The sequence below is a fragment of the Hylobates moloch genome, unplaced genomic scaffold (assembly GCF_009828535.3).
Source record: "Hylobates moloch isolate HMO894 unplaced genomic scaffold, HMol_V3 SCAFFOLD_2, whole genome shotgun sequence".
Classification (NCBI taxonomy): domain Eukaryota; kingdom Metazoa; phylum Chordata; class Mammalia; order Primates; family Hylobatidae; genus Hylobates; species Hylobates moloch.
The window spans coordinates 50,008,951-50,138,959 of record NW_026652277.1 but is presented as its reverse complement, the minus strand read 5'-3'; the positions used below and the strand labels follow the sequence as shown (position 1 = coordinate 50,138,959).

The 130,009-nt window shown below is 42.3% G+C and overlaps 2 protein-coding genes, 1 non-coding gene and 4 pseudogenes across 3 annotated transcripts; 2 read left to right on the top strand and 5 right to left on the bottom strand.

Moving 5' to 3' along the window:
- Positions 1–9,882: 9,882 nt before the first annotated feature.
- TRNAK-CUU (transfer RNA lysine (anticodon CUU)) lies at positions 9,883–9,955 on the bottom strand. Its single transcript has one exon. It is a non-coding gene; the product is annotated as a tRNA-Lys (tRNA).
- A 5,507-nt stretch (positions 9,956–15,462) lies between these two features.
- LOC131381541 (uncharacterized) lies at positions 15,463–16,567 on the top strand (annotated as a pseudogene).
- Positions 16,568–17,695: 1,128 nt separating this feature from the next.
- LOC116466125 (syncytin-1) lies at positions 17,696–24,792 on the top strand. Its single transcript, XM_058435719.1, has 2 exons — positions 17,696–18,365; positions 24,548–24,792. Exons 1-2 carry the CDS (start codon positions 17,696–17,698, stop codon positions 24,790–24,792), a joined length of 915 nt encoding a protein of 304 aa, XP_058291702.1.
- Positions 24,793–24,935: 143 nt separating this feature from the next.
- On the bottom strand, positions 24,936–103,649 carry TMEM150C (transmembrane protein 150C). The gene is made up of 8 exons (XM_032149075.2): positions 103,582–103,649; positions 43,978–44,067; positions 42,470–42,523; positions 42,309–42,341; positions 42,141–42,208; positions 35,801–35,928; positions 29,851–30,028; positions 24,936–25,497 (listed from the first exon to the last, which is right to left on the bottom strand). The coding sequence occupies exons 2-8, from the start codon at positions 44,055–44,057 to the stop codon at positions 25,289–25,291; spliced, it is 750 nt and encodes a 249-aa protein (XP_032004966.1). The 5' UTR covers positions 44,058–44,067; positions 103,582–103,649; the 3' UTR covers positions 24,936–25,288.
- Positions 30,581–32,974, bottom strand: LOC116474299 (large ribosomal subunit protein eL8-like; annotated as a pseudogene).
- LOC116466151 (small ribosomal subunit protein eS6-like) lies at positions 34,549–35,643 on the bottom strand (annotated as a pseudogene).
- Positions 103,650–122,513: 18,864 nt separating the features above from the next.
- LOC116474952 (tyrosine-protein phosphatase non-receptor type 11-like) lies at positions 122,514–123,855 on the bottom strand (annotated as a pseudogene).
- Between the last annotated feature and the right edge of the window lie 6,154 nt (positions 123,856–130,009).

The following is a 130,009-nucleotide window of genomic DNA, read 5'->3' as shown; positions in this document are numbered from 1 at the left end:
CCCACACTCCCCCACTCCCCACCCCCCGCCCCGTCGCCCGCCAAATACAGCAGATGGAGCTAAGAGAGAGAAAACTATATTTTGTTTATCCTTACAAGCCAAAAGTTTGACGTTGCAAGAGTTGGAGTAGTTTGGAAAAAATGGCAGTAATCCGGAATGAAATCCAACTATCTAATATTCCTTTTCCTCAATAAAAAATTAGTGATTTTTAGATAGCCCCTTTTTCCAGCGGCAGTGTTAAAAAGGGATTGTTTTCAGGGCTTTTTTTATTCCCACGAGTACAAAGTTGAGTATAGTATATTCCAAAAGTTTGTTAACCTACCACCTGTGCCCAAATGGCAAAGTGATATTATCCTCAACCTAATATTTAAGAATAATGTGGAGTTTTTACTAAGACACTTGGAGTAACTAACAGAAGTAAAATTTCTACCTTACAAATTCAACCCAAATTTATTCCTTAAATATTTATTAAGCATTTACCTTGCATCCCAGATCTGCTATGAGGGGACAAAGCTCCTCTCTACTCCCATTGTGCATGCATTCTTGGAGAAGAGAGACAATGGTGACTAATGACAAGAAAAAATTAGATACTAGTAAGTGCTCTGCAGAGAACATAGGGTAGAATAACTTTATGGGGAGGGGGGTGATGAGAAGGTGACATCTAATCTAAATGACATGGAAGAGATGTAGGAAACTAGGAGAACTGGTGTTCCATGCAGATGGAACAGCATAGCACAGATCTAGGGCAAAGCTTGGCCTGTTTCAGGAATTGAGAGCCCAGTGGCTGGATACCATCAGAGAAGTGGGCCGAAGCCAGATGATAGGGCTTTGTACTCCAGTAAGAAGTTTGAATTGTATTCTAAGTATGGTAAAAAGCCACTGGAGGATTTTGAGCAGAAGATAACCTGAGTGGTTTACATATATAAGGAATTCTGTAGGGAATGGAGAATGGTTTATAAGTGAGCATGAGTGGATGCAGGAAGGTGAGTTAAGTATATCAGGGTTGAGTGCTGCAGGCAAAAATCACAAGGAGTTAGGTGTATACAACATCAGTGGAAGAACTGGCAGAAGAGTCAGGGCAACTACCACTGGACTGTGAAGTTAGAGGACACCTCACAGTGGTTAGCTCAGGAAGCCTGCTACCATTGCCACTGCAGCTCATGCCCACGACGCTGGCCAGACTCTGGAATGCCAGGCCCCATTGCTGCAACCTCTCCAAACAGAACACTTCCATCTCTGACCGTGCTTACCAGCAGCGATAGCAATAGGAAAATTGCCTCTGTCTTGCTTCTCTTGACAAACTTTGTGCTAGTGCATTTAATCGACAATATCTAATTCCAACCCCAAACTACATGTAAGGGTGTCTGGGGAGGGCTTTTAATTTTCCAACTTCTGGCCGGGTGCGGTGGCTCATGCCTGTAATCCCAGCACTTTGAGAGGCTGAGATGGGCAGATCACTTGAGGTCAGGAGTTCAAGACCAGCCTGGCCAACATGGCAAAACCCCATCTCTACCAAAAACACAAAAAATTAGCCGGGCATGGTGGTGGGCCCCTGCAATCCCAGCTACTCAGGAGGCTGAGGTGGGATAATTGCTTGTACCCAGGGGGTATAGGTTGCAGTGAGCTGAGATTGTGCCACTGCACTCCAGCCTGGGCGACAGAATGAGACCCTGCCTCAAAGAAAAAGGTGATAATTTTCCAACTTCTCCAATTGGGGGTAAAATTGGCACTTGAGAGAGTCAATCTGCTGGGTCTAAGAAGGCTGTCGTAATGAAGGTAAGGGATGGTGGTGGCTTGCCTTAGGGTGGTAAAAGCAGAAATAGAAGTGGAAAGATTCAGAATAGGTTTTAGACATGACAGTGACCACTTATTGATTGATTGGATTTAAAAGGGTAACTCTTACATTTTTAGCTTAAGCAACTGGATAGATGATACTACTGGAAAAATAGCAGTGCTGCTGATAATAACGTAAAGCCGATGTAGATCCTGATGTCAACATGACCGAAGAGCAGTTGGATATAAGTCTAGAGCTCAGAATGCTGGCCTGGCTGGAGATCAGATTTGAGAGTTCACTGGCATAGAGATGCTATTAAAAGCCATGGGATGGGGTCGCTTAGGAAGAGTCTGTTGATAGAGAAGAGAGCCTAAACAGCCCATAGGCTCCAACACTAGAGGTCAAGCCAAGCACAGAAGCCGGCAAAGGAGATGGGAAAGTATTGGGCACTGAGGAAGGAAAACCAGGAGAGTGGCAGGGGAGCCCATTAAAGAAGGAGCTACTCAAATTTATCAATTGCTGCTAAAAATTCAGTTGAGAATAGCAGTGGCCCTGCAGTCTAAGTGGAGTGGTGGGAACAGAAGTAAGATTAAGTTGAGGAGGTGAGGAGGGCCCATGAGGTCTAGCTAAAGATTTATCCTTTTTTGTTGATCTTTTTAAAGAAGAACATTTGGTTTTGTTGATTATTTTGTTTATTTCCACTCTAATCGTATTTCCTTCTGCTTGCTTTGGGTTTAATTTGTGTTTCTTTTTCTAGTTCCTTAATGTGGAAACTTATGTAATTGCTTTGTGAGTTTTTTTTTTTCTTCTTTTTTTTGAGACGGAGTCTCACTCTGTTGCCCAGGCCGGAGTGCAGTGGCGCAATCTCAGCTCACTGCAACCTCCGCCTCCTGGGTTCAAGCGATTCTCCTGCCTCAGCCTCCCAAGTAGCTGGAACTACAGGCAGCTGTCACCACGCCTGGCTAATTTTTGTATTTTTAGTAGAGACAGGGTTTCCCCATGTTGGCCAGGCTGGTCTTGAACTCCTCACCTCAGGTGATCCGCTCGCCTCGGCCTCCCAAAGTGCTAACATTACAGGCGTGAGCGACTGTGCCCGGCCATTTTCTTTCTTTTTTTTTTAATGTAGGCATTTACAGCTCTGAATTTCCCTCCTTGCATTATTTTCACTGTATGCCATAGGCTGAGGTATGTTGTGTTTTTGTTTTCATGTGTCTCAATATATTTTCTAATTTCCCTTGTGATTTCTTCCTTCATGCGTTGGTTGGTTAAGTGTGTAATTTCCACATATTTGTGAATTTTCCAAATTTCCTTCTGTTACTAATTTCTAATATCATTCCCCTATACTTGGAGAACATACTTTGTATGATTTTGATCTTTTAAAATTTAACAAGACTTTTCATGGCCTAACATGTAGTCTATCCTGGAGAATATTCTTTGTGCACTGGAGAAGAATTTAAATTCTGCTGTTATTGGGTGGAGTGTTCTACGTGTATGTCTGTTAGGTCTAGTTGGTTTATAGTGTTGTTCGAATCTTCTGTTTCCTTGTTTATATTCTGTCCAGTTGCTCTATTATTGAATGTGAAGTATTGAATGCTCCCTCTCTTATTGTTAAATTGTCTATTCTTTTCTTCAATTCTCTTTAACTTCATCTATTTTGCTGCCCTATTGTAAGGTGTGTATATGTTTATAATTGTTATAGCTTCTTGCTAGCTTCTTTAACATTATAATGTCCTTCTTTGTCTCTTGTAATGGTTTTTGTCTCAAAGTCTATTTTGTCTGGTATTACTGTAGCCACTTCACCCTCTGTTTACATGGAACATCTTTTTTTTTTTTTTTTTTTTTTGAGACAGGGTCTCACTCCGGGGCCCCAGGCTGGAGTGCAGCGGCAAGATCATAGCTTACTGCCTCAATCTCTCAGGCTTGAGCAATCCTCCCACCTTAGCCTCCTGAGTAGCTGGGACCACAGGTGTGCGACCTCGCACCTAGCTAATTTTTGTAGAGATGAGGTCTCACTCTATTGCCCAGGCTGGTCTCAAACTCCTGGGCTCAAGCTATCTGCCTGCCTTCGTCTCCCAAAGTGTTAGGATTACAGCCCGGCCGAATTTCTTTTACCGTCCTCTTTCTATTTATTTCTGTCCTGAATCCAAAATATGTCTTTTATAGATAGTATGTAATGGATTACGTTTTTAATTCATTATGCCAGCCTCTGCCTTTTAATTGAAGAGTTTAAGCCATTGACATATAATTACTGACAAGCACTTAATTCTGCCATTTTGCTATTTGATTTCTATATTTTGTATATCTTTTTTGTTCCTCAGTTCTTTCATTGCTGCCATTTTCTGTGTTAACTAGATATTTTCTAGCATACTGCTTTAATTTCCTTGTCATTTCTTTTTTGAGACAGAGTCTCGCTCTGTCACCCAGGCTGGAGTGCAGTGGCGCAATCTCAGCTCACTGCAACCTCCACCTCCCAGGTTCAGGCGATTCTCGTGTTTCAATCTCCCGAGTAGCTGGGGCTACAGGTGTGTACCACCACACCTGACTAATTTTTGTAATTTTAGTAGAGATGGGGTTTTGCCATGTTGGCCAGGCTGGTCTCAAACTCCTGACCTCAGGTGATCTGCCTGCCTTGGCCTCCCAAAGTGCTGGGATTACAGGCGTGAGCTACCGTGCCCAGCATTGTCATCTCTTTTAATATATATATTTGAATTATTTTCTTAGTGATTTCCCCTGAGGGTACAATTAACATATATTTATAACATTCTAGTTCTGATTAATACCACCTTAGTTTCTGTTTGTTTGTTTGTTTGTTTGTTTGTTTTGAGATGGAGTCTCACTCTGTCCCCCAGGCTGGAGCACAGTGGCGTGATCTCAGCTCACTGCAGCCTCCGCCTCCCGGGTTCAGGCCATTCTTGTGCCTCAGCCTCCCTAGTAGCTGGGATTACAGGTGGGAGCCACCATGCCTGGCCAGTACCACTTTAGTTTGAATAGTATACAAAACTGCTCCCACATAACTCCATTCTCCACCGTTTAAGTTGTTATTGTCACAAATTACATCTGTATATATTGTGTACCCATCAACATAGATTTATTACTATTGCTTTATGCAGTTGTATTTTAAATCAGATAGGAGAAAACGGAGTAGCAAACAACAAATACATTTATACTGTCTTTTAATATTTAACTATTGTATTAGTTTCCTAGGGCTACAAAGTACTGCAAATTGAGTGGCTTAAAGCAACAGAAACTTAGCCTCCCAAAGTTCTAGATGCTAAAAGTCTGAAATCAAGGTGTTGGCAGAGTTGGTGCCTTATGGAGGCACTGAGCGAGAATCTGTTCCATTCCACCTAGCTTCTGGTGACAGCTGACAATCCATGCCATTGCTTGGGTCATAAATGCATGACTCCAATTTCTACTTCTATCTTCACGTGGCATTTTTTCCTGTGTGTCTATGTCTTCACGAGGCTATCTTATGAGCACAGCAGTCATATTAGAGGAAGGGCCTACCCTAAACCAGTATGATCTCAGCTAATTACATCTGCAGTGATTCTATTTCCAAATAAGGTTGCATTCTGATGTACTGGGAATCAGGATGCAGCATATCTTTGGGGTGGTGGGGGGGACATATTTCAACCCGTAACACCAAGAATGTCAGAGCTTTTCAAAGCCCTTGTTCACCAAAGCGTAACTAGCCTTTTCTGTCAAGCGTTTTGGTTAGACTGCTGTTTGCTCCAACTGTTATCCATTGTTCCAGAGTTGTGATTAATACATTTGCCTTTAACTGTTTTCATCAAAGGACCCAGGTAGCTGCCTCAGAACTGGCAGAGTTCCAAGTTAGGCAAGATAACGGTAAGCCCATTCAGCTAAGGAGCCACCAGGTAAATTGCTATGGACTTAATTGTGTTCCCACAAATTCATATATTGAGGCCCTAGCTAAGCCCCAATGTGACTATATTTGGAGATAAGGCCTTTGGGAGGCAATGAAGATTAAATGAGGTCATAAGGGTGGGCCCTAATCCAATGGATTGGTGGCCTTATAAAAGGAGGAGGAGACACCAGAGAACTCTCCGCCATGTGAGGACACACTGAGAAGGTGGCATCTACAAGCCAGGAGGAGCCTTCACTAAAAGCCAAATCTGCCAGAACCTTGATCTTGGACTTTTAGCTTCCAGAACTGTGAGAGAATACATTTCTGTCATTTAAGCCACCCAGTCTGTAGCATTTTGTTACAGCAGCCCAAGCAGACAAATGCACAGCTCAAAACGAATGACCACAATTCTTTGTGAATGAGATCTATTATTCTGCTCCCTCTGTCATTCTTACCTGTACTAGAAACCTGGGCTCTTGCCTTCAAGGCCATCATCAATGAGCACAGGAGTGGGGAGGTAGAAGGAGGGTAACTTAAAACACCACAGAGCTTCCTGAGCTTTTGCTGAGATTCAGGTAGTTTTGTAATTGCCCAGCTGGGTTCTTCTTGCCCACTGCCCAGAAAAGCTAATGCACTAAGAGCAGCAGGAGTGTTGCAGCAAATAAATTTCATTATCACAGGACCCACCAAGCAGATGGACAGCAAATAATTCTCAAATCCACCTCCCTGAGAATTTGGGGACTAGGGTTTTTCAAGGATAGTTTGGTGGGCAGGAGGCTAGGGAATGAGTAATGCTGATGGGTTGGGTCAAGGATGAAATCATAGGGGGTTGCTATTTTGCTGAGTTGATATCTGGGTGCAACTTTTTTTAATGGGTGGTGCCAGTTGGTCCATACAGAATTCAAATCTGAAAAATATCTCAAATGTCAGTCTTAGGTTTTATAACAGTGATGTTATCCACAGGGGCATTTGGGGAAGTTACAAATCTTGTGACCAGTGGCTATGTGACTTCTGAGTAGTAAAGAGTTTTTTTTTTTTTTTTTTTTAGATGGAGTCTCACTCTATAGCCCAGGCTGGAGTGCAGTGGCGCCATCTTGGCTCACTGCAACCTCCACCTCCCAGGTTCAAGCAATTCTCTGCCTCAGCCTCCCAAGTAGCTGGGATTACAGGCGCCCACCACCACACCTGGCTGATTTTTTAATATTTTTAGTAGAGATGGGGTTTCACCATCTTGGCCAGGCTGGTTTTGAACTCCTGACCTCCTGATCCACCCGCCTTGGTTTCCCAAAGTGCTGAGATTATAGGCGTGAGCCACCACGCCAGGCCAAGTAGTTTTAAAAAGGCAAGTTATAAAACAATGACTGGTTAGAGTTTAACTATGCCTACATCTTAGCAGAAGAAACAATGACTGATTAGAGTTTGTGCCTACGTCTTAGTGGAATTCAGAGCCCTATCACATTTCTAAGCTTGAGGCCTTTGATTATTTTTACAAAGGCAGTTTTGGTCCTGAGCAAGGAGGGGATTAGTTATAAGAAGGAATTATTTTCATCTTTGTTTTAAAATTAAACTATAAATTCGTAGGCCAGGTACGGTGGCTCACACCTGTAATCCCAGCACTTTGGGAGGCCAAGGTGGGAGGATCACTCAAGACCAGGAGTTCAAGACCAGCCTGGGCAACATGATGAAACCCCATCTACCAAAACAAAATAAAACAAAAATTAGCTGGGCATGGTGGTTATGTTCCTGTAGTCCCAGCTACTCAGGAGGCTGAGACAGTAGGATTGCTTGAGGTTGGGAGGTCAAAGCTGCAGTGAGCCATGAGTGTGTCACTGCACTCCAGCCTGGGTGACAGAGTGAAACCCTGTCTCAAAAAATAAAAATAAAAGTAAATACAAAATTCCTCTTATAGTTAGCCTGGAATGAGCAATGACAGCTTGTGAGGTTAGAAGGAAGATGGAGTCAGTTATGTTAGATTTCCCTCACTGTCAGAATTTTTGCAAAAGTAGTTTCAGTCTTTCTTGATTAAGTCCTCCTGGTTGCTGTAAGCTTTTGCTTAGGTTCTAGAATTCTGAAAAAAGTTGTTTCTGGCAGTTTTTGCCAGTTTATTTGTTGCTTTTTTGGAGGGACTTTTGATGTTCCTTATTCTTCCTTTTTCACAGATTGTCACCCCTACATGCTTTTCTTACAATGTGACTTTTACACTCCTCTCACCAAGAGGTGGGGCCTATGTTCCATTCCATGAGACTGGGTGGGACTTATGACTGCTTCAACCAAAAAAGGACAACAGAGGCCATGCTTTGTAACTTTCTAAGCTAGGTTATGATACAGCTTCTAGCTGACTCACTTTTTTCAAGTGCTGGGGTTAGACAATTGCTCTGGGGAAGTCAGCTACCACGCTGTGAGAAGCCCAGATTCACCCATGTGGAGAAAAACTAAGGCCTCAAGCTGACAGCCAGCCGTGACCTCCAGACACAAGCATAGGCTGGTCTTCAGATGCTTCCAGCGTCCAGCCTTCAAGTTCTCTAGTAGAGACCCCAGACTTCAGAGAAAAGCTGTCCCTGCTGTGCCCTGTCTGAATTCCTGACCCACAGAATCTGTGAGTGTAATAAATGGTGGCTTTATGCCACTCCATTTTGTGATAATCTGTTTGGAAGCCAATGTGAATCAAATAGTACTAAGCAGTGGACAGGCTTTTTCATCCCCTTCAGCACAGCGAGGCTTTTAAAAGGCCTCTGCTGGGGTATGCAGTTAGGAACATCGAGATTGTCTCATCATTCTCCCCCTCTCTCCTTCCAAATGGTGGCATCTCTTATCTTCCTACATTTTGCAAGTGTCCCCATCTTCCCAGTCATGCAGGCTTGAACCTTTAGAATGTCTTTGACGCTTTCTTTCCCTTCACCCTCCTCCACAGGCGGCAAGTCACACCTGTTGTCTTTTGCACAGTGCCTCTCAAATTCGTTTTCTTCCCATTCCTAGCAGCCTGTGCTTCCAGTAGTTATTCCTACAAAATAAAATGCCACAATAGAAAAAGACTGCCGATAATAAGCATAGTGCTTTCAGGCTTTATACTAGAAAAGGGTACTGCTTAAAGCCTTCCAAGGGCAAGTAATGATAATGTTTATGGATATGATAAGGAAGTCAAATGTATTTTGAGAAAGCTATCTCCTAGGACAATGCAAAAAGCAAATCACCAGCTAGTCTCTATCTGGAGTACTTCTAGTCACTGAATCCACTTGTTCCTGTGTTTAGTCAAAGCCCTTTCCCCCCAGTGCTCTTAATTATTGTGGGGAAAAGAAAGAGACATCAGATTGTTACTGTGTCTGTGTAGAAAGAAGTAGACATAGGAGACTCCATTTTGTTCTGTACTAAGAAAAATTCTTCTGCCTTGAGATGCTGTTAATCTATAACCTTACCCCCAACCCCGTGCTCTCTGAAACATGTGCTGTGTCAAATTCAGGGTTAAATAGATTAAGGGCTGTGCAAGATGTGCTTTGTTAAACAGATGCTTGAAGGCAGCATGCTCGTTAAGAGTCATCACCACTCCCTAATCTCAAGTACCCAGGGACACAAACACTGCGGAAGGCTGCAGGGACCTCTGCCTAGGAAAGCCAGGTAGTCCAAGGTTTCTCCCCATGTGATAGTCTGAAATATGGCCTCGTGGGAAAGACCTGACCGTCCCCCAGCCCAACACCCATGAAGGGTCTGTGCTGAGGATTAGTATAAGAGGAAGGAATGCCTCTTTGCAGTTGAGACAAGAGGAAGGCATCTGTCTCCTGCCTGTCCCTGGGCAATGGAATGTCTCGGTATAAAACCCGATTGTATGTTCCATCTACTGAGATAGGGGAAAACCGTCTTAGGGCTGGAGGTGGGACATGCAGGCAGCGATACTGCTCTGTAAGGCATTGAGATGTTTATGTGTATGCATATCTAAAGCACAGCACTCGATTCTTTACCTTGTCTAGGATGCAGAGACCTTTGTTCACGTGTTTATCTGCTGACCTTCTCTCCACTTTTATCCTATGACCCTGACACATCCCCCTCTCCGAGAAACACCCAAGAATGATCAATAAATACTAAGGGAACTCAGAGACTGGCGGGATCCTCCGTACGCTGAACGCTGGTCCCCTGGGCCCCCTTATTTCTTTCTCTATACTTTGTGTCTTTTTCTTTTCCAAGTCTCTCATTCCACCTAACGAGAAACACCCACAGGTGTGGAGGGGCAACCCACCCCTTCACCTGGTGCCCCACATGGGGCTCGAACCCACGACCCTGAGATTAAGAGTCTCATGCTCTACCGACTGAGCTAGCCGGGCTTCTTACCCATTTAAAGTTTGAGAATAGGTTGAGATCGTTTTGGCCCCAAGACCTCTAATCATTCCACCAGTGAGCCGGGCTTCTTACCCATTTAAAATTTGAGAATAGGTTGAGATCGTTTTGGCCCCAAGACCTCTAATCATTCCACCAGTGAGCCGGGCTTCTTACCCATTTAGGGTACACCTGTAGACTAACAATTATCCCTGGCTACAAATCTAAATATAGTTTACAAAAATGTAGTCATCTTAAATGTTATTCTAATATTGACTGGTAAATAAATCTCTTAGTTCTGCTTTATACAGAAATATTCATTGAATACCATACATCTTTTCTTTATTCTGACCCAGATAGTATTTGTGGGTGGAGTTGTTGTTGTTGCTGTTGTTATGGTTCTTGTTGTTGTTGTGATGGAGTCTCACTCTGTCGCCCAGGCTGGAGCACAGTGGCACAATCTCGGCTCACCACAACCTCCACCTCAAGCAATTCTCCTGCCTCAGCCTCCTGAGTAGCTGGGATTACAAGCGTGCACCACCATGCCTGGCTAATTTTTATATTTTTAGTAGAGATGAGGTTTCACTATGTTGGCCAGGCTGGTCTTGAACTCCTGACCTCAAGTGATCTACCCACCTCAGCCTTTCAAAGTGCTGGGATTACAGGCATGAGCCACCGTGCCTGGCCTGTGGTGACAGTTTTTGATGAGTTAAATTTTAAAATCTGAGTATGACCTACAGAGTCAGCTCAGCTTCTTATTTATTTATTTATTTATTTATTTATTTATTTATTTATTGAGACAGGGTCTCACTTTTTCACCCAGGCTGGAGTGCAGTGGCACAATCTTGGCTCACTGCAACCTTGACCTCCCAGGCTCAAGCGATCCTCCTGCCTCAGCTTCCCAAGCAGCTGGGACTACAGGTGGGCACCACCATACCAGCTAATTTTTTTTGTATTTTAATAGAGAGGGGGTTTTGCCATGTTGCCCAGGCTGGTCTGAAATTCCTGAGCTTGAATGATCCAACTGCCTTGGCCTCCCAAAGTGCTGGTATTACAGGCAGGAGCTACTCTGTGCCCAGCAGCTTCTTGTCTTAAAAACATGAAACACATTTAATTTTTCTCAGGAAAGGACTTAATTGTCCTTAATATTTTATTTGGAAGCTACATGAGAGGCAATCAGGTACTAACACAGGATTTGCATAAGGATTTTTCAAGTCTTATTTAGAATTTGGGTATTTAACATGCACTACTTGCTGCAGACATCATAAAAAATAACTATAATCGGCTGGGCATGGTGGCTCACGCCTGTAATCCCAGCACTTTGGGAGGCCAAGGTGGGTGGATCACAAGGTCAGGAGATCAAGACCTTCCTGGCAAACACGGTAAAACCCCATCTCTACTAAAAATACAAAAATTAGCCGGGTGTGGTGGTGGTCACCTGTAGTCCTAGCTACTTGGGAGGCTGAGGCAGGAGAATGGCATGAACCCAGGAGGTGGAGCTTGTAGTGAGCGGAGATGGTGCCACTGCACTCACTGCACTCCAGCCTGGGCAACAGAGAAAGACTCCATCTAAAAAAAAAAAAAAAACAAAACTATAATCTGGAACTTCCTCAAGACCTAGAAAGCTGTTTGATGGGACTAGCAAGAGGACAATTGTATCCTCCAAAATTGATTACAATAGCACTGTTTCTTAAATGCCTTGAATGACTGAGCAGCTCATATATAATAGACCAAATATTTGAAAAACATCTGGGGTTGGGGGTTGGCAGCTACCAGTCATTTATTTTAGAAATAGTAAGTACTTACATATGTGCCAAGCACTGGTTCTAAGTACTGGCTGGGTATATGGCAGACACAAATCTCTGTCTTCCTGGAGTTTATATTTTAGCGGTACAGAGAGTCAGATAATAACAAAATAATAAAATGTGTCAGTATTATGCATGTTAGAATTTTAACTGATTACAGGCCATGTTTAAAAAATGCTATACCCAGGAGATCAAGGCTGCAGTGAGCTACGATGGTGCCACTGCACTCCAGCCTGGGTGAGCAAGATCCTGTTTAAAAAAAAAATGCTATAGAGTAAAATAAAACTGGAAAGAGGGATAGAGTGTACAGAGGTGGGCTTGCGGGGATTGAATTTTAGAGAGGTCAGGAGCATCAGTGAGAATGTAACATTTGAGTAGGTGAAGAAGGTGAGAGATTTAAATATATAGGGGAAGATTGCCCAGGGCAGAGGTCACAGCAAGTGCAAAGGCCCTGTATTAGTTCCTTCTCACACTGCTATAAAGAATTGCCTGAGACTGGCTAATTTATAAAGGAAATAGGTTTAATTGACTCACAGTTCCACATGGCAGGGAAGGCCTCAGGAAACTTACAATCGTGGCAGAAGGGGAAGCAAATACATCCTTCTTCACGTGGTAGCAGCAAGGAGAAGTGCAGAGCGAAGGTGGGGAAAAGCCCTTTATAAAACCGTCAGTGCTTCTGAGAACTCACTATCATGAGAACAGCATGAGAGTAACCACTCCCATTGAGAGACAGGACTAGCTGGATTTCCTAGGCCAACTAAGAATCCGTAAGCCTAGCTGGGAAGGTGACAGCATGCGCCTTTAAACACAGGGCTTGCAATTTAGCTCACACCTGACCAATCAGGTAGTAAAGAGAGCTCACTAAAATGCTAATTAGGCTAAAACAGGAGGTAAAGAAATAGCCAATCATCTATCACTTGAGAGCACAGGGGGAGGGACAATGGTTGGGATATAACCCCAGGCATTTGAGCTGGCAAAGGCAACCCCCTTTGGGTCCCCTCCTGTTGCATGGGAGCTCTGTTTTCATTCTATTAAATCTTGCAGCTGCACAGTCTCTGGTCCATGTTTGTTCCAGTTCAAACTGAGCTTTCGCTCACCATCCACCACTGCTGATTGCTGTTGTCGCAGACACCGCCGCTGACTTCCACCCCTCCGGATCCAGCAGGGTGTCTGCTGCACTTCTGATCCAGTGAGGTGGCGCCCAGTGCTGCTCCCAATCGGGCTAGAGGCTCGCCGTTGTTCCCACACAGGCTAAGTGCCTGGAGTTTGTCCTAATCAAGCTGAATAGAGCTTTAACACTCACCACATGGCCCAAGATTCCATTCCTTGGAATCCATGAGGCCAAGAACCCCAGGTCAGAGAACAAGAGGCTTGCTGCCATCTTGGAAGCGGCCTGCCACCATCTTGGGAGCTCTAAGAACAAGGACCCCCCAGTAACATTTTGGCAACCTAGATGGGAATCTCCAAAGTGGTGAGTAATATTGGACCACTTTCACTTGCTATTCTGTTCTATCCTTCCTTAGAATCAGAGGAAAACACTGGGCACCTGTTGGCCAGTTAAAAAAATGATTAGCGTGGCTGCTGGACTTAAGACTCCGGTGTAAGGCTGTCTGGGAAAGGGCTTTCTAACAACCCCCAGCCCTTCTGGGTTGGGAGCATTGGTCTACCTGGAACCAGCTTCCACTTTGAATTTTCCTGGGGAAGCCGAGGGCCGAGTAGAGGCAGAAAGCTGTCGTCCTGAACTCCCAGTTAAGATCTTGGCACAGCCAGAAGTCTTTACTCAACAGTCGCCCATGTGTGCACACCTACCTTTCCTTCTGACCCATCCCTCGTGGGTCCTGACCACGACTTTCTTGAAAGTGTAGTCCCCAAATTCTCCTTACCTCTGAATCTACTTCCTCCAATCCCTGCCTCCTAGGTACTAATGCTTCAGACTTTCACTTCCTCTCCCAAGCATTACAGCAAGTTGTATCTCCAAAGGGATCTAGGGAAGCTCGATGTTGTGTCCTTAGGCATCTAGGCTATGAACCCAGGGAGTCTTGTCCCTGGTGCCTCTCCCAATTTAGGTATACAGCTCTCGACATGGGCAGTTATGTGAGACCCATTCCCCACCACCCTTGCCAGGGCCCCAAGTTTGTGCCATGGCTAGGAGGATTGCTCTCCCATTGTGTAGATGCTCTTCTCCCCCAATGTCTGCCCAGCTTACCCCTCTGCAATATAATCTCCAAGCCTTGGCTCCTTGGCCAGGGCCTTAGAACTGATAACCCAGTACTTTATTTTTTTATTTTTATTTATTTGACACGGAGTCTCGCTCAGTCACCCAGGCTGGAGTACAGTGGCGTGATCTCGGCTCACTGCAAGCTCCACCTCCCAGGTTCATGCCATTCTCCTGCCTCAGCCTCCCGAGTAGCTGGGACTGCAGGCGCCCGCCACTAGGCCTGGCTAATTTTTTTTGTATGTTTAGTAGAGACAGGGTTTCACCGTGTTAGCCAGGATGGTCTCGATCTGCTGACCTTGTGATCCGCCTGCCTCGGCCTCCCAAAGTGCTGGGATTACAGGCGTGAGCCACCGTGCCCGGCCGGGTAACCCAGTACTTTAACAACTGGAACTGGGTCTACAACAACATCATAGATCAGGATGAAAGTAAATTGAGTAAATTAAAAGGGAGGCTCATATTCCTATAGTGGATGGGGGCAACGAGCGAACATCCTTCTGCTGTGTTCCCAAAATCTATCTACAAAGAAAAGGGAAGGAGAGAGAGACAGAGAGAAAGAGAGATTCAGAGAGAGAGAGAGAGACAGAAAGTCAAAGAGAGAAAGAAAGAGATCCTAATAGTAGCAAATTCTTTGCTAACAAAAGAAAGTAGAAAATTAGCCTTTAGAGGAAACCTCATTGTGAGCACACCTCACAGTTCAGAACTATCCTAGGTCAAAAAAAAAGGAAGCAAAAAGTGTAGCTTACTAACTCAAAAATCTTAAAGTATAAGGCTATTCTGTTTAAAAAAGCTAATTTAACATTAACCACTGAAAATTCCCTTAACCCAGTAGATTTCCTAACAGGGGATTTAAATCTTAATTACCATACAAAGGTCTGACCAGACCTAGGAGGAACCCCCTTCAGGACAGGAAGATAGATGGTTCCTCCCAGGTGATTGAGAAAAAAACACAATGGGTATTCAGTAATTGAGGGAAACTCTTGTAGAAGCAGAGTTAGGAAAATTGCCTAATAATTGGGTCTGCTCAAACGTGGGAGCTGTTTGCACTCAGCCAAGCCTTAAAGTACTTACAGAATAAAAAAACTCTGTCTCAATCCTGACTCAAAAGGTTACCCACGCACTCTCTGAAATGAATTTGCATAAGAACTGTTGTTTGTGGGAATGCATCTTGATGGGGCAACTGGGTTGTTAGGAAATACTCAGGAACCCAGCCCAGCTCTAGAAGTCACCTCTGAGCGCAAAGGCAATGTTGGGCACACTGGTAAAGGACCACTAGAATCCAGCAGCCCAGACCCCTTTCTTTGTGGTCAAGAAAGGCGGGAAAACAGGTGCAGGACTTCTACGTCAGTGAGCATAACTAATCCAATAAGCAGAGGTCCGTGGGTGGTTACGCACCCTGGAAAGGAATAAGCATTAGGACCATAGAGGATGCTCTAGGACTAATGCTCATTGGAAAATGACTAGGGGTGCTGGCATCCCTGTGTTCTTTTTTCAGATGGGAAATGTTCTCCCTAAGGCAAAAACACCCCTAAGATGTATTCTGGAGAATTGGGACCAATTTGACCCTCAGATGCTAAGAAAGAAGTGACTTAATGAACTTCTGCAGTACCACCTGGCCATGATATCCTCTTCAAGGGGGAGAAACCTGGCCTCCTGAGGGAAGTATAAATTATAACACCATCTTACAGCTAGACCTCTTTTGTAGAAAAGAAGGCAAATGGAGTGAAGTGCCATATGTACAAACTTTCTTTTCATTAAGAGACAACTCGCAATTATGTAAAAAGTGTGATTTATGCCCTATAGGAAGCCCTCAGAGTCTACCTCCCTATCTACCTCCCTACCCCGGCCCCCCCCCCCCGGCTCCTTCCCCAACTAATAAGGACCCCCCTTCAACCCAAATGGTCCAAAAGGAGATAGACAAAGGGGCAAACAATGAACTGGAGTGCCAATATTCCCTGATTATGCCCCCTCCAAGCAGTGGGAGGAGGAGAATTTGGCCCAGCCAGAGTTCATGTACCTTTTTCCCTCTCAGACTTGAAGCAAATTAAAAGAGACCTAGGTAAATTCTCAGATAACCCTGATGGCTATATTGATGTTTTACAAGGGTTAGGACAATCCTTTGATCTGACATGGAGAGATATGATGTTACTGCTATCAGACACTAACCCCAAATGAGAGAAGTGCCGCCATAACTGCAGCTTGAGAGTTTGGTGATCTCTGGTATCTCAATCAGGTCAATGATAGGATGACAACAGAGGAAAGAGAATGATTCCCCACAAGCCAGTAGGCAGTTCCCAGTGTAGACCCTCACTGGGACACAGAATCAGAACATGGAGATTGGTGCCGCAGACATTTACTAACTTGCGTGCTAGAAGGACTAAGGAAAACTAGGAAGAAGCCTATGAATTTTTCGATGATGTCCACTATAACAAAAGGAAAGGAAGAAAATCCTACTGCCTTTCAGGAGACACTAAGGGAGGCATTGAGGAAGCATACCTCTCTGTCACCTGACTCTATTGAAGGCCAACTAATCTTAAAGGATAAGTTTGTCACTCAGCCAGCTGCAGACATTAGAAAAAAACTTCAAAAGTCTGCCTTAGGCCCGGAGCAAAACTTAGAAACCCTATTGAACTTGGCAACCTCCGTTTTTTATAATAGAATGAGGAGGAGCAGGCAGAACGGGACGAACGGGACAAACGAGATTAAAAAAAGGCCACCGCTTTAGTCACGGCCCTCAGGCAAGTGGACTTTGGAGGCTCTGGAAAAGAGAAAAGCTGGGCAAATCAAATGCCTAATGAGGCATGCTTCCAGTGCGGTCTACAAGGACACTTTAAAAAAGATTGTCCAATAGAAATAAGCCGCCCACTCATCCATGCCCCTTATGTCAGGGGAATCACTGGAAGGTCCAGTGCCCCAGGGGATGAAGGTCCTCTGAGTCAGAAGCCACTCACCAGATGATCCAGCAGCAGGACTGAGGGTGCCCGGGGCAAGTGCCAGCCCATGCCATCACCCTCACAGAGCCCCGGGTATGCTTGACCATTGAGGGCCAAGAAGTTAACTGTCTCCTGGACACTGGCCCAGGCTTCTCAGTCTTACTCTTCTGTCCTGGACAACTGTCCTCCAGATCTGTCACTATCCGAGGGGTCCTAGGACAGCCAGTCACTAGATATTTCTCCCAGCCACCAAGTTGTGACTGAGGAACTTTACTCTTTTCACATGCTTTTCTAATTATGCCTGAAAGCCCCACTCCCTTGTTAGGGAGAGACATTCTAGCAAAAGCAGAGGCCATTATACACCTGAATATAGGAGAAGGAACACCTGTTTGTTGTCTCCTGCTTGAGGAAGGAATTAATCCTGAAGTCTGGGCAACAGAAGGACAATACGGATGAGCAAAGAATGCCCATCCTCTTCAAGTTAAACTAAAGGATTCTGCCTCCTTTCCCTACCAAAGACAGTACCCCCTTAGACCCGAGGCCCAACAAGGACTCCAAAAGATTGTTAGGACCTCTTGTTTCCAATCTGGAGATAACCCATACCTCAAACCTCACCTGTGTAAATGTTAGCAATTCTATAGACACAACCAACTCCCAATGCATCAGTTGGGTAACTCCTCCCACACAAATGGTCTGCCTACCCTCAGGAATATTTTTTGTCTGTAGTACCTCTGCCTACCATTGTTTAAATGGCTCTTCAGAATCTATGTGCTTCCTCTCATTCTTAGTGCCCCCATGACCATCTACACAGAACAAGATTTATATAATTATGTTGTACCTAAGCCCTGCACCAAAAGAGTACCCATTCTTTTTGTTACCAGAGCAGGAGTGCTAGGCAGACTAGGTACTGGCATTGGCGGTATCACAACCTCTACTCAGTTCTACTATAAACTATCTCAAGAACTAAATGGTGACATGGAATGGGTTGCCAACTCACTGGTCACCTTGCAAAATCAACTTAACTTCCTAGCAGCAGTAGTCCTTCAAAATCAAAGAGCTTTAGACTTGCTAACTGCTGAAATGGGGGGAACCTGTTTATTTTTAGGGGAAGAATGCTGTTATTATGTTAATCAATCCGGAATTGTCACCGAGAAAGTTAAAGAAATTCGAGATCGAATACAACGTAGAGCAGAGGAGCTTCAAAACACCAGTCCCTGGGATCTCCTCAGCCAATGGATGGCCTGGATTCTCCCCTTCTTAGGACCTCTAGCAACTATAATATTGTTACTTCTCTTTGGATCCTGCATCTTTAACCTCCTTGTTAAGTTTGTCTCTTCCAGAATCGAAGCTGTAAAGCTACAAATGGTTCTTCAAATGGAGCCCCAGATGCAGTCCATCACTAAAATCTACCGCGGACCCTTGGACCAGCCTGCTAGCCCATGCTCCAATGTTGATGACATTGAAGGTAGCCCTCTGGAGGAAATCTCAACTGCATGACTCCTACTATGCCCCAATTCAGCAGGAAGCACTTAGAGCAGTCATCGGCCAACCTCCCCAAAAGCACTTGGGTTTTCCTATTGAGAGGGGGAACTGAGAGACAGGACTAGCTGGATTTCCTAGGCCGACTAAGAATCCATAAGCCTAGCTAGGAAGTTGACAGTATCCACCTTTAAACACAGGGCTTGCAACTTAGCTCACACTCAACCAATCAGGTAGTAAAGAGAGGCCGGGCGCGGTGGCTCACGCTTGTAATCCCAGCACTTTGGGAGGCCGAGGCAGGCGGATCACGCGGTCAGGAGATCGAGACCACAGTGAAACCCCGTCTCTACTAAAAATACAAAAAATTAGCCGGGCGTGGTGGCGGGCGCCTGTAGTCCCAGCTACTCGGAGAGGCTGAGGCAGGAGAATGGCGTGAACCTGGGAGGCGGAGCTTGCAGTGAGCCGAGACTGCGCCACTGCACTCCAGCCTGGGCGACAGAGCAAGACTCCGTCTCAAAAAAAAAAAAAAAAAAAGAGAGCTCCCTGAAATGCTAATTAGGCTAAAACAGGAGGTAAAGGAATAGCCAATTATCTATCGCCTGAGACCACAGAGGGAGGGACAATGATCAGGATATAAACCCAGGCATTTGAGCCAGCAATGGCTACCCTCTTTGGGTCCCCTCCCATTGTGTGGGAGCTCGGTTTTCACTCTATTAAATCTTGCAACTGCACACTCTCTGGTCCATGTTTGTTCCGGTTGGAACTAAGCTTTCACTTGCTGTCCACCACTGCTGATTGCTGTCATCCCAGATGCTGCCGCTGACTTCCACCCCTCCGGATCCGGCAGGGTGTCTGCTGCACTTCTGATCCAGCGAGGCAGCGCCCACTGCTGCTCCCAATTGAGCTAGAGGCTCACCATTGTTCCTGCGTCAGTTAATTGCCTGGGGTTCATCCTAATCAAGCTGAATAGAGCTTTAACACTCACCACATGGCCCAAGATTCCATTCCTTGGAATCTGTGAGGCCAAGAACCCCAGGTCAGAGAATAAGAGGCTTGCTGCCATCTTGGAAGTGGCCTGCCATCATCTTGGGAGCTTTAAGAATGAGGACTCCCCCCAGTAACACCATGATTCAATTACCTCCCACTGGGTCCCTCCCATGACACATGGGGGTTATGGGAACTACAGTTCAAGATGAGATTTGGGTGGGAACACAGCCAGACCATATCAGGCCCTGTGGCCACAGCATGTCTGACTGTTGGAAGAACACAGGGAGGCAGAGGGATGAACAGAGAGAAGGAAAGGTGTAAAGGCAGACCTTGTTAGGCCTTGTAAAGCATTTTAATGATTGGGGTTTTTAGTCTCAGTACAAGGAGTTCTGAGTGCTGAGTGATGAGTGCTGGAGGGTTTTTAGCAGAGGAGAGATGATGATGTAAGCTTATTTTTTTTTTTTGGACAGGGTCTCACTCTGTTGCCCAGGCTACAGTGCAGTGGCACAATCTCGGCTCACTGCAGCCTTGACCTCCCAGGCTCAGGTGACCTTCCCTCCTCAGCCTCCTGGGTAGCTGGGACTACAGGTGTGTGCCACCATGCCTGGCTAATTTTTTGTAGAGTCGGGGTATTACCATGTTGCCCAGGCTGGTCTTGAACTTCTGGGCTCAAGTGATCCTCCCTCCTCGGCCTCCCAAAGTGCTGGTATTACAGGCATGAGCCACGTCAGGCCTAATTTAGCTTTTAGAGAGATCATTTTGACTTCTGTATTGAGGACACACCTTAGCAAATGATGGAAGAAGACAATTTTTATATGTTATTATAAAAATCCAGGAGAGATAGCAGTGGTTTGGACTAGATAGTGGCAGTGGATGAATTCTAGTATACTTTAAAGGTACAGCAGACAGGATTTGTGGTGTGCAAGAGAGAAGAGATGAGGATTGCTCCAAAGTTTCAGTGTGAGCAACTGAAAGATGGGTTGTCTGTAACTTGGGTGGGAGGAATGCGTTTAAAGAGATTAGATCAGAATGTGTTAAACTTGGGATGCCTTTCAAGTGAAAATGCTGTAAGGGTAGTTGAAGACACAGGTCTATGGTACTGAGGATAGAGGTCTGGCCTGGAGAACCTGGGAAACGTCAGCCCATGGCAATATTTAAAACTGGAATACTGGACAAGGTCACTCAGAGAGTGAGTGTGGGTAGGAAAGACGAGTTGCCAGGACGGAGCCATGGGGTACTCCAGTGTTGGGACGGCAGGGAGAATGTGGCCCAGCAGAGGAAGTTGGGTGGAGAGAAGCAGGAGACAAATTAAAAGGGCACAATATTCTGAGAGCCAAGTAAAAATGTTTTAAGCAGAGAGGTGGCAAGGGGGTGATCAAATTGTGAAATGTCGCTTATCGATCTAGGTATATGGTAAGAAAAGCACTGAGAATCAAATAGTGCCAACCCCACAGATGGTCCCTTTCCTCTCTTTCTGAACTATGATGGCTTCTCTAATGATTCTTTGGAACTTCACCTCAAAGGAATGACAATGACTAAAGAAGTTGAGGATCCTGTGGTGGTCACTGGGCTGTTCACAAATGCATCTCCCATTGTGGGCACATGGTAGGAGTGCCATGCTTAGAGAAGGCCACTCGGTTTCCTTAGCCAGTGAAATGTAAGCTAAGTAGCATTCGCCATTCCTGGCAGGAGCTCTGAGAGCCAGGGAGCAGTCTGCCACATTTCCTTGGCAGTGAGCGACTGTGGGAGCATGTGCCGAGAGGAACCGTCTATCAGCCAAGGTCGGAGTTGTTACAATGAGCAGAACCCCCTGCTGAACTTGGATAGACATCCAGTATGAGAAATAAACTTTAGTTTTATTAGTTTTATGTTGGGACAGCAAAACCTAACCTATCCTGAGGACGCAATGCCTAAATACAAAAATAATATAAACAGTGGTATCCAGTCTCCATTGATAACCGGTAGATTATACATTTCAGGATACGAAATTTGACTTTTCCACACCAAGGATAGAGAAAATCCAGCAAATAACATAGATGATAAAACTTGACCTCATTGTAAGTTTGCCTTTTTTTTTTTTTTGGAATGGAATCTCGCTCTTTCTCCCAGGCTGGAGTGCTGCAGTAGTGTGATCCCAGTTCACCACAACCTCCGCCTCCTGGGTTCAAGTGATTCTCCTGCCTCAGCCTCTGCCTCAAGTAGCTGGGATCACAGGCATGCACCACCACGCCCAGCTGACTTTTGTATGTTTTAGTAGAGACAGGGTTTCACCATGTTGACCAGGCTGGTCTCGAACTCGTGACCTCAGGTGATCCGCCTGCCTCGGTCTCCCAAAGTGCTGGTATTACAGGCATGAGCCACCTTACGGGACCACTGCCTTCTATTCAGTGCATTTTTGACTGAAACATTGCTATGGGTGGATGGCTATATTTGGTCTTTGTCCCCAGTTCCTGCATAGAACTTCTAAAACCTTTGAAGTTTACTTAGAGAGATGTCTTTTGTTCTACATAATGAGCCCCTTTTGATCACACTTGAGTTTATGCTAATGAGGTCACTTAAGGTGGGGCCCCTGGATAACCTCAGGCTCAGGCTGGTCAGCAGAAACACCTCCTGACCTTTGAGCTTTGGGGAGAGAGGGCGTCTGGAGATCCAGCTCCATAAAATAAACTCTTGAATGGTAAGATTTGGAGAGCTCCCAGGTAGACGAACACAGCGAGGTGCTGGGAGGATTGTGCGCTCTGGGGGGGCGTGGAGCTCCAGGCACCTCCCCATGCCTTGCCCTATGCTTCTTTTCAATTTGGCTCTTCCTAAGTTGTAGCCTTCATCATAAACCTGCAAATGTAAGGATTTTCCTGAGTTCTGTGAGCTGTTCTAGCAAATTATTTGAACCTTAAGCGGGCAGTGTGTGGGAGCCCCTTTGACTTTGTAGCCAATATAGACAGAAGTGAGGGTCACCTGTGGACCCAGTATTTGTGACTGGCAGTGGAAGTGAGGCAGTCTTGTGGGACTCAGCCCTTAAACCTGTGGAATCTGACACTAACTCCGGGTAGTTAGTGTCAGAATTGAATTGTAGATACTCAATTGGTGTCAGGAAGAATCAGAGAATTGGTTGATGGTGTTGGAAAACACCCTACCAATATAATACTGAAGTTCATTTTTAACATAATATCTGACTGGGTTTTCACATGTTTTAATATTAGAGAAGAAATAGTGGTGTAAGAGGCAAAGAAATAACAATTATGCATAAAAGAATTTTATTTAGTGGCCAGATCCCAATGAATAATGTCAGTCATTGCTTGGTTCTGCTAAAATGTGGTATTAGATATATTCTTAAGAAAGTGCACAATTGCATCACCAAAAGCTATTTAATTTGGATTGTGTAGAATAAAAGAAAACTACGTAAGTCTTTATTCTTTGATAAAAATTTTAAAATATAAAAATGAAAAAAAGAAAACCAAAAGCAGTATTCAAAACTAACAAATGTCACCTTGGACCATTTACAGTAAGACGCCTTTTTGACAGGAGAATCTTGTTCTCAGCTTGTTCTTTTCCTCACATTTTACTTACAGGGATTCTCACTCCCCCATCTGATCCCTATTCATGACTTCTTCCATTCCTGTCTCACATGAAACAGCCATCTTCCATGCTCTCTCACTCATCTTTGAGTCTCTCTCTGACACTCCTTTTTCCTACTCTTTTTTTTTTTTTTTTTTTTTTGAGACGGAATCTCGCTCTGTCGCCCAGGCTGGAGTGCAGTGGCGCAATCTCGGCTCACTGCAAGCTCCGCCTCCCGGGTTCACGCCATTCTCCTGCCTCAGCCTCTCCGAGTAGCTGGGACTACGGGCGCCTGCCACCACGCCCGGCTAATTTTTTTGTATTTTTAGTAGAGACGGGGTTTCACCGTGGTCTCGATCTCCTGACCTCCTGATCCACCCGCCTTGGCCTCCCAAAGTGCTGGGATTACAAGCGTGAGCCACCGCGCCCGGCCCTTTCCTACTCTTAAATTAGCAATAATTCTATTCAACAGACATTTATTGAGCACCTAATATGTGCCAGGCACTGTGCTAAGAGGTGGGGAAAAATACAGAGATGAAAAGACATTGACCTTTTCCTCAAGAAGTTCAGACTTTGGGTTGAATTAAAAAATGTTTTCTTTGTTGTTTTTTTTTTTTGAGACAGAGTTTTGCTCTTGTTGCCCAGGCTGGAGTGCAATGGCGTGATCTCGGCTCACCGCCTCTGCCTGCTGAGTTCAAGTGATTCTCCTGCCTCCACCTCCTGAATAGCTGGGACTGCAGGCATGCGCCACCACGCCAGGCTAATTTTTATTTTTTTTTAGTAGAGACGGGGTTTCTTGACACGTTGGTCAGACTGGTCTCGAGCTCCCGACCTCAGGTGATCCGCCCACCTTGGCCTCCCAAAGTGTTGGGATTATAGGCGTGAGCCCCAAGCCCAGCCTAAAAAATGTTTTTCATATTATATTCCAGGTAATCCCAGACTTTTATGGGGTAAATCTGGGGATTTCTTGAAAGAAAGTGCACTCGTGGAGGGTCTGTCCACTTGGCTCACTCCAACACAGTTTGAATTTGGAATTCTGCTCTTCTTCATGAAGCACAGTCTCAAAAGCCCACATCTACAGTCTGAGTTCTGAACTCTCAGCAGGTGGGAACTGGGAATTGTGGGTTGGCTAGCAGGGTGGCCAGCTGTGTCAATTTGGTTTTTAGGAAGGGTATCTTTTAATTGGCTTCTACAAATTCCAAATTTGAAAAGCCCTTAATCCAAAAAAAAAAAAAATCCTACTACATTTGAGCAAAAGATACATATTAACAAAGTCTCCCTTGATTTGGACTTGCAACAAGATACTGTAAGGTGCCTATCTTTGATAAACGTCCAGCAGCAGCTCTTTTTATTACCTCTGCACATCCATATTTCTTTCCATTTTTCTGTGATATTTTCTTAGCTACAAATGTAAGCCTGCAGGTGATCTCAGTTTTTCTTTGATCATGGTTGAACCCAAAGCAAGCTCAGCTCTTGCATTTGGTCTACATCTTTGTCCATGAGGCTTAGAGAGACTCATGGTAGTTACTTAAAAGAAAAATAAACTATGAAATATAAAACATTGTACATGGCATACTATGAAAGCAAACACTAAACCATACCTTCACTGCCCCCATCTTGTTCCAGGCCTGGCAGACCACGTCCCTACACATATTCACATTTGGAAATCATTCTCAGTCACAGTGCATCAAGTCCAGATCACGATGGCGAGCTTTGCTCTCACAGTCTGTGGCATATGTCTCTCCTGGGATCCACGCAGCCGGCCACTGAACAACGATGAAGGGGGCTTTCGTGGGAAAGTTCTCCTCACCATGCCTTTCCACAGGCGACACAGGGTCACATCTCAATACAATTTCCATCCTATTCGATGATACACTATTATCCATTCAAGAATATTAGCTCCAGATTCAGAACTTTCTCACGAGCTGGTTCCAAGCCCTTTGGACCTGAAGGCAACGTCGGGAGTTGGCATCACTCCCAAGGAACATTTGGCCTGCCCTACTCGGTAGGGTGCTTGAGACATGTGGAGAGAATGGGAAGAGGAGGGAGTGCTGGGAAGGGGATGGATAAGAAGTGATCATGCACTAGCTTCTTGCTCTGTCGTGCATATATTTTCAGTGTAACAACGTGTAATTCGACACATAAGGGCTTGTGCTTTTTCATTAAAGAAATAACTCGCCCTGAAAAGCTCATTTGGCAAATGTGGCCATGACTCTGTGTGTGTGTGTGTGTGTGTGTGTGTGTGTGTGTGTGTGTGTGTGTGACACAGAGAGAGAAATGAGGTTCTGTGTCAAGTCCCGTGAGTGTGTCCTACTGGCCCCTCCCCCACTGTCACACCCACCTCACCAGCAAGGAAAAACTGATGGGTTACACCTGGTCAGTCTGATATTCAGAAGCTTCTGACAGGCTTTCTGAGAAGCTTAGGAAATTCTCCTGGTACTCAGAGCAAACAATCTCATAGCGGTAATGCCGGAACTCCACGGCAAAGGTGCCAAAATAAGACAGGAAGCACATGACCAGGCCCCACTGGACCCTGGCTGCGTACATGTGGATGCTCTGGGCCATGAGGATGAAGTCTGGGGAGAAGCAGTCAAGGAACATACCCTCATCAGCCACATTAAAACTGGAATCTTTTCAGGGCAGAGACAGATTATAGGAAAAGTCTGGCTCTCCTCATCACTAGCAAAACTGGTAGCCTGCTAGAGCTTGTTGAACACGAAAATCTATATGAATAATAAGTTCACATTATTGAGCTCCTATGTGGTGGTAGACATGCTTTTAGGTGCTTTCACGGATAGTATCACTTAATCCTCACAACAATCCTGTTATCGTTGTTTTTGTTTCTCATTTTTACATGTTCTATTTGCCCTTAAATACTCTCTTATCCAAATAATTGTCAGTTTGTTTAAAAATAGGGAAACTGAGACCAAACGGGTAAGTAACTTGCCTGAGGTTACGCAGGTATTAATTGGCTGAGCCGGGCTCAAACAAGCACTCTAACTCCTGTGCCATGTATTCAATAGCCATACTCTGTAGCTGCTTATGAAACTGGGAGATTAGGAAAAGGATTACAATTCCAAAGTAATTAGTTGGCCAGAAAAATTGAGCTATTTCAAAAAAAATCACTGCAAATGGTGAGCCGAGACTGGCCACTGCACTCCAGGCTGGGGGACAGAGTGAGACTCCATCTTAAAAAAAAAAAAAAGAAGAAAGCACTGCAAATGACTATGAATTCATAGTTATCGTTATATCTGCAGAAATAATTTTGAACATATCAAATTACTAACTACCGACATTTAAGTTGTGTTTGGCTCTGCAGTGCTACTAACAGTGTCTGAGTGGCTGGCCCGTCTGTCTCTTCTAATTTTCACTATTGTCTTTCAGACAATACTGTATAGACTAGTTTCATTCCTCGTATCATATCTAAACTTGTATGATAAACAGATGAGGCCAGGTGGGGTAGCTCATGCCTGTAATCCCAGTGCTTTGGAATGCTGGGGTGGGAAGATCACTTGAGCCCAGAAGTTTGAGGCTGCAGTGAGCTACGACTGCACCACTGCTCTCTAGCTAGGGTGACGGCAAGGCCCCATCATTAAAAAAAGAAAAACAGATGAGACTCTTATGCCTGGATATATATATGGAGTGTGTGTGTGTGTGTTGTGTGTATCTGTATCTGTATATACACAACAGAATAAATGGAGGGCGGAGCTGGGAAGAAGGGTAAAAAGTTCATAGCATGCTTTAGTGAAAGGCCAAGTGTCTGAGGAACTAGATGCATTTACTTAGAAAGATCAGAAATGTCTCCTTAGAATTAGTTCTATCTTCTGAAATTAGACCTGAAATCGGGAAATTTTCAGAGAGCAAGAATGTGAAATTACTTCAGCCAAACTTTGCTCTACTAACTGGGCCTTCATCCATTCACCTGAGAACCAAAGAAAAAAAAAAGATTGCACGTGTTCAGAAAGAGCATGAATCAGAATCATTTGGTGAAAGCTCAAAGCTTGGGATAGGCCAGGCAGAGTGGCTCACGCCTGTAATCCCAACACTTTGGGAGGCCGAGGAGTGCATATCACTTGAGCCCAGTAGTTCGAGACCAGCCTGGGCAACATGGCAAAACCACGTCTCTATTAAAACTACAAAAATTAGCCGGGTGTTTTGGTGTGTGCCTGTAATCCCAGCTACTCTCGAGGCTGAGATGGGAGGATGGCTTGAACCCAGGAGGCGGAGGTTGCAGTGAGCCAATATCATGCCCCTGCACTCCAGCCTAGGCGACAGAATGAGACCCTGTCTTAAATCACAAAAAACATCTCGGAATGACTTAAAGTCTGCACATTCTTCTGAACAAGGGTGCAAAATATTGCCAAAGCAATATTAACTTATTACTTAAATTAATGGAGAAAGCATATCTCCTTATATCTTATATTGGCAGAGTTTTGATCTTTTTGTTCATAAAGTATTTATTAGGTTGCTAGCAAGAACCAAGTTTTTTGGCTTGAACTTAAGTCCTTAAATGTTCTCTATCTAATGTGACTGTAGAACTTTGGAAAATCAGCAAAATGGTGGAATGGGAATTTGTGAATGAAGACAAAATAAATAGTCCAAATACTCCACTAACTAGAGAATGGGCTCTGAACTGTGTGTTTTCATACTTTATTCTTTCCCCCCTCATCTTAGGGTCTGCTTCTATTCATATTTTAAAGGTACTTTCTCTCTCTCTTTTTTAATTGATATACTTTATTTTTTCTACCTATTTTTGAACTTTTAATTTATTTATATTTATTTATTTATTTATTTATTTATTTATTTATTTATTTATTTGTATTTCAATAGGATTTTGGGGAGCAGCTGGTGTTTGGTTGCATGAATAAGTTCTTTGGTGATGATTTCTGGGATTTTGGTGCACCCACCACCAAAGCAGTGTATAGTGCACCCGATTTGTAGTCTTTTATCCCTCAGCTCCCTCCCATCCTTTCCCCTGAGTCCCCAAAGTCCACTGTGTCATTCTTATGCCTTTGTGTCCTCACAGCTTAGCTCCCACTTATGTGAGACCATAGGATGTTTGGTTTTTCATTCCCGAGTTACTTCACTTAGAATAATGGTCTCCAATTCCAACCAGGTTGCTGCAAATGCCATTGTTTCATTCTAAAGCTACTTTCTCTAAGGTGGGGTCCTGTAGTGGTTAAGAGTGCAAGAGCTGAGCCTGAGTTTAAATCTTGATCCACCACACATTATCTGTGTGATCTTAGGCAAATTAAACTTCTCTGTGATTCACTGTTCTTACATGTTAAGTGAGGATAAAAAGAGTTGATACATTTAAAGTACTTAGAATAATGCCTAGCACACTGTCTAAAAATTGGTGATTATTACGACTGAAGATGTGTAATTGCATTTTCTGTACAATCTACCCTTTAGGAACCTTGATTCCTTTCTCTGGTTTCCTAAGGAGGGCCTTACTGGAGTGAACACTTCTTTTATTTTTGCCTTTTATTTTATTTTATTTTTTGAGTCAGGGTCTCACTCTGTCACCCAGGCTGGATTGCAGTGGCATGATCACAGCTCACTGCAGCCTCAAATTCCTGGGATCAAGTGATCCTCCCCCCAAGCCTCCCAAGTAGCTTGGACTACAGGTGCACACCACCACACCCTGCTAATTTTTCTAAAACAAATTTTTATAGAGACCAGGTTTTGCTATCTTGCCCAGGCTGGTCTTGAACTCCTGGGCTTAAGCAATCCTCCTGCCTCAGCCTCCCAAAGTGCTAGGATTACAGCATGAGCCGCAGCACCAGGCCTTTATTATTTATTTATTTATTGTTAGAGACAGAGTTGATCTTAGCTCGCTGCAGCCTCAAACTCCTGGGCTCAAGCAAGCCCACCTCAGCCTCCCCAGTAGCTGAGATTACAGGTGCTCGCCACAACGCCCAGCTGATTTTTAGATTTTTTTTTTTTTTTTTTTTTTTTGTAGAGACAGGGTCTCCCTTTGTTGTCCAGGTGGATCTTGAGCTCCTGGCTTCCAGCGATCCTCCTGCCTCCACCTCCCAAAGTGTTGAACGCTTCTGATTACTCCACTCCATGGAATGAGTGACTGATCTGATTGGTGGGATGGGAACTGGCAGGCTTCTATTGGGCCACACTACCAGTAGGTGAGGTCACTACACTCCATCCTAAGCTAGACTCTCTTTGGGATCTGTGTGGGGCTAAGCGGAGTGAGGTGCTCTCCTCTGCCTTTCCCTGGTTTCTCTGCTTGTTACTGGGTGGTTAAGTTGAATTCCAAGGTGTGAGAGAGGAGACCTGCAGCATTTTCCTTTCCAGGTTTACTAGGATAAAGGCTGATTTCTTCATCCCCATCTGGCTCCTAGCATCTATTCTCAATTGGTTCAAACTCTGAGCGGAGGAATGGAAATGAATAGCACCCCAAAACCTCAAATATTTGAGGAAAACTACACATGCAGCGTTAATCTAGTGCTTGAATTTGTCTTCCAGAAAAGCTTCATTATTTTCCTGAAAGATATAAATGTATTGGTCCTCTGAAATTCATTTCAGAGCTAATAAATGAAATAACAGGGCCATTAATAAAGTCACAAATGCATTTTTTAAGCTGGAGGAAAAAAATGACAATTCTGTTTTGGCTATGCATTCTCTGATTTTCACAAATAGAACTTTTACATCATTAGTGAAAGGAGAATGTATGACACCATTCCTGCAGATTGAAACAATCTGGAGAGGGCAGACCTTGTTTTATTTTTATTTCTCCATCTCCCCTTTGGCATGAAAAATTGGTCTGAGGGTTTTTGTTTTTATACCCATTTACCTTTGCCTTAAGATTCTGAGAAGATCTGGCAGAATATCCTAACCCACTGGGTTCTTCTACAGAGACAACCTGCTTGTTTTCATCTGACTGGCAAAAGAAGCTTTTCACATTCAAAGGATACAGAGGACCACACAGAGAGTGATAGATGCTGACAGAATAACCCGTGGAATTCCAACTCTCCGTCCTTCATTCTTGATGTTGACCTTGAGTGTCAGCGCAGCCTGGATCCAGCAGGTCAATGTGCCAAATCCAAAGGTCAAGGAAGTTCCGACGTTATGGATTTCTTCATCATTCGTGAGCTTAGGGATTAATGGATAATGACACATGAAGGCCCATTCAGCAAAGAAGACAGGCAAGTTGAAGAAATATATGAGGGGAAAAGATAGGAAAAGAAATATCCCAATAATGGGATGTAGAAAGATTAGCTTTGTTCTATTCTCAAATGGTTTGAACTCTGAGGGGATGAAGGAAATAAATAATACCCCCAACCCTTAAAAACATTTGTGTAGAAAAAGTAAAAGAAAACAGCAGGAGAGTTACAGAAAAAGAAATGTTTCTACAAGCATACACCCCAAACTTTTCCAGGATAAGAAAATTAGACCAGGGATTTGGACATGATTTTTTGTTGTTGTTGTTGTTTGTTTGTTTTGAGACAGCGTCTTTACTCTGTCTCCCAGGCTGAAATACAGTGGCATGATCACGGATCCCTGGCTCAAAGCGATCCTCCCACCTCAGCCTCTGGAGTAGCTGGGACCACAGGTGCATGCCACCATGCCTGGCTGATTTTTTTGTTTTGAAGGAAAATTTGTATTACTTTGTTTTTTATGTACAGAAAACTCAAAAGTGTACATTTAACCCAGCTTTGTGGCAAGTTCTTTAGCCTTTGCCTTTTTGAGCTTAGCAATGTGAGCCACAGACTTGGGACCCAGGACATGGCCTCCCCAGTGACGGCGGATCTCATCGGATCTGTTGCTGTAATTGGTCCTGATAGCTTCCACCAGCTTAGCCAAAGCTCCTTTGTCTTCCAAGTTAACCTGTATGAAGACGACAGTGGTGCAGGTCTTCCTGTGGACTAGACATCCCAGTCTTGCCTTCCTCTTGATAATGCAGCAAGAGACCCCCATTTTACGACACAGGGCAAGCAGGAAGACAACTATTGCTTGATGGGATCCACATCGTGTGCAATCACCACCAGCTGAGCCTTTTTGTTTTCCACCAAGGTGGTGACAGTGTTAACTCCTGCTCGAAGGGCAGGTGGTCTCTTAGTGGGGACGTCCTCTTTGCAGGCAGCTTTCTTCTCAGCCCTGGCCAACAGCTTCTGCTTCTTCTCTTGCTTTGTCTCTGGTCTGTACCTGTGGGCTAGCTTAAGCAGCTGAGTAGCTGCTTGGTGGTCCAGGGCCTAGGTGAACTGGTTAATTGCAGGAAGCACTTACAGAGGTTAATCGCAGGAAGCACTTACAGAGGTTAATCCCAGCTGCTTATAGAGGATGGCTGTCTGCCGCTGCAACCTGATATAGCGGGGCAATTTCACAAAGCGAGTGAGGGCACTTTTGGGCTGGATGTCCTGTCCAGTGCCAAAATTCTTAGGCCTTTTCTCAAACGAGGGATTCACCACTTTCTTGGCCTCCTGCTTCTTCACGACAGCAGGGGCCAGAGCCACCTTCTTCACTTTGGCCTTCTTTCCTTTCAGCACCTTTGGCAGCAGGAGGAGAGCGCTAATTTTTTATTTTTTTATTTTTATAGAGATGGTGTCTCCCTATGTTGCCCAGACTGGTCATGAACTTCTGAACTCAAGTAATCCTCCTGCCTCAGCCTCCCAAAGTGCTGAGATTACAGGCGTGAGCCATCAATCCTGGCCAATATATGTTTACTGATGGAGGACAGCCAATTCTAGGGAAGTCAATATTTAATTGGCACAGACAACCAAAACCCTTTAAGCTCTGTTCTTCACTCTTGCAAAACTGGCCCGTCTATGTAATGTGACTAATTCATTGTTTGTTTTTTTTTGAGACGGAGTGCTCTGTCGCCCAGGCTGGAGTGCAGTGACATGATTTCGGTTCACTGCAATCTCTGCCTCCTGGGTTCAAGCGATTCTCCTCCCTCAGCCTCCCAAAGTGCTGGGATTACAGGCGTGAGCCACCATGGTGCCTGGCCTAAATAATTGTTTTTGTTGTTGTTGTTGTTGTTTGTTTGTTTGAGACAGAGTCTCACTCTGTCACCCAGGCTGGAGTGCAGTAGTGCGATCTCCACTCGCTGCAACCTCAGACTCCTGGGTTCAAGCAATTCTCATGTCTCAGCCTCCCAAGTAGCTGGGATTACAGGCATATGCCACCATGCCCAGCTAATTTTTGTATTTTAGTAGAAACGGGATTTCACCATGTTGACCACGCTGATCTCAAACTCCCAACCTAAAATGATCCACCTGCCTCAGCCTCCCAAAGTGTTGGGATTACAGGCGTGAGCCACCACACCCGGCCCTAATTCATTGTTAATGAGAGTTTTTTTTAGTTTTATTTTCCCATAGCAATAAGAAAAACTGTCACCTATGAGCTTTTGCCACATATAGAGACCCACAGTAGGACAACAGTATTTGAAGATTCATACTCAAGGCTTTTATAGAGGACTCCCGTTTAGGTTATTGCCATTGGCGGTTATAGATGTAAACTCCCCAAATCATTACCCACTGATATTTAAAAAATATATCCATCACTTTTTTATATTTTCATGTGTATATATACATATATACACATGTAAATATATATATTTTTCAGATTATCACCATTAGATCATAATTTTTTCAGTCAATCATACTTCACCAAGACTATCCATTTCTCCAAAAAAAAAAAAAAAACAAAGTCTATCCACGTCTTCATCAAACCTAGCGTATATGTTTGCATATATATATGTATTTGAGGTGGGGTCTTGCTCTGTTGCCCAGGCTAGAGTACGGTGGTATGATAAAAGTTCACTATGTATTTACATATTTTTTAAAAATTCTCTTCCTTTTCCTTTTCTTCAACATATATTTTTTAATTGCACATATAAGAAAGTAAAATCTATTGTTGAAGACATAGCTTTTAAACCCATTGTGAAAGTATTATTTTTTTGAATTGCTATTGCCTTCAGCTGTTTTGCTGTTTGACATTGTTCATAAGGGTTGCATCAAAACAATATTACTTTCCTTTTACAATTTTTTCTATTGTATTTGGCTGTAGGATTTTTACCTCTTTTTTGGAAGAAGCCATGTTTTCTCTCACAGTTCAAAAGACATATTTTCAAAATTACTTAAAATAATGATACCTGAAATCAAATTTTGCTTTTAGAAAATTGGTTTTCCATGTTATATAAATCTATTAATTTATTATTTTTAATCTTTAAAAAAAGATAATATAGTTACATAGTTAAGCTTAAAAAAATTATAATGAGGGATAGATTGAAAAGTCTGTCTCCCATCCCATATACTAGCCACCTGGTTTCTCCAAGGGAAACTAATTTGTCATTTCTCATGTATTCTGTTATATTCCAGCAAACGTTCTTCATAAGTAGTGTCAACATTCATGGTCTTGAGTGTTTGTGGTTCACCAAAGCCACCCAATCTTGGGGATTTTTCTAGGACTTTTGTAAAGAACAAAATGTGTTCTTAGTAACTCATCAAAGCCCTGGTCAAGAGAAACAATAGTGATTGAGCACTTTACAGCATGCCTGTACCCTCAGCACAGGCCAGCAAGTGGGGGAAAGACTCCCACCAAAATTTCAGTTAACATGCCCCATGCCTTACATTTTGGATCTTAACAGGATAAACTCTCAAATATTCTCCTGGTAATCACTGCCTCAGCCAATATAATCCAAGAATGCAGCTTTCTGGTTGCCTAGCTGGATATAGATGGGAGATAGAATAGTTAGAGGAATTGGTGGGATTGCCCATTTACAACTCACCAAGCAAAAAATACTTACTGGGTTGCTACTATGCGCCAGGGGAAGTCTTTGGGAATGAGTGACCCTGGTTTAATGAATCAGCAGTGCTGAGGGTAGGACAAGAAATGGCCTTAGAAAATCCACTACTATTTTCATTAGGAACATTACTAAATGAACAACAGAATGCTGAGGGTCTTGAATGCCTATGTCATTTGGGGTTTCATTCAACAGACGGGGGAAGAGTGTCAGGATCAGTGTTTGCCCTCAAGGAGGAAGTTTCTAGCTGTAGTAGAAATAGCATAGGTTGGAGGTTGGTGGGGAGGGAGGGAAATCAGTCAACCACTGTCATAGTACAGAGGTTTCCTTGTCTATTTTACAAATAAAGTCATTCTTGTCAAGACTTGGGTAATGGTATTGGCAAGGAAAATTATGCTTAAAGGTTGTGACCTTGGGCTTCTGAATTTCTAGGAAGAAGAGTTAGGAGTAGTATATCTTTATACAAGTCATAAGTGTTCTGGAGAAATTCTGGGCTTTCAAACTTGACTTCCACATAAATTTGCTAATCTGAAAAGCATCCTTTTATCCAGTAAGGATGTTTGGTGTTTAGTTATAGAAAGCTAATGATCCTATTGGTTTGCTAGAAAGGTACATTAGGATCCAACTTGTTATGAAAAAAAGTATAAACCACTTGGAAATCCTCTGTAGAAAATATACAGCTGTTCTAGTAGCTGCTTTTCTCAGTAGCCACACTGTATTTCATAGGCATATTTAACACCCTCGCACGTTTAAGAGAACTCAGGAAGACCAGGCTGAGAGACTAGAAAGGCCGAACTCCGGAGAACCTGTGCATATTAGGAACCAATGTTCCTAATTTTTTTTTTTTTTTCTTTTTGTGAGTCTGATCTTATTTGTTACTCAAAAAATCTTTTTCCTGACTAGATTCAGACTTAGAAGCAGAAGCTCGCAGAGAGGAAAGTCTGCGTCTCTTCACAACTTGTTCCTTGCACTTCTCTTTAGCCTCCTTCATTCTCTGGGCCGAAAGTTTAGCATATTCTGCAGCCTCTTCCCTATTTTTCTTAGTACACTGCTTCTTCAGAGCAATAGGCTGCCGTTTGTGCTGCAGGACATGTGGAGTAACAAGACGCCGAATCTTGGGTGCTTTGGTCCTAGGTTTCTTAGCTTCTTTGTTTAAGGGCTTTCTTACAACATACTGGCAGACATCATCTTCTTTAGAGACACTGAAAAGTTTGACCAGGCGCGGTGGCTCAGGCCTGTAATCCCAGCAACTTGGGAGGCCGAGGCGGGCAGGTCGCGAGGTTAGGAGATCAAGATCATCCTGGCTAACATTGTGAAACCCCGTCTCTACTAAAAATACAAAAATTTAGCTGGGCGTGGTGGCATGCCCCGTGGTCCCAGCTACTCAGGAGGCTGAGGCAGGAGAATTACTTGAACCCAGGAGGCGGAGGTTGCAGTAAGCTGAGATCTCGCCACTGCACTCCAGCCTGGGCGACAGAGCGAGACTCCCTGTCAAAAAAGAAAAGAAAAGTCTGCGGATTCTGCTAGCTCTTTTAGGCCTCAGGTGACGAGGCACCCTAGTATCAGTCAGTCCAGGTATAGCCTTCTCTCTTTTTTTCACAATAACAAAGTTGAGAACGCTCAGATTGGCATCCACAATGCAACCACGAACTAATTTTCTCTTTCTTTCTCCAGCTTTCCTTGGTCTGTAACAGGAATGTAACAGGCAGGCGGGCATGGCCATGGGTCAAGATACCCTGCTTGTTGTTTCCACCCACAAACAAGAAACCTTGTTTGTTGTTCCCACCACTGATTCGGACCACATAACCCTTCCATTCTTCACCCAGAGCATAAGCAGCAACTTCTGTGGCCATATGCTTCTCATAAAAAGTACGAAGTTTGCGTTCATCTTCCACTTTAATGAGTTTCTGGCAGCCAATGGCTAGGAAGGAAATGTTCAGCTTCATCTTGAAGCAGCTGAACGCCTCCGAGTTGCCATGGAAAAGAGTCCTAGTTTTTAAAAAAAGGTTTGTGCAGAATTATATGGGCCATATGGTGATTATACCTCAATAGCTTTGATAGTCTCAGAAGTGAAGGTCTTACCAGTGTCAGAGGGAGGTGAAAAAGGCCAAATCAAGTACCTGAAAATTACCAAGTAAGGTCATTCCGAAGGAAGCCAGACACAGAGCCACCAATCCACTAATATTCAGCCATGGGTTTAAAACCTTCGGTTTCAGTTGTATGAAGCGCAGAACAGCTACCACAAGGGCTAGGAATAAAGCAAAGTCTTAAAATGAAAGAAATTAAATCACACACCTAGACTGTGAGGCAGAATTCTATTATTATTATTTTTTTATGCTGCACTATTTTCTTAGGTAAGAGGCAGAATTCTAAAGCCGCAATGTGCAAAATTCAACTTTTCACCACAGCACATTTTACATCTCTGGAATGATCCACAATTTTTCAAAGAAACTTTCCATGCAATGCTTATGATTATTTAGATGTTTTATTATACTCAATCTGGGGAAAGCAGAGAGGCAGAGAGGACTCGAGGCAAGAGGGCTGTATGTTACTTGGGTGAGGCAAGGATGATAGGACTATGAATAGTGTTGTTCTCAGAGTTTTCAAAAACAAGGTCAGCACAGGACAGACTGGCTTAGGAGAGCACTGCAGAGGCTTGGCACACAACAAATAAGATGGGATAAAGACAGACCGACTCAGTCTTCCTTTAGCTTAGAATAGTGTGGAAAATAATGATAGGGCAGGAACATAATGGGAAGAAGAGAAGGTTACCACATCTAGACAAAACTGCTGGTGCCAGCGCCATAAACCATTCCTGAGAAGAAAGATAATGGAAAGTGTACAAATTCCTTTATTACTGGTTTTACTCTCACTTCCCTTCGATTCTACTTGGAGGTGTTCACTGTCAAACGGCAAAGATAGTTAATCCAAATTACAGAAGTGACAATATTCACACTTACGAAATCTATTTTAATACAGCAGATTGAGGGATTTGGTATGTACTAAAAATCGTACCTAGTATACCAAGAAAACTCAATTCCTGAAAATAATATTAATTACTCATTTTAAAAGTCCACTCTATCTTTTGAAGCAAATTGGTATCTGAGAATTTGAAGAGAGAATGAGGGAAGTTACTTAGATTGCAAATCTGACTTCTAATAGTAACCTTGGGATAGTCCATACTCAAGGCCCTAATCTAAGGATGACCTTTTTTTGCCTAGTGCAGAGATGTTTTCATATTTATACAAAGAGTTGGGAGAGGTTAGTCTATAAATGATGAAAAATCACTTTCAATTAATGTAACTTATATCTACATGTAAGGAAACAAACTTACTACTAAGATAATTTATCTTGACGTTAAGGTTCAGCAGGAAAGACAACTAGAAATTCAAGAATTACCCTATTTATACAGCAATTAAGTTGGTAATTATTTGCTAAAGGTTTTACTTTGATTACAGACCATTATTAGTAGCCATTAATAAAGAAAATCTATCCATAAATTTGCATTTCCCAAGTATGTTAAATTTCATAGTGTAACCGTATGGCTTTAAGCTCGATAAGTTGACTTTTAGTTCTAAGTACTTCTGATCAAAGAGTGGTATAAAACTTGATTAATATTTGGATTTTAGAAACAAAATAGAGATAAATCATGATTTGCAAAAGTCTCAAATTGTTCAGCCCTGACATATCTTTTAGTATATGCTTCAGCTAGTACCAACTATTGATCGGAAAATTAATACACTATACCTGAGTTGACAGTAGTTTCTCAAACTATTGGTTTAAGGGACCTAGGTAGGAGTTATATCCGAAGTCTTTAACAATGACACTAACTATCCTAGAGGATGAAAAATAGGCACAATGTCTTATTAATTTTAGGATAGGAATAGGAGGAGGAAGTAGGGGAGAGGAGTAATTCAACACATGGCACTCCATCACAAAGTGATCATCAGCTAAAGAAGCCATTAGATTAAGCCTAGAGACTCAACACAGGCACCATAGGATATCCTTCTAATAAGCTGTGTATGGCTGTTAGGACATAATAACAAGATGCTAAGATAGCACACTTAATTTTTTTTTTTTTTTTTTTTTGAGACAGAGTCTTACTCTGTCGCCCAGGCTGGAGTGCAGTGGCATAATCTCAGCTCCTTGCAACCTCCACCTCCTGGGTTCAAGCGATTCTCCTGCCTCAGCCTCCCAAGTAGCTGGGACTACAGGCCCATGCTACCACGCCCAGCTTATTTTTGTATTTTTAGTAGAGACAGGGTTTCACCATATTGGTCAGGCTGGTCTTGAACTCCTGACCTCAGGTGATCTGCCCGCCTCAGCCTCCCAAAGTGCTGGGATTATAGGCATGAGCCTATAATATAGACGGAGTCTCTCTCTGTCGCCAGGCTGGAGTGCAGTGGCGCAATCTTGGCTTACTGCAACCTCCGCCTCCTAGGTTCAAGCAATTCTCCCGCCTCAGCCTCCTGAGCAGCTGGGACTACAGGTGCACGCCACCATGCCCAGCTAATGTTTTTGTATTTTTAGTAGAAATGGGGTTTCACCATGTTGGCCAGGATGGTGTCTATCTACTGACCTTGTGATCTGCCTGCCTCGGCCTCCCAAAGCGCTGGGATTACAGGTGTGAGCCACTGCGCCTGGCCGGCTAATTTTTTTTTTTTTTAAATGACCACTGAAAAGTATTACTCTGAGAACTCTCTGCTGGTCATTTTGTGGGATAGGATGGTGCTGGGACTTGATCTAAGCCCTAAACCCAGTTCCTGAAATGGCTCTTCATATTGACCCACCCAAATAGTTTGTTCCTTTATGCCCAGGAGAACAGAGTTGATGGCCGCTGTCTTCATTATCTATTTCTGTCCAGTGAACACAGGACATGCAACATCTCCTGGTCCCTGCGTTGCTAGCTGTCCTATTTGTAATATGAATGGTAAGTCATCTTTTCATGAACAAATGATGAAATTCAGCAGGAAACAGAAACCTATTTGAAGACAGAGATTTAAGCCAACACTCCTCGCTTCCAGAATTGCATTCTAAACACCACACTTTGCCCTTTTTTAATCTCTTAACTCCATTATTAATCAGATCAGGGGAGGCATACTTTCCTTTTAAAATAGATTCTAGCTGAATTTTTAGAATGATGGCTCTAATAAAGATTCTGCCCCTATAACAGTTTTACTAACACTTAAGTATGAATGGAGGCAGATTTGGACTGTTATGAAGTCCATTTTCAACCAAGTAGTGATTTAATTATACCTTCTTGAAAAAGACTTACAGGCCATTTCAAAGCCATCTTTATATACACTAACTTTTACCACATTCATGTTCCGATCAATAGATATATTTTTTTGTTTCATTAAAATTTTTAGATTTCACTAACAGTTTCAGAAAAGATTTTAAAAACTCATCCTTCTGTGGTTTTTGATATTTGGAACAGTCCTTTGCTATACAGGTGTCCCCTACTTAATTTTCCTGTCTATTTTTAAAAGAGCACAAATAGAATAATGGCTGATTTTTCTAATTACATTTTAAGTTCTGAGTCTGACTGGGTTTTTAAAGTTCAAAACTCAAATAACATCTCTTCCTTGCAGTTCTAAACTGGTACCTGGCCAAATTTTTGCTTTGTTTTGTTTCACTCTTTATGCACCAATGATTCCTATTTATGACTGCGGTAGAACACAACTGTCAATATGTTTTGCCTGAAGGAGGAAGAGTGGCTGCTATTAGGTGACTGAAATCATTCAGCTATTAGCTTTATCCTCACAACCTCCCCAGGGCAGAAAATTATATTCCTTTGAAGAAATTTGTCTTAGGTCTTTTTCTCTCCCACCCCGTGGAAAGAAATGCAGTTTCAAGACAAAAAGCATAACTAATTCTCTAAAGAAAATAATTGAGCATTCAATCTTTGATTAGTCTGTCAAAAAAGATAAAATATCTTTGCTAATTTTAATACATGCTACACTGACTCATTTTTAGATTGCAAATTATAATCTATATGGCTGCCGAAAAGCAGTGACTGATAGGCGGTGTGGGTTATTTCTTAAAGTCAGTTATGTAGACTAAAATAATAGTCTGAAGTCTAACAAGGGCAGGCCTGGGGAGATGAAGGTATCCACAGTTTAGAGGAGAAATCATTAGTAAACTGATTCTTTTTCACTCTCAGAGTTGATAAATAAATACTTGTTGGTTTGCTCCCATTGAACACTAATCTTAATCAATTTTATGTCTACCAGATGGCACTAAAATGAGGGAAGATAATACAGAATAAACACTGGATGTTGTAATACCTTAGAGCAAGAGCTAGCAAAAGCTTAATTGCTTCTTGGTGGAGCAGGAAGGACTGGAGAATAAGATGATGACAAATGTCATCTGGAACAGGGGATCTTGCTTTCATTGCTTTGTTTTTGGAAATGGTTTTGTAATTAGTCAATCATAAGCCTTACAACTGGATAAACTTGTGAGCTATACAAACTGGGTTTTTAAAAATTATACACTTAAAGACTACTGGGAAATATCAATTTGTCTTAAGCATACAAAGGAAACAATATGTGGCTTCCAATGTGCTCACTGGTTTGTTTAAAGCCCAGTGGAGGACAGACAGCTGGTGACAGCTTTTTTATATTCCAGGCTTGAGTATCACGCTTAAATGAGGTAGTATTTGCAGAGCACTTAGCACTGTTCCTGGAATAGAAATGATGGCTATTAATTATTGCTGTTGCCCCCTGTGGGATGATCATACGAATAGATGGCAGCCTGCAGGCCTACGTGCTATAATGGCAGAGGGGCCAGGAAAGGTCCCTGACTCTGCCATTCAAGGTTCACTCTTGGGGATTTGTGCTCTGTTAAATGCAAATATTCCTTAGCAGCTATTTATGTCTTGGGATGAATAAGTTTATTAGGTCTTTTCAGAAGAATGGTGTCAAGAGTAGAAAAAAGGAGCACATATAAAGCTCCTGGCAGCTCTGAGGCTGAAAGCAGTGACAACCAAACCTGACTGCCCAGGACTGGCCCTGGTGCCCACGGGTGCACCAGATACTACAGGTGCCATCCTTCTTGATACTTGTGAATATCTGGGATGTGAAAGTCCTGACTGCCAGGAGCATAAAGAGGAGAGCTTTTTTAAAGACTCGGCAACCCCAGCATCAGGGTATATTTAACTTTCTCCTTAGTGGTAGAGTAGCAGCCCAGGCCTTCCGGACACCTCCTGCTTTGGCAAATGGGATATGCTTTGGGGGTGGCTGGGGAGGGCTTTGACAGAAAGGTGGTTAGCTCCAGGGAAGAATCTTGCTAACTGCACAGAAGCTCCCCAGTGTACTTCTTTTTGAAGCTTCAGGTTCAAGAGAGGCCTGATGGGCCTGACGGGAAACATTCTCCATGTTTCTCATGTTCTGGGCTTTCTGAACCAGCTAAGTTTCTGCCTGTGTTGCGTGTTGGACCACCTATCTCCCTTGATTTTCCACTGACTTCTAAAGGTCTTCCCATTCTTACAGCAAATATTTAAAAAGAATACATTAAGAGTGAGTAGGAATTTTGGGGGGTAGAGGTAAAATAACAGGGTACTTCTTTGGGGGACATGTCCCACAAAGGTTGAATATTCCCTCAGTAATAATACCACCTCTTACTTGGAGTGAAAGTCTCACCATCAAAAGAACCACTTCCAGAACACCATTGTGGGAAGGGTGGGCTGTGTCTGGTCCTTCCTAACAGCATGCTGACAGTGACAGCTAGTTGACTCTTGGAGAGACACTGGGAAAGCCTGGCATTGAGGAGATGGTATGCAAGGTAGATTCGAAAAAGGATAGAGTGCATGGCTGGTTCCCAACATCTCTGGAGGACTACGCAGGGTCATGGACGCACTCACAGAAGGATAGAATATTACAGGAGGGTCTTGGGCCCCAAAGAAAAAGTGAGGAACTGGGGCTAGATATGAGTACTAAAGGTTTCTTCTTCTTCTTGTTAAGCTTACTTCTCTATTTGCCAGCTTACTATATCTATAGGCACAGGAGAGAGTGTAAACCTAATGCTAATGTTGACCTTTAGGTTTAAAGACAGTATCTACACACATCAACAAATATCACAAAGCCCATGCATTTTTTTCACCTTTGCTAGTGAAGGAATAAATAAAGCATTCTTTTCAAAGCAAATGTATTATACAATATTACATTCTCATGCAGGATTTTATATCATGAAATATATTATTTTACGCAGCAAAATAGATCAAGTCAAGAGTATCTGAAATGATAAAGATGGTAAAGGGAAGAGAAAATGTAAGGACAGCAGGGTGAACATAAATGGATGTACAAGAGAAAAAGACTTAAGACAAAGAGCTGGCTTCAGCATATTGACGTGGTATGAAACTAAATGATCAAATAAGCCCCCCATTGTTTTGATAAGGGTTTGGGAGAATTTAAAATAAAAAATGTACCAAAGCACATAAAGCATTCTTTACCCTCTTCTTACCTAGGAAGGCTGCCATGTTCATAACTTGACTAAACACACAGCTTGCAGGAGGATCATCACCTGCAATGCTTGAAAAAGATGAAATGTTTTATAGTTACTATATAAAAATCTGTAATCCTCCTAACTTTTCCTATGGTCCCACAGGGCAGAAGAGAATTGCTGGGTTACCTTATATACGGTGCATGCTTCACACCAGGTTTCCTGGATAACAAAAAAAAACACAGAAGCTCAGGTTAAAGCACTGTCATTTGTGCAGTTTAACCTTCCCAGTGGGAAAGTTTTTGCTAAATCTCTTGATGAACAATGAATGACCCACAGATAAACTTTACCTTTCAGCTGAATTTAATGGTAAAATTTTGTCATCTTCCACAGCTATGAAGTATCTATCAACAAAGAATAAGTTTATAGAACAAAGAAATTGAAAAAAAGAATCATTTGTTTCCCAGTTTTATTAAACTAACTGCACTAATTCATATTCATTTTTTCCAACTGAGAAATGCTCTTTTACAATTCTTTACCCAAAGATCATCTAGTTCTTTGAAGCTCAAATGTCATTATTAGTAATATTTCCTTAATTTTCAAAACATCCCCAAAGTAATGGCCATGCTTATAAACTGGAAACTAGAAAACAAGGAAATAGACCTTATAACTTTGAGCAAACTAAAATTAGGGTTCAGTTTCTAACTTCTCAGGAATATGTGTCCTACCTTTCCTAACAAACTTTGAGGAACTAAAATGATTTTCTTAAAGTGAATATTACCTAAAATAAGCAAGTGTGGGAACATTTTGTAGTAAGCCAGGACTTCCAATGTAATGATATTCATTTTATAAACATATCAGGCCAGGTGCAGTGGCTCACACCTATAATGCCAGCACTTTGGGAGGCTGAGGTGGGCAGATCACGAGGTCAGGAGATCAAGACCATTCTGGCTAACACGGTGAAACCCCGTCTCTACTAAAAATACAAAAAATTAGCCGGGCGTGGTGGTGGGTGCCTGTGGTCCCAGCTACTCGGGAGGCTGAGGCAGGAGAATGGCGTGAACCCAGGAGGCGGAGCTTGCAGTGAGCCAAGATCGTGCCACTGCACTCCAGCCTGGGGGACAGAGCGAGAGTCCGTCTCAAAAAAACACAAAAAACAAAAACATATCAGACCCAGGCATGAATAACTGGACCATGAACTGGACTGCAGATGGAATCCATGGCATGTTAGTGTCAAATTCGAAAATCTTGCAAATAATTAATTCATATAACCAGTTTACAAAATGTTCATTACAACAAGAACATATGAACACAAAAGAAACTAGTATTCTTCACCACCTGCTTTGCATAACTATTACTCACTCTTGTTACTTACTTTGGTTAATAGAAAATAGGAAAAGAAATGAGGACTTTAGCAAAGTTGAATTAGTAAAATATATTATTTTAAAGTATTTATAAATACAGTCATAAAGATATGCCATCTACTATTTTTTTTGGGGTGGGGACAGTCTTGCTCTGTTGCCCAGTCTGGAGTGCAGTGGCGTGATCTCAGCTCAATGCAACCTCTGCCTCCAGGGTTCAAGCGATTCTTGTGCCTCAGCCCCCAGAGTAGCTGGGATTACAGGCGTGTGCCACCACGCCCGGCTAACTTCTGTATTTTTAGTAGAGACAGGGTTTCCCCATGTTGGCCAAGCTGGTCTCAAACTCCTGACCTCAAGTGATCTGCCTGCCTTGGCCTCCCAAAGTGCTGAGATTACAGGCATGAGCCACCGTGCCCGGCTGCCATATACTATTAAGGTTTACATTTTTATCTACATTGCACCTGAATCCTTAAATAATTAAATGAGCAAATACTCACACTATCCACAATCCAGCTGAAGTAAACAAAGTAAATACAAGAGGTAGGAACATCCATACACTGCATTTCTTCCCATCCATGCCTGTACCACTGAAATAAAATAAACACGTATTAATAATTAAGGAAAACATTTACTTCACTCTTTCAAGATAGAAAGTTTAGTCTAACTGGGCCGGGCACGGTGGCTTATGCCTGTAATCCCAGCACTTTGGGAGGCTGAGGCGGGCAGATCGCAAGGTCAGGAGGTTGAGACCATCTTGGCTAATACAGTGAAATGCCATCTCTACTAAAAATACAAAAAAATAGCTGGGTGTGGTGGCGGGCAACTGTAGTCCCAGCTACTTGGGAGGCTGAGGCAGGAGAATGGAGTGAACCCAGGAGGCGGAGCTTGCAGTGAGCTGAGATGGCGCCACTGTACTCCAGCCTGAGCGTCAGAGTGAGACTCTGTCTCAAAACAAAAAAAAAGAAAGTTTAGTCTAACTGAAAAAAAAAAAGTGTATTTTATGAAACCATGATTCCAATTGGTATCATTATTCTCACCTACTCATGTGGGAAATCCCTGAAACAGTTAACATGGATGATTGTTATCTAGCTTAAATGTTCCAGAGTTTTAGTTAAGAATTAATAGAAAATTTATTTTTAAATTTTTTTTGTAGAGATGGGGTCTAGCTATGTTGCCCAAGCTGGTCTTGAACTCCTGGCCCAAAGTTATCCTCCTCCCTTGACCTTCCAAAGTGTTGAGATTACAGGCATGAGCCACAGTGCCTGGCCAGAAAATTTTTCACAGAAACATTTATCCTTGTATAAGTATTGATACATTTAAGAAAAGACAAAAGAGTTTGGGTTAGGTTAGGACTTTCGCTAGAAGAGCTAAGTACCAAAGGTATACTTCAACCTACTTTTAGTACTAATATTAACATTTATGTATGTATGGAGCTGATCTGTACATAAATCTATAGGTTGGCAGACAAAGGTGTTAAAAACAAATGGTTACTAAATAAATTAGCAATTATCAGGAGGAAATGACAAATGCTTTGCAAATCTGAACTTTTCTCATGACATGTTATTGAGCAGCAATCTCAGGAGACTAAAGATGAATGCTCTGTAAAACAATGCATTGTGTATAACTTTAAATTAGTGCTAATAAATACACTGAAAAAAATACATATGTCTGGCATTTTGGAGGTTACAAAAATATATAAATAAAAAATCCCCCCGCACACAAATGAAGTGAAAACTAGAAACTCCAGAAGTATCTATGAAAAATTATCAGTATTAAACATAAAGAAATAACTATCACTTTATGTCTTAACTGCCAGACAAAATCTATCTGAGACATTGGATGCCAACATAATCCTTATGGCAAAAACACCTGTTCTAAGGAAATTAAGTGCCCACTGGGGACCTGACAATCAGAAGAACAATGTGATTAAATGGCACCTCTAGGGAGATATCAATGCTCTTTATTTTGAGTTTTACAATTAAAACAAGTTTTTTTTGTTTTTTTTTTTTTTTTTACAAGTTTTTACAATTAAGTTTGTTTACTGGTTTGAACCAGCACTACCCCATTTGTGAATACCTCCAAGACATCTGCTTTCATATGCTGGGACTCTCTGGACCTTCCAAGTGTTGAGACAAGAGAGGAAACATGATGCTCGCTTCAGGCTGGTGAACCAATCCCTTCTGCAACATCTCAGGAGGTCTTAGTTCCCAGAACTGGTCTACCTGATTACGCAGATCTTTCAGACTAGGAGATAGACACTGGGCCTAATAAAGTGTCTTTCAACAGTTGTGCCTTAGTCTAAACACATATCTGGGCAGTGGTGTTAAATAAATTACAGAATCTAGTTTACAGATCTAAATTACAGAATAGAGTTGAAAGACATTAGAGCCACTTTCGATAATTTAATTTGCAACTAATCTAATCCAATACAATCTAACTCAAAATTATGGACACCCTACCTGTGCCAGGTCCTATACCAGGTGGTGGCAATACTGAGGCGAGATCTAATGAATACGACTATTTATACGTAACATTCTATGCAATATATAAAAACTATTGTATGAACTAGTGGTCCATGGCTTTCTAGTTTATATAATATGGAAGAACAGTGAACATTTTAAGTATACACAGTATTGCTAGTCAGTCTTTATTCATTTATTTATGTCCAAAAAATTGTGGGCTCATAATAAAGCTATCCATTATGCCAATAAAAATAATTCCATAAGTAGCCAAATGTAGAGGGAGCACAGAAAATAGGAGTGATGACTGAGTATGTAAATCAATTATTCTAGGTCTGCCAATGAAATAGGTTCCTCGAATAGGATGAGTACAGCTGAGATGCTTAGGAGATCTGGTTCCCAACCTTGGCTTTCCCAATAACTGACTAATTGGGTCTGGGTCGTTATTTAAATCTGTAACACCATTTTCTTATGGTGTTACAGAATCTAGGAGCTGAAATGTCTTTCAGCTCCTAGATTGTGAGATTCAACTAAATGAACACTATAGAATGCAAAGAAAGGGAGAAGGATGTCAAGGACAGAGTGGCAGTACCTTGGAGGTTAAGCCAAGTCTGGTATTTTATACCTTTGCAAAAACAGAATGATCCAAAGTACTCAGAATTATTGGCCCCAGAGAAAACGTTAACTATTGTTACAACAGATTGATGAATAAATCAGAATGACAACTTGTTAATATACAATGAGAGGCACAATTGTCAAATGGACAAATACTCATGCTGGCTCCCCTTTTAGTAATGTCTATACGGGAAATCGAGATTTTCAAGCAGGGAGGTAGAGTGAAGAGGGTTAACAAGATAATTCTAAGACTATGGCATCAAGCTACAATAGCTTTATATACTAATTTCCTGGCCCAAGGTCCTGGGATGTCCCATTTAGCCACTGATTCTCATTTACCTGCGCTTGTCAGCTTATATTGTGACTAAAGAATTTGCAATAGGGAAATGACTTTGATGTGCTCTGTGCTCCAGGTACTGGGGAAGGATTCCAGGAGGTTCCTGGAGATGAATGTTTAATTTGGTTTACTTTCACAGGACTCTCTGAGCTGCCTTGGCTTGACAAGTTCAGATACTTGACTGAAAGTACCTTTTTGCAAAGGATAAACAATATATTAAATTAACTCTCTCTCTTTTTTTTTTTTTTTTTTTTTGAGACACGATCTCGCTTTGTCACCTAGGCTGGATGGGGTGCGGTGACGCGATCATGGCTCACTGCTGCTTCAACCTCCTGGGCTCAAGCGATCCTCCCACCTCAGCCCCCAAGTAGCTAGGACTACAGCTGCACGCCACCACACCTGGCTAATTTTTTGTATTTTTTGTAGAGACAAGGTTTCACTCTGTTGCCCAAGCTAGTCTAGAACTCCTGAGCTCAAATTATCCACCCACGTGAGCCACTGCCCATGGGCAAATTAACTTTGTTAACTTTGCCTTACTGCTGCCTGAGAATTAAAGTTAAAAGTAGGAGATGGATCTTTTTCTTGCATCCTTCCAGACACCATGAAAATAAACTGGCCCATTGCTTCTAATCACGTTAGAAAGTGTCACCCAAACTCTACTTATATTTCCTAGCAAGAATAAGTTCCACTCCTTCCCTGAGCTAAATCACAAGTTTCCTCCCAGCTAGAAGAGTACATTTCCCTCTTTAAGGAAAGAGGGAGAGAAGAATGGAATATTCCATACTCCTAAAATAGTTTTGTATTTGCATTTTTTTTAAAGAGATGGCATCTCACTATGTTGTCCAGGCTGAACTCAAACTCTTGGGCTCAAGAGATCCTTCCACTTCAAACTCCCTAGTAGCTGGGACTATAGGTATGCACCGCCACACCTGGCTTGTTGTATCTTTACATTCTTTATTGTGCTTTTTTTTTTTTTTTTTGAGATGGGGTCTCACTCTGTCACCCAGGCTGGAATGCAGGGGTGGAATCTCGGCTCACTGCAACCTCCGCCTCCTGGGTTCAAGTGGTTCTCCCACCTCAGCCTCCTGAGTAGCTGGGATTACAGGCACCTGCCACCACACCCGGCTAATTTTTATATTTTTAGTAGACATGGGGTTTCACCATGTTGGCCAGGCTAGTCTCGAATTCCTGACCTCAGCTGATGAGCCTGCCTTGGCCTCCCCAAGTGCTGGGATTATAGGTGTAAGCCACTGCACCTGGCCAGTACTTCTTTTTTATTCTACGTAATATTTACTCTATTGAAATTATCTTCCAATAATACTTCACAGTAAAAAAATTAAAGATAATTCTTCCCACGTCCTAAATGGTTAATTATATCTAGGACAACGTCACCTCATGAGCTTCTAACAAATGGAGGAAAAAAAGCCAGAACTGCATAAACCTTCTTGAAAGGGTTCTGGCATTTAGATTTGCTTTGGAAGACTCTCCTCCAAATGGTATCATTTATCCAAATGATTTGCAAAGCTGTTATCCAGATGGTCAGCTCTTCCTAGAGAGCCAATACTGCAAACTCTCTGTATATTTCTGTCGCATGTTCTTTTCTTCCAATAAATGTCATTCCCTAAGTCTGAGTTATCTTCACTCTCTTTTACTCAATCTGTGGTGTGAGTGAGACTGCACAGTGGGGCTCTTCAACACTGAGTCAGATGATGAAAATCCCCACCTTCTACCGCTCGCTTTGTGACCTGGCATCCCTGCAGTTCTCTTTGTTCCTCTCAGAGAAAATGACATGTAGCATGAGGTCTGCAGGGGCTCCCACTGTTGACATTTTCGTTGCTCTGGACGTCTTCAAGCTGCAAATATCCAAGAGAACACCTGGCCACTTGAAAATGTACGATTTTGTGGAAGTGAACAGAGTGTTACTATAAGCCCATATTAATTTATTATTTAAGACTCTAACTCCTTTAGTTGGTTTGAAAAGGGGGTCTTTATAAAGTCAAAATTCACGGCCGGGTGGGGCGGCTCAAGCCTGAAATCCCAGCACTTTGGGAGGCTGAGGTGGGCGGATCATCTGAGGTCAGGAGTTTGAGACCAAGCTGGCCAACATGGTGAAACCCATCTCTAGTAAAAATACAAAAAATAGCGGGGTGTGGTGGCACGCAACTGTAGTCTCAGCTATGCGGGAGGCTAAGGCAGGAGAATTGCTTGAGCCCAGGAGTCGGAGGTTGCAGTGAGCCGAGATCGCTCCACTTCACTCTAGCCTGGGTGACAGAGCGAGACTCTTTCTCAAAAAATAAACAAACAAATAAATAAATATAGTCAAATTCACATGATTACTCATACTTCTGTCATCAAATTCAAAACAGATAGTTTGTACAGTTTTAGCTACTGAAGCTACAGAGTGAAAGAACATAGCATAGCATTACCCATGCTAACCCTTGAGGACAAACTTTCTATTTTATCAAGCTGCAAATGGAAATGGAAGCTACAAATGGAAAAATAAAGCCCAATCTTCATTTACAGCTTTAAAAACTTTATTAGGGCCGGGCGCGGTGGCTCACGCTTGTAATCCCAACACTTTGGGAGGCCAAGGCAGGCAGATCACGAGGTCAGGAGATCGAGACCATCCTGGCTAACACGGTGAAAGCCCATCTCTACGAAAAATACAAAAAATTAGCCGGGCGTGGTGGCACGCACCTGTAGTCCCAGCTACTTGGGATTCTGAGGCAGGAGAATCGCTTGAACCCAGGAGGCAGAGGTTGCAGTGAGCCGAGATCGCACCACTGCACTTCAGTCTAGGCGACAGAGCAAGACTCTATCTCAAAAACAAAAAACAAAAAAAAAACTTGATTAGTGAGAACCACTTAAAACAATAACTGTGAAATGTCATTGTAGTTAATATTTCCAAGGGCTAGAAAGGACTTGCTTATTATAAATAGAAGGACTTTGTCCTCCCTGGGGCAATGGAGAGAGGTAGCTATAGTTCACAGATTCTGGAGCCAGGCTACCAGGGCTTGGAATCCAGCTCTGCCTCTTATTAGCTGTGTGTCCTTGGTTAAGTCTTCTCTGTGACTCTGTTTCTTCAACAGCAAAGTGGAAATAATAATGGTATCTACCTTATAGGGTTTTACTGAGGATTGAAAATATGTTTAAAGCACTCACAACAGTGGCTGGCATACAGCCAGCATTTCAATAAATGTTAACTGTATTATGCTGAAAGTGCTGTTCGGGGTCTTTGGTTATCCTTTTTTGTCTTGTAATTTATCAGGAAATGAGCTCCCTGCTACAGTAATTTTTCATTCTGCTCTCAGGGCCAACTAGAATTAAGCAGAAATGATGAACGAGTCGCCCACTCATGACCACGACTGTCACAGTGTCCATGAACTAAGAGCATCCTTGGTTTGTTTTTTAACCACCTGTAAATCTTATTTTTCTTTTGTGTCATGGGCAAGTGTGAAGGGCTTTTATTATCTTATCATTCATTTGTAATTATAAGGGGTAATGATGAGGACTGTTTATTTTGTTTTTCCCCTAAAATGTTTGCAGGCGCTCAGATATAAATCAGCCTGGGGAGATATGCAACACAACCAACAAATGTCACACTTGTTCTGCTAACAGTGAAAATTTTGTTTTCACTGAATCCTAAGTTTGGGAAGGCATAATAGTCAGGTGACCTGGTGTCACTTTAAGAGTATATGACTTCCCTCCATCTGTGGATATAAAAAATATTATTCAATTAATGAGGTCAATCCCCCTGTTCCCACAACATTTTTCATAAGTGCTGGCAAGAAACAACATGTAGTAAAGGATTTCTGTTTAACATTACCATTCCCAAAAGAATATGATGATTCCTAAGAAGAACCAATGGCAACTAGCTTTTCTCCAATGCTGTCTTGATTTCTAAAAGCAATCACCTTCATTCAACTGACAGATGACTATAGGACTATAGGGATCCTTCCATGCCAGTGACCTAAGGATTCTTTTTCTCAGAAATCAATGGAGCACATTGTCCCAACACTATTTTTTTTTTTTTTTTGAGATAGGGTTTCACTCTGCCACTCAGGCTGGAGTGCAGTGGCATGATCATGGCTCACTGCAGCCTCAATCTCCCCAGGTTCAGGTGATCCTCCCACTTCAGCTTCCTAAGTAGCTGGGACTACAGGCGTGTGCCACTATGCCCAGCTAATTTTTGTAGAGATAGGGTCTCATCATATTGCCCAGGCTGGTCTTGAATTTCTGGGCTCAAGTGATCCACCTGCCTTGGACTCTCAAAGTGTTAGGATTACAGGCGTCAGCCACTGCGCCTGGCCTGTCCCTACACTATTGACAGAATAATCCCAGAAGGAATTCCCTTCTACCAGCACTTTAATTCAATAATACTGTCTTAGAGTTTCTATGCCAAGATCCTCTTCAGAGTCCGTTTATATCTTTAATAATAATAAAAATATTGCCCACATGTGGCAGATGTAACTGCCAACCCAACAGTCATTTCTCCTCTTTTTCTTAGCTAATAGAAGTCTAATATTATTAGGGACAGCAATGTGCTCAGCCCAAGCTATAGGTCATGAGTTGTTAAGCCAATCATAGTGATCTCATTTTCCTTTAACAAGTACCTTTCCAGACTCCTTTGAACCCGGCCCATGAGATGCAAGAGGAAGTCTACTGAGCAGCAAATGGCAAGAGTTTGCATCCTTGATAGTGGATTGTTTCTCTTATGCCCACCCTACTTCTCTCCCACTTGGGATGCTATAGTGAAAATATGTCACCTAGTGCTATGGCAGCCATAATGTAACCACGAGACAAAAAAACGTGGGGACCCAAAGTCAACATACTGAGAGTGGCAGATTAGACGGTGGGAAGAACTGAGTCCTTGATAACATCATTAAGACACTACCAAATGCTCAATATCACCTACCTCCAAACTTGTAATGTGAATAAATTAAAAGTCATTATTGCTTTATTACTGTAGGGTGGTAGAGCACCAACATTCACTCTCTCTCCTTCCATTATAATTTGGTAAGCGGCTGCTCACCTACCTTATACTTCGCAGCCTCCTTTGCAATAAGTGTGGGCCTGTGAGTAAGTTCTCTCCAATGGAAAATAAGTGAAGGCTCATATGATAACAGGATTGTATTAATACAGGAAAATTTCATTTTCTAGAGGAGTATACTATTTAGCAGCCAATTGTCACAATGTCTAAAATTCACTTAAAATTTTCATCAATGGGGTGATGAAAAAGTTTTAGAGACAGAGTGGTGATGGTCATACAATACTGTGAATATAATTAATGCCACTGAATTAATTAGCAATGGTCACAATGGCAGTTTTTGTTATATATATTTCACCAAAATTTTTAGAAGTTTAAAAAGCCATTTCAAAAAAGATGAAGTACCACCTCACCCATTAGGATAGCTATTATCAAAAACAAAAAGTGGTCTCCGGGCAGGGCATCTCTGAAAGAAAGGCAGCAGCCCCAGTCAGGGGCTTATGGATAAAACTCCCATCTCCCTGGGAAGGGCAACTTGGAGAAGGGGCAGCTGTGGGTGCAGCTTCAGCAGACTTAAATGTTCCTGCTTGCTGGCTTTGAAGAGAGCGGCAGATCTCCTAGCACAGTGCTCGAGCTCTGCTAAGGGACAGACTGCCTCCTCAAGTGGGTCCCTGACCCCCATGCTTCCTGATGGGGAGACACTTCCCAGCAGGGGTCGACAGACACCTCATACAGGAGAGCTCTGGCTGGCATCTGGCAGGTGCCCCTCTGGGACAAAGCTTCCAGAGGAAGGAACAAACAGCAATCTTTGCTAGTCTGCAGCCTCCACTGGTGATACCCATGCAAACAGGGTCTGGAGTGAACCTCCAGCGAACTCCAGCAGACCTGCAGCAGAGGGGCCTGACTGTTAGAAGGAAAACTAACAAACAAAAAGGAATAGCACCAACATCAACAAAAAGGACATCCACCCAAAAACCCTATCTGAAGGTCACCAACATTAAAGGCCAAAGGTAGATAAATCCACGAAGATGAGGAAAAACCAGTGCAAAGAGGCTGAAAATTCCAAAAATCAGAATGCCTCTTTTCCTCCAAGGGATCACAACTCCTTGCCAGCGAGGGAACAAAAGTGGACGGAGAATAAGTTTGATGAATTGACATAAGTAGGCTTCAGAAGGTGGGTAAAAATAAACTCCTCCGAGCTAAAGGAGCATGTTCTAACCCAATGCAAGGACGTTAAGAACCTTGAAAAAATGTTAGAGGAATTGCTAACTAGAATAACCAGTTTAGAGAAGAACATAAATGATCTGATGGAGCTGAAAAACACAGCAGGAGAACTTCGTGAAACATCCACAAGTATCAATAGCCAAATCAATCGTGGCAGAAAGGATATCAGAGATTGAAGATCAACTTAATGAAATAAAGCATGAAGACAAGATTAGAGAAAAAGGAATGAAAAGGAACAAACAAAGCCTCCAAGAAATATGGGACTATGTGAAAAGATCAAACCTTGATTGGTGTACCTGAAAGTGATGGGGAGAATGGAGCCAAGTTGGAAAACACTCTGCAGGATATTATCCAGGAGAACTTCCCCAACCTAGCAAGACAGGCCAACATTCAAATTTAGGAAATACAGAGAACGCCACTAAAATACTCCTCGAGAAGAGCAACCCGGGAGGCAGAGGTTGCGGTGAGCCGAGATCGTGCCGTTGTACTCCAGCCTGGGCAACAAGAGTGAAACTCTGTCTCAAAAAAAAGAAAAAAGAAAAAAAAAAAAAAATGTGGCACATATACACCATGGAATACTATGCAGCTGTAAAAAAGGATGAGTTCATGTCCTTTGCAGGGACATGGATGGAGCTGGAAACCATCATTCTCAGCAAACTAACACAGGAACAGAAAACCAAACACCACATGTTCTCACTCATAAGTGGGAGTTGAACAATGAGAATACATGGACACCTCGAGGGGAACATCACACTGGGGCCTTTCAGGGGATGGGGGGCTGGTGGGGAATAGCATTAGGAGAAATATCTAATGTAGATGACCGGTTGATGGGTGCAGCAAACCACCATGACACGTGTATACCTATGTAACAAACCTGCATGTTCTGCACATGTATTCCAGAACTTAAAGTATAATTAAAAAAAAAAAAAAGGAAAAAAAAGTAACAAGTGTTGGCAAGGATGTGGAGAAATTAGAACCCTTGTGCATTGTTGCTGGGAATGCAAAATGTTACAGCTGCTGGAAAATGATATGGCAGTTCCTCAAAAAATTAAAAATAGAATGACTGTATGATCCATAAATTTTACTTCTGTGTATATAACCATACAAATTGGAAGCAGGGACTTGAACAGATACTTGCATACCCATGTTCATAGCAGCATTATTCACAATAGCTAAAAGGTGGAAACAAGTGTTCATCAACTGATGAAGGGGTGAATAAAATGTGGTCTAGACATACAATGGAATATTATTCAGACTTACAAAGGAAGGAAATTCCGATACATGCTAAATTATGTATTAACTTTGAAGTCATTGTGCTAAGTGAAATAAGCCAGACACAAAAGTAGTGAAATTCACAGAAGCAAAAGTGGAATGTTGGCTGTCAAGGGATGGGGGAAAAGTGGGAATGAGGAGTTATTGTTTAATGGGTACGGAGTTTCAGTTTTGCCACTGAACTGCACACTTAAAAAATCACAAATTTAATGTCATGATATTTTACAATTTAAAAAAAAGACAGTCATAAGGAAAATGTGTGACTAAAATCTGGTATGTGCCAACAAAGTCTGTTGACCTTAAAAAAAAAAACCTGTCACCTGACCTAACTTGGAAAGCAGACCACATTTCTATTGAGCCTCTACCCAGACTGATTTGCAAAGAGAGATACAAAAGTAGAGGAAGAGTTTAGAAATTTGATGTCTTGAAGGGTTGGAAAAGCCAGTGACTTCTATACCTCAAACAGCAAGAGACTGGAAATGAAAATAAGAGTTTTGCCTTCCCTCTCAACTCTGCTGTCTCAGAGGGCTCCGTATAGCTGCCACTACAATGAGAGAGGAAAACATGGAGGGCAAGGAAGCAATGAAATAAAGCAGGCATATAGCCCAAGTCTTGGAAAGAAGGTTGAGAGAGAAGGCTGGCATGTGAACTGGCTGGAAGTTCTGAGTACCTGAACTGCATTAGCAAAGGGACCATAGCCAAGCCAGTAATATGACTGTTGCACTCTCAAACTTCCAAATTTGCACCAGCAGACAGTGGGCTGCAAAAGCTGAACAGCCACCAAGTGGGGGATAACCCCAGCACCCACTTTAGATTTGGCGAAGGAGGAAACTGAACACAGAGAAGTCCCTTCCCCAAGAGCAAGGCCAAGGGACACCAAGAGCATGAGCAAGGGCTCTCCTGAAGAGCAGAACCAGAGTCTAGTCAGGCAAGCTCCTCTTCTGCCGGGGCAGGGGGCGTTCCCATTGCCTGCTGCAGGATCCCAGCCTTGCTATGGACCAGGGGCTGCTGTGTGCATTTCCTCCTCCTCTTTTTCCAATGGGAGTTTTAATTGTGTTTTTTCTGCTCCCTGTTCTACCGTGGCATATTGAGTGTGAGTATGAGTGCAGAAGTGGGGAGATAACTTGCCTTTTAGTTCACAGGTTGCAAGACCATCAGGAACCATGTTGGAACGTAATGGAAATAATTCATATGTTACCCAGTGACCATGGATTTCCAGGCAGTGCATTTACTGGATGGGGCTTTGGTTTGTCTCCCTTGGGATGAAGCAAGTGTGTTCTACGTGTAGAAATTGGGGCATTCACTGATTCTTGGTGGTCAGAGGCACTGACTCCAGCAAACACAGCCAGCTGACTATGAATATCCATTCTTCTCTTCTTCCACTGTGTCAGAAGAATAGCTAGGCACATGGCTGCCTGGCTACATGACTCTCCCCATCTTCCTCTGCACTGTGAAGTAGCCATGTGAATTAATTCTTGCCAATGGAATGTAAGCTGCCTGGCACATACTCATTTCCTACGAACTGGGACATGATGACCAAAAGACGAGCTATGCTGCAGATGGCCTGGTTATCATGAGCCCCTTCTCCCCTCACTGATATGAAATAGCCACCATGGACTGTTACGTAAAAAAAAAAATTCATTTTTAAGCCACATTATTGTTGCCTTATTGTTGTTATAGCAGCTGAACCTTTCACTGTAGCTAATACATTCAGATACTCTGTTAACTGAAGCCCAAACACCTCACCTGATGTTTCACTCTATTCTCTATAAAAATGACAAAGTCACTCTGTCCATTAGCTACTAGAGAGGTACATTGATTCTGAGGTGACACTAACTTAACAGAACCTTACTCTGGTGAATCCACTGATACCCAAGAGTTCCAAGTGACTAGGTGGTTCCCCTCAGCACAAGGAGGAATTAAGGCCAGGCAACAGGTTCCTCACTTAGCAGTGGCCCACCTTTGACATATACAATTTTTAGAAAGGTTTTATAAATATGCACACATATGTTTTCCTTAAAGATTTCACTGTATTTTACTCAGCACAGCACCCTGAGAAGTATAGGAATGGCTGGGTAACATGACTAATTTCATTTTATAGATGACAGTGAGGTGATTACTCCCAACATGACTGACTCAGCAGTTCTAAAGAAATCTCTTGGCCAGGCGCGGTGGCTCACGCTTGTAATCCCAGCACTTTGGGAGGCCAAGGTGGGCAGATCACGAGGTCAGCAGATGGAGACCAGCCTGGCTAACATGGTGAAATCCCGTCTCTACTAAAAATAAAAAAAAATTAGCTGGGCATGGTGGCACGTGCCTATAATCCCAGGTACTTAGGAGGCTGAGGCAAGAAGAATCGCTTGAACCCAGGAGGTGGAGGTTGCAGTGAGCTGAGATCGTGCCACTGCACTCCTGCCTGGGCGACAGAGTGAGACTCTATCTCAAAAAAAAAAAAGAATCTCTTCTAGTCCTTCAGCCATAGGCAGTGATTTCATGTGCCTTCCTACTCCTAAGGCAAAAACAAACAAACCAAAAAACTAAATCTGTACGGCAGCCTGACCACAAGCTAACTGAAAATGAGATCTTTGTGCCTGGAAGCCCCTGGTCTACAGCTTTGAAATAGCATCACAGCGACCCTGTTTCTGGCCCATAGTCACAGCTCCAAGTGCCAAAACAAACAGTGAGCCTTCACAATGCTGGCTCTCCTTGCTAGGCTCTGACATCAACACCTCAGGCCTGGTTCAGTGAAGAGAAACAACCAAACATGAAGCAAACCAGAGCACAACTAGAAATGCACCACTCAGATCCCCAGAGGACAGACAGGCCCAGAAAGTTCAAGAGATGGGGACCTGAGAAGCAAACTCAGGTTGAATCTTATGTGGCTAATGGTAGAACATGAAGACTGAGAAATGCCAGGCGGATGCATTTGACCATCAAGCCCCAAACACTAAACTCGAACCTCCTCCTCAAACAAGCTGGCAGCTGCTCAGTGGATGTGTTATACCAGGGTGATAGTCAAAATGATAATTCTTCCATGCTCCATTCTAATGGGGACTCAGAACAGAGCAGGAACCATGAGCACATAGCCTGGATCCAGATTCTCTGGTTTCAAATCCAGGCTCTGCCACTTAGTAGCTGGGTGATACTGTACAAACTGCTTAAACTTCTTTAAGTCTCAGTTTTCTCATCTATAAAATGGGGATCATAATAGTACCTATTTCCCAGGGCTGTGGTGAAGATTAAGGGAGTTAACATATATAAGACTATTTTATAAGCACATGGCAAGCATTCAATAATTGGAAGCTGTTATTGTTATAAATGGTTGTCTCAGTACCACTGATGCCCATTCCATTTGTGGTCCAGGAAAAGAAGGTAAAACTGCAGATCTATTCCAGCTGAAAGATGACTGCTTAGGAACTCAGTGAGAAACCTGAGAGAGAATGTAGAATAAGCTTTTAATGTCCTCTTGGTGAAGCAAAAGGAACAAATCCTTCAAATAGTCTCTTAGAAATTACTTTACGCTGATGACTTCTTTGGAAGGACAAAACACATGTGAAATATACCAGATCATAAGTTTCTTGTCGGAGTTCAGACTGATGATGGGGAAGGTTGTACATCATCCTGCATCCTTCCTATGGCCAGAAGAACTAATCAACAACTCAGAACCCGAACTCCCCAGAACGCTTAGGACCACTACATGACCAGAATGAAAAACAGTGAGACCAGGGACTTGTAAAATGCAGTTAACTGCCTGATGCCTGTCCTTCCAAAGCCTGCTCCACACACCTTGGGAAAGGTGACCCAATGTAGTTTCTCACTTCATACAGTACCCTGTACAAAAGCCTACCTGGAACAGACCTTGTAAATTATCAGCCTTCCCTATCTTCCTCAAATCCTCTCATTTCCCACCAATGATGTCATTTCATGTTTATTTTAAGCACTTATAAGGTTATAGGATATGAATAAAAGCGTGTCCTCAGAAATAGGAGCAAAATCAGGAAGATCACTGTGATAATTAATTTTAGGTGTCAACTTGATTAGGCTAAAGAATGCCCAGGTATCTGGTAAAACATTATTTCTGAGTGTGCTTGTCAGGACGTTTCTGGAAGAAATCAGCATTTGAATCAGTAGACTAAGTAAAGAAAACTCACCCTTACCAATGTGGGAAGGCATCACCCATCCATCGAGGGCCCCTATAGGACAAAAAGGCAGAGGAGGGACGAATTCTCTCTTTTCTTGCGCTGGAACACCCATCTTTTACTGCCCTTGGACATCAGAACTCCAGTCTCAGCCTTGGGATTCCAGACACATACCTGCACCCCTCCCAGGCTCTGAGGCCTTCTGCCTCGGACTGAGAGTTACACCATCGGCTCCCCTTGCTCTCAGGCCTTCAGACTTGGACTGGATTGTAACACCAGCTCTACGGGGCCTCCAGCTTGCAGATGGCAGATCATGGGACTTCTGGCCTCCATGACTGCCTAAGCCAATTCTCATAATAAATCTCCTCTTATATATCTCTATATATCCTATTGGTTCTGTTTCTCTGGGAAACTCTGACTACACAGTCATCAGCAAAAGTAGCTCCATAGTTAACCAAGAAAATGAAGCACATAGAGCAATAACATATTCTAACAACAACTTGCAAGCACGCTGCTAAGAGGACTGACATGCTTCCCACCTCTCCTTACAGAGACTAGGAAATATTCTCAGAAAGTAGTGACCGGGCTGGGCATGGTAGCTCATGTCTGTAATCCCAGCACTTTGGGAGGCTGAGGAAGGCAAATCATCTGAGGTCAGGAGTTCGAGACCAGCCTGGCCAACATGGTGAAACTCCATCTCTACTAAAACTACAAAAATTAGGCAGGCATATTGGTAGGCACCTGTAATCCCAGCTACTGGGGAGACTGAGGCAAGAGAACTGCTTGAACCCGGGAGGTGGAGCTTGCAGTGAACCGAGATCAAGCAACTGCACTCCAGCCTGGACGACAGAGCGAGACTCCATCTCAAAAGAAAAAAAAAAAAAGAAAGTGGTGACCGGCATGAGCTGCTCCATGCCCTGGCCCCTGGCCGATGTGGCCCTCAGCGGCTCTCCAAAGGCTCCAGTGTTGCTTACCAGACCCAGGATGCACTGGGCTTTGTCCTGGGCTACCTCTACAGGACAGTCCTCTCCTGGCTGTCCCTTTACAGCTTTTTATGTCAGCTGCCTTCTTCAGCTGCCTCTACTTCCCTATGAAGCGGATCATACGTTGACACCATTTTCCTCTCCTAGGTGGGAGGGTAGGGCAGGGAGGAGGTTGGGGGGATCATCCTTTGAGACATACAAGGGGTTTCTTTTTGTTCCCTTTACCATTCCTTGACCAGCAGGCTCCTCCCTACTGGAGTTTGGCTGCCCAGTTTCTAGACAGTGGGCACTGTTGTACCTTTCAGGACTTGCCACCTGCCTGCACAACTTCCTTCCCAGGATTGGAACCTGACTAATTCACCTTTAAAGCAGCTCTACGGTACTTGGTAGAGTACAAAAAAATGGACTGAGAGAATATTCTTCTTTTAGAAGTGGCTCATCAGTTATTAGATAGCCTGTTCTCTTCCTTACATAACTATTTATAGCATATTATTTGGATTCTCAAATCAGTTATACTCCCCCCAATATCTTGAATTGTTCCTCGCCTGGGGTGAATTAAGGGCATATTCATTGACTGAAGAAGTTGAACCATTAGCATTCTCGTGTGAACAGTGCCGTATGGGGGAGAAAACTACTTTGATTCGGAGGACGAGTGTTGGTTTTCTGGAAAGAGACAACCTGACAGTAAAGAACAGCAATCTGCCAAACCTGCTCGACAGAAATATCCTCACTTCTTTTGTTGTAAATCTATATTTATCATGTCACCTTTTGGCCTACAACATGGTTTTCTGAACAGAGTTACTCACCAGAAAGGATTTTCCTAAGCAAACGACTATTGTTGCTTTAGCCCCATGGTGAATGCTGTAGTACCCCCTTATCCACAAAGGACACACACATTCCATGACCCCCAAGAGATGCCTGAAATCTTGGATAGTAACAAACTCTATATATAGGATGTTTTTTCTTTCTCTCTTTCTTTCTCTCTTTTTTTGAGATGGAGTCTCACTCTGTTGCCCAGGATAGAGTGCAGTGGCCAAGATCTTGGCTCACTGCAACTCCTGCCTCTCAGGATCAAGTGATTCTCCCGCCTCAGCCTCCCCAAGTAGCTGGGATTACAGGCATGTGCCACCATGCCCAGCTAATTTTTGTAATTTTAGTAGAGATGGGGTTTTACTATGTTGGCCAGGCTGGTCTCGAACTCCTAACCTCAAGTGATCCACCCGCCTCGGCCTCCCAAAGTGCTGGGATTACAGGCATAAGCCACCGAGCCTGGCCACAATGTTTCTTCGATACATACATGCATAAGATAAAGTTTAATTTATAAATTAGGCAGAGTAAGAGAGTAACAATAACTAATAATAATAAAATAGAACAACTATAATAATATGCTGTAATAAAAGCTATGTGAATGTGCTCCTCCCCATCTATTTCAAAATATCTTGATATTTTTGGACCTCAATTGACTATGAGTAACTGAAACTGTGGAAAGTGAAACCGCTGATAAAGGAGTCTACTGTGCATTTCCATTCTGGTTTAGAAAACAGTCTTATAAATTTGTCATTGTGAGGTGTTCTGCAGTTTGTGTACCTTCTAGTGAATGATGAAAGAAACCTGTCACACTGAGGGCTTAGACAGTGGACCTGGGCAGATTGGTCTTAGGCATTTTTGTTACCTTTATATTATCTGGACTTGTGAATTATATAGACATGCAATTCATAATTGGAAAGTAAAAACGCCCAGTAGTGCCATGCCTGAAACAGTTAACTGTTAATGGTTCAATATACATCCTTCTAGGTTCTCCCTCACATATGTGTAAGTGTGAAATTTTTTACTTAACCACGCGATGTAGACATCTCAGTGTGGACACCTTTCTATGTCAGCACCCACAGGTGTCCTCCCAGTCTTGCTCCCTAAACTTGCTTTGTCCGCCGTCTGCCTTGCTCCATGAATGGTGGTTCCATCCTTCCTCTTTCTCAGGCCAAAAGCCTCGAGATCGTCTTAGACACCTCAATTTCTCCCACACCCCACATTCAATGTGCCCAAAATCCTGAGCCAAAATAAGAGTTCAAACTGAACCACTCCTTGCTACAGCAGCCAGGGAAATACTATGACAGCACTGGTCAGATCATGTCATCCTTTAGCTCAATACCCTGCTAAGGCTGGGCACGGTGGTTCACGCCCGTTATACCACCACGAAGGTGGGTGGATTGTTTGAGGCAAGAGTTCAACACCAACCTAGGCAACATAGTGAGACTCCGTTTGTACAAAAAAACTAAAAAATTAGCCAGGTGTAGTGGCAGGTGCCTGTAGTCCTAGTTACTCAGAAGGCAGAGACTTGAGCCCAGGAAACTGCGGATTCAGTAAGCACTATGGTCATACCATTGCACTCCAGCCTGGGTGACAAAGTGAGACCCTGTCTCTAAAAATAAACAAACAAAACACGCACAAAAACTGGCTAAGCCCCTACCTCAGAGCAACTGTCCCTTCCTCTCTGACTTTACGCACTACTCACCCCTGGCTCCAGGCATTCCAGTCCCTTGCATTACTCGAACACATCAGACACCTCCCTGCACAGGCCACACATATGGTGTACTGTCCCCTGTCCCGCCAGAAAGGCACATGGCTGCTCCCTCACCACAAGTGTTGGCCAAAATGGTACCTTCTTGGTGAGGCCTTCCCTGAGCATCCCACTGAAAATCCCCTCACCCCTAGAATTCCCTGTGTCACCCTGCTATATTTTTCTCCATAGCACCTAATATTACATTTTATCTATTTTAATCCCAGACTTTCTTCTTTCACTAATTGCAAGCTCCACGAGGGTAGGGATTTTTACCTTTTGCTCCTTGTTTTTCCCCAGTCTCTAAAACAAGACCTCACCCATAGCAATGTTCAATAAGTATCTGGTGAAGAATAAATGAAAGGCACTGTGCTACCAAATGGGAAATATAAGATTGAAAAAAGCAAAACAAAAGCAGAAGCCTTGGCTAAGGGAAAAGAAGTGTAAACAAATAACTACAGCATGCGGAACAGCCTGAAAATTGCCATACACACATAGAAGATGGATTCTTACATCCACACAGTACGAGTGATTAATTCTGACCGTGGGGATTAGAACAGGGTCCATGGAGGAGGTAGCGTTCAAGCTGGGCCTTGGGTAATAAACAGAATTGTAAGATGCTGAAAGGGAATGGAAGGCTATCAGCAAGAGTATCTTGGTGAAAAGGAAATGCAAAATGTTTGTGGAGAAGACTTGGTGACGCACAGGGGATGACACACAGGGTAACTGGTTGAGATGTGATGTGGGAGGTGAGGTTGGAGAGGCATCCACAGTCAGACTGTGTGGGGCCAGGACAGAACGCTCAGGAGGGGGACTGAAGGGCGCCATGCTTGGGCAATGGGCAGCACTGACTTATTAGTGATAAAGTGAAGGTGGTGCTTGGGGGATTAAATTTGCTCTTTGGGCTGGATGCAGTGGCTCACGCCTGTAATACCAGCATTTTGGGAGGTTGAGGTGGGAGGACTGCTTGAACCTGGGAGGTCGAGGCTGCAGTGAGCCATGATTGCACCATTGTACTCCAGCCTGGACAACAGAGCGAGAACTTTATTAAAAAAAAAAAATTTACTCTTTGCTCTTTGTTTATGGTATTCTCCAAAACCATAAAAACATGTAAGGTAGAAACAGGTTAGGAGGCTACAGGAAGAACTACCACCCCCATATTCTAACCACAGCTCCCTGCCTTGGGAGTCCTCTGGTCTGAAATGGTAAGACTGAGTGTGGCCAGTCCTGGTTATCTCACCAAAATCCACAAGCGACCAAAGTGAAACAATGTAGAGAGACGAAAACACTGGATACTTTTGAAATGGCTTTGACAAGATGGGAGTAAGCTCCAGTAAGACGCCGCAGAACACATTCTGGCAATCAGTTAGCAGGCAGTAGCCGTGGCAATTTTACTTCCTGCTGAGTTAAATGATAAAATTACAAAGGAAAAGAGATGCTTGCAGGTTTATTTGGGTACAAAGGAAGTTCAGCATCTTAATGCATGAAATCAAAATTTGTACTTCCCTGAGAGGCATCAGATAGCATGGTGTATGGTCTTTAGGTTCTGCATACTGATAAAAGAATGAAAGGAAAGAGAGATGTTACAGAAAAAACTATTTAATGACACTGGTTAAAGCACAGTAAAGCTGACTTTTTCAGGACCGTGGAGACAGCTACAGGGACATCTGCAATGCGATTTGCAGTTAGGAAGAGAGATTGGGCTCAACTCCAAATACAGCATGAGCAAGTGGGAATCTATAGCCAAGGAGCTGGGTGGGGAGCAGTGGACAGAAAATCACTAAGAGGAAATATCAGGGGTAAATGGGGATTCTGGCTAAACCAACCTAACAGGATTCTTGCCGAAGACACCAGGTTGATCAGATGTCACCTGGGGGATGGTGGAGACTAGAAACCCAACATGGAGAATGACCAGGTATTGAAGGCTGGGTTTTTTTTTTTGCTAAAACGGGATTTTACAAGGCATTCACAGGTGGGCCTAGTAGAAGGTTCAGGAGCCCTGACTAAAGTTTAGTCACACGAAGAATCTTTGTCAGAGGGTAGGGTCCAAATGATATAGCTTTGATGAGTGGAGGAACACCACGGTTCTTGGTCCTCATGCCAGTTTAGATAAAATGACACGGACACATGTGGAGTGGTTTTAAGGAGTTTAACAGGCAAGAAAGAAAAGAGAAAGGCAGAAGGAAGAGGCTCCCCCGTACAGAGCCAGAGGGATGGGGGCTGGGGGGTGCTCCGAAACCAAAAGAGGAGGTCCCCACCTGTCATGGATACCAGTCAGGTATATATACAGAGGTTGGAGGAGGCGGTGTTTGATTTGCATAGGGCTCAGGGGATTGGTTTGACTAGGCATGTCATTTACGTAGCCCTGCGAAAAAGCTGGCCCTCTCATCCCAGCCTTTTAATATGCTAATGCATTGCCATGATGTTCTACACACATGGGGATATGTGGGGGTGGCCCTGTTGCCAGGAACATGTGAGGCAAGGGCAAGAAGGCTGCAGGAATCGCTATTTTGGGTGGACCCAGTTTTTAATGGCCTGCATTTGTACATCAAAGGTTGCCGGCCTGGTGGGGCCTTACAAGAAACTTTCCAGAAATGCTTTAAAAAATGAAAACTTCCCAAAGACCCCTTTTCCTCTCTATTTGCCTAAAATAAATTCTTAATAACTCCTACAGCACAAATAACCTTTTTTTTTTTTTTTTTAAATAACTCAGGCTGGAGTACAGTGACATGATCTCAGCTGAGTGCAACCTTCACCTCCTGGGTTCAAGCGATTCTCCTGCCTGAGTCTCCTGAGTAGTTGGGATTACAGGCACCTGCCACCACACCTGGCTAATTTTTGTATTTTTAGTGGAGATGGGGGTTTCACCATGTTGGCCAGGCTGGTCTCGAACTCCTGACCTCAGGTGATCCGCCCACCTCCATCTCCCAAAGTGTTGGGATTACAGGTGTGAGCCACTACACCCGGCCTCAAATAACCTACTTTATTAAAACACAACAACTTTGGGAGGCCAAGGCGGGCAGATCACGAGGTCAGGAGATCGAGACCATCCTGGCTAACATGGTGAAACCCCATCTCTGCTAAAAATACAAGAAAAAAAAAAAAAGGTTAGCAGGGCGTGGTGGTTGGTGCCTGTGGTCCCAGCTACGCGGAAGGCTCAGGAGAATGGCGTGAACCTGGGGGGTGGAGCTTGCAGTGAGCCGAGATCACGCAAAAAACAAAACAAAAACAACACAACAACTAAAATATGACCGTAATTCAAAATCAGGTTACAGAATCTAAGTTTATTTCATAAGTATTTTTTTTTATTTTTGTGTTGAAAAAAAATCTATTTTTTCTTTTTCCAAAAACATTCATTATGCATTTAGGTAGACATTTCTAAAAAGAGAGACATGTGTCTTGGGACCCCCACGTTTCATTATTTAGCTGTGAATGGCTACCTATTTCTTTTAAATCACAAACAAATTACCTGCAGCTTTCTTTAGTCTCTGCAGAAAATTATTCAAGTAATTGTCTTTATTATGTCTTTCCTTCTTATTTATATAACCACTGAAAAAGGAGATTTTCATTCACTTGACAAGTATTTACCCAGTGCCTTCCCTGGGTCAGGTATTGTGTTGGGTAGTAGGAAGGTACAATTATGAAAAAGGCAGACTCTGACCTGAAGGCATCTAGAGGAGGAGACAGACACAATTACGTAACCACGAATGCAAATGTAGCAACTTTGATAATGCAAACAAGTTCTACAAAGCCCAGAGTAAGGCAAACATAATCCCACCTGAGGAAGCTGGGACAGATGAATAGAGGAGGTGACATTAAGATGGAATTCACCAAGTAGATAAAGCTAGACAGGCAACCTGGGTAAGGGACCGCTCAAAGCCACAGAAACACGGTGTGATTACAAACTAAATGAAAAGGATTTTTACCGATAAGGAGGATTACAGCATGGCTATAGTACTGGGGGAGCAGGAACCTATTGCAGTGTTCTCAGAGAGAGACACAGGTATACTGAATCAAGCATTGTGAAATCAATGAATTCAAGAAATATTTTGGAGGTAGGAGGTGACAATAGAAAGAATGCTTGAGGCATTTCATTCTTGCAAACGCAGCTGAGACAGGGCCGGTAGTACACACCTTTCAATGAATAGAAACGTTAAAATGTACTCTGCTAGTGAATTTACGTGTTTGGAAGAAAGTGAGTTGGGGCTTGGTAAAGGAGAAAAAAATTGTTGCATTGATAGGATCTGTAGATTTTGTTATAAAAGATAGATATGTAAATGAAAGTACATTCTGAGAATCTGATCAATGCTGAAACTGAGTAATAAAACCAGAACTGTACTGTTTCCAAAGTCTAGTTCAGTGATTTTTCTCCACTTCAAGTAGCTACAAACCAGAAAATCTAATTAACGATGGGAGGTGGGAGGGATGAAACTAAAGATTTACAGAAGGTAAAGATTTATGAAAACTCGATATTCAGGATAAAGAAAGAGGGGTAGAATAGCCTTTAATTAAAAGATAACATTCCATTCTGTTTTTCATTGTTTCATCTTTTCAAAGATGAAAAGATATCCAGCCCTTTCTCTCTGGCAGAAAAATGCTTAACAGCTTCTGAATATGGTTATGAAATGACACCCACAGCTGTGGATGGACATTAGTCTGTTTTTCCGAGCTCCCACAAGACAAGTCCCTAAATTCTGCCACAGGGAGGCCATATGATCACATGCACACAGCCTCACAAGTGGGCAGGGTGGCTGTGGTTTACTCCCTGGGTTGTAAAACCGTCCTTGCCCAAGGCCTGATAAAAGCAGGTAGTGGAGAAAGGCTGCAAAGCCCATTTCTTAGGCAAAAGAACAAAAACTTTTTCGTTTTGTTTTTTGCTTTTCAGGCAGTGTTTTGCTCTGTCATGCAGGCTGGACTGCAGTGGCATGATCATGGCTCACAGCAGCCTCCACCGCCTGGGCTCATGTGATCCTCCCAGCTCAGCCTCCACAGTAGCTGGGACTACAGGTGTACTCCACCACACCTGGCTAATTTTTGTATTTTTGGTAGAGACGGGGTTTTACCATTTAGCCCAGGCTGGTCTTGAACTCCTAGGCTCAAGCAATCCTCCCACCTTGGCCTCCCAAAGTGCTGGGATCACAGGTGTGAGCCACTGCACCCGCCCAAGATAAAAAAACTTTGATAGGAAAGTACAGAAAAACATTTTGGGGTTGTGGATGAGGAGATGAGGACAACTGTATTTGAATCCAAGGAAGCAATAAGAACAGGTAGAAAACATTTCTTCTGGCAATCAGTAATAATGATGATGACAGGATATTGGCAGCAGTTAATATGCCCTGTGCCTAACATTCTGCCTAGTACTTTACATGGATTCTCTTATTAATCCCTTACAGCAACTCTGTAAGGTGGAGACTATTTTTACTGCCAACTTACAAATGAAAATATAAAGGCCTATAGAGGTTTAATATCTTGCTCAGGGTCACACAGCTAGTAAGTGGTTGAATCCAAGCTCCTGGGATATTATCACTGCAACTAAACTTTATTATCCCTTATGACACTCACTGCTTACAAAAACCTCTCAATTAATTATAATGCTTAGATGGTCTTCTAATTAATTAAAACTAGATGGCCTTGCTTTCTATCCTTACTGATAGTCTTTCTAAAGTCTATCCTACCTCAGTAAAGACTACATACTGAGCGTAATTATGCCTTTCACTGGTGACCGAGGGTCTTAGGTTAAGAACCATGATTTTGTCTCCCCTGGCATGTGTTCCCCGTGTAATTCTTACCCATCTTTCCAGAACCGAGTCCACTGTCAGCCAATCTAGGAAAGGTTTCCCTCACCACCCAGGCCATACTGGGTCTTTTTTTTTTTTTTTTTTTTGCAAACAATTGCCCATATCTCCTATTTTACTTCACAGAGTAAACCTAAGGTATTTCAGCTTCAGTCATGTAGATATTGTGGTGGCTTTGTACTGTGTCACCTTGGCTCACCTGACCTGTGTTTCCCAGAGTTTCCTTATCTGTGTGTTTCCGGTGAGAATGGACACAAGAGACATTTTCACAGGTAATTTGGAGGTGAAAGTGAAGCAGTAGCCATTTACAAAAATGCTCCCATTTTATTTTGGAATAATTTTAGATGTTCAGAGCCATTATGTTCTTATGCTCTGAGGATCAGGGCAGGTGCTTTTGCGGCTCGCACACGTACTTGTTTTTCTCTGGCTCCCCTACTTGGTGTGGGGCATCTGCTGGGCCTGCCACTGCTCCCCCTTCCTCTAGATGCTTCTTGGGCTTCTCTGACTGCTGGGTCGGGAGTGTGTTTAGCTCCATGACAAAAGGTACCCTCTTTCTGCAGGACACTCACACCATCAAGGTTGATGAGGGCTGACCGGGTTCCAGTGTCCTTGTGGGTCCGGGTTGATGCTCATGAGTTCTAGCTGAGCTTGTGGCAGGTTGTTCTCCCTCCATGCCTCCTTCCCATCCATCTGTCCCTTCCCAACTCTCTGCCCAGTGGATTTCTAACTCCAGCATCAGAAGTGAAGAAAACAGCTTCACACAGTTTAACCAGCTCTACAATTAAGTAAGCTCAAATCCCTGTAAACTGTGTGTGTATCCATCATGGTTTTGCTTCTCTTTGAACCCTGACACAGATAGATATAAAGGGGTTGAAAGCTTGAATCCAATGAAAACATCACCTTTGATTGGTAAGGTCTCATTCTGGTAATTTATTCATATCCAGAAGTCAGGTTCAAGCAAAGAAGAAAGGAAGAAGAAAAGGCAAGGAGAGAGTGAAAAGGGGTCATAGGAGCAGGAAAAATAAAAGTAATTTGTGATAATGTAATATATGTCCACTTTGCACAGGCACCAGGCCAGTTCTAGAAATACAAAGACTAATATTAACCTTAGACCTCATAATCTATAGGGGAGGAGGACTCTTAAAGAGCTAACTATAATAGAATAAATGCTATATAATTGGCATGAATAAAGTACTACAGGAATATGGAGGAGAAAGTCATTAGTTCTAACTGAGACGACCAGGGAAGGCTCTGCAGGTGAAGCAGCACTGATGCTGGGCCACGAAGAATGAGTCATTCACCAGTGCAGGGGCTCTCGAACTTCAGCAGGCATCAAAATCACCTGCACGGGCAGTTGCAACAGAAATTGCTGGGCCCCACCTCTGAAGTGCTGGCTCAGTAGGCCCCAGGTGGAACCTGAGAATTTGTGTTTCTACAAGTTCCAAGGTGATGCTGATGTGCTCCTGGCCTGGGGACCACACTTTGAGAACCACAGCTGTAGTGAAAAAAGGTGGGGATGAAGATGGCACGTGTTCCAAATACAGCAGGGGCAAATGGAGACAGGCATAAAAATTCATTGGAAATTTATTTCCCCTGCCCACAGCCCCCTCTCTCATTCTCTTCTCTCTCTTACTATTTCTAGTTACTTTTCCTTGTCCATTTTTTTTTTTTTTTTAGATGGGAGTCTCACTCTGTCGCCCAGGCTGGAGTGCAGTGGTGCGATCTTGGCTCACTGCAACCTCTGCCTCCTGGGTTCAAGTGATTCTCCTACCTCAGCCTCCTGAGTAGCTGGGACTACAGGTGTGCACCACCAAGCCCAGCCAATTTTTGTATTTTTAGTAGAGACGGGGTTTCACCATATTGGCCGGACTGGTCTTGAACTCCTGACCTCGTGATCTGCCTGCCTCGGCCTCCCAAAGTATCCTTGTCCTCTTTACCTACTGTCTTGGATGCATCAAGTTTTATGGTGTCTTTGAGGCACAAAAGTGGAGATGTACAGAAGGCAGGAGACAACCAGGGTCTCAAATTCAGGTAAGTGGTCAGGCTGGACATGTTGATTTGGGAGTCTACACAGAGTGGTAATAGAGGGAACATGAAAGCAGGCGGCAGTCAGCACACAGGGAGAGTGTGTGAAGGGAGAGAGGAGCCAGTGGGAGGGCAGGGGAGGAGAGCACAGAGCACAGGAGAGCCAAAGACAGAGAAGCACCAGCAGTGGGAGGACAAAGGGGATGCTGCCAAGGAAGGGGAATGGGAACGATCAGAGAAACAGCAGAAGCACAAGAGAGTTGTTTTTTTTTTTCTTTCCCTCCCTCCCTCCCTCCCTCCCTTCCTTCCTTCCTTCCTTCCTTCCTTCCTTCCTTCCTTCCTTCCTTCCTTCCTTTTTCTTTTTTTTTGAGACAGAGTCTTCCTCAGTTGCCCAGGCTGAAGTGCAGTAGCACAATCACAGCTCACTCCAGCCTCGACTTCCTGGGCTCAAGTGATCCTCCCATCTCAGCCTCCCAAGTAGCCGGGACCACAGGCACATGCTACCATGCTTGGCTAATTTTTTTGACATTTTCTAGAGATGGGATCTCACTATGTTGCCCAGGCTGACTCAAATTCCTGGGCTCAAGCGATTCTCCTGCCTTGGCCTCCCCAAGTGCTGGGATTACAGGTATGAGCCACTATGCCCACCTGTAAGAGTTTTGTTATGGAGGTCAAGGAGTGGTCAACTGTCTCAAATGCCACAGGTGAGGGCTGGAGAGAGGCCAAGGGATTGGCTAGTGAGTCGATCAGTGATGGCCTTTATCAGAGCAGTTTCAGCAGGACTGTGGAGACAGACTTCCCACTGCAATGATGTAAGATGAAAGGGAGGTGGCGAAGTAGAGAAAGTAAATGTGGGTTACTTTCAAGAGAAGCTTGGCTGTGAAAGAAAGGAAAGATGTGCAGGCATGAGTAAAGGGAAACCTACCTAAAAATTAAGAGAGAAATCTGCTTTTCAAAAAATAGAGAATTGAGCGTATTTTATGGTCAATAGGAAAGAGGTAGAGGCTGAAAGTATGGAGAGAGGGAGGGAATGTGCAGGGCTCCGTGTGCTGCAGGAGAATTCAGAGGAGGGGCTCTCAGCCCAGGAGGGGAGGGCTGAGACACAGGAAAGTGAAAGGCTTGGATCATGCCTTTTGCTCTCTTTCGATCTCTCTCTTTCTCTCTCTCTCTCTCTAGAGAGAGTGAGAGAGATGGGGGTCAGAGGGAGGGCAAAGGAGGGATGGAGGAAGCAAGAGAGAGAGAAGGTAGTGGGAGATACAGAGGAGTGAAGAGATATGAATTTGGAGTAATCACTGAGGTGAGGAGGGTGAACAGACTTATAAAAACCATCCTGTTCAGGGGCCAGCCACAGTGGCTCAAGCCTGTAATCCCAGCACTTTGGGAGGCATAGGCAGGTGGATCATGAGGTCAGGAGATTGAGACCATCCTGGCTAACATGGTGAAACCCCGTCTCTACTAAAAATACAAAAAATTAGCCGGGCGTGGTGGCAGGTGCCGGTAGTCCCAGTTACTCGGGAGGCTGAGGCAGGAGAATGGCGTGAACCCAGGAGGTGGAGCCTGCAGTAAGCCGAGATTGTGCCACCGCACTCCAGCCTGGACAACAAAGCAAGACTCCGACTCAAAAAAAAAAAACAAAACAAACTAAAAAAACACATCATGTTCCACACTGAAGGCCTAAATTTGCCTGGAATTCCTAAGTTTGTCTCACAGAGTTTTTCTTCAGCAGTGATCAGCAGCCAATATACAATGGCATAAAAGGTAGGTGGCTGTATGAATCCATTCTCACACTGCTATAAAGAAATACCAGAGGTTGGGTAATTTATAAAGAAAAGAGGTTTTATTGGCTCACAGTTCTGCAGGCTGTACAGGAAGCATAGTAGCTTCTGGAGAGGCCTCAGGAAACTTACAATCATGGTGGAAGGCGAAGGGGAAGCAAGCACGTCTTACATGGCCAGAGCAAGAGAGAGTGAATGGGGAGGTAACATACACTTTTAAATAACCAGATCTCATGATAACTCTATCATGAGACAGCACTAGGCAGATGGTGCTAAACCATTAGAAACAACTCCCATCATCCAATCACCTCCCACCAGGCCTCACCTCCAACACTGGGGATTACATTTTGACATGAGATTTGGGTGGGACACAGATCCAAACCATATCAATGGCAAATGGAGCCAAGGCAGGGCAGATACAGCAAAATAAAAACAAGTAAAGATGGACACTTAGTAAGGAGTAAAGATCTAGTAACTAAGACAGGAATAGAAAGAAGAAAAATAAGGTGCCTGAGGAAACCCGTCTAGATGAGCTGCACTGAGATGCCTTCGAGACATTTAGGAGAGAAGTACAAGGATAGAAATATAACCTGTAGTTCAGAAGAGGTTAAAGACAGAGGTTTGGAAGTCGGATGCATAGAGGTGCTGATTCAAGTCAAGGTCACTGTTGCAATAACCTAGGTGGACTATGTAGAATGGGAAGAAAGGATGGAGCCAAGGAGAACACTCATGTTTAGGGGGCAATGGAGGAATGGAGGCTGAAAAAATGGTCATGGAAGGGCCAGGCATGGTGGCTCACACCTGTAATCCCAACATTTTGGGAGGCCGAGGCGGGTGGATCACCTGAGGTCAGGAGTTCAAGACCAGCCTGGCCAACATGGCGAAACCTCATCTCTATTAAAATACAAAAAATTAGCTGGGCGTGGTGGCACGCACCTGTAATCCCAGGTATGTGGGAGGCTGAGGCAGGAGAATTGCTTGAACCCAGGAGGTGGAGGTTCTAGTGAGCCGAGATTGTGCCATTGCACTCCAGCCTGGGCAACACAGCAAGACTCTGTCTCAAAAAAAAAAAAAAGGGTCATGGAAATAGAAGAAAGAATGTTGTCATGAAAGCCAAGGAAAGAAAGATGCAAGACAAAGAGGTGGTCAACAATGTCAAATGTCCTTAGAGTTCAACCAGGAGTAGCACTGACAGGAGTCTGCTGGATTTAGCAATTCAGAGGTCACTGGTGACATTGGCATGAAAGGTGTTAGTAGAGCACTGGGTCAGAAACCAGGTTATAATTAAGTTGAGAAAGGGATGGGAAGAACTCTGGCTGTAAACAAACAGATGGAGCAATAGTTCAAAGAACAGTCAGGATCAAAGAAATATTTTTTTTTTTGAGAGAGAGCTACAGTAAAACAGCACATTAGTACTGAGCATTTGTACAGGCTGATAATAAGAAGCCAGTGGAGAGCTGAAAAGAGAGTATGAATAAGACAAGATAACATGTTTGCTTATCAAGTTAGCAAACTTTTAATCAAAATGACAATGCTGGTGAGAATGCAAATTGATATGCAAATATTTCTGGATTTGTCAAATATGTAGGAAGATGCAGCCCAGGCTATATTCAGGGATAAATTGGTGGTCTTAGATATTTTCATTATAGTAGAGAGAGAAAGGAGGGAAGGAAGAGAAAAAGATGCACCCTCTTAATGAATTTAGAAAGAAACACATAAGGAAACCACGAGGGTGACAATAACAAAGTGAAAGCAACAGTCAATGAGCTTTTTAAGACAGCAAAATTAACATGAAGAAATCCTAGAGCTGCTTCTAAAACCACTATCTCCACCATAGAAAATTGACATATCAAGTACCTGAAGAAAGATATGCAAAGTAGTGTTATAAAGTATCTATAATATATATTTGTACTGATGGGGGTATGTGTGTTTATATATGTATGTATATACATACATCTATAATTGTATATGCATAGAACTTTAAGTTGTAGGTTACAGCAAGGCAAAATAATTCTTGTCTATAGGCATGCAAATTCTGTTCTGTCAAGTAAACTTTTTTTTTTTTTTGAGACAGAGTCTCACTCTGTTGCCCAGGCTGGAGTGCAGTGGCACGATCTCCACTCACTGCAAGCTCCACCTCCCGGGTTCACGCCATTCTCCTGTCTCAGCCTCCCGAGTAGCTGGGACTACAGGCGCCCACCACCACACCTGGCTAATTTTTTGTATTTTTAGTAGAGACGGAGTTTCACTGTGTTAGCCAGGATGGTCTCAATCTCCTGACCTCGTGATCCGCCTGCCTCGGCCTCCCGAAGTGCTGGGATTACAGGCGTGAGCCACCGCACCCGGCCTCAAGTAAACGTTTAATTGACTCTTCTTTCTCCCACCCTCCCACAAAACAATGACTTTTGCTTCCATTTGCACATTTATTTCAATATTTGTTTATGAATCAATGTTGTTGGTCCATAGATGTGTCCACTTTTTGAATTCTCTTTTTAACTGGTTATAACATCTGCCTGATTCCCTCACTGATTAACATGTACCATAAAGTAACGCATTCATTTATATATTTGTAGGAGAGCCATGAATTTCTCTTTTTCTGACAACTATCCTTTAACAGTTGCAAACTTTTAGGGAAAAGCTGATTTTAATGCTAAATCAATTATGCTCAAATATGGAAAATTATGGAAAGCTACTCAAACTTTTTTATAGGCTATTTCTGATGCCAAAAACTGATAAGCATATCTCCAAAAAAAGAAAACTACAAGCCAATTTTATTTCTGAACAAAATATATCAACTCTCACAGTTTTGAGCTGATGCAGTTTTACAATTATTTATCAATTTTTTTACATATCCACTATTTATGTCTTAAACAAACAAAAAAGACATCAATTATTACTGTCCTTAGATCTTGTAAGCAGTTTTCTCAATTGGTACTTCAGAAAGATCTCTTTTAACTCCATTTTTCAATATATGGATTGTCAGGCAGCTTTCCCAAACATGCCAGTAAGTACTTTGATAATTTTTTCAATGACCATAGTTTAAGGAGTAGTTAAGCTAGATTTGTAGAAACAAATAAGGAAGACCAAGTCCAAAGCATCAGCCTCTCAATAAAATATAAAGCTGCAGAAATGTTATCCGCACAATGAAAGAATGTAAATCAGGAAAAAAGTTACCTATCACCCCAGGTTTCGATACTAACAAATCTGGTTTGTTTTAGAAGAGGTTACCATCTAGAACTTTCACATTACTGAATTTAGTTACAGATCCAAAACTAAAGTTGGTGCTTTATCCCTAATCCCCTTTGAAATCTTGGCTTTGGTAACTGGAGTTCTGCCAGACAAGCTACATTTTAGAACAAAGTCTCTCACAGTTGGTAAGAAATTGCTATTCTAGAAAATAAAACTTAGAATATAAAGAAAGAGTAGGCCACCACAACTTACAGGGTTGTTATGGGAACAAATTAAGGGTGGGTTCTATTAGTGTTTATTTTGCAATGTTTATTTTGCAATGTTCTGGAAGCTTTGGACAATGTGAATAGCTAGAAATAACAAGTATAATTCTGTAAAGGAGGAGGCAAAAATAATTTGTTTCCAGGTGATAGGCTTATTTACCAACCAAGCCCCTCACTTCACCCCTGCAAAAGATTTAACTGAAAAACTATTACATTTAACAATAGAGCTTAGCAAAGTGGCTGAATACAACACAAATATCTAAAAATCAACAGCTTTTCTGTGTACTCACAAAAATAATTAGAAGATATAATAGAAAAAAGAAGCCATTTACAATGTGCAAGATGTAACATATAAAGGGAAAACTTTGCTAAAAGATAAAAAGACATCCCAAATAAATGGAGAGACAGTAAAAACTTATCAATTATGTGCCGATTACTTTACAGCAGTGTATGTTTAAATGGGATCCAAGGATTACTGCCTCAAAAATCACCTCAGATGCTGATTAGAATACAGATTCCTGGTTTACAGATGCCTATCTTATAGAATCGGAGCAGAGGGAGGGTAAGTTTTCAAGAAACTTTTCTTCTTAACATGCTCCCCAAGTGATTGTAATACACATTAAAATTTAGAAACCACAGCTTTATGTAGGTTTCATAAAATTCCACGAACATCCCAACTTCATCTAGAATGAGAGCCGTGAAGGGGGCTGGCCTAACATATGTTAAAGTGTATAATACACTTAAACACAAAGTATTTAAAGAAAGTATATCATAAACTTTAGTAATAAAAATAATGTGGTTTTGTAAAAAACCCAGCAAACAAATCAACAGAACTGAATAAACAGCACCAAGACAGACTCCTACATTAAGTTACAACAGAAGTAAAATTGTTTCTGTGTCAATTCTTGCATTCACCAGAGAACTGCTGCATCTTTTTCACCCAGTTTGGAGGGTTTGTTTGGATGCATCTGATGCTACATGGTTGTCTTAGTCCATTTTCTGTTGCTATAACAGCATACCACAAACTGGGTAATTTATAAAGAATAGGAGTTGATTTGGCTCATAGTCCTGGAGGCTGGGAAGTCCATGATCAAGGGGCTGCATCTTGTGAGGGCTTTCTTGCAGGGACAGAACACGGCAGAAGGTGTCAAATGGTGGGGAAGGGCAAGCACAAGACGGAGAAAAACAGGGCTGAACTCCCGTGACAACTAACCCACTCTCTCAATAACAGCATGAATCCATTTATTAGGGTGAAGCTGTCAAGACCTGATCATTCTTAAAGGTCCTACCTTTCAATACAATCACAATGGCAATTAAGTTTTGGCATGAGATTTGGAGGGGAGATTCAAACTGTAGCAATGGTATAGAAGCAATTCAGGTGGGGAGGCCACAGGTACACCTCAGAGGTACACTGACAAGGAGAAACCACGCAATTCCCAGTCAGGATGTGTGGCCCATATGTATAAATATGTAATAAAACATCTAAAAGGGCCTTCAAGTTGGAAGAAAAAAGGGAACACCCAAGGAAATGTAGGCATTGACCTGGGATTGAGTTGTTTCTCATAAGAGCAACTCTTTGTAGTAGGTTCTAGACTGGGTAGCAGCAGTAGTTTATGCATTAAAGAATATCTAATAGGGGAAAGTTGCTAGTGTAAGTTAATTTTTAAAATAGGGTTTCTCAGCAGAGGCATTATTAATATTTTTAGCTGAATAATCCCTTATTGTGGGGGCTGACTTGTGCATCCTAAGGTGTTTAGCACCATACCTGCCTCTACCCATTAGATGTATGTAGCACCCCCCTCCCTGCTGCAACAACCAAAAATATCTCCTGACATTGTCAAATGTCCCAGGCAGGGTTGAGAGTGTTGTGGGGAGGGGCAAAAATCACCTCTGGTTGAAAACAACTGCTTTAAGGGAATCAGTGAGGAATATAAGAATTATTTAGGACGGGCATGGTGGCTCATACCTGTAATCCCAGCACTTTGGGAGGTGAAGGCAGGTAGATCACAAGGTCAAGAGATTGAGACCATCTGGCCAACACGGTGAAACCCCGTCTCTACTAAAAATACAAAAATTAGCTGGGCCTGGTGGCGGGTGCCTGTAGTCCCAGCTACTTAGGAGGCTGAGGCAGGAGAATCGCTTGAACCTGGGAGGCGGAGGTTGCAGTGAGCTGAGATAGTGCCACTGCACTCCAGCCTGGCAGCAGAGCGAGACTCCATCTCAAAAAAAAAAAAAAATTATTTAATAAATGTGCTGGGAAAATCAATTTTTAAATGGGGAAAAAATGACCCACCTATTTAGATACTCATATCACACACATACACTATAGGTGAAATAAAGAGTAAAATAGTAAAACTTGAAAACTATAACATGGCTAGAAAACTTACGTAAATATTTATCTAATGTCTGGATAGGGAAGCATTTTCTAGGCTAAAAAACAAAGAAAGAACAGCTGAGCATGATGGTGCATACCTGTAGTCCCAGCTCCTCAGGAGGCAGAGGTGGGAGGATCGCTTAAGCCCCGGAGTTGGAGACCAGCATGAGCAATATAGCAAGACCCCATTAAAAACAAAAAAAAAATGAAATATTGATATGTTTGACCACAGAAGGCTAAAATTCTGCAAAATTAAAAGGTAATTGACAAACTAGAAAAATACTTATAAGCAATACGACAAAGAACTGGCTAATATTCTTCATATGTAATGGTAGTATCTATAAGAAGAGCACTAATGCATTGAAAGAAAAATGGGCAAGAGATGTAAACAAAGATTTTACAGTAGAACTACAAATATCCATAGTAAGTGCACAAAAGTTTTGTTCAACTTCACCAATTGTTATTATTCTTATTATTTTTTGAGACCGGGTCTCACCCTGTCACCCAGGCTGGAGTGCAATGGCTCAATCTCAGCTCACTGCAAGCTCCGCCTCCCAGGTTCACGCCATTCTCTTGCCTCAGCCTCCTGAGCAGCTGAGACTACAGGCACCTGCCACCACGCCCGGCTAATTTTTTTGTATTTTTTTAGTAGAGACAGGGTTTCACCATGTTAGCCAGGATGGTCTCGATCTCCTGACCTCGTGATCCGCCCACCATGGCCTCCCAAAATGCTGAGATTACAGGCGTGAGACACCGCATCTGGCCCAACTTCACCAATTATTAAAGAAATTTTAAAATAATGAATTTCCAATTTTACTCTATCTAAGAAGAAAAGATATTTTTTAAAATGGTAATACTTAATGCAGGTAAAGAGGTAGACAAATGGGTATTCTCCATACCACTGATGATAAATGAGCAGGTCCTTTTACACACTTTGGAAAACAACTGGGTAATAAGTATCAGGAGGCTTAAAAATGCTCCCATCCTTGACTTCGTATTTCTGCTCACACAAATTCACAGTAAGCATACCGGACTGAATTGTGTCCTTCCAGAAGATGTGTCCAAGACCTAATCTCCATTACCTGTGAGTGTCATCTTCTTTGGAAATAGAGGCTTTGCAGATGCAATTAGTTAAGGATCTTGAGAAGTGATCTTCCTGGATTTAGGGTGGGACCTAAATCCAATGACTGATGTCCTTATAAAAAAGAGGAGAGGAGTGCAAAAAAAATAAAATTAAAAAAAAAGTTTTTCATGCCAAAAAAAAAAGAGGAGAGGAAATGGACACACATAGGGAAGAAGCACACATGAAAATAGAGGCAGAGATTGGAATAATGCTGCCAGAGAAGGCCAGGAGCCACCAGAAGCTGGAAGAGGTGAGGAAGGATTCTCCCCTAGAGTCTTCAATAGGAGCAGGGCGCTGTTGACAACTTGGCTTTGGATTTCCGGCCTCCAGGACTGTGAGAGAATAAATTTCTGCTGTTTTAAGCCACAAAGTCTGTGGTAATTTGTTGTGGCAGCCGTTGGAAACTAATACACTAAGGAAGCAATCCAAGATGTGAACAAAGGTTCATATATAAAGATATTCATCTCTGCATTATTTTAATTTTATTTTATTTGAGACAGAGTCTTGCTCTGTCACCCAGGGTGGTGTGCAGTAGCGCGATCTTGGCTCACTGAAACCTCTGCCTTCCAGGTTCAAGTGATTCTCCTGCTTCAGCCTCCTGAGTAGCTGGCACTACAGGCACCCACCACCAAGCCTGGCTAATTTTTGTGTTTTTGGTAGAGGCAGGGTTTCACCATGTTGGCTAGGCTGATCTCGAACTCCTGACCTCAAATGATCCACCCACCTCAGCCTTCCAAAGTGCTGGGATTACAGGCATGAGCCACCGCACCCAGCCTATGCATTATTTTATAACAGCAGAAAGTTAGAAAAAAACTTGAAGCAATGAAAAACAGAGGAAGGAGTAAGTTATAATGTACCTATGATTACTTCGCAGCCATTCAAATATGTTTTTGAAGAATTTCTAATGCCACAGGAAAATGCTTATATATGCAGAAAATTCAGGATATAAAACTGTATGTACAATGTAATCCCCAAATGTAATTACATATGACATATACTTATTGCCCTGATAAATAAGATGGGTAAAAAAAGTCTGAAATAGAAAATAGCATACGTCAACAACATACTAGAAGAAAAACAAACCATGACCCAGGAGAGTTTATCCCAGAAAATTTACAGTCATTATTATCAACAACATATAATATATTAATGAGTCAAAGCCTTAGAAACAACTCAAAAGATGTTAGAAAGACATTTGAGGGGCCAGGTGCAGTGGCTCATGCCTGCAATCCCAGCACTTTGGGAGGCTGAGGTGGGCCGATTGCTTGAGCTCAGGAGTTTGAGACCAGCCTGGGCAACATGGCAAAACCTTAACTATACAAAAAATATTATACAAAAATTAGCCAGGTGTAGTGTCGCACACCTGTAGTCCTAGCTACTCAGGAGGCTAAGGTGGGAGGATCACTTGAGCCTGGGAGGTCAAAGCTGCAGTGAGCTGAGATCACGCCACTGCACTCCAGCCTGGGGAACAGACCTAGACCCTGTCTCAAACAAACAAAGACAAAAGATATTTGATAAAATTCAGTGATCATTCTTACAAAATAGCTAAGAAAACCAGGAATAGAAAGATTCTATAATGAGTATCTCTCTTTTTCAAACTCTTTTTCAAACTATCATCCAGCATCATTCTTTGGGGTGAAAGGGGAGCTTTCCTATTAAACAAAATTAGGATGAATGAATACTATTATCATGATGATTAACGCTGTTCTGGCAGTTTTTACCAATTCAGTAAGATGAGAAACAAAAATAAGGGGTCTAATTACAATAACATAGAGTTATTATCTGCAACAGCAAGACCAGAGAATTGATTAAAATATTATTGGAATTAATGAGTGTTCATATAATGAATTGGATAAAGGATAAAAATCCAAACAACTTTTAAATATACAGGAAAAAATGGAAACATTTACAATAGCAACAAAACCCATAAAATATTGAGGACTACCTATAAGAAATGTACATGAACAAATCCCACAAAACTACTAAGAGACACAAAAACTTGAATAAATGTTCCTGGAAGGTAAATTATTAATAGAATACTGTGAAGAAAACCACTCTTGCCAAATTTAGAGATATCAGAGAATTCAATAGAAAAACTTAACGAGATTAATTTGGAATTTGACAGTGTTTCTAATGTTCATCTGGAAGAAGGAACTGTTGAGGCAAACACCTGCACATAAAATTGGTGTCTAAGCCCAAGTAAGTCATAGTCATTCAATGTTTCTACCTATTCTTTTTTTTTTTTTTTTTTTTGAGACAAGGTCTTGCTCTGTTGTCATGGCTCACTGCAGCCTTAACCTTCTGGGCTCAAATGATCCTCCCATTTCAGCCTCCTGAGTAGCTGGGACTACAGGTGCATGCCACCATGCCCGGCTAATTTATTGATTTTTTTATTGAGATGGGGTCTCACTATGTGGCCCAAGCTGGTCTCAAACTCCTGAGTTCAAGCAATCCTCCCCACACCTCAGCCTCCTAAAGTGCTGGGAATACAGTGTGAACAACCGCGCCTGGCTATTACCTATTCTTTTAATTAGTGTTTCATTACCTGGGAAGCTTCAAAGCTGAAGGGTGTTTTCTTAAAAAGGTTTTGCTTTTTTCCCTCTAAGCATTATTATTATTACTATTAATATTTTGCATCTTATTCCTTTTTATCCTGGCTAAGTTCTTCTAGGGAAATGCAAACCCTTGCAAAGCTCTGTGGTTATTTAAAAGAAGCACCCATTGAAACATTTTTATTTACATAATTACTATATTTTTATCTTGATATAAAGACAGGTTGATTTATTGTTGTGTGCTATTTTTTAATTGACAAATAAAAGTTGTATATATTTATGGCATACATGATGTTTTGATATATGTATGTACGGTGGAATGGATAAATCAAACTAATTAATATATGCATTATCCCACATACTTATTTTTCTGTGGTGAGAACACTTAAAATCTACTCTCTTAGCAATTTTCAAGTATACGATATATCGTCATTAGCTCTAGTTACCATGATGTACAATAGATCTTGTGAACTTATTCTTCTAAGACAGGTTGATTTGAATCCCAGCTCTGTCTCTACTAGCTGTTTGAATTTAAGCAATTTATTTAATCACAGTGCATTCCAATTTATTTATTTTTGAAAAGCAGATTAATGTACCTACCTCAAATATTTGTTATGGGGATGCAGTCACATAATTATTATCTTGTGCAGGGTTTGGCACATACTAGAAGCTTAGTAAGGATGATCTAAGTTATATACTTTCTAACCTTCTATTCCTTTCTCTGTATTTCCCCAAAGTTTTCTTATGTAAATATTTAACCCTGATTTTATTCAATCTCATAATATGGGTAGATCATAGTTGTTCACATGTATGTCTGCTATGCTCAGCTGTAATTTCTTAGAGAGAAGAGGCAATGTTTCATTCATCTACACATCTATACAGCTCCTAGCTCATTGCTCTCCTCATTTCAGATAACCATCAATGTGAAAAAAACAGAAGAAAAAGAAGGAACAGAGAGGGGGAAAGAAAAGGAAAAGGATGTTGATTATAATGATGGATGTGCTACGTTTGTACTCTAGCAACAACATTTTATTTCATTATTTCTTAAATTTAATAAAACTTCAGCATTAGACAATATTCTAAATTAGTACAAAGAGATGACTTGAAATGTACAAATCAGACTAAATCAGTGAGGAGCCCAAAATAAGCCACAAATCAATCTGTACACATTTATTGAATTCCCACTATGTACTTAAATACTGAATTCCCACTATGTACTTAAATGACAGTGGGGTTCCGGCTCTTAATTCAGTAGTCTATCCATGGTTAAATAGTGATGAAATGTTGATATACTAAAACAGCCCAAGTCTTATGTATTCTAAAAAGTCAAGAAATATATACTTATGGTTCCCATAAAAAGTCAAGAAATATATACTTATGGTTCCCATAATAGTAACAGCCCTGCCTTGCTCTATAATATTATCTTGTTTTACCACATATGGTCTGGACTCTAGGGCCATACTTAACGCGCAGTGAGGTAGAAATACAGCTGCCAAGAGAAAAATGTTATTCATTTAGTTTTTTACTTACACATACAAAACAAGGACAGTTTTCCTAAATGCCTAACTGGAAAGCTTATAATAATTTTAATATTATCAACTTGGTCTGAGTCTTTAATGAGAAGATACTAATAAAAAATGGCATCTAATAAAGCTCTTAATTAAATATAACCAAATGCAAAAATATAGGAGGAAGCCGGTCAATGTTTAGGAAAAGGTAAGGTTTATGGAATAAGTGGGTCTTAAAGCTGTGGACAAATGTAAATAAACAGAACGGGCCAGGGACAGCATTTCAATGTGGGAACCATGAAAACAGAAGAAGACAGGACAGGGTTCAGATCAGTGGGCAGTAGAAGTCTACATAAGAGAGGAACTGGAAGAAAAATGTGGACAAATAAAATGGGTTCAGATTATACGTGGCCTTGAATGCCAATCCCTGTAGCTTGGATTTGGTCCTATAAATAAGTAGTTACTCAAGAGGGCTCCCAGATGCAGGGAGACCTTGTGAAAGTGAAGTTCAGGGAAGATGAGGTAAGCAGGACCTATGCATGAGACCCCAGTGGCCAAAAGGCAGGAGGTAGGGAAACCAGTGTGGAAACTACTGCAGGGTTTTCACACATCAAACCATGGTTATTTAACATTGTCTTAAAAATTTGTAATGCATGGGAGTTATCAGACTTATTTCTAAATAGCAAGTGGTGGAAGAAGAGAGTAGGTAGAAGAGTTCCAGGCAGGTCAGTTGAAGCTCAGTCCTTCTTGGAACCTTATATTTGCATCAAGATGATCGTCAGTGTCATTAAATGGATCCAGGTGAAAGACACACTAGCTGGACCAAAGAAAATGTGAAACTGAAAGGAATTACCACTAGTTAAGACCGGGAAAGACACAGTACTGAAAGTACTTCACGGGGTGTCCAATAGTCGCAAGACCTCATGGAATAAATATTACCTTTATGTGAATAGCACTTTGCAAAATGTTTCATGCACTATATTAATGACTGTTATGTATATAGCACTTACTATGTGCCAGGCACAACTAATACAACAACCCTAGGAGGTAGGTACTAGCATCCACTTTTACAGATGCACGAAAGTAATACCTGGCCAACATCACACCGCTGGGAATGCTGGAACCAGGATTGGGCCCAGGGGGTCTAACTCCAGGACCTGTGCTCTTAACACTACACTCTGCTGCTTCTCATTCTACTTCCTCTTCAGAACAACCTGTAAAGTAGGTAAGATCAATCTTACTTGTTCAACAAATATTTACAGAGTTCTTACTTGCAAGGATCTATCCCATATATTGAGTTTCCAATGGTGGATGAGCCATGACCCTTACTTTCAACCACATACAGTTTAGAGAGCCAGACAGACAAGTATATCCACATTTTACCGCTGAAAAATGGAAACCTAAGCTTAAATAAATAACTTATCCAAGCACACAGCCAATATAGCGGGTGATTAGGCCAGGACTGGAATGCTGATATTACATCTGCAAGTCTAATGCTTATTCCAAGAACGTTGTTACTACTTTTTCTAGCCTACTAGAAAAAAACGAAAGAAAACAACAATATAAAAACCAGAACTAACTAGTCTAGCCAGATTTCTACAAAAGGGCCTGATCTTGGATGAAGACAACATTGAATGAAGAGGCTGTGACTCTGATGCAAAGAGTACAGGTTACCTATGCCAAGATACAACAGACTCATTCAAGAGCTAAAAAATGTAGCATTTCAAACATGAAATGTCCTGTCATCAATCAATATTTTTCCTAAAATTATTTCAGATGCTCTGGGTAAATCATTCACATAGGGCCACTTCTCTCAAGGAAAAATCAAGAGAAAGCCTTGTGGGCTGAGAAGCTGAAGACCACTCCAATCAGTTCATTTCCACAGTAATTAAAACTGTTTTTCATTTTTCCTTCTGTCCCTTCAATGTCCCCTAAGGGAGGCCTACAGATCCTCCTTTGATACATAAGAAAATTTTCCCAAACTACCTAACTACACCATTTTGCAAGATTTGTTTTACCAAATTTCGATGGCCTTTCTGAGCTTGTCAGTGTGAACCACTATTACAAACGATCGGATATTAACTGCCCCTCACCGTCCAGGTGTAGCTGGCAACATCAAGTGCAGCAAATATTCATTAAGTTTTCACCTACTAAGGTGCTTAAACACCCTAGGGTGCCATGTCGGTAGGAGATCTTTTGATTTGTTTTTATTTCCCATAAGGGTCCTGTTCGAGGTCAATCATACATGTAGTGTGAGCAGCTAGTCATTATCGCATGACTTGGAGGGTGACAATAGAGGCCTCCTTTGCCGTTAAAGAACTCTTGTCCCAGCCTGTCAAAGTGGATGAATTTAAGGAAGAGAAGTTTGATCATAGGGAACTAGCAGGGTTATTAAGGAAGTTAACAGGTATTTATTGAACATGCCTGATGGGCCCAACACAACAGAAGGCCCTGCCCACCTGACCCAGCATAGGCGCCAGAGTTGACCAGGATCATTAAGATCAAAATGTAGGGCCGAGCACAGTGGCTCATGCCTGTAATCCCAGCACTTTGGGAGGCCCAGGCAAGTGGATTCCTTGAGCCCAGGGGTTCGAGACCAGCCTGGGCAACATGGCAAAACCTCGTCTCCACAAAAAATACAAAAATTAGCCAAGTGTGGAGGTGCACACCTGTGGTCCCAGCTACTTGGGAGACTGAGGTAGGAGGATGGCTTGTGCCAGGCAGGTCGAGGCTGCAGTGAGCCATGTTTGCACCACTGTATTCCAGCCTGGGTGACAGAGTAAGACTGTGCCTAAAAAAAAAAAAAAAAGACTGAAATGTAGCGTTTTTTTTTCAGTCTTCCAAGATTGAATCAGAAAGTGAAACTCTGGACAGACCAATATCAAGTTCTGAAATTGAAGCAGTAATTTAAAAAAATCTACCAATGAAAAAAGCCCCAAACCAGATGTATTCACAGCCAAATTCTACCAGATGTACAAGGAAGAGCTGGTACAAATTCTACTGGAACTAGACAAAAAATCAAGGAGGAGGGACTCCTCCCTAACTCATTCGATGAAGCCAGCATCACCTTGATAACAAAATCTGGTAAAGATGCAACAAAAAAAGAAAACTACAGGCCAATATCCCTGATGAACGTAGACACAAAAGTCCTCAACAAAATACTAGCAAATCGAATCCAACAGCACATCAAAAAGTTAATTCCCCATGATTGCATAGGCTTCACTTCTGGCATGCAAGGCTGGTTCAACATATGCAAATCAGTAAATGTGATTCATAACATAAACAGAATTAAAAACAAAAACCATATGATCATCTCAATAGATGTGGAAAAAGCTTTCAATACAATCTAACATTCTTTCATGATAAAAATCAAGAAGCTAGGCATGGAAGGAATATACCTCAAAATAATAAGAGCCATCTAGGGCAAACCCACAGCCAACATTATACTGAATGGGCAAAACCTGGAAGCGTTCCCCTTGAGAACTGGAGCAAGACAAGGATGTCCACTCTCACCACTCCTATTTGACATAGTACTGGAAATCCTTGCCATAGTAATCAGGCAAGAGAAAGAAAATAATAAATAGGAAAAGAAAAAGTCAAACTATCTCTCTTTGGGGGCGGTATGAATCTATACTTAGAAAATCCTATAAACTTGGCCAGGTACAGTGGCTGACGCCTGTAATCCCAGCACTTTGGGAGGCTGATGCTGGCAGATCACTTAAGGCCAGGAGTTTGAGAATGGCCTGGCCAACATGGCAAAACCCTGTCTCTACTAAAAATACAGAAATTAGCTGGACATGGCGGTGCACACCTCCCAGCTACTCGGGAGGTTGAGGCATGAGAATTGCTGGAACCCGGGAGGTGGAGGTTGCAGTGAGCGGAGATTGCACCATTGCACTCCAGCCTGGATGACAGAGCGAGACTGTCTCAAAAAAAGAAAAAAAAAGCTAAGAGCCAAATCAAGAACACAATCCCATTTACAATAGCTGCAAAAAAACAAAACAAAACAAAAAATCTAGGAATATATCTAACTGAGGAGGTGAAAGATCTCTACAAGAAGAACTATAAAATACTGCTGAAAGAAATTACAGATGACACAACCAAATGGAAAACATTCTATGCTCACAGATTGGAAGAATCAATATTATTAAAATGGCTGTTCTTCCTAAAACAATCTACAAATTCAACACTATTCCTATCAAACTACCAATGTCATTTCCCACAGAACTAGAAAAAACCTATTCTAAAATTCACATGGAACCAAACAAGAGGTGGAATAACCAAAGCAATCCTAAGCATAAAGAACAAAACCAGAGGTATCATATTACTATACTATAGTATATAGTATATATATATACTATAATATATATATACAACTATATATACTATAGTATATATATCTATATATACATATATAGGTATATATATTATAGTTATATAACTAGTTATATATATAGATATAACTATATATCCATATATGTATATATAGATATATAACTATATATCCATATATGTATATATAGATATATAACTATATATCTATATATGTATATATAGATATATTATATCTATATATAGTTGTATATATATACATATATAGATATATATAGTTATATATATATATACTACATACTATAGTATAGTAATGTGATACCTCTGGTATATATATACTATAGTATATATATACTATAGTATATATATACTATACTATATATATACTATACTATACTATACTATACTATACTATACTATAAGGTTACAGTAACCAAAACAGCATAGTACTGGTACAAAAACAGACAGACTAGTGGAACAGAATAAACACAGAATTAATGCCACACACCTGCAGCTATCTGATCTTTGACAAAATTGACAAAAAGTAAGCAATGGGGAAAGGATTCCCTACTCAGTAAATGGTGCTGGGATAGCTGGCTAGCCATATGCAGAAAAATAAAACTGGGGCCAGGCGCGGTGGCTCACATCTGTAGTCCCAGCACTTTGGGAGGCCGAGGTGGGCAGATTACGAGGCCAGGAGATCGAGACCATCTTGGCTAACACAGTGAAACCCTGTCTCTACTAAAAATACAAAAAATTAGCCAGGCGTGATGGTGGGTACCTGTAGTCCCAGCTACTTGGGAGGCTGAGGCAGGAGAATGGTGTGACCCAGGAGGTGGAGGTTGCAGTGAGCCAAGACCACGCCACTGCACTCTAGCCTGGGCAACAGAGTGAGACTCTGTCTCAAAAATAAATAAATAAATAAAATAAAATAAATAAAACTGGACTTCTACCTTTCACCATATACAAAAATTAACTCAAGATGGATTAAATATTTAAATGTAAGATTTCAAACTATAAGAATCCTAGAAGAGGCCGGGCACGGTGGCTCACGCTTGTAATCCCAGCACTTTGGGTGGCCAAAGTGGGCAGATCACGAGGTCAGGAGATGGAGACCACGGTGAAACCCCGTCTCTAGTAAAAATACAAAAAAATTAGCCGGGTGTGGTGGCAGGCGCCTGTAGTCCCAGCTACTCGGAGAGGCTGAGGCAGGAGAATGGCGTGAACCCAAGAGGCGGAGCTTGCAGTGAGCCGAGACTGCGCCACTGCACTCCAGCTTGGGCAACAGAGCGAGACTCCGTCTCAAAAAAAAAAAAAAAAAGAATCCTAGAAGAAAACCTAGGAAACACCATTCAGGACATCAACCTTGGGAAAATAATTTATGACTTAGTTCTCAAACGCAATTGCAACAAAAACAAAAACTGAGAAGTGGGACCTAATTAAGCTAAAGAGTTTCTGCACAGCAAAGGAACTATCAACAGAGTAAACAGGCAACCTACAGAACGGGAGAAGAAAATGTTGGTTAACTATGCATATAACTAAGGTCTAATATCCAGAATTTATAAGAAACAATTAAACAAGCAAAAACCAAATAACCCAAATAAAAAATGAGCAAAAGACATGAACAGACACTTCTCAAAAAAAGACATATAAGCAGCCAAAAATCATGAAAAAAAAAAAAGGTTTAATCAGCTGGGTGCAGTGGCTCACGCCTGTAATACCAGCACTTTGGGAGGACAAGGTGGGCGGATCACTTGAGGTCAGGAGTTTGAGACCAGTCTGGCCAATATGGTGAAACCCCATCTCTACTAAAAATACAAAAATCAGCCGGGCATGGTGAAACACGCCTGTAGTCCCAGCTACTTGGGAGACTGGGGCAGGAGAATAGCTTGAACCCAGGAGGCGGAGGTTGCAGGGAGCCGAGATTGTGCCATTGCACTCCAACCTGGGCATCGCAGCGAGACTCTGTCTCAAAAAAAAAAGAAAAAAAAAAGGTTTAATCATCAGAGAAATGCAAATCAAAACCATGATGTGATACCATCTCCCACCAGTCAGAACGGCTATTATTAAAATGTCAAAAAACAACAGATGTTGGCAAGGCTGCAGAGAAAAGGGAATGCTTAGGAACTGTTGGTGGGAATATAAATTAGTCCAGTCACAGCGGAAAGCAGTTTGGAGATTTCTCAAAGAACTTGAAACAGAACTACCAGCAGTCCTCTTACTGGATATATAGCCAAAAGAAAATATATCTTTCTACCAAAAAGACACATGCACTCATATGTTCATCACAGCTCTATTCACAATAGCAAAGACATGGAATCAACCTAGGTACCCATCAGTGGGGAACTGGTTAAAGAAAGTGTGGTACATATACACCACGGAATACTATACAGTCATAAAAAAGAATGAAATCATGTCCTTTGCAATAACATGGATGCAGCTGGAAGCCATTATCCTCAGTGAATTAACGCAGAAACAGAAAAACAAATACCATATGTTCTCATAAGTGGGAGCTAAACAATGGGTACTCATGGACATAAAGATGAGGACTACCAGAGAGGGGAGGGAGGACAGCAAGGACTGAAAAACTATTGGGTACTATGCTCAGTACCTGGGTGATGAGAACAATTGTATCCCAAACTTCAGTATCACACAATATATTTAGGTAACAAACTTGGACATGTACCTCCTAAACAGCTGAAATTACTTAAAAAATTAAAACATCATTTTTCAATCATTTAAATATCAAATTTATTTTCAATAACATCTATTTGTAATAAAATGTAATATATTTAAAAATCTTTACATTGTTCGTGCAAGGGGCAGCAGGGTGTTGTGGAACGAAGGGCCCCAGGGCAAGTCTTCCATCTCCTTTCCCAGCTGCCTTTCTGAGCATGCTGCAGTCCAGTCCCTCTGAACCAAAAGTGGCTCCCCAAATTGCTGAGCTTGTTGGCTGGGCTCTGTGCTAGATGGAGTGAATAGGAAGACACAGTCCCACTCCCATGCAACTCATAGATAATTAATTAGGAAATAAGTACAGCAGCTGGAAATTGGTACAGGAAACCAGGGAGCTCCAAAGAGAGGAAACTAACCCAGCACTGGGGCAGGTGGTGGGCAAGCAAGGAGGCAACGGCCCTGGGCTGGGTCTTCAGGGATGTGAAGGCTTTAAGCTGGTGAGGAGGCACTGCATGCAGATGCCAGGGCATGGGCAGGGCTGCAAGGCTCCCAACCACTTGTGTGTGCAGGAAACAGAGTTTGTGATGCTTAGGGAATCATGAGTAAGGCAGGGAGTGGTGATAGGTGAGCCAGAGACATGAGCAAGTGCCCCATCCTGGGGGTAATAGCATTGCAGCCAATGAAGACCCATGGTGGGTAGTCTCATTTGGCTTTCACTACAGGGAAATGTGTTCATTGGAAATACTTCAGAAGGTAGAGATGGTGATAAAGAAGAAGATGAGAAGTACTAAAAAAAATCCCCAATTTAGAGATAACCACAGTTACATTTGATGTGCAATGTTTTGCACAAATATATGTTTGCATGTAATATATTCATATGAATATATACACTTACATATATTAACAAAAATATTTTTCTTCAAAAATAAAATGATTTAAAATGTGGTATATATACTATGGAATATTATTCAGCCTTAAAAAGGAAGGAAATTATGACACGTACTACAACATGGATGAATCATGAGGACATTACGCTACGTGAAATAAGCCAGCCACAAAAAGACAAATACTATATCATATGATTCCACCTATATGAGGTATCTATAGAAATTAAATTCATAGAGAAAAGTAGAATAATGGTTACCAGGGGCTAGGGGTAGGAGGATATGGGGAGTTGTTTAATGGGTACAGAGTTTCAGTTCTATAAGACAAAAGAAGTTTTGGAGATTGGATGTACAGCAATGTTAATATACTTAGGACTACTGAACTGTACACTTAAAAATAGTGAAGGTGGTCAATTCTGTTATGTGGATTTTTAACACAAGTAAGGATTAAACATTTAAGTAAATAAAATTTAAAAAGGAAATCACTTAACAAAGCTCTTTAAACTCTTTCATTCTTTTTGTAATCATCTCTTTATTGGAGATATATACAACTCTGTCAATATTTCAGATGACTGTAGAGTATTCTATTGTAGAGATCTATCTTAATTTATTTAACCCAGAAGAATTATTTTTTAGAATGGAAGAAACTTGCAAATGCTTGTCTGATGGGAAGGAGCTAGCAAAGAGCAGAGAGAGGTGCAGGACCACAGAAGAGAGGAATATAATAATAGAGCAAAAGTCCCAGACACAAAGGAGGTGAGAGGAGATGGCATTAGGGGTTCAGGTGATGTGCTGGTCTTAAACACAAAGAAAAATGGACATCATATCCTCTGAGGAAAGGAGGTTGATATGGTTTGGCTCTGTGTCCCCACCCAAATCTCACCTAGAACTGTAATCCCCATAATCCCCATGTGTTGGGGGAGGGGCCTGGTGGGAGGTGATTAGATCAAGAGGGCAGTTCCCCCATGCTGTTCTCATGGTAGTGAGTGAGTTCTCACAAGATCTGATAGTTTTATAAGTGTTTAACAGTTCCACCTTCACATGCTCTCTCTCATAAACTCTCTCTCACCTGCCACCATGTAAGACGTGCCTGCTTCCCCTTCTGCCATGATTTTAAGTTTGCTGAGGCCTCCCCAGCCATACAGAACTATGAGTCAAAGAAATTATCTTTCCTTGATAAATTACCCACTCTTGAGCAGTTCTTTATAGCACTGTGAAAACAGAGATACAGATGGATATATAAGAAAGAGTTTGGGCAGCTGAGGGAAGTCAAGAGACTAGAGGGCTCAATGAAAAAACAGATTGAGGAAGAAGGGTATGAAAGAGCTGGAAGGGGCTGGGCGTGGTGGCTCACGCTTGTCATCCCAGCACTTTGGGAGGCCGAGGCGAGCGGATCACGAGGTCAGGAGATCAAGTCCAAGGTGAAACCCCGTCTCTATTAAAAATACAAAAAATTAGCTGGGCGTGGTGGCAGGCACCTGTAGTCCTAGCTACTCAGAGAGGCTGAGGCAGGAGAATGGCATGAACCCAGGAGGTGGTGCTTGCAGTGAGCCGAGATCGTGCCACTGCACTCTAGCCTGGGTGACAGAGCAAGACTCCGCCTCAAAAAAAAAAAAAAAAGAAAGAGGTGGAAGGATGCACAGTAATGTTCAAAGGATGCACAGTTATGTTCAGAGAATGGGATAGTGGCATTAAGATTTCTGAGGCAAAAAAATAGCAGCCAGACAAGAGTTTGGGTGGAGGGTTGAGAGTGAGTAGGTATGGTTTAGTGGAGGTGAAGATGCTAAGAAGGTCCAGTGGAGTTTGAGGCTGAATTCATCGGTCAGACCCTCTAGGATGATGTCATTGCCATAGGTTACTGCAAGAGTTGGGGGAGAAAGGGAGGTATGGGAAGACATGGAGCCAGACTGTCAGTTCTTTAAGAAATAAACAGGAGTGACTGGGAGTTGAATGAAGAGTTGGGATGAGAAAGGGTGGAAGGGGGTTGTCTCATTCTGCAATGAAACTTGTAGTTCTTAGAAAACATTCTCCAGCACCCCCAAATTCTTTACGTGATTTTTTTTTCTCCATAGTACATACAGCATACACTATACTATTTATTTATCTATGGTCTGTCTTCCCCACTATAATGTAAAGCTCCCCGAGGACAGAAATGTGCATTTTGTTCAGTGCTCTATCACCAATACCTAGATTATGTCTACACATAGCAATGCTTCAATAAATCATATTTGAATGAATGAATGAATGAGTAAATGGTAAAGGCCAGTTAAAATAAGGACATTCCATGAGGTTTGCTAAAATAGCAGGGAGAGTCTTCCTTAGGAAGGAGCGATCTTATAGTGTTCAGACTTAGAGGGACAGAAAAGTCAGCCAGGGCCTCATCCCAGTGTGTATCTGCTTTTTTTCATTTTCCCCTTTTCACGTGACTACTCTTTTTGATCCTATCTCTGGAAAGCACCACCTGATGTCTCTCCCCTTATCTATCCAGGACAGCTGCCCCTTGTGTTCTCATGGTACCCTAGGATGCCTCTCAATTAGCATGCTTACCCCACTGTATGGTAACTGTTTACATGGCGGTCACCCCACTAGACTGAGTAAGTGTGGCATATCTTAAACATGCAGTAGGCACTCTGGTATAGTTTGGATATTTGATCCCTCCAAACCTCATGTTGAAATTTGATACCCAATGTTAGCGGTGGGGACTAATGGGAGGGGTTTAGGTAATGGGGCTGATCCTTCATAAATGTCTTGGTAGCATCCTCACAGTAGTAAATTTTCACTCTGTGAGTTCCCTAGAAAGCTGGTTGTTAAAAAGAGCCTGGCCCCTCCCTGCCTTCTCTCTGGTTGCCTCCTCTCTTGGCATATGATTTCTGCACACACTGGCTCCCCCACACCTTCCACCATGAGTGGAAACAGCCTGAAGCCCGCACCAGAACCAGATGCTGGCACCATGCTTCTCGTCAGCCTGCAAAACTAGGAGCCAAATAAACCTCTTTTCTTTATAAATTACCCACCCTCGGGTATTCCTTTATAGCAACACAAAAATGGATTAAAACATGCTCTATAAATGTTTTTGAATATATAAGTGGAAAGTACTGGATGTGTGAGTTGGAAGATCCTGCATTTTTCCTTCTTTGAAGCTCACCTCTGTCACACACAAATCTACACTGTGGCCCTACTGAGTAAATGGGCCCTGGCGCTAGAGAAACCAGGTGGGAAAACAGCTCGGTCCCCACCAGAGCCTTCCTGTTAAGCTAAGCTAGGGGTCCACCAGCCTTCATGTGTCCATTTCCCTGCCCATCTGCCCGTAAGCATGCCTGTGATGACCTGGTGCAATTCTGAAGTACATGAACTACCTAGCTCACCTGTGATGTTGCTAGCCAGTAGAGCACAATGAAATCATCTGGGAAGCTTTAAAAAAATGTCTGGTGTCTGAGCTCCCCGACCCACCCAGAGATTCTGATTTAATAGATTTGGGGCACCGCTGGAATTGTAGAGTTCTTCAGATGATTTTTTGTGCAGCCATGGTTGAGAATCTCTGCCCCCTGCCTCACTTGCCATCTCTTCTGGGCTTGTGGTGCTGTTCAAAGTAGCAACTCATCAAGAACTTCTTCAGTCCAGGGTCTGCCCAGGCCAGCGATGGGCAAAGGTCAATGGTCTGTCTGAAGAACCCAGTGGAAGGGTGCTGCATCTTAGGGCAGCACAAGAAGCCAGATCACATAGTTAACTGGCCTGGAGGAAAGCACACCTTTGTGTTCCATCTGAAACTGCTGTCCAGTAGCCACAGAGGCTATTAAAATTTGAATTAATCAAAATTAAAAATTCAGTCAATAACAGGCTAGCCAGTGCATTGTCACCTTTATGGGCCACATGGTCTCTTTTCCAGTTACTCAACTCTTCAGTGTTCATGTAGAGGCAGTCACAGGTAACATGAAAACAATGGGTATGGCTGTGTTCCAATTGGACTTTATTTACAAAATAGCTGACTCCTATCGAAAAAACATCAAATGCCCTAAGACAAAAACATTTACTTAATATAATTTCTAAACACAAAGATATAATGATTTATTTGGAAAGGCAAGGTAAATATGCAACAAGCAAGCAAACTAGAAGCCAGATGAAACTGAAGTAAGCCTTAAGGTACAACATCAGAGTCATGTTAAGTTGGCCTGGACAAACAATATGTCGAGAACTAATATAAAATATTCATAGGCCAAAGTGGAATGGAGTCTCATCCTTCTGTGATGGCTATGGTCAAGCCAAGACTCTAAGAAATAAATTGCGTGCCTTCCAAAGGCATTTTCTAGCTCTGAAACACTGAACAGGGGAACAGTTATCATCCAGAACAATCCTCTTTTTTTTTTTTTCTTTTTTTTCTCAGAACAATCCTCTTTAATTTCCCATTTCGATAAAATAAGTTAGAACTTGTGTTATGAACAAGAAAGAAGAGTGAAAAAAAAAGTCACTCTGAGCCAAGGACTGTGCTAGCGACTTCACAAATATTGTCCAATAGCTAATAAAAAGCAACATTTCTGAATTGCTACATTTATGGCTCTGTAAGAGAACACTGATTTGGGTCAGTGGCTTGATCTTAAAAGATCACGATGTGCCACTATTTGATCATAACTATATTGTTCTGCGAATCAGTTAATGGAGAATTTTCATCTTTATTTTTATGTGCATACGTATACAATCAAAATTTTGTTATAAAATGGCAAACCACTCCTTTTCATATAAATCAATTTTATGCCACATGTAAGCTGAAATTAAAATGGGGAAACACCAATCAAAATGTCACAGAAAAGATAATCAGCTTTCTCAAGAACAATTCTATTAGTTGCTAAAATTACAGGAGATAAATATGGTTTTTGTGAATACTGTGCTGTCAATGACAAGACTGGAAAATGTTTCAGAATGCCATACTTTTGAAGTCTATGGTGTGTGGGAACATAATACCACAAAGGCAGAAAAAATGTCACCCACAAGTTAATATTCCTGCTACTACATGTAGGTATATTTTAGTTATCAGTGTTTCTATATAAATATACTTCAAGTTTCAGGGCAAACTAGAATTTACAAATTCCAGGAGATATATTTCCATTAGAAATTCCAGGATGATTATATTACAGAATTCTAATTTTAATTTGCAAATACTCCAAGTTCAGTAAAAAAATACTATTTCTATTTGGATTGCATTACAATGGCATCAACATTTCTTAATTAACACTATTCACTCATGAATCAACAGAATGAAAATAACTTGAAAGACTATTTTATCAACCAGCACAGTTTAAAAAATATATGTTAATTTTAGCTACACACAATTTTTTTTTTTTTTTTTTTTTTTTGAGATGGAGTCTTGCTCTGTCGCCCAGGCTGGAGTGCAGTGGCGCAATCTCGGCTCACTGCAAGCTCCGCCTCCTGGGTTCACGCCATTCTCCTGCCTCAGCCTCTCTGAGTAGCTGGGACTACAGGCGCCTGCCACCACGCCCGGCTGATTTTTTGTATTTTTTAGTAGAGACAGGGTTTCACCGTGGTCTCGATCTCCTGACCTTGTGATCCGCCCGCCTCGGCTTCCCAAAGTGCTGGGATTACAAGCGTGAGCCACCGTGCCCGGCCAGCTACATACAGTTTTAATTTATGCTTTCAAACTTCCAATTATTGCCATTTAAATATTTCTTTGGCAGTCAAGTCATCACAAGTGTAAAAAAAGAGTAAGAAATCTACTTTGTTAATAAATGAAATGTTTGATGAATAGTAAAGCTATGCTATTTTTGGAGACATTTATGTTTATATTCAGTTGATTGTTATTATAATTCATTATAATTGCTTCGAAGTTAAATAATATCATTTAAACTATGGGCTAATTTCCTATACTGCCATAGTTAAGCATAGTTACTTCTTAAGCTTTGTCTACACTTGTCTAAAAGTATTACCCCACTTTCAATGTTTTCTCAAAGGCAGTTCATCTTGCCCCTTTGTATTCCACAGATAGAGTCTGGATCGCTCTCCTCAGAGATGGACGATTCTATAGCCTTGAACAAAATCTGAATAGCTTTAGAATTTTTCACGTTAGACACAGCTTCTGTACTTTTTAAAGGAAAGTACGCATGATGGCAAGCTGTCGCCTCTTCTAGTCTACCTGACAAAGTCTATGGATTTTAAGTGATCCGATTACATTAAGTTTGACCTTTAAGGAAAACTGAAATCTACTTCCAAAATGAAATTAGTTTTACTTTCTAGATTGCACTGGAGAAAAAATATTTCCAGCCTCATTTTCAAGACTTCTTTTGTCATATGAAATTCTTAAAACAACATTGTTTTCTATTTATTTTATTAAAACTATGTCACAAGGCCCTTGTGGGCAGGAGGTGATTTTGAAAAGACAAATAACTTAGGATGTAGTAAATAGTGGTAGATTTGTAAGACGGACGTATCTATTGAGACCATTTGTCACTATCTGCTACAGACAAATGTGTGCAGAAGTTAGGAAGTGGTTAGGAGGGAAGGAAGACAGCTCTGGAGACACAATCTGTAGTCAGTCTCTGGGACAAGCATATTTCTTTGGGTATATAGCTGTTTTTCAAGGGCATTAACCTTCAGAGACCACAGGCTGGCAGCAGTGAGGTCTCTTCCTGCCTAAATGTGCAATGATTCCCCTATCACCCATCAGGCCTCCTCTTACACAGAAAATAACTGGCATCAGCTTATTTCCGCACTTGTACAATGCTCTACAATTTTTGAGCCTCACAGTTTTGTAGATGTACATCTACGTATCGCTATCACATTGTAAGATGGGAGGTGAGGTGGTTGAACGCTTGGGCTGTCGCCAGACTGCGTGGGTTCCTATTCTGCCTTCACTACTTACTGGGATGTAGGTACTGCAGGGTAATGGCAACACCTACACCAAAGGACTGTTGTGAGGGACAAGATAACAGATGCAAAGCATTCAGCACGGACGACTTGGTAAGCACTCAGTAATGTTACTCACTGTTAGCTATTATTTTTGTCTTAGGTCAGTGTTTCCTCAAGTGGATCCCAAGCCTAGTTTCATAGGCAATATTTTACATCATGAACCAGTATACACATATACACTTATGTAATAATAATGCAAATAATAAATATGCATATATGCTGCTTATTACATATGGATTGAGTAGCGCAGAGTTAGGATTTGAACCTAGGGGTCCAGGGTCCTGTTTTTCTAGTGTTGTTTTTTTTTTCTTGGAGGGGGGATTACAGGCACACATCACCACGCCCGGCTAATTTTGTATTTTTAGTAGAGACGGGGTTTTGCCATGTTGGCCAGGCTGGTCTTGAACTCCTGACCTCAAGTGATGCACCTGCCTCGGCCTCCCAAAGTGTTGGGATTACAGGCGTGAGCCAGCGTGCCCGGCCTCTCTAGTGCTCTGAACCACTACTCTCCACTGCCTTGTGGCCTGGTACTTGTTATACATGGAGGAGCCAAAGTTTCATCAAACACTAGTAACCCTCACTAAGAAGGATGCACAGTGACCACTTCTATTACACATTTTATTTCATCAAGAAAAATGCTGATCCTAACCTGTTCAATTGATTTTATGACCCAAGACATGTAATTTTAAAAATACTACAGTAAGTGTTGTAAGAAAAATTGTTTTGAAAACACTAACAGCCAGGTATGGTGGCACACGCCTGTAGTCCCAGCTACTTGGGGGGCTGAGGTGGGCGGATCCCTTGAGGCCAGGAGTTCAAGAATGCAGTGAGCATTCTGGGTGACAGAGTGAGTGAGACTGTCTCTATTAAAAGAGAAAAGAAAAGAACAGAAAACAATAACAATAAAAAGTTAAATAAGTATATGTATCTCATCTTAGAGACTTTACCATGCTATTGTGCATTATAAATCTCCAAAAAATAAAAATAAAAAAGATTATATGGAGCATTTATTCAAGCATCCCCATTACCCTATGGGATGGACACTAATTTGGGAAATGTTATCGGGGGTATTAATACCTTCAAGACAGAGATAATTTGGGAGTTATGTCAATCTATAATTAGTAGGCACAAACATAGTCAATAAATTTTTAAATAATTGATTGAGGAAGAGTCCCTTCCAGAGGAGGGGACCCCCCAGGACCCTGAGCTCTGGCCTGGAGAGAAGTACCCCAGATGCCTATGCTGGGTGCGGGAGCATCACTCACCCAAGAAACATGAGAGGCAGTGTCTTGTAAAACAGTCTAATTAACAACATGTCCCTCTCCATGATCAAAATAATGGCTTTAATCAAAGCAAATTAGTTTAAAAATGGAAACAACATTCTCGATGCTAAATCAAATCCCACTGTAATGGCTTTACTAAAAATAATGGTAGGTTACACCTTAAGTGGATTTGGTAATCTCCACAGGCTGGACTTGAGCAAGAGGATCTGGGTTTGAAACCCAAGGGAAAGAAATCAGACAAGAAGGGCCCAACAGAGGCAGAGGCTTCGGCTGCTCCTGCAGCCAGGGGTACCCATTTGTCAGACTTTTCACAGGGCCTCTGTGACTGTAATCAAGGGAAGAGCGTGAGAGTTGTTCATCACTACCTACTTCCTACCTTTCTCTGAACCTCCTCTCCCTTGAAAAATTGAAAGGTACAGAAACTGACTCTAAGAATACATGATCTATAATGTGCAAAAGAGCAAATTAGCTCAAGTTCATGAACACTGACACGAGCGGCCAGGCATCTAAACAACTCTGGGTGATGCTTATTATTGAGGCTAGCAGACACATAGAAATTAAAAAGAGAAACTGTTTTTAGAGTAGAGTTGAACTTCAGCACAAAATATCTTCTTCAGAGCAAGTGCAAGTGGTTTTTCTTTTCTTTTTCTTTTTCTTTTTTTTTTTTTTTTGATATGGAGTCTAGCTCTGTCGCCCAGGCTGGAGTGCAGTGGCACGATCTTGGCTCACTGCAACCTCTGCCTCTCCCGGGACCAAGCAATTCTCCTGTCTCACCCTTCCGAGTAGCTGGGATTATTGGTGCCTGCCACCATGCGTAGCTAATTTTTTTTTGTATTTTTAGTAGAGACAGGGTTTCACTGTATTGGCCAGGCTGGTCTCAAACTCCTGACTTCATAATCCACCTGCCTCAGCCTCCCGAAGTGCTGGGATTACAAGCATGAGACACTGCACGTGGCCTCACAAGTGGTTTTTCATAGCAATAGGATTATGAAGTCAAATCTCAATTCTGGTATTATCAATGCCAATTGCCACTTTTTTTTCTAATTAAAGGGTAATTGCCTTTAAATGCTATCTCTCTAGGAAATATGGGGAGAAAATTTAGAACTATACTGTCCAATATGGTAGCCACTAGCCCCATGTGGCTATTTAAATTAATTAAGGCTAAATAAAATTTAAAATTCAGTTCCTCAGTTACACTAGCCCACATTTCAAGTGTTCAATAGCCACATGTGGCTCATGGCTATCATACTGGACAGATTACAGAACACGTCCATCAATGCAGAAAGCTCTTTTGGACAGCACTGATCTAGAAAAGGCTGTTTATAGATGCCAAAAAGGAAAATATTAATTTCTCACTTAGTAAAAGAGCTTCAAGCCCTACCTACCAGAGCTGGTTTGGCTCAGAATAGTTTGGGGCTGAATTTGAAGGCTACTGCCAAAGATTTCACGATTGTCTCAAAATATTCTAAATGGCTGATCTAAAATCTCTTTGGATGATGATTGATTTTCCATTGCCACAAGTTGTCTTTCAAAATCTAAACATACCAGAAAAAAAAAAATCTAAACATACCAGGAAATGATATTTGGTGATAACAATAACTTAAAGTTCCAATAATTTACGAACAAGTTTAAAAATACTTAGAACAACTATGAAAAAAATATAAAGATACATGGCACCATCAGCTCCAGGAGTAAAAATTTATAGTTAAAATAAGTAGGGGCTGTCAGGCCTCTGAGCCCAAGCTAAGCCATCATATCCCCTGTGACCTGCACGTATACATCCAGATGGCCTGAAGCAACTGAAGATCCACAAAAGTGAAAATAATGTTAACTGATGATATTCCACCATTGTGATTTGTTTCTGCCCCACTCTAACTGATCAATGTACTTTGTAATCTCCCCTACCCTTAAGAAGGTTCTTTGTAATCTCCCCCACCCCTAAGAAGGTTCTTTGTTAATTCTCCCAACCCTTGAGAATGTACTTTGTGAGATTCACCCCCTGCCCGCAAAGCATTGCTCCTAACTCCACCGCCTATCCCAAAACCTATAAAAACTAATGATAATCCACCACCCTTTGCTAACTCCTTTTTCGGACTCAGCCCACCTGCACCCAGGTGAAATAAACAGCCTTGTTGCTCACACAAAGCCTGTTGGTGGACTCTCTTCACACGGACCCGTGTGACAGGGGCTGGGCACGGTGGCTCCTGGCTGTATTCCCGGCACTTTGGGAGGCCGAGGCGGGTGGCTCAATTGAGGTCAAGAATTCAAGACCAGCCTGATCAACATGGTAAAACCCCGTCTCTACTAAAAATCAAAAAAAAAAAAAAAAAAAAAAAATTAGCCAGGCATGGTGGTGGACTCCTGTAATCCCAGCTACTTGGGAGACTGAGGCAGGAGAATTGCTTGAACCCGGGAGGCGGAGGTTGCAGTGAGCTGAGATTGTGCCACTGCACTCCAGCCTGGGTGAGAGAGTGAGACTCCGTCTCAAAAACAAACAAACAAAAAAAGTAGGGACACACTTATCACACACTTGTGTCTAGTCCTACCCTTTGCATGAACTTAGACCCGGATTCAATAACACTTGGACCCTATAATGTTTTGGGAACTTCAGCGCACATCTCATTTGACCCTTACCAGAACCTAATCACACTGTAGTGCTGATTCTAAGTGTTACAGATTCTTCTGTGAAAGGGGATGACTGAGAAGTAATACATTATCTTGTCAGTGTTTGTCTTGCTTAATTGGTTACTGAACTGATCCCAAATGGCCAGATTACAGTGAAACCAAATGGCTGAGATTGCAGGGTCCAGCTAGCTTTTCCTTTCTCATGACTCCAGGCTGCCCTGCTAATCTGACCCACTGTACTAAAGAGGTGTGGGTCACAGGGGAGACAAAGCAAGAAGACAGACAAGAGTGTAAAGCAAAGGGCCTTCCCTCTTGACAACTGCAAAGCAGGTAAAGTGAGCCCAAAAACCCCTGCAAGGTCATTGTGAACATGATTGTGGTAGTTCTACAACAAAGGCTAAATATAACGCATTATTGTGTTCATGAAAAAAAAAAAATTACTCCATAGAGCAAATTATCCCCCCACAAAGCAACATGGAAAAGGCATTTGTGAGAAATGCATGAATTAAGCAATTGCTCTGAAGACTTAAATGCCAATTTAAATAATCCAAACAGATTGCATTCAGCTAATGGCAGATTATAATAAACATGCATTAAAGTGTTTTTCAAATACTTTAATATATTTGTGAATGTCATAACATCTATCAACTAGTCATTATTGTTAGCAAAACTTCTTTACCCTTTTATTTACCATGTCCAGTTTGTGAGCTTCCAACTTGGGGGACTTGCAAAACATTTATTAAATAATGTATAAAGGACACACCATTAAAATTCCTATGCTTATGCCTTGAAGATTAAACTCACATTTCTAGCTCATTAATAGATGATGGCTATAGTTAATCCTGGAAACATGGAGTCTCTAGAACACATACAAGAAAAAGTTTGGGATTTGATACATGAGAGCTGAGACTAAAATTCTTTGATTGGTCACATATACGGGCCTAACAATTTTTCCTTGAAATAGGAAACTTTAAGTAGGTCAGTTTAATGACTGCTACCATGGAGTTTATAAATCCACACTCAACTATCCTTTCGATGAACGGCTGCCCAGAATGGAGTTATAGCCCTGCACTATTAAAATGTCTTTGGTTCAAGCAGAGAAAGAAGCAGAAACTGATCCTGCCATTTAGGCTTTGTTATTGTTTTAGCTCCAATAACTGTTTGGTTTTGTTTTTCAACATGGCATTAGTATATCTGGTTCCCCAATAGGACCTCGCATGTAGGACATCGGAATGGGTTCACTCGGGAAGACGGACTTCCATTCTACCTGAGCTATGTTCCCACATGCAGTCACAACCCTGGCCCAACCATGAAAGGCAGTCTGGCCGGAATAAACCTGACCAAAAAGACCAGTGAAATGTTTGGGACATCATAAAATGCTGTGGGGGTAGGGGTGGAGGAAAGGAATGAGTAGAGAGAAAAGGAGAATGAATTTAAAATGGGAAAACCCTCTCATTTTCCATTTGATTCATTTAAGGAGGGGAAAACCACTCAAGGACTCTCTCCGGAACCCAAAGCTAATCACTTTTTTATTGCAGCGGATTACCAAAGAGCCTAGGTAACCCACCTACCACGGCCTCCCGCCGAAAAACCAAAAATCCCATTTCTTCCCAAGTGTGCACCCGGGAAAGGAGGGAAGACTGTGCATTTAGAGTGGAGGGCGGTACACAGGGCAAAGCAAGTTAGTGCCTCCTTCCCAGATCCCCTGCTTCCCGAGCCAGCCTGACCTGGCTAACGGCAAAGTGCAGGGAGAATGGCAAAGGGACCGGGAGGTCAAACTTGGGGTCGCTTCTCACCCTAGTCCACCCGATAACGAGATGATGGGGCGGCGGGTGGGGACACCTGTCAAAGGAGGGGGCCGGGGCTGGGGCCGCAGCGGGCGGGCGGGCTGGCGGCACTGCGGCGGCGGCGGGGACCGAGGCGCGCCAGCTCGGGCGTTCGCAGCGCGCGGGGCAGAGCCGGCACCGACTCCTGGACTCGCCGGGGAGCGTGCGCCCGCGGAGGGCTCCCGTGGGCGGCCCCGCGCCCAGGACGCTATGGGAGGGGGCCGCAGCCGGGCAGGGCCCCGCAGCCTGGCGGACCCAGCCGCCCCAGCCGCGCTGCAGCCCCCGCCGTCCCCGGTCTCCGCCTGCGGGCTGGGCGCGGGGCCGGGCCGGACGCCCCCTGGCTGCGCGACTGGCCCAGGCAGGGGAGGGGGCGCCGCGCCTACCTGCTTTGGTGCCACGGGGCCGCTGTCGCCTCGAGGGGCTGTGACCTGCTGCGGTGGCGGCGGCAGCAGCAATCGCGGCGGGGAGGGCGCTTCCTTCAGGAAGGGGTGGGATCTGCTCACCCGCCCGCCCGGCCCTCTCCTGCCGCGCCGGGGCCCGCCCCCGACTTATTCTGGGGTCCCCGCTGCTAGGCCTTCGGGGAGAGCTGATCCCCTGGGTCTCGGGCTTATGCCACCCCCGGGGCCCCTAATAGTCACCCGGGGCAGGAGCCGGGTGTGGACGGGCGAGCCGCTTCCTTCCGAAGCCTTTGTGGACGCGTTTGCCTGGCGCTCCTCATCCAACAAAAGGAAGGACGGAATCTTGGATCCTCCGCCTGGTGGTTATTTATTCCTGACCTGTTGTAACCTTCTGCCTGTCTCTCTTTCGTCTGCACACCTAGGGTTTTTGCACAAAGCAGCTTAAATTCATTTTCATGCCCATTGGCTGAATGTAGTTCTCCACTCAGCGCTGTCCCGCGGTTTTTTGTGTGTGTGTGTGTGTTTTTTTTTTTCCTTCCTATTGAACAAACACAGAGCCAACTTCTGACCCTGGCAATGAACAGCAGACACCAAGGCCGACCTCCCAGCGCCAGCTTGCAGCTTTCCTCCCCGGGTTTCGTCTGAGTCCGTCATAAACTGTGTTCATCAGCGTTTTGACAGCTTCCCCCACCCCGGACCCCCAACCTACCAAGGGACCCCATGGCACTATATCAGCGACCTCTGGCAGCAGCATGGATCAATGCCATTTTTATCTTAGGCTCATTATGAGCCTGGGTTCTAAACACAACCTCTCTGGCCTCCCACAGGCGGCTCTCCTTTATCAACCGGCCTTTGTCAGTCCGCCCTCTATTCTTTTGGGGGCTTCCGTACCACACCTGTCTCCTTTAAACTGCTGTCTCTACACAAGCAGGCATTCCCTTGTTTTCTTTTTCTTTTCTTTTCTTTTTTTTTTTTTTTTTGAGACGGAGTCTTGCTCTGTCGCTCAGGCTGGAGTGCAGTGGCGCAATGTCGGCTCACTGTAACCTCTGCCTCTCGGGTTCAAGCGATTCTCTCGCCTCAGCCTCCTGAGTAGCTGGGATTACAGGCGCCCGCCACCATGCCCTATTAATTTTTGTATTTTCAGTAGAGGCGGGGTTTCACCATGTTGGCCAGGCTGGTCTCAAAACTCCTGGCTTCAAGTGATCTGCCCGCCTCAGCCTCGAAAGTGCTGGGATTACAGGCGTGAATCACCGCGCCTGGCCCAACCAGGTGTTTCTGAGAATCTTCTCCAATTCGGCATATTCAAATTCTGCAATTAATGTTCGGTTCCAGAACTCTCCCTTCCCCACAAATCTTGTGATTATTGTCTACTATGTGTATATTGATTCTTTTTTTTTTTTTTTCCTGTATATTGATTTCTTGTTACTGTTTTCTCCTGGCTACTAGACTGTAAGCTTCCTGAGACCAGGGATCTTGCCTTCTCTTGTTTTCCTTATTTTAATGAGTGGGACTGTTATCCATTCAGTTAAAACAGCAAAAGCAAAAACTGAATCTTAGCCTAGACTCCCTTGGAAGTATATGCTCAATTTTGTGGGAATTAGCTTATATGTATTTTTCTGAGGAGAGTAACTGCACATTAATCAGACCCTCAAAGTGGTCTGACTCCCCCAAAGTTAAGATTGCTTGAGGCCCATCCATGAACCCCTCATCTGATGATACCTCTACTCCCTGTCTCCATGCCATTCATTTCTCTCTGCAATAACGGAAAGAGTCCTCTAGCTAGACCTTCCAATTCATTCTTTCAGAAGTAGATCCAGCCAAAGAATTAGCCGTCCCTCAAACACAGAAGTGGTACTCTGTTTTCACATCAGAATCACCAGTGGGGGCTTTAGAAAAATAGAGATGCCTGGGTTCACCTCAGACCCAGAGTCAAAACCTGATTGGAGGTGGCGGGGGAAACCAGAACATAGGTATTTTGACAAAGAACCGCAGGTGATTCTGACATGGCCATGCCAAGTCACTCCCTTTCTTGGGAATAGGGCTCCCAATTTGTAAAATGCCCTTACTTTCCCCTCCCCCATTTTTTGTGGAAGGATTGAGAATCCATGCACCAGGTTTAATGTATTTCAACATTTTCATTTTCATTTAGAGCCAGGCCTGTGTTTCCTAAAAAAAACCAACTTGAGTTTGTGAAGATCGCAGGCTCAGTGCCATTCCTCGGCACCACTAAATCACCGCCGCCTTCATCTCCAAAATGTCCCTCCAAATAAACCCAAAAAGCAAAATGAATTACATTCCTGACAGTGATATTACCAGCTGAAATTGTGTGTTAAAATGCTGGCCATGAAGGAGAGTTGGTTGCTATAAGCAGATTCTGTTAATGTCATGAGAGTTCGAGTGAAGCTTCGAGAGTAGAAGCAAAACATGGGCTTCTCTGTGCCTTTTTCTTGGTATCCCATCTGTTAAAATTTGTTGTCCACCATGTACTCAATATGACCTTGGATATTTTAACTCATATATGGGTGTAAGACTGAAATACTTTTCCAGAACTGGTTGTCTTTTTTTCTTTTGAGTATTTTTTGGGAGGTGAATTTTAAATGAATCTCTGAAGGCTTCCAGCCAGCACTTGCTTCTACCTCACAAAGACCAGTAAAGGCCCCAAGGCAGCTTGGTCCCAAGTATTTGGGGAGTGAGAGTGAGGAATTGTTGTGTTGATGAGGCAAGCACATATTTGCGAGGATCTTCCTACATCCTCTTCTTACTCCTTTTTTTTTTCTTTCTTTTTTTTTTTTTGAGACAGAGTCTCGCTCTGTCGCCCAAGCTGCAGTGCAGTGGCGCGATCTCCACTCACTGCAACCTCTGCCTCCCAGGTCCATGCCATTCTCCTGCCTCAGCCTCCCAAGTAACTGGGACTACAGGCGCCCGCCACCACGCCCGGCTGATTTTTTTTGTATTTTTAGTAAAAACGGGGTTTCACTATGTTAGTCAGGATGGTCTCGATCTCCTGACCTCGTGATCTGCCTGCCTCGGCCTCCCAAAGTGCTGGAATTACAGGCGTGAGCCACCGCACCCGGCCTCTTACTCCTTTTTATAGGAAGCTAGCTCTCGGAGTATGTGCTATGCCTTGGCATCACTTGGGAGGTTGTCACATTGGTCCATTATAAAATGTGACATTGAATAAAGTTCTGTCCCACTTCTGCCTCCAATTCAAAGGCCATCTCTGGAATGGCCATTGGCGGTGAAGGATTTAGGTTCTCTGTCTAACATCTGCAGCACTCCCCCTGTTCCCAAGAACTCCTACACCACTGAGCTTGGTTCTGCCCTCTCATATGTGAACTCTCTTCCTCTTATCTCAGAACTCTCATGTGTGTCCTACCGATGGTAAGGAGTTTGATCACAACTGGCTGTCTTTTTAAAAAATGCATACAAATATTCATTTTGTACCTTTAAATGATCTGTTGATATGTTCCAAAATGATTCAGTCTGTGAGGAAAGACCAAGCACAGAGTTAGAGACTGGGGCGTGGAAGAAACAGAGCGTAAGGCGCAGAAAGAGATGCCAGCCACACACTTTGTAAAATTTTGTGTCAAATGGAGATCCATACTCAGAGACATCAACATTCTACAGAACCACAACGAGGCATCCTAATTTCAAGACCATGTTGTTCTACAAGGCTGATGTCCTAACTCTGGTGAACAGCACAAACATCCATCTATCTGAGCTGGTGGGGGGGCGATTTCCTGATGTAAATGAATTTATTATCTAGCTGAAACCACTACAGAACATTTAGAATTACAAAGAAATTTTATATTCTTGCTCATTTTCTTTCTCTTGGGCAGTCAATTTGTTTTTGTTATTTTATGATTCAAATCACTTCCCTAATTCATTTGAAAAAACAGAATTGAGAAGCACAGCTCATAAATAACGCTCTCAGGGATTCTGGAAATCCCTGCTGCTGGTCCAATTGCAATGACTTTCATTATAATAAAAATCTCTGTATAACAAAGTTATTGCCAAACCTTATCCAACAACTGGTAATCCAAGTAGTCTCTGATAAACAACAAAATCAGCTGGGCGCAGTGGCTCACACCTGTAATCCCAGTGCTTTGGGAGGCCAAGGCGGGCGTATCACGAGGTCAGGAGATGGAGACCATCCTGGCCAACATGGTGAAACCCTGTCTCTACTAAAAATACAAAAAATTCGCTGGGTGTGATGGTGCATGCCTGTAATCCCAGCTACTCAGGAGGCTGAGGCAGGAGAATTGCTTGAACCAGGGAGTCGGAGACTGCAGTGAGCCGAGATCACACCACTGTACTCCAGCCTGGGGACAGAGCGAGACTCCATCTAAAAAAAAAAAATCATAGAAAGTCATTGGAATGGCATTTTATTGTTATCAAAACTGCCTATTAAAGAAAATCTTGTAAGGGCAATTGGAACGATAGTGAGAGTACGTCTGGTCACGGGATGTTAAATGGAAGCCTTTATTTTATTCCCATTTTTAGAGAGGCCTCAGATAAAGTTGTCAACCACACTCACATTCCAAACAAAGTTCTGTACTACTATGTAGGATTTGCAAAGGAGTGTTCCTGAATTTCTCGTTTACATGTCATAGGTGTTCTAAGAGGCCCTTTCTCTTCACTTAACAGGGAGGGGAAGGGGCTTTTCTCTCACCTGAAGTCTAGTGAGAAAGACTTCAGGAAGACCTCTTGGAGAGCTCCGTGGATGTCCCCTGCAGTTTGGGGAATACCATGGACTGGTGCCTGGCTCACGCCTGAGAAACCTAAAGGACCAGAGTTAGCAAAAGTGGCCTGAATATCAGGTAGCGACTGTGGTTGGGGAAGTAATTTACTCTCACAGAAGACAAGTCTAAGAGCGTGACATACGGCAGGATTGACCTTGATTGTACCCAAGAGGATTGCTTGGAAAGGCAGGGGTCTCTGCAGAAAGAGGCCAGAGGTTTGCCTCCAAATGTGTGGGGTCCAGGGCAAGACTCTAAAGCGATGAGGCAGAGGCAAAATGAACCTGCTCATGCCGAGGGGATGAATGAGTGGTGAGAAGCTCCCCAGCAGGGTGTCTGTGGTAAGTGGTGTCCAACAAACCCATCACAGGGATCATAAGAGAAAGCGTCGACTGGAAACATCTGCCATGGCCAGAGGTAGCCATGGTAGCGAGAGCCATCCAACACCTTTCCGGCTCCTCAGCTCTCTCTTCCCCTCTTCCATCCTGGAGGAACCGGGTAGCCAGTGAGCGTAGAAGGAGGTTGAAGCACTAGGCTGGAAGGAAAACACAGGAAGCCTACCATTACCCACCTTTTCCCACTGAAGTGTGGAATTTTAAAGATTATTTTACTGTACCACACATTTTTAAAAAAACTTTTAGGTTCAGGAGTACATATGCAGGTTTGTTATATAGGTAAATGGCATGTCACAGGGGTTTGGTGTACAGATTATTTTGTCACCCAGGTAAACGCATAGTATTCAATGGGGGTTTTTTCAATCCTGTCCCTCCTCCCACCTGCCAGCCTCAAGTAGGCTCCATGTCTGTTGTTCACTTCTTTCTGTCTATGTGTACTCAATGTTTAGCTCACACTTCTAAGTGAGAATATGTGGTGCCTGGTTTTCTGTTCTTGCATTAATTTGTTTAGAATTATGGCCTCCAGCTCCAGCTATGTTGCTGCAAAGGACATGATCTCATTCTTTTTTACGGCTGCATAATATTCCATGGTGTATATGTACCATATTTTCTTTATCCAGTCTATTTTTTTTTTTGAAACATAGTTTCACTCTGTCGCCCAGGCTGGAGTGCAGTGGCACAATCTTGGCTTACCACTACCTCTGCCTCCTGGGTTCAAGCAATTCCCCTGCCTCAGCCTCCTGAGTTGCTGGGATTACAGGCGCTCGCCACTACACCCAGCTAATTTTTTGTGCTGTTAGTAGAGACAGGGTTTCACCACATTGGTCAGGCTGGTCTCGAACTCTTGAGCTCAAGTGATCCACTCACCTCAGCCTCCCAAAGTGCTGGGATGACAGGCATGAGCCACCGCGCCCATCCCAGTCTACTGTTGATGGGGATTTAGGTTGATTCCCTGACTGTGCTACTATAAACAGTGCTGCAATGAACATACAGGTCCATGTGTTTTTATGGTAGAATGATTTATATTCCTTTGGGTATATACCTAAAAATGGATTTCTGGGTCAAATTGTACCATGCATATATATGTGTGTGTGTGTGTGTGTGTGTGTGTGTTTGAGAGAGAGAAAGAGACTTGCTTTATTGAAACATTCTCCTTATTATAGTAGTTTGGAATCGAACCCATAGTATCTCCAAAGTATGCCTGTATCTTATCTCTTCTAATAACCTTTTTTTTTTGAGATGGAGTCTAACTCTATCACCCAGGCTGGAGTGCAGTGGCGCAATCTCGGTTCACCGCAACTTCTGCCTCCCAGTTCAAGTGATCCTCCCACCTCAGCCCCCCAAATAGCTGGGATCACAGGTATGCGCAACCATGCCCAGTTAATTTTTAATATTTTTGGTAGAGATGGGGTTTCACCATATTGGTCAGGCTGGTCTCAAACTCCTGACTTCAAGTGATCCACACACTTTGACCTCCCAAAGTGTTGGGATTACAGGCATGAGCCACCACGCCCGACCTGTACTAAGCATATTAGTTACTGAAATGAGAGTGTATTTTTGGCTAAAAGTAATCAGAGGCCTTTTAATTATTTGGGAGTAACCCAAAATGTCATAGGGCCTGTATATTCAGTCATCTGAGGGGCAGGAAAACTGGCCCCACAGAGCAGATTTAATGGAAGAAAATAAAGCTGCATTCTGAATGTACCCATGAGCCCAGCTGGGTCAGCATATCAGCTATCCATTCAAATACAATGCACTCCATATTATATCTTAAAATCTCTGAGGATGTCTCATTCTGACATCTTACCTGAATTATTAGCATGTCATATGTGTCAAGAAATTCCCTTTGTATGTTTATAAATTATAGTTTAAGCTTTCCAACAAGCAAGTTAGAAATAAGGATACTGGATTAAAAAAGCCAGGAATCTAAATGTTGCTTAGCCTTCTATTAAATAACTGTCTGTAAATAACTGTAAATAAGCTGTAGTTTCCTCCTCTCTAAAGGGCCTGGATAAGATGATTGCCACGGCCTCTTTCAGTAAGAAAATTCTATTTGGAAAGGCTACAGTACACCACAGATCAAGGACCAAGTTTTCAGACTGCTCCACAGGTGAGCAGCCATCAGACCAGCATATCTGGTGTGAGATCACTGCAATGGTTTGGAGTGATAAGGAAGAACTATTTCCAAAATGAGGTACTGACAAGCACAGTGGTGCCTTCCTTTGGAGGTGACATGTTACCTTGGTGACAGTTTCCATATTATACACTTGACAGTTGTGATCTGGGAATTCCCGAGCATTTTCCTGTATTCTCTGGAGTCCTGTATCACTCCTGCCATCCTCCTCCAGTGAGAAACAGAGTTGCAAAGCCATCTGCGACTGGTGTTCAGAGGAAGAGCCACAAATGAAAACCAGATCCTATGTTCTGAAATTCACTGAAATTTTCCCTATTTTACTCCATTTTCCCTATTTTAACTAGGAGATTCTTGTCTGCTACAAGAGAATAAGCCCAAAGAGTGAGCAATTTTGATTTTAATCAGTCCCCTCTTTGGACTTTTTGCCAACATGCATTAAGCTTATGGAAGTCATCCATTCTCTATTGATTAAAAAAACCTTCTAAATTAGAGCGCTAATGACTAATCATTTTATGGTATGATATCCTTTTTGCCACAAATGGCTGTTTTTGAGGACTTTTGGTAATTCTTATTCAGTTTTTTAAAGTTCTAACCAAGTGATGTTTCTTCAACCCGATTGTTTTATTGTCCCACTCTACTCTCTGCCACCCAACTGCCCAGTCTTTACCCTGAGACCTTGCTATGATCCAGCAACTAAAGAGTTAACAGTAAATGGAGAAGGAGGCCTCCTAGATCTGCTGAGGTGGGTAGCCAGTGTCTGACAGGCTGGTGTCCTTTCTGCACTGGTTGTTACATATTTTAAATGTCATCCCTGATTGGGGTCTCTTGGAAAATATTATCAACTTCTCTCCACCAAAAAGTATCTTTTTATCATCTCTCTTTCTCTCTCCACCCTCTTAGAAGATAAAGGTTTCCAACTTTATTTCCAAGCCAAACTCTATCAGCTGTTATCTTTATTCTGTCCTCTCCTAATACTCTCTCTTTTGGTACCTGATCCCTCCCTCTCAAATGGTCATTCCTCTTAGACTACAAACATACGTGTATTTCCTCCATCCTAAAAACACCTTCCATAGATCCTGCCTTCTTAGTCAAGCTCCAATTTCATCACATCCCTTCCCTTCGATGAGAAAATTCTCAAAAGTTGTCACCTCCCCTTTACTTCCAGTCCTTGCTTTACTTTCAGCCCCCATTAATCTTTCAATTCCACACCTCCTCTGTCAAAAATGCTCCTTGTAGCTTTACAGTGAATGACCCTTTGGTCACTGAGTTCCGCTAACTGCTGCAGAGACACCTGGTTGTCCTCCTCGAAACTCACCCATCCTTTTGTTCCTGGGTTGTCATTGCAATCTCCTGGATTTCCTTCTTCCTCTCTGACTGCTTCTCACATATTCCTTCACAGGAAGCTCCTCTTGTGCAGACGTGGTCCTCAACATCCTACGCGTGGTCCTATCTCTTCTAACACTGGTCTATCCCTCTCTCTAATGGTATCTCTTTGCAAACCACTCATCCATCCTGTATCTTTATGTGATCAGCCAGCCAGTACCTCCAGTTCAAAACCACACTCTAGGAAGCCTCCTTATTCATAGATCAGCCTGAAATCTGGGAGTTAGCAAGAACTCTTTTTCTCTTCAAATGATCTCATCTTCATTCAGGAATTAAGTCCTATTTCTTAATCCTACTTTTACAACCATCCTGGGAATCTGTCTTCTTTTTATTTCTACTCTTTTAGGGCAAGTCCTGGTCACCTTTAGTATGCTTGATAGCCCTGTTTCCTTCCCTCAGCCTCCACTCTCTTCCCTGCTCCAATCTCCCTTTCTTACTGTCCCCACTCTTTTTTTCAATGATTTGATGTTCTTTCTTTATTTCACTTTAAAAAAGTACATGTTCTACATGCCCAATTAAAAAGTGAAACTGAGAAGCTAAGCAGTGATGAGAACAGCAACCCGACCTCTCTGGAGATGAGAATGATGATGCCGTCAGTATAGAAAGTGTTACAAACACCAAACGCTCTGATACACCTACAAACATGCCAAAGGCACCTGAAAGGAAAAGTTGGGGAAAGGGAAAATGGAAGTCAAAGAAATGCAAATATTCTCTCAAATGTATAAACAGTCTCCAGGAAGATCATAACCAACAAATGTTTGGAGTTCAGTTTAACCGGCACAGTAAAAAAGGAGATCCATTAGTGTTTGCAACTGTAGGAATCAACAGAGTTACCTTGTATGAATGTCATTCACAGGGAGAAATTCGGTTGCTACAATCTTACATGGATGCTGGTGGATCCTTTCCTGAGTTTTTAATATCTTTGGTCAAAGGAATTTATTTCAACAAGTATATCAAAACTTTTATAAATTAATCAACTCCCTAAAGTTTTTTTCTAAAAAAAAAGTGAAAAGGCCGGGCGTGGTGGCTTACACCTGTAATCCCAGCAATTTGGAAGGCCGAGGCGGGTGGATCACTTGAGGTCAGGGGTTCGAGACCAGCCTGGCCAACATGGTGAAACCCCTTCTCTACTAAAAACTACAAAAATAAGCCAGGCGTGGTGGCATGTGCCTGTAATCCCAGCTACTCAGGAGGCTGAGGCATGAGAATCACTTGCACCCAGGAAGCGGAGTTTGCAGTAAGCCAAGATTCCCCGGGTGACAGAGTGAGACTCCGTCTCAAAAAAAAAAGTGAAAAAAATCCAAATATGTGTAATAAAAAGTTAATAATCTCCCCTTGTCTCCAACCCCTTCGTTCCTACCTCCAGTATGAACAGTCTGGTATGCATCCTTTGAAAATTTGTTCATGTACGTACATATATTCACATTTTAAAACAAAAAGTAGGATTATGATATATATATTACTATAGAACTCTCTTTTCTGACTTAAAAGTATACCATGGACATCCCTCCAAGTCAATACATAGAAATTTAACTCATTTATTTTTTAAAAATCACAGCATTATTAAGATATAATTCATACACCATACAATATATCCATTTAATGGCATATTCAATGATTTTTAGTAGATGTACACAGTTGGGCAGTTATGACCCCAATCAATTTTAGAACATTTTCATTTCCTCAAAAAGAAATTTGATACCTGTTATCAGTCCTATTATTCTATACCTATTATTTCCCACTTCCCCCCAAAGTAGATTAATGGTTGCAAGGGACAACCACTAAACTAATTTTTGTCTCCATGGATTTTCCCATTCTTAGCATTTCATATAAATAGAATTGTATGATATATGATCTTTTGTTTCTGGATTCTTTAACTTATTCATCCACATTGTAGCATGCATCAGTACTTAATTGCTTTTTTGCCAAATAGTAGAGTCTATTGAAAGAATGTACTACATTTTTTTTATCCATTCATCTGTTGGTAGACATGTGGGTTGTTTCCATCATTTGACTATTAGAAATAATGCTGCTGTGAACATTCATGTACATATTTTCATGTGGATGTACCTTTTCATTTCTTTTGGTTATATATAGTAGTGAAATTTTTGGGTCATTCAATAACCCTATATTTAACCTTTTGAAGAACTGCCAAAGAACAAAGCCAGAGAATGTCTTAGTCCGTTTTGTGCTGCTATAACAGAGTAGCACAGACTGGGTATTCTGTGAACAGAAATTTATTGGCTCACTGTCCTGGAGGCTCCATTTTACATTAACATCAGCAGTGTATGAGAATTTCTATTTCTCCATATAGTTGCCAACAATTGTTATTGTCCATTAAGTCTTTTTAAAATTATAGCCATCCTAATGAGTGAAGTGGTATCTCGTTGTGGTTTTGATTTGCATTTTCCTGAGGGCTATGATATTGAACACCTTTTCATGTGCTTACTGGCCATTCGTATATCTTCTTTGAAGAAATGTTTACTCAGATATTTGCCCATTTTTAATTTAGTTATCTTTTGACTATTGAGTTGTGATGGTTCTTTATACAAGTCTCTTATCAAATATATGACAACCTGGCCAGGCGAGGTGGCTCACGCCTGTAATCCCAGTACTTTAGGAGGCAGAGACAGGTGGATCACAAGGTCAGGAGATCGAGACCATCCTGGCTAATACAGTGAAACCCCATCTCTACTAAAAATACAAAAAATTAGCTGGGCATGTGGCAGGCGCCTATAGTCCCAGCTACTGGGGAGGCTGAGGCAGGAGAATTGCTTGAACCCGGGAAGCAGAGGTTGCAGTGAGCCGAGATTGCACCACCACACTCCAGCCTGGGCAACAGAGTGAGACACTGACTCAAAAAAAAAGTATATATATATATATATATATATATATATATGACAACCTATTATTCTGGTTGTCTTTTCACTTTTATAATGATATCCTTTGAAGCACAAAAGTTTTTTATTTGATGAAGTCCAAATTAGCTACATTTTTTCTTTTGTTGCTTATGTCTTTGGTGTCATATCTAAGAAGACTTTGCCTAACCCAAGGCTGCCAGATTTACTCCTATACTTTCTTCCAAGAGTTTTTTAGTTTTAACTCTTACATTTAGGCCTTTGATCCATTTTGAGTTATTTTTTGTGTAGGACATGAGGAAAGGGTCCAACTTTATTCTTTTGCATGGAGTTATCCAGTTGGCTTAGCACCATTTGTTGAAAAGATTTTCCTTTCCCCATTGGACTGTCTCGGCAGCCTTGTTGAAAATCAGTTGACCATAAATGTGACGGTTTGTTTCTGGACTCTCAATTCTATTCTGTGATTTATCTGTCTACCTTATGCCAGCACCACACTGCCTTGATTAATGTAGTAAGTTTTAAAATTAGGAGGTCTGAGTCCTTCACTATGGTTTGAATGTGTCCCCGAAAGAGCTTGTATTAGAAACCTAATTCCCCAACCCAACAATGTTGGGAGGTGGGGCCTAATGGGAGGTGATTATGCTATAAGGGATCTGCCCCTCTTGCTCTCCTGCCCACATGCACTCTTTCTCTCTTGCTCTCTTTTGCACTCTTTTTCTCTCCCATCTTTTTGCTCCTCTTGCCCTCTCTTTGCCCTTCTGCCATGGGATGATGCAGCAAGAAGGCCCTTGTCAGATGCTGGCTCCTTGATCTCGGGCTTCCTAGCCTCCAGAACAGTGAGCCAATAAATTTCTGTTCACAGAATACCCACTCTGTGCTATTCTGTTATAGCAGCACAAAACAGACTAAGACATTCTCTGGCTTTATTCTCTTTCAAAATTATTTTGGTTATTCTGTGTCCCTTCCATTTACATATGAATTCTTAAACCAACTTGTCAGTTTTGGCAAAGAAGCTAGCTGTTGTTTTGCTAGGAATTGTATTGAATTTGTAGATCAGTTGGGAGAATATTGCCATCTTAACAATATTGGTCTTCCAATTCATGAACATGGAATTTTTTTCCGTTTATCTAAATCTTCTTTAATTTCTTTCAACAATGTTTTGAAGTTTTCAGATATAAGTTTTGCATTTGTTTTGTTAAATTTATTCCTAAGTATTTTATTCTTTTTGATGCTATTATAAATACATTGTTTTTTATAATTTTGTTTTCAGATTGTTTGTTGCTTGTGTATAGAAACACAATTTAATTTTTTTTTTTTTTTTTTTTGAGACAGAGTCTCATTCACTCCATTGCCCAAGGTAGAGTGCAGTGGCGCAATCTCGGCTCACTGCAACCTCCACCTCTCAGGTTCAAGAGATTCTCCTGCCTCAGCCTCCCAAGTAGCTAGGACTACAGGTGTGCACCACCATGCCTGGCTAATTTTTGTATTTTTAGTAGAGACAGGATTCCGCCATGTTGGCCAGGCTGGTCTTGAGCTCCTGACCTCAAGTGATCTGCCCGCCTCAGCCTCCCAAAGTGCTGGGATTGCAGGCGTGAGCCACTGCGCCTGGCCAGAAACACAATTGATTTTGTATGTTGATCTTGTAACCTGCAATTTTGCTAAACTTATTCATTAGTTCTGGTATTGTGTGTGTGCGCATGCATTCCCCAAGATTTTCTATATTCAGGATTATGTCATCTGCAAATAGAGATAGTTTTACATCTTCCTTTTTCAATTTGGATGCTGTTACTTCTTTTTCTTGCCTAATTGCCCTGGCTAGAACCTCCAGCACAATGTTAAATAGAAGTGACAAGAATGGGCATCTTTATTTTGTTCCTGATCTTAGGAGAAAGCATTCAGCCTTTCATCATTGAATATGATGTTAGCTGTGGGGTGTTTTGTAGGTGGCCTTCATCAAGTTTCACAAATACTCTTCTAGTCTAGTTGTTGAGTGCTTTTGTCATGAAGGGGTGATGGATTTTGTCAATTCTTTCTTCCGTGTTTATTGAGATGATCATACTTTTGTCCTTAAGTCTATTAGCCTATTGAAGCCTAGTGTTCCGTTATTGGAACCCTAAGTATGTGGGAGTTATTTATATCCTACTGCTTAAGGTCATTGCCAAGGTCTGGTTGCAAAAATTAAAAAAATTGCAACTTCAGGCATAAATGGGTTAATTTCATGTGTTACATGGATTGATTTTCAGATGTTAAATCAATTTTGCATTCCTGGAATAAATTCCGGTTGGCCATGATGTATAATCTTTTCAATACACTGCTGGATTTGGATTGTTAATATGTTGTTGAAGATTTTTTTATCTATATTCCTAAGACATACCAGTCTGTAGTTTTCTTTTCTTCTGATGTTTTTCTCTGGTTTTGGTATCAGGGCCTCAAAAAATGAGCTGAGCAGTCATTTCTAACAGCTGAATAATATTCCATAATTTGGTTGTGTCACAATTTATTTAGCCATAGCCCTACTGATAAATATCTGTTTCCATTTTTTGCCGTTAACAATGTAACAATGTATGGTGTGTATATATATATACACACATACACACATATATATACTTATATATATATAAGTATATATATACTTATATATATATATACACACACATATATATATATATATACTTATGTATGTGTGATTTATCTATTTATTTATTAATCAGGGATCCTTTTCCCATTAGCTTTTGTTAATAAAAGAATCACAATTAGGTCATAAATAAACAGGCAAATTATTAATTACATGATTTGAGGCTTAAGATGAAAACCTGTCAAAATTAGTTTGATATACAGCAAAGTTACATGACACACTAAAACCAACTGTTTAATAGTTTTTGCCTTGTGTGAACTGCCTGTAGTGAAAAAGGAACAAATTTTTAGTGATGAATGATTCAATAAACTATATTTTGGAACTTTTCAAGTGGAAGAAGGAAAAAAGATTTCAACAAAATTGAGGGCAAATACAGATCCTAACCAAAGCATCCTGACATCAGGGAGGCCATGTGCTTGCTATATGTAAAAACTTGATTCCCCCAACAACATACAGAAAACAAAAACTGCACTGGCTTTGTAGTTATGTCTACAGTCTAAGTTTCCCTTATGGATATTAGGCTACAACAAAGCACTTCATAATTGCAAGCCTTTCCACCTCCCCCTGAACTAAAAATAACTCAAGATGTTATTAGTTCCTAAAATCCCCAATAAAATAACCTCTAAACATAATCTTGACCATTTTCTTGGCAGTTTCCCCGAAGCAACTGGGCTCTTCAAAGAATGCACACATACCACACACCAAGAAAGTCCTACCCGTGTTTTCTCATCCCCATTTAGCCACATTTGAAAATACCTTGATTTCAGTGGGAGAGATGACCATAAGTTTCGGAAGGGCCACACACTAGACATGAAGTGCCTTTTAGTTTTTCTTTTTAAAGTTACTAAGACTGTGAAATTTGGCTTTTTCAAAAACCCCAATACCATATTCCAGATAATTCTTTCACCCCAAAATATAAAATCCTATGCTTATAATTTTAAAATCCTCAGTGAGCTGTGGAATATTGTGCATATTTAGTACCTCCTACCGGCAACCTAGAAGTAGATGGCATCTGTGTGTCTGTCACACCGACTTTCCAAATAACCTGATTCACCCATTAAGGACTGCTTTGGCCCTGGGCCCTCTGACTTCCTCAGAAACCACCTCTTTGGAACTTTTCTTTTCTACAACTTCTTTTAAACCTGCACCCCGAGCTTTCTCCATCGTCCAGCCATTCTGCCTGATTCTATCCCATGTAAAGAAACCTCATCTGAGAACCTGCAATCACCTTTTACCAAACACATGATAAGCCTTAGCAACCTAGGGACTGTAACTCTGGCCTTGGCCTAAGTTTACATAAGAACATGATAGTTTGCTGACCTCATGGAGGGAAATCTAAATGAAATAAATGTAACAAACAAAGCTAGCCAAGTTCAGGTATTTCCATTCTGAGTATAAAAACAACTGATCTTAAGCAACATGTAGAGATGTTAATGCAGGAGATATATTTGTACAATCAAACTCTCGTGTGCTGGTGAAAGACTTTACCCCCAAAGTCAAGTCCAGACAAAACCAAAGCAAAATGGAGAATGAGTCAATGTCACAATGCAATAAAAAGAACAGGATTCAAGCTTCTTCCCGCAAATGGAATCTTTTTCTTTACAAGTTTGACTAGAAGACAGCAGTCATGACATTTCCCTAATAAGGGAATACCTTCAGGTCAACCTGTGTTCTGAAGCAATTCAAAGTTCAATGAATATTGGGGGAGGGGGGTGGGGGTCTAATATACATTTTGTCTGTGAGAATGGCAGCCAAACTACCTCAGGGTCTCAAGGGACTGAGAGACCTCAGAAAGGAACTACTACCAGGGCTGGATCTAGGCCTTCCTTTCAGGAGCCAAAGTCAGAAGAATCCAAGGATACCCTAACTTCACGGCAAAGATGCCATAGCATTTTATTACTGTTACAAAAGTCAGCCAATGATATTTTCATTGAAATATCCACGCTGAATGATGTTTCAACATATGAGGCAAACGGGGATGTCTTTGGAGAAGGCACTTAAGGTAGAACATTAGCAAATCTTACCGGTTGGCTAAAACAAAAATGAGCTCATTCAACCTGGCTGGAGTCCTATTAGGGCTGTTCCTTCTCACTGTGGCCTGATTAAAAGCCAGCAGCATTAAAAGACTCACATTTCCCAAGTCTGGGGGTGCCCCAGTGGGGTGGTGCTGCTCTCAAAAGCCCTGTGTCCCTAAACATATCCATCCTCACAAGATCAGTTTCCCCAAATGCTGGTTCCAAAAATAGGCTCAGAGCTGGCAGAAATCATTCAGGAAGCTTCTTGAAGGCCCTCTTTATTTCTTAGTCTGACTTTCAGCTTGTCCCAGCTACTGTAAACAGCTTCGGCTTCCCAAGGTCACTAGCAACTTCTACTTTTGCTAATATCCTTGGTTTTCCATGGCACTGGTTGTGACTGTCTGTTAGACTAGTGGCCCCCCGATGAACGGCACCTCCACTTCACATCCTTTTCTTGAACCTGGGCTGGGCTTGTGACTTGTTTAGTAAGTAGAGGTAATACTCCAGCTCTCTTCTGATTAGAAAAAATGATAATCATCATCATCATCATCAATAGAGGGCAGTAGAAGGGATGCTGTGGCAATTCTGGACTTAAGCCTTCAGAAGGCCTGGCCACTTCTTTCAAGCTCTTGGGAGCTCTGAGCTGCATGTGAGAGGTCTAGCTACCCTGCCAGCAAAGCCACTTAGAGAGATTACACAGAGAAGGAGAGACACAGGACTGCCGGCAGAGAGAGAAGCCCAGCCACCCCAGTCTCTCTGCCAACCTGCTGACCACATGACTGGCCACCTGCAGGCTAGCAGAAGAACAGCCCAGCTGAGCCCAGCTCAAATTGAAGAACAGTTGGGGGTGGGGGATTTTTTAAACCACTAAAGTTTTGGGGTAAGTTTGTCAGCAACATTTGACAACCAAAAACACCAGTCATTCATAGACGCTTTTTTTTCTAAGTACAAGACAATTACTCAAATGCAAAGAAAATATGGCAAACATTTTCCTACCACAACCTTCTCAGTCAACAGCCAACTATAATGGGTGATGGGCTGGAAAAAAAAAAAAGCCACACCTCTTATCTTAATTCATAAATATCCATGATTCTTTTTCTATGACTCTTTAATGCCAATGCAAAGGTAGACCAGTCAGCTTCTGATAGTCTCAGGCACTGGCCTAATTCTCATTTGGCTAAAACTAGAAGCCATCAAAATGAATTATCCACTACTGGATACATTATGGTAAATGAGATTGTTCTCACTTTTCTAGGATGTTGTTACTTAATTTTCCCAAATCATTTCTTCTTATCATCCCCCACAATTAGGAAAAAAAAAAATTAAACTGGTTAAGGTTATAAAAAGAAAAAAGAGCCTATAACTAGAATTTGAATCCCCATAATCTGCAAAATATAGTACACATTTTTTTTCTTTTTTTTTTGTTATTATACTTTAGGTTTTAGGGTACATGTGCACAATGTGCAGGTTTGTTACATATGTATCCATGTGCCGTGTTGGTTTGCTGCACCCATTAACTCGTCATTTAGCATTAGGTGTATCTCCTAATGCTGTCCCTCCCCCCTCCCCCCACCCCACAACAGTCCCTGGAGTGTGATGTTCCCCTTCCTGTATCCATGAGTTCTCATTGTTCAATTCCCACCTATGAGTGAGAAAATGTGGTGTTTGGTTTTTTGTCCTTGCAATAGTTTACTGAGAATGATGGTTTCCAGTTTCATCCATGTCCCTACAAAGGACATGAACTCATCATTTTTTACGGCTGCATAGTATTCCATGGTGTATATGTGCCACATTTTCTTAATCCAGTCTATCGTTGTTGGACATTTGGGTTGGTTCCAAGTCTTTGCTATTGTGAATAGTGCCGCAACAAACATATGTGTGCATGTGTCTTTATAGCAGCATGATTTATAGTCCTTTGGGTATATACCCAGTAATGGGATGGCTGGGTCAAATGGTATTTCTAGTTCTAGATCCCTGAGGAATCGCCACACTGACTTCCACAATGGTTGAACTAGTTTACAGTCCCACCAACAGTGTAAAAGTGTTCCTATTTCTCCACATCCTCTCCAGCACCTGTTGTTTCCTGACTTTTTAATGATGGCCATTCTAACTGGTGTGAGATGGTATCTCATTGTGGTTTTGATTTGCATTTCTCTGATGGCCAGTGATGATGAGCATTTTTTCATGTGTTTTTTGGCTGCATAAATGTCTTCTTTTGAGAAGTGTCTCTTCATGTCCTTTGCCCACTTTTTGATGGGGTTGTTTGTTTTTTTCTTGTAAATTTGTTTGAGTTCATTGTAGATTCTGGATATTAGCCCTTTGTCAGATGAGTAGGTTGCAAAAATTTTCTCCCATTTTGTAGGTTGCCTGTTCACTCTGATGGTAGTTTCTTTTGCTGTGCAGAAGCTCTTTAGTTTAATTAGATCCCATTTGTCAATTTTGGCTTTTGTTGCCATTGCTTTTGGTGTTTTAGACATGAAGTCCTTGCCCACGCCTATGTCCTGAATGGTATTGCCTAGGTATAGCACACAATTTAACTGCTTCCTCAATTTAAAACAAAATTCTATAAAATATAATGTCTACATTGTGGAGATGATTTCTTCTTATCTGAGGCAATGAGTAATTCGGAAGCAAGTATTGTTGAGTTAAAATACAGTGGTCTTTAAATGGTTTCAAATTTTGCTTATCAAAAAATAGTCAACCACAATACAAGCCTTCAAAATCCACATTCTGTCTTCACATAAATTTTCTTGCATCTGTTCTTGATCTTTTGAGGGAGAGGGTGAAAGTCCACATCTATTTCTGTGCTGAAGTTTTGGCAGCTTTTCTCATCTGAAACTTTTCTGCTGTTGCATCAGGCCCACGTTTTCACAGACTCTAGCACTGTCTTCTCTCATTTCTGCACAGGGTGGCTTTGGAGTATAAGGTGGGAGGGGGCTCTGATTTCCACTCATCTGGTCCGCTAGAGAATACTTAATATTTATATGTTCGTGCCCTTTCCTCTTGCTTTTCTGCTTTTGTTCAATCCTGAGCTGTAGTGTTTCAATATAATGCTGGACCGCCATATAGATAAATTGGTACAGTGCTTCTGTCTGGACCATCCCTTACCTCTTAGACCACACCATCTGGATGGTTTGGGGAACATCAATGTCGCAGTCAACACCTTTCTCTCTGATGATGTCAATAAGAATATCAATCACAATGACCATCCCTGTCCGGCCAATTCCAGCACTGCAGTGCACCACGACCGGCCCTGCATCCATGGTGCTCTCCCGCTTATGGTGCACCTTCTCCGGGAGGTCCAGCACACCCCCGGGGTTGCTGAGCACTCTGTGGTCAGGCCAGGTCCGAAAGTGGTATTGCCAGACTGTTCTCTCCGTATGCCCTTGTCCAACATTTGAAAGTTTAAGTTCTCTTAGCGTATAGTCATGAGCAGCGCTTTCTCTGACGTTCCTAACAAGCATGACGCCATATTCTTTTAGAGCGTACTCATCAGGCCAGTGTTTGACACGTTTGCTCTTTCCTCTCTCCACTTCTTTCATTGTCATGACAATCACTCCAGAGTTTTCTTGGAACACCATCCGCCAAAAGTCGTTCACTGTGTTTTGCAGGCAGCCTTGTGTGGCAACGTAACTCTTTTTGGGCTTTGAATTGTTGCACTTGGTTTCAAATTCAGGCATGATGATATTTGCATTGATGTAATCTGAAACAGTCTCATTGGGATCACCGTCATGTAGAACAACCCTGATATGATCAAAGGGCAGGATGTTTTTAACATCTATTTTTGTTTTTTTTTCTTGCCTTTGACCCTCTTTTCAGCTGTGGAGAAGTCTGCACTCCTGTTGTTGCAGTGTCTCAAATTTTTTCCAAAAGCCTTGTTTGACTTTATCTGTGGTCTCAGCTAATTTGCTTAGTTCTCGAACTCTGCTTTCTATTTCAGCAGCATTTATACGAGTCGTGTTAAGGGGCTGCTTGAGTTGTAGTACTGTACCCAATGTTTCCACAATAGGATTCTTCTTGTAATGCTCCACAAGATCTGTCAAAGAATCAAACCGTTCTCCTCCACCAATGTTGTATTTCAGTTCCTGACAGCGAATCATTTATTCAGAAATCATTTATTTCTGAAAAAATTCCTAAATTTGAGATTTCTGATACAGAGGGTAGATATTTTTCTTTTTGGTGGGGAACGGAGTCTCGCTCTGTCACCCAGGCTGGAGTGCAGTGGCATAATCTCGGCTCACTGCAACCTTTACCTCCCAGGTTCAAGCGATTCTCATGCCATGCCTCAGCCTCCGGAGTAGCTGGGGTTACAGGCACTGGGATTATAGCCACCACACCCGGCTAATTTTTGTATTTTTAGTAGAGATGGAGTTTCACCATGTTGGCCAGCCTGGTCTTGAACTCCTGATCTCAAGTGATCTGCCTGCCTTGGCCTCCCAAAGTGCTGGGGTTACAGGCATGAGCCACCACGCCCAGCCAAAGGTAGATATTTTTAGTGTTCACATATATTTTCAGATATCTAAAAAGGTGGTAACAATTTATACCACTATCAGCAATATATGAAAATATTAGTTTCTCTACACCCCACCAAGACTGATTGTTATCATTATTTTTAAAGGTTTTTACTTTGCCAAGTTGATATTTTCTTTTCATTTCCCCAATTATTATTTTTCTATTGGAAACATTTTAGGTCTTTATATATTAGGGACAAGAATCCCTTTTCTCCTATATATTTTACAAATTTTTTTTTCAGTTTATTACTTTCCTTTTGACTTTGGTTTTGATGTTTTTGACATAAAAGTATTTTTAAATTTTTAAGGTCAAATATTTCTCTCTCTCTCTGTCTCTCTCTCTCGGCTTCTGGGTTTCCAGGCTTACTTGGAAAGGTTTCTTCCAACCCAATATTATTCAAATATTCTTTCAATTTTCTTCTAATCTTTTTAGTGTGTGTGTGTGTGGTTTTGTTTTATTTCTTTTAACTCTCTGATACATTTAGAATTTCTTTTATTATTTTATTTTATTTTATTATTTATTTATTTATTTTTGAGACAGAGTTTCGCTCTTGTTGATGAGGCTGGAGTGCAATGGCGCGATCTTGGCTCAATGCAGCCTCCACCTCCTGGGTTCAAGCGATTCACCTGCCTCAACCTCCCAAGTAGCTGGTATTACAGGCGCCTGCCACCACGCCCGGCTAACTTTTGTATTTTTAGTAGAGATGGGCTTTCACCATGTTGGCCAGGCTGGTCTCAAACTCCTGACCTCAGGAGATCCACCCATCTTGGCCTCCCAAAGCGCTGGGATTACAGGTGTAAGCCACTGCACCCAGCCTTATTTAGAATTTTTAAATTTCTGTTACAAGGTAGGGATCTAACTAACTTAGTTTTTATCCAGTTTGATTAATTATTATGCCAGCACTTTTAATTAAAAGTGCTTTACCATCAAATTGCCACCTTTGTCATGAATTAATTTTAATATCAACATATCTATGTCTGGGTTCTGTATGTCAATAACATTTTATTTTGATAATTTTAATAAAGTAAGACAAATTCTCCTTTGCTGTTCTTCTTTTTCATGAATTTCTTTCATATCCTTAGGCATTTATTCTGCCACATCATGGTAAACATTCTCATCTGCCTCTTGGGCTTTCTTCTACTGTGCAGTAGTCATGTCATTTGGGCAGATTGATCTTGGCTGTGGAGGTGGCCTCAATCAGCCAAAGCCAATCAGTTTAATCCAAATTTTCTGGCTACATTAATTTGTTCATGGGGGGTGATACCTAAATTGGTCTGATCAGAGTGAAACTTAAGACTTTTCATTAATGATTTGGGGGGGAAGAATCAAATAGCTCTGGTTTCTGCTGGTAGCAATCTTGTAACCATGAGAGAAACTAGTCTGGAGATGATGTCAACACATGGAGGAGGAAAAAGCCAAGATAATCATGAAAAACTGAAGGTGGGATCTTGATCAAGTTGTGCCTGAAATCCACCCTACTTCTGGACTTTTTAGTTTTACAAACCAGTAAATTTCCTTCTTTGTTTTAATTCAGGCAGCCAGGTTATCTGTTATTCACAATGAAAGCCATATGTGTAACTGATACTTACTGGGTTTTACAAAAATTTTCTTTCTAAAAACTAATACGAAATGATCTCTCATTGTCCTCAAACTCTTCATTCTCCTCATTAGCAATAAAATGCTACTCCAGCTCTTTGACATGGCCTGATTCTATTCCACTTCCTAGCCTCCTTCCTCATTAATATTGTTCCTCCCACATACACACATACCTAAATTCACCTCAAAATCATCTCCCAGTTTCCGCTCCTCTATTTTCTCTCTTGAAAAGTTCAGCCTTATATTAAAGTTGTACACACATTTGGATCTAAATTCCTTAAACATATATTAAATACCTACTATTATGGGAATGGCCTGTGAAAGGTGGTGGGGATGCAAATGTGAGTGCGGGATGAACACTGCCTTAAAGCAACTACCTTTAAGTAGGGGAGTCAGATGCACAATCGTATCATTCCAGTGTGAGGTGATTAATGCACTAATAGAGACATGCACAATGCCTTGTGTATAGTAAACAATGAATGAGTATTTGTTAAACAAAATGGAATTTAAAGTCATGTTAACATAAACATGGATTCTAGATCTTTAAAGTTATACAAAGATAAACTACAAAGAGAAAGAATTAAGTAAACACGAAGCCATCCTTACAGGGTTAACAGGAATTCTGGACAGAAAGAGAGTTATAATGAAGCATTAATCAGGTTGCACTTTGGCCCATTTCTTTGTAAACAAAAGTCGTGTAGCACCAGATACCATTTGTGTCCCTGTTGCTTCTATAGATGGGATTTCTGACATTAGAATTACTTAAGGCTTTTGTTTAAAATAGACAGGCTCTCTGACACTAGATTCATAAGACCTTTGTTTAAGAATTGCTTAAGATGATTTTCAGCTCCCAAATTGCAGTGAAACAGCTGACGCCAACAAGTTTGAAGACCCCCACAGAGGAATGGAATCAGCATGAGAATACAGTTTCTGTATCTTCCTGTCCCCTGACTTCACTGTGCACTCTTTGACCGATCAATAATCTCCACACTATGGTCATCCCAAAACCCTTAAACAGTCTACCCTCAAACTCCACAGGGAGACAGATTTGAGGTTTCCTTCTGTCTCCTTGTTTGGCTGCCCTACAATTAAATTTCATTCTCTGCTGCAACCCAGTGTCTCAGCCTATTGACTTGCTGTGTGCATCAGGCAGTGAACTTATTACGGTTACAAACATGAAATAAACAAGACCTTTTAAAATAGAATAGAGTAATTTATAGCTCTTTTCTTGTAATGTATTTGTCTGGCTTTGGTATCATGGGTAATACTGATCTTGAAAAAGGAATTGAACTAAGTCATTTTTAACAGCTTTATAATACTCCATAATTTGCCAGCACAACCCCCTCCCCCCCACCACCTCTGCCAACACCACACACACACACACACACACACACACACTCACTCACTCACTTTGGGACTGCCACAGGCCCCAGGCTGCTGAAGATTGAAGTGAGATGAGTAGAACCCATTGGTGCTAAGAAGAAAGTGGGCCTCAGAGTTACACTGAGTGAAGAATGTGGGCTGTGAAGAGGAGGGCCTCTGCTCTGCCCCTCTTAGTAGCCTGTTACGTTAGTGCCCTTCTGACACTTAAGGTTGGCACTCAGTGATTATTGAATTGCAAAGTACTCCCCTCTTCCCGCTTCAGAAAGCTGTGTCAGCCTCCTGGTTAACAAAGCCCTATCTTATCTCCCCAACTGCCTAAACTATTTGTTTCCTATTCCTGCCCCTTTCTTCTTCAAGGCTGCCTGCGCCTTCATTTGAACCTTGGTAACCTGTAAAAGAAATTAGGCAGAGCAGATAAGCACGGGGTCTGATGCATGCTAAATTCCAAGTCTGGGGCCTGTCTCCTAGGACAAAATGAATAAACCTTGGGCTGTTCCTTTCTGAAAAACAGGTCCCTGAGAACCAGGCCCTGCAGTCTCAGATCATAGCCGCCACTATGTGAGCCTGTCAGATTTTTATATGTCACTCAGAACTGCATATCCATACCGAATTGCCTCCCTCACCTTTTGCCCTTTTGAATGCATTAATTGAAAGGTAGGCATCCAGTACTACCTTCTGCAATCCCGGCCCCTGATCTCCACAGATTCAAACTCCAGGGTGCCAGCCCTCCAATCCCTGCTCAGACAGCCCTTTCAAGCCCACAGAGCCCTGAGCCTTAGAAAGGCAAGCTGACTCCATCTTTTCCCTGAGAGTTCTGGCTGGACCTTTCCTTGGCTGCCCTTTATTAAAAGTTTTTTTTTTTCACTATAGATATAGTACTCGAATGTAACAGAACTGCCCTTGTTCGAAAGTCTTTCCACTGGTTCCATCTGTTCTCCCCCTAATTGTGAGTTAGTGAGACTAATTCCACAAGCACAGCTTTGCAAGGGGCCATTCTGCATTACAAACAGGCATGACAGGCCTTCAAGTACCTAGCAAGAAGAAGGTCCCTGTGAGAAGTCAAGTCAAGCCAGTTCAGTTAAATTCCAATCAGCAACCACCTGTCAGGGAACTGCGTTAGTTCTAAGAGGGTTCTTGTGCCGTTAACTGATTGTGTCACCTTGAGCCAGCCAAATTCTGTGTCTCAGCTGTAAAATTAAAGCCGCAGACTTAGATACTCTAACAGTGCTCACAGACTATGATTTTAGAGATAGGGTCACCCACGCAGTATGGGACTGAGGCAAGCCACTGTGGGAGCCCCTGTCCTTCTGCATTAATAAGTTTGGACAGATGAAACCAGATGAGAATAACATCAAGAGCAGCCTTGCTTGACTAATTAAAACTTCTAATACTAAACAGGGAGGGGGGGGGGGCATCATGGTTGCCAGGCAACCAGCCTCCATTCTTGTTGGCAGAGGGGTGGAGTTGGCTCAGGTCTATTTTAGCGGCAGTTTATGGAACCACTCAGTGGCCCTTTTCCTGACCGTTGCCTTCCTGTGGAGCTCTAACCAAACCATCTTCACAGGAGTGTAGGGACACTCCTGCTTTCTCTGCAACACTGAAGTTTGCATACTGAAATAATGGAACCAATTTTTGGTTCTATAAAAACAGCTCTACTCATATTCCTATTTCTTCATTGAAGTCTGTCAACAGACAGTGCCAGCACACACCTGTCCATCCTTCAGTCACCTGAGCTGGCCTTTCCTCTGACCTCCTCATGTGGACGACTCCCTGTAAACAGCCAGGGACCTTGTAGACTATCTAGAAGCATCGCATAGAGGTGAAGGCAGGTATCTTGACACCTCTAGGAATGGCGGTGGAAAGAAAGGGCAGCCCAAGCCCCAAGTGAGGAGACATAGAACAGTCTGAAATCCTCCACTAAGCCAGCGTAATGGTGGAACACGTGGTCCTTATTAAATACACAAACACACATGCAAATGGCTGCCTGGACTCCTCTCCGTTTTCCTTGCCACCACCTCTTTTTCGACCTATTAGTATTTAAGCTGGTCTCCCTGATTAAAAATAAGCGCATTTTGCAGACCATGTCTCTCTTTAGTGGGCTCTATTGCATAAGAATACAACCCAAGTGCCTTCCCACCACCTACAGGGTGCTGAGTGCCCTGGGGCCTGAACACCTCTTCAGCCCGGTTGGGGCCCTACTACCCTGGCTCACCATGTTGCAGCAATGTGAGCCTTCTAGACCAGTCTAGAACAGGCCAAACTCTCCTCCTTAAGGTCTTTGCCCAAACTGCCCTCACTGTCTGGGAAGTTCTTCCCTTGGCTGTTTACATGGCAGACTGCCTTTCACCAGTCTGATCTCAGGTTAATTGTTCCTGCCTGCACAACCTAAGACAGTTTCTCTTTCTCTTTTCTGTCTCATCACTATGTTTATTTTCTTCACAGCATTTCTTATAATCTGTCATTACATTGTCTATATATTTGTTGACTTATTTATTATGGTTTCTCCCATCAGAGTACAAGCTCAGCAATATCAGGACGCAGTCTACCTTGCTCATAGTTGTCTCCAAGTGTCTAGCTCAAGCCTGACACATATTCAATATTCAATAAATATGTGTTCAATAAAAGAATGATGATGAATAAAAGATGTGCCAAGATAATACATTTAAATATAGTCACATGTGTACATCATACCATCATTCCTGTCACGCTTACTGTGTGCCTGCCACTGTTCCAAGTACTTTCTACAGGTTAACTCATTTAGTT

What these genes read in the sequence shown, in the direction of transcription:
- LOC116466125 (XM_058435719.1), top strand. Translation starts at nt 17,696, where the DNA reads ATGACCATCTACACAGAACAAGATTTATATAATTATGTTGTACCTAAG. An exon ending in CAATGTTGATGACATTGAAG is followed by an intron (nt 18,366 to 24,547) that starts GTAGCCCTCTGG and finishes ATCTTGTTCCAG; the next exon opens with GCCTGGCAGACCACGTCCCT.
- TMEM150C (XM_032149075.2), bottom strand. Translation starts at nt 44,057, where the DNA reads ATGGATGGGAAGAAATGCAGTGTATGGATGTTCCTACCTCTTGTATTT. An exon ending in GAACATGGCAGCCTTCCTAG is followed by an intron (nt 35,929 to 42,140) that starts GTAAGAAGAGGG and finishes CTTTATTCCTAG; the next exon opens with CCCTTGTGGTAGCTGTTCTG. An exon ending in CACTCTCTGTGTGGTCCTCT is followed by an intron (nt 25,498 to 29,850) that starts GTATCCTTTGAA and finishes GCTTCTCCCCAG; the next exon opens with ACTTCATCCTCATGGCCCAG.